The sequence below is a fragment of the Rhipicephalus sanguineus genome, chromosome 11, assembly GCF_013339695.2.
Source record: "Rhipicephalus sanguineus isolate Rsan-2018 chromosome 11, BIME_Rsan_1.4, whole genome shotgun sequence".
NCBI lineage: Eukaryota > Metazoa > Arthropoda > Arachnida > Ixodida > Ixodidae > Rhipicephalus > Rhipicephalus sanguineus.
Window position 1 is genome coordinate 35,077,910 of NC_051186.1, and position 144,179 is coordinate 35,222,088.

Sequence of the window (144,179 nt, forward strand, 5' to 3'; positions counted from 1 at the left end):
GCAGTTCGCATTGTGTGACGCCTGGTTACAGAATTCGCGTTGTGTGACGCTTGGTTGTTATTTTACTCTTCTACCACGCTATATTGCATATGTTAATGTGGTTCCTTCCCGACATCAAGCCTGTATAGGGTCTTTTTGCAAAGCAGTTTCAAGCACCGGCATGGCTCAGAGGTAGAATACTGGGCTCCCACGCAGAGGGCCCAAGGTCTAACCTCGTTCCATCCCGGAAGTTTTTTCTCATTTCATTCTTTTTTCTTATTTCGAGCGATAGTGGTTACGGACACTGGCGGCGGCGGCGGTCAACTACGGCGCCAAAAACGGCCCTTGTTGTGATCTCATAACAGCTTTCGCTGTAAAAGAACCGCGTTCCTCACAAACGCCAGCGAACGCTCCGTCTGCAAATGGGTTTTTGAACACCGAAGAAACGGCGAGGTGGCGTCCCTAAGGAGGTTCTTGTTTGGCGGCAGAGGACGCGAACGGAGAAAGGAACTCGGCGATTTTGACTTGAGCGTGCTGCGACAAGTAGTGCATGATCGCTTCAAGAGGAATGAAATCAGGGGCGTAGCCAAGGGGGGGTGTTGGGGGGGTTCAAACCCCCCGCGAAATTTTTCAGTTTTGCTTGCGTATATATACACGCACACATACAAACGCACGCACGAACATACATAATGTATGGTTGAACCCCCCCCCCCCCCGAAAAAAATTTCTGGCTACGCCCCTGAATGAAATCCCCACGGTGCAAAAGCTTCCCTCTCACTTCAACGAGGATGAAACTGCCTTCAGTTTCACCCGCAACAATGCATCGAATGCTGGGGAAGATAGGTTTTCGGTTTAGTAAACGGTCCCGCAACGCCCTCCTTATTGAGGCAACTCGCATAGTTCAGTGCCGACGCAAGTACTTAACGGCAAATAGCAGAATTGCGGCGGCAAGGATGGCCCATTCTGTACACCTATGAAACATGGGTTAACGTAGGGCACACGACAGATAAGGTGTGGGTCGAGAGTGCCAAAACTGCGGAACAAGCAAAAAAAAAAGGCCGGTCTTTCAGTTGGCCTGCAGAACCCGAGCGGCAAGGGAGCTCGATTGATCGTGACGCACTGCGGAAACGAGAATGGCTTTGTGCAAGGTGCCGGATAAATATTTCAAGCGAAAAAGGGCAGATGAGACTATCACGAAGAGATCGACGGTCCCCACTATGAAAAATGGTTCGAAAAATACTCTACTACCACGCCTTTCTCCGAACAGCGTGAGGCAAGGAAAGGTTCCCGCATGAGTAACCTCAAAAAGGAAATGCAGGCGTGGCTTTCCGAAAAGGGGATTCCGTGGAGTGACGATATGATCAAGGCAGAGCTGATGACGCTTGTTCAGACTGTGAAAGTAGATGGCAACTCATATCGCATTCACTGTATTGCTGCTGCGGCCGGACACCTCGTTTTAAGGCTACCGCCGGATCACTACCAGCTCAATCACATAGAGCTGGTGTGGAGCGACATGAAGCGTTTTGTGGCTTCGGCAAACCGGGCATTTAAAATGGAAGAGCTGACTAAAGTGCGTTGGCGGGCTATTTGGTTGTTCATGCTTAGTTTCTACAGCGCGACTGGACGCGGACGGAGAAGGAACTCCGTCCGCAGCGCTGTGTGTGTGTTTGCGTGTTCCTTCTCCGTCCGCGTCCAGTCGCGCTGTAGAAACTAAGAAGGAAGAGCTGAAGAAACATGTTGCAGAGGCCATAGCACAAGTTAATGTGCTACAAGAACAAGAACTATGTTAAACATGTGGTTGAGTAAGAAGAGAAGAGAAGCAAATGGACCACATCATTGAGGGTGTAGTAGACAACCAACAAGCAGTCGTAGTCAATTTACGGGTGGACACAACTTCTGAAGAGGAGGACAGTATGGACGATGAACACTTTGAATGGCAGTGACTTCTAAATGTTGAAAAAACTCTCCCATGCCACTGTCTTTACCAGTTACGCAATAAACATCGCAGCACGATTTTGCGTTGAAAAGCATGTTTTGTTTATTCACCTATTGCTCAACTGAGGGCACGCACAGTACGTTACACATTCAACTGAATATATAGCTGCCGGGTCGTCAGCATCAAGCTACGTTCGTCGACAGTACCATAACTGAGGCTTAGTGACCTTAGTTGGAAGATTTAATGATACACGCTTCGCGAATGCTGTAATACGTAATGTTAAAAATAGCCACACTACGTGTAGATGGGGCGGGGTGGAGGGAGTATTAGCCTTATTTATTTATTTACATTTTCAGGCGTGCAAACAACCTATGTCAACTGCGGAGAGCAAGTACCGAAAAAGCAGGCGAGCCGAAGCCAAAGAGACGCCCAGCAGACGACGAGCAGACGACGCGACGCGGATGAATACATCTTGACTGACTTTCGCGTTTCCCATTGGCTAAGAAGCCCTGCAGCTTCCACAGTGCTGCAAGGTACTTCTGAGATGTATTATAGCATACATAGCGAACGAAATACTCAAGGCGGCCCCTACAAGCGTACAACAAGTGTTACACAGAAAGAAGTATAAAATAACCGTTCGTTTGCTGAAGAACGTGCGCTCTGTGACTTTAATACCCTTTTAGGACACATAGTCAGAGAGCGCATGTTCTTCAGCAAACTAACGGTGATCTATTTATATGCATCACTTACCGCTGGCGGTACTCAGAAATCGGTGGCACTTCATCGTGTTCTCGTTATCACCAGAGAAATGGCACGAAGGGCGCGCTTTAATGGTCGTCGCCCCGCTCGTTTCTCTACTCGTTGCGATGCGCGCGCACCTCCTACCTGTATATATACACCAGTACATTGCTCTACAGGGCATGGTCGCCCGTGCGCGCGCGCTTATCTCGTGGTGGGGTGGTTTGTACGTCTTGTGCGTTCAGCGCAAAGGTTGCGTTCAAGTTGCAGAGTGCACGAAGGTCACTTCGCTCGCTGTAGAGGCCGCGTTTGCGAAAGGAACGCGCTGCTTAAACACAAAATTGTTAATACTGTGACAGTTGTTAGCTTGCGTTCGTCCCGAGTATACTTGTGCGTTCGTGCGCGCGTCCTTTGTGTTTGACGGTGCTATAGCTGCCAAACGCCAATAGCCATTGTACAAGCTCTCATATATCAATGTACAATAAACGCTCAACTACCTCAGTAAAGTTGAAAGTTCAGCGAGTTGGGGATAGTTCATGTTTAAGTAGATAGCAGGGCACTTAGACAAGGCATGACAAGGAAGCATTGATTGGAGTGTGGTTGCAAGCCGCTGTTCTCTGAAACTGAAATACTTTCCAATCACAAGGATCAGCTGACCAGGGAAGTGATCGAGGCCTTCCATATCACAAAAAGAAAAGTTGATTGCATCAGGCAAGCATCCGTAGTTCTCAGCGATAGCGAAGTGTGTTTTCTGGAAAATCATCGAAAACCGTTGTAACTTTATAGTCATGGTCACACGTGGTACACCTGCATATATGTATATTAACTATGTTTCCTTCGAAATAAACTAGTTGCGAGTGCAGCGGTCGTCCTGTCTTTCTTCGTTCCTTGTCGTGCCTTGTCTAAGTGCGCTGCATCCCACGTAAAGCTCAACTACCTCTGTGAAGACACGTTTCACTTTCGTGTTATACCATGTTTTAGCCATGTTTTTTTTTCGGGGTGTGTTCAACCAGCCTGTGTGCATGTTCGCGCGTCTGTTTGTTTGTGTGCGTGCCAACAAAAGTGGCTCGGCACATCGGTGTCAGCACAAACGGTACAAGAAGTACATCACAAGACGTCATCGATGACGTCATGAACGCCGTCATCAACGAAGTCATTTCATGGCGTCGTCACATAACATTGTCGCTAGGTGAAAGGTGGGCCGATCATGAAGATAGTCGCAGCCCCGCTGCACTAGAAAGTGGGGGGGGGGGGGGGGGGGGGGGGGGGGGGAGGGTGGAAGAACAACACAATCGACTGAAAACTTTGAAGTAATTTAATGAGTGTATTGCCAAAGCACAGACTTTTGTCTGCGCTCCCCTCAATTCGGAGTCACTTCTATTGTCACTTTTCCTAACTACAGCGAGAGAGCTTGCAGGGTGTTCACGAAGGGCCATGATTATAACAACGGCCATCTGACCCTTTGTACGAGGCTGTAAAAGAAAGAAAAAAGAACAATGAAGCCACTTCTCGATTACCTTTGTTAACAAAACATTTACGCAAAGGTTGCCGAGAAGATAGAAACGTTTTGCTTCATCTGACAATTTCATTCGATGATACCGATAGAACGTTATCACGTCATTTCTTTTCAGTTCTGATTAGTGAGATCACATCAGATATTCTAGCACTAATGTTCAAAGGTCATCTCCGGCGTACCAAGAAGTTCAACGGGCTACTTATTTTAAGCATGACGATACATAAGAACGTAGGAATAGAAACACAGAAACACATCAGCATTTAGAAGGTGGTAATGAATTCTACTTATCGGAAGACTACAAAAAAAAAAGAAAAAGAGAAGAAGGTTTCAAGAAAACTTGGAGGACGCTTGATCTTCGCCTTCAAGAGTAGAACGCTATGGCGTAATCGGGCCCCGTGCGCATCGCTTTCACCGTGCCTCAAGGAAAGGAACGGCTGTGCGCGTAACATTGGCCGTTTCAAACTATCCTGTTATGCCTGCTGCAAGTACAGTGACGAAGCGCCCTTTACGCCGTAAGTTTTTTTTTTTTTTGCAAATTGGCGAAGGACCCGCTACGCGGCCGTAAGGGGCCACGCCCACCTGCGCAGCTGCATACCTTGTAGCTTTAAACCACTCACTCGCGCAATTCACATGTTTTGAAGCCTGGTGCGATTCTACTAGTCTGCCACGCAACATTACGTGTGTTAAAGGGGCACTAAAGGGAAACAACGAATCGGCTTAGATCGATAAATTGTGCTCTGAGAACTCCAATGTTGTTAATTTCGCCATCATAGGTTCATTAATAGAGGAGAAAATAAAGTTCAAAGTTTCATTTTTAAATTTCGCGCCGAAATGTCACCGCGTGACGTCACGAATTTCGAAGTGTATTTATCGCATTTTGGCCCCACTGGCTCAATAAAATTACCCCAAACTTGGTATGTTAAGTCTATGGCCCCCTCAGAGGACAATGTACTTTATTTTTACCGCTTAGGAACTACGTAGTCCCTAGCAGGTGCCGTCAAAACACGTGACGTCACGGCGAATGGTGCGGAAACTTCTGGGTGGCGTCGCCACCCATATTTTGTTTTTGCGCGTGTTCTCGCTTACTAAGCGTCTTCTCGACGCAAGCGTGGTGGTTTTGGTATCGTGAAAGAGTACTTTACTAATGTGAGAAAAATCGTTTTGCTCTTTAGTGTCCCTCGTCCCACTACATGACGTTCTTATAGCGTTTCTTTGTGAAGCAATTTCAAGCACTGACGTGACTCCGTGGTAGAGCACCTGCTTGCCACGCAGAAGGCCTGGTTTCGATTCTCACTAAACGCGAAGTCTTTTTAGGATTATTTATTTATTTGCATCTATCTAGAGTTTTCGCTAAGGGACAACGACGCCGACACCGTAATTTCCGGAAAGGAGCTCTATAACGCTATCGCGTTAATAATGGTGAATGGCTCAGGCATTCGAGTCGCCCTTGCAGAGGACTTACTTGAACGGTGCGGCACGCTCAGGAGTCTTCTCCCTGCGGCTTATTACACACGTACGACATGCCCATACATGACTTTCAGAGGGCTATATGAGAGCAACGCGTCATAATCCAACTTAAGCTTTCTTAATTCACATTGAGATCACGTATTCAATCCACGTGGAGCATGCTGTACCGAATCATAAGGTCAATGTAATGCTGGAGTCGTGCTATTCGAGCCTACCCAAACCTATATACATTTTACGTTAGATTAAGAGCTGATAATTTGTCCATTGAAAAAAAAAAAAAACTTGGACGCTCAGGTGAAAAACGTTCACAGAGACTCTCGTTTTGGAAACCGCAAATGCAGATTACCCACCTTTGTGTACGTGGTAAGACTCACTACGGTTTCTCAGTTGAATCAGGAACTATTTCGATACTGATGGCGCTGTCACAGGAAAGGCAGGTACCGACGTAAAAGAACATAAGAAGAAGATAAAAACAAGTTATATGGCTGGAGCGGACACAAATGTTCGCTCGCGAAAATGTGCAAGTCATTCCTCTGCGGCACTTCTGTGCAAAATAGGAATATGGTGGTGCATTGCTTCCTGTAAATGATACTGTTTAAATGGACAGCGGCGTCTTGCCGGTCACGTACGCGGTATGCGGGATAATTTAGTTTTTTTTTTCTGTGGACAATCCCACATGCGCAGATAATGACCAAGCTCTAGAAATTAGATGTGGTGTAAATGATTGGGACTCATTGTGTTACACGATACGAGTAACCAGACGCAGCCGCCGCTGTGGTACAATGGTTACGGTATTTGCAGACCCGGAATACGCGGGATCGATCACGGTTGCATTTCGATGGAGGTGAAATGTAGATGCCCGTGTACCTAGATTCAGGTGCACGCTAAAGAAGCCCAGTTGGTCGCAATTATCAGAAGCCCTCTACTACGGCGTGCATCAAAATGATATCGTGGTTTGGTACTTAAAACTACAAAAATTATTATCATTATTGAAAAACAGGTCACAGTGCAGGGGAAGAAACACCAGGTGCGAAATTGTGTGCAAATGCCTAGAAATATGCATTAAAGGAAGAAATAGCTACACAGATAAATATGAATCCAGAGTTCGAAGAAAAACCATCTGGCGGGAAACGAGCATTGTGAAAAAAATTACAGCAGCTTCGCACTATTGGTGCCAAGCCTGAAGGAAGTGCGGAGCTGGTCAGCCTTCTTTGTTTCTCTTCGGTTTTCTCTTTCTTTCCTCCTGTCTTTCTTTCTTTTTCTTTTTTCCAGTTTTTTCTGTATTTTTTCTCTCTTTATCACTATTTATTTCTATTTTTCTTTCTATTTCTCCCTTTATTTCTCTCTCTGTTTCTCGCTTGCTTTCTCTTTTTTTCTATTTTTATACGTATTTTTGCCTGCGTTAAGCCAAGCGACGACAGCATACGACAGCCCGGGCCCCTAAAGTGCTCCGCACTTGATATCATCATCAAAGCGCTCGAAGAACAAGAGGAAGAAGACTTCTCCTTGGTGCGAGCGCGCGCTCAATGTGCTACAGATGGCTATGCTCTGCGTCAGCGGTTGGCAACCTTTTGAGGCAGAGGGCCGATTTTCATGAAGCGGACACGACAGGGGCCACACGAAAATAGCGGGTGTGGGGGGGGGAAAGGGGTTGGCTTTGCAGGCGAAGAGAAAGATTTCGGCGAATTGACAATATTGATGTAGAAAACTGCAATAGAAGTCATGTTTATTTTCAGCGCGGATTTCACAAGGTTGCAATTTCTAAAATAGCTTACAAGAAAAACAAAGCACACTTTCAATGCGACTTTTGGTGCTGAACATTCTTAGCCAACTCGCAAATATTTTCATCAAGGTTGCTCACCGACAGTAGCAGAAAGTCGCGGAAGTGTTCATCAGTTAGGGAAGGAGGGTTCCAACGTCGTGCCAGGGGCCACATTTACAGCCTCGCGGGCCGCAGGTTTGCCGACCCCTGCTCTACGTGGTTTTGCCAGCGTTACGCCAAGCTACATGAGACGACGGCAGCATACGAGAGCCCGGGCCCCTAAATTGCTCCGCACTTAAAATACGATGCAGCTCTACAAGGCATAGAGAAGAACAGATCTCGGTACGCAAATACGGTTAACTCCCTGAAATGCTGAGGGAGCACGAACGCCGTGCCTCAACGCCCAACCGCCAAGCGGCTACAAAAGAAAAAAAAAGAACAAAAAAGGCGCAGTTTGCAGTAGTGGTGCAAGGCTGGAACCAACAGCGATTCTAGTGTTCGGACTCTCGAAGAAGAAGCATGCCCTCCCACGCCCGTGTCCTTGCCCCGCTGAAACGACATGGGTTTTGCGGGATCATGTCACGTAACTATAATATTACATGATTTTTTGATGGGAACATGTCACATGAATTAGTGACACAGCTAATTGGCTTAATTGCTTGTCGGTTTCATTAGTTGAGGATAATACGGAAAAGGAGCCCTTCGGACAATCCCCCTTCTTTCCTACTTTCGTAGCAAGGGCTTAGTCCCGGCAGACTTGATGACTTAGGTAGCATGCGAGGGTTCATTGGTCAGCCGCTACCTTGTGCGAAGATCACGTGCCCCGTGACGCCCTCTGGCAAAAAAGAGTGTTCCACGTTGGCCGCCTGGGCTACGAGTGGTGCTGGCTAACACTCTCGTATATTATGCGCACATAAAATACCCTACAAAAAAGTCGACGAGGAAGCGCCCTCCATCGCAGATCAAATGGTAGAGCATCGGACGCAAATCAAAGGTTGTGGATTCGGATCCCGCCGACGGAAAGGGCGATCTTTCGTCCACTTTTATTCCTTTCAATTTAAGTGAGAATCCTTACACTACAGTTAATAAACCGCAAATAAAGTGCCCTATGGTTTCCTTGGCTTAATTGTTAGTCGGGTTCATTAGTTGTGTATAATAGAAAACGAGCCTCTCGGACGATTTCCCATCTTCCGTGACTACTGCTACGTTATCGGGTGTTATGTGAATTCGACGGGAACCTGTCACGTGATTAACCTTACGTGATTTTACGTCACGTTCCCCTCCTCTTCCATTTTCCTTCTTTCCCTCTCTCTATCTCTGGCTTCCTCTTTCTTTCAGTTTCTTTCTCTCCCTCTCTCTCTCTCTCTCTCTCAATTTACTTATTTGTTTCTCTCTCTTTCTCTCTTTCTTTTTCTGTCTTGATCTCTGTTTTTTTCTCTCTCTTTTTTCTGAGTGCGTGCCGGGCACACGTGTTCGGAAAGCGGAACAGGAAGAGAGCGCGCGCCGCCATGATGACGATAGCTTTTGCGAACGCAATACGGGGGTAAGCCGAGCCCATATACAGTTCCATATACTTCCATATACAGTTCCCCCGTTGAAAAATTCGGGAGCCCTTGGCCTATCGGGAAAAGGGGGCCAAGCGAAGCTTGGCGTTTGCGTGCCAGACGCACTACTCTTCTTTCTTTCTTTCTTTCTTCCTTTCTTTCTTTCTTTCTTTCTTTCTTTCTTTCTTTCTTTCTTTCTTTCTTTCTTTCTTTCTTTCTTTCTTTCTTTCTTTCTTTCTTTCTTTCATTTTCTTTCTCATAGCGCAATACTCCCTCCAAACTGTTTTCTTCCTGCGTGCCGAAAATTGAACCTCCATCTACGTTTTTGGCAGCGCGGCACTTCAGTTACCACAGGCAACAATGACGGCCATGCGTTCATATGCGGACAACAATGTAATGTGGCCACGTGAAGTGACAAGCGACCTCGATAAAACATCACAATTACGTATCACAAAACGGCTAATTGGCGACAAGCCCAGGATCGAGGGAGCATCAGTTATGGTAAAGCAGCGCATACAAATACGCGTGGTGACGGCGCACCTTCGGGGGCCTCATTTGCCTCCAGCCGCATTTCTATACGCACGCGGGCGCCGGGCTTCTTTGCGGTCACCCCTATACAACGCCAATTTGTAAGGCATCACAAGGCGCCTTCGGGCGTCGGCTCCCCTTCCCTTCTGACAACGGCAAGCTGAGCTCGAAAAGAAGTGACAGCGCGCAGCCATTCCGTATGCGCACGGCGTGAACGGGGCTTTGGCAATAGTGTCGAATGAGTAGGTAATTTGGGGTCAACGAACTCCTTCAAGCAAGTTACGTGGTCAACTTTTACTTTTGAACGTCCAGAAGAGGGTACGCTTCAGTTCTTAGACTTGCAATTGAAGTTCAACGAATATCATGTGTGCTGGGCGTATTCTCCGCGTGCACAAAAAGAGCTCCTTCCATACAAATCGGTTCACTCGGAGACAATAAAGAGAGGCATCACAACACTTTGTTTAGAATCTGCGCTTCGGAAGTCGTTCATTCACAATGTGCAGGATATCTTTGATCATAGGCGTGTGCACGGGGGAGGGGGGCGGCCAGGGGGCCGCAATGTGTGACCCATACTTTGACTTAATAGAGAGGGGGGGGGGGCGCTGCGATGAACCTTCGCCCCCCCCCCCCCCCTAAAGGGAAACCCCGCGCACGCATATGGTTTTGATCGACAATTGGGGAGGCTTTTTTTAACCGGCTTCCCTGGGTCGGTAATCGTGTCTGTTGCTGAAACGCTTCTTAAAAAGATGAAGCACGGTGGCTCCAAGGATGCTGCGAAGTCCCTGGTGTGCAGCCAGAGGACAGAAGTGGTCCCGTACATGCACAAGGTCACACTTAGCCTGAAAAAAGTGGCTAGTCGGTTCAACCTGCCGTTGATTTTCTCGGCCACGAATAAGCTCACTCAGCTGAGCCAGCGGACCGCCTGTGCGGAGCAAAAGGGAGGCCGTAAAAAGAACCGTGAAAAACGCTTTGTTCAGTGCGCCAACAGCATCGCGTACGAGATTCCCCTGTGCTGCGGCAAAGTATACATCGGCCAGCCAGTCGGGACGTTGCCTCAACTCAGGGAACACGAAAGAAGTCTAATAATAAGGAGAGAAGTCGTCTTGTTGAGCACTGCATGGCGTGCTCGAATTGTGAACCACGTTTCCGATGCTCAAAAATTATAAGCAGAAGTAGGCAAAAAACAGCTCGTGAAACGTTACAAACGTTTTTTATCAGAAAAGCAGGTGAGGAGTGTGTAAGCGACACTTCCATTACGCTGTACAATGCTGCAATTCAATTTCTTTCGCACCTTGTCTGATCTTTTTTTAGACCTATATTGGTCGTTGTGACGGTGCGCCTGCGCAGCTTGTTGATATATAAACATGTGGATCTGGCTTCAATAAAATCAGTTGTTAGTCTGCGCCTGTGCTCGTCTGTTCCTTTCTGTTCTTTTCTGTTGTCCTGTCTCGTTGCGCTAATCGCGATGGTTTCTATGCCTGAAGGATGATTCATGACCCCTTTAAAGGGCCCCTAAACACCCAGAGATCGAAATTTGGTTTTGGTGTTGCAGTTGTGCACGAGTCTACAACGAACACGTGCCGTGAGAATTTTTCGAAACGGTGCAGTAATAGCGGAGTTACACACGTTTGATTATAAGAAAGAGGCCCTCGCTCGTTTCTCTCTTTCATTCGCTAGGCTCCGTTCGTGGGCTCGTCTCTCCTCCTGGCCGAGTGCTCCTCCTCACCGTGCGAGGAGGAAGAGCATCAGGTGCGCTCTTCAACAAGCGGACAAACAGGTGTTGTAGAGGACAAGCAGGCGACATGTTGACGTCACTGTGAACGTTGAGGGGATGAGGAATGACGAAAGGCACGGAGAAGAGAAGCGATTGTTTCTTGGAATTTGTGGGGCGGCCGCGGCTCGTAGCGCTGCTGCGTTTGGCATTGTTAATAATGACGGCATTCTGATCTCGATACGCGCGTTTACTTGAAATGTAAAAAAAAATATCGGAGGTGCTATAGGGGCCCTTTAGGAGACCGTTAACTTACACGTGAACTTGGGCTATTCAACACATGATTGAAAGTGGTAGTTTTGCCCTGTTTTGTTGTTGCTTGTATATTTGACGTGTGGTCTGTGAGATAACTGGGATAAAAATAGTATATATTAGACAGTGTGCTTCTGAACAGCTACTTGTTCGAGCATCTGTTACATCTATTTTTTCTTTGTCTTCGTCATTTTTTGAGCGCTCTTTAACAATCACCACGCAACATTACCGATCCGCCCAACTTGCGCAATTATATAAAGAAGCGCGCAAAAGTGACTTGAGGCCAGCGATTGTGGCGATGTTACAAGCACGCGGATGAGACGAACTGAAAGAAAAAGTTTGTGTGCTGCATAGTACACAGGCTTACAAGCATGGAGCCAACTTGGGGTACTTGACTCTTCTAAGCGATCCACCGAGGAGCCTCACAATACCCCAGCAGTTAAACACGGGCTGCAAAATCAGACAAAAGCAGGTCAATTGAACACACACCGGACTCGACGGGACACGAATTCGCTACAGAAGCACACTTTACTCGCGAAATTCGAGGTAACTCTACTATCGCAAGGACGGCGCCACTTCCGCATGCTTTAACCATTCAGTATGACGCTTCACCATGTAGTGCTCGTGGATATGAAACAAAGTGAGAAAATTTGCAAGGCAAGTAATAATTGTTGAACTAAATAATACTGGTAAAAAAACTCGTAGGACGCTTGAGCTTCGTCTTCAAGAGTAGAACGCGATAGCGTAATCGGGCCTCGTGCGCATCGCCTTCTCAACTGCTGGCCTGGTTTCGGTTCTCGGTGCATGCCTCAACCGTGCCGCAAGGAAACAAACGTCTCTGCGCGCAACATTGGCCGTTTCAAACTATCCTAGAATGCCTACTGCAAGTACAGTTGCTCTCTGCCCACTTGGCCATAATTCTTCCTTTTGCGAATCAGCGAAGGGCCTACGCGTCCGTAAGGCAAGACGGGAACCTACGCAGCTGCTCACTTTGTTGATGCTTTTGATGACGGTTAAATATGTTTGAGCACTTTGCAGTGGGTGGGCCTCTAAAACACCCACTCGTTGCGCAATTCACATGTTTTGACGCCTGGCGCAACTCTGCACTTCTGCAACGCAATATTACATGCGTTAAGGAGACTCCTCTCACTATACAAGACATTCATATAGTGTTTTTTTTTTTCTAATCGAACCCACGCAGAAGGCCTGGGTTCGATTCTCAATCAAACCAAATATTTTTATTATTTATGTTATTTGCATCTTTCTCGATTGTTTAGTCGCGGACAACGCTGACTTTTCGCTCACAACCAACGGCGCTGACACCGACGCCGACACCGGAATTTCTGCGCAACGAGCTATTTAACGCTATCGCGGTAATAAAACTGAATGCTTCAGCTCGCCTGAGTGCGCGTGCTGTGGACTCGTATGCTGTCTTTCCTCCCATGCTTCCATTCCATTATTCCAGGGCGGCTTACGAAACCGAACTGCGCCCACTCAACATTCCTGCTATTTCCTTGCGTCATTTTAGATGAGACTCTGTTCTGGCTGTGTTTATTCTTAAAGGGGCGCCTCAACAATTTTCCAAATAATCACCATATGGCTTCATAAAGGAGTTTATGGCATCACGAGTCGACTGCCGCAAACATTTTTAGAGCCCGTCAATTACGAGTGGAGTTATGGAGATTTGTCGCACGCTTTAAGCGCCTTCTCTCTACTTTCGTACCTGCGAGGACGCTGAAAATTACGCAGCGGGGGAGGAGGGGGGGCTGAGAGGGGTGAGGGGGGACGTCAAGGGGCCAAGAAGCTACGTCCGTTCGTCATCATGAACTTGAGCACTGTTTTTTTTTTTTCGAACGCGCGGGTAGTACTTTCTGTGTGATCGTGAGTAAGCGTGCAGGCACGTGGCGGCATCCCACGGCTGCCGCGGTAACTATGCAGCTCAGGATGCTCAAATCAGTGAGTGGCCGTTGACTTTGGGTTTATGGCGCCGTCATTTGGGCATATGGCATCATTTGTAGAGAGGAAGGAGCAATTTCTAGCTGATTTGAGAACTAGGGTAAGGCGGGGCAAAACGCGACATTTTGACTTTGCCGCCCTCTAAAGCTAATACAAAAAGTACCTTTTCTTTGTTTCCCTATTTCAGCGATAGGTGCCGGTAGTTTTCGACATTTTATGTGTAATAGTTGATGATTGCTCACAGTGTTCGAGCGGGATAAATTGCGCGGCTGATGTCTGTGTGTTCGTGACCCGCCAAAAAGGGGCGAGATCCTTCTCGGCCAAATATTCGGATCCGTGCATGAAGGTACTCCGGCATAAGATGAGCAATGTAATGATTTATGTTGTTACTTTATCACACTAGCTACATGTCACCAAAAGTTTAGTTCATTTGGTGCCGTGGGCTAAAGGGGAAATTTTTTTTAATTCGGGCATTTGAGAGGGGCAAAATGCGACAAAAGGGCATTGAATTGCCTTAGAGAATGTTTCATTGAGTGAACCATTTATTTACACTCATTATATATAATATTTTTTTTTGTTAAGCATGGTGCGGACGTACAAGAGAATATCATCTGGGGATTCCTGGGAGGAAAACGACATGAAAAAAGCACTGAATGCTTTTCAGGTGTTTCGGAGCAGCACAGCGCCGGGTTCTGTGTTGATTCAATGCGTGGAGTACAAAGACTGGGCGCACGAAGACTGCGTGGCTGCCCACGGAGTGAATTTGAAGTGCATCTACTGCAAGCACTGAAAGGATAATATTTTTTCACGCTGTCTCGTTTTGCCTCACGCAGCCTCTCGTTTTGCCCCGCAGGTTGGGGCAAAATGAGACATGTGGTGCATTTTTTGTTTCTTTTTTAAATAATATTTTGAACCGTCGCAGCGTGGCCATATTTATGTAGCACATACTTTGTACCCAAAAGAAAGTTCCTGTGTTGACATTTTATGGTAACGACTGAAATAAAAAAAATATTCACTATTTTCACATTTTTGTCGCGTTTTGCCCCGCCTTACCCTAATTGTAAATTCCAAGCCTCGTACTACGTGATGATGTTTGGCTCACATGTTTTCAGGAGCCTCGACTACCGATCAGCAGCATTTTCTGACCAAGCTGCAAAAGCGTTGCTGGGTCTCTTTAATGAGCGGTTCAGCTCGTGCGCATACAATAGGACACAAACATCGTTATTGTGCACTGCTCATGAGAGTAGAGGAACTCCCAGAGTAGGGACATTGAGAATTAAACGCAGCTATTCCTGCAAACACATGGTACAACAATTTGTAACGAAATTTGAGCACCAGCGGACACAGCACCCACAAATCTACCCGTTCATTTTCACCTTAGATTTATTGGGTTTGTCCAAATATGGGCTTTCCGTAAGAGAGCCCTCAAATTCTTCAAAGACTAAGCTCATGACATTTCAATGAAATCCGACAGTTCTTCCATATCAAGCCACTATCAAACTAAACGATATGACGATTGCTCCTGTCAATGAGTGCATTATTCTTGACGTGAATATAGAATATTCTAACCACGTCACTCACATGCGAATAGAAATAGCGTGCGGAATTAGAATTTTAATTAGACCACGTCGCTTTTTTAACTCTCCGACCTTAATACCAAGCTTTTATTGGCAGTCACCCGTTCAGTATATTCAAAACAAAGCTATTAGAATAATAACTTTAACTTCATATCATCGTAGTGCTTCATTATTTTGTAACTTCGATATGCTCCCAAATACTCGATCAGTTAAATATCTTGTTGCCATTACGCTACTTAAGTTGGTCATCCATCTTACACCATTCAGTTTGTTTCGTCCTGGTGATCTTGCACAGCGCTCGGGTCGTCACCTCCTTTGAACTTCGCCCTCGCCTGTTTAGCACAGTAAGCTGTTCAAATATGAACTATCACCAACTAGCCCAGGTTTCCCTTGTTGTGATATTTCTAACACTAACCCGACTAGATCTGCGTCGTGCGGCAATTTTTTACTACCTGTTATACGAACTAATTATGGACGACGCACTGCTTATTTTTTTAGCCTTATCTATTCGGAACGCATCACCATTCCTTTTTAAACACTGTTCTTTAATGTGTTTATTTAATCCCGGCCGCGGCGGCTGCATTTTCGGTGGAGGTGAAAATGTTTGAGGCCCGTGCACATTAAAGAACCCCAGGTGGTCGAAATTTCCGGAGCCCTCCACTACGGTGTCTCTCATAATCATATCGTGGTCTTGGGACGTTAAACCCCAGATATTATTCAATTTGTGTATTTAAAACTTGGAGGACGCTTGAGCTTCGGCTTCAAGAGTAGAACGCGAGAGCGTAATCGGGCCCCGTGCGCATCGCCTTCAACCATGCTGCAAGCAAAAGAACGTTCGTGCGCGTAGCATTGATCGTTTAAAGCTATCGCAGAATGCCTACTGCAAGTAGGCATTCTGTGAGTTGCGAATTGCCCAGTACGCGATAATTCTTCATACATTACAAAGTTGCAAAGTGCCACTACGCGTCCGTAAGGTGCCACGCGCACTTGCGCAGCTGCGCACATTGTAATGAGTCGGCAGGCTTTACCACCCACTCGTCACGCAATTCGCATGTTGTGACGTCATGGTGCAATTCTACGGGGTGACGAACGCGGCTAAAGCCGAGATGAAACGAGCCAACCCATCTCCGTCGCACGGCAGGGCGCATGCGATAACATCACCCCGCGTGCGAAGCCTGCCGTTGATTGCTACTCAAAGAAAGAGAAAGAGCTTCACCCGTCTTGAAGGAGCATGATGGAACACGGGGGGGGGGGGGGGGGGGAGGGGGGAGGATGGAGGAGTCGCTCGAGCAGCAACTGTGAACTTTATCATAAGGGCGCGGTCGCGATCGCTGGCGCGCGCGCTATCTGAACGGCATCAGCAGACGGCTTGTATACTCTTCTACGTGCTGTGCTCTCAACGCGAAGAAACTGTACGAAAACCGCAGCTCTCCTGGAGCGGCCGTATTCTTTTACACCTGCGTTTTATAGTTACGCGAGATCGGATACAAAAGAGTTAGCAGGCCAGCCTTACTTCGTATAACGTTACAATTTGTTGCTATCGCATTCACTGCGTCGCCCTTGCGATTTTTTTGTTATTTATTCTGTGATTTTTTTATTATTTATTCATTTGCATCTACCTGGAATTTTCGCTCACGGACAACGCCTATTTTTTCGTTCACAACCAACGACGCCGCCGCCGACACCGGAATTTCTGCGAAACGAGCTCTTTAACGCTGTCGCGTCCAAAAACAGGTGCTTTTTTTACTTACTTTTACTTACTAGGTCTATATCGATTTTCGCGGGAATATCATCGCGATATATTATTCGTTCAGCTTGAATTAGATGTCTTTCTTCCATTACAATGCAAATATTGCTATAATATTGTTGTTCGTGCTAACTAACTTACTTTAATTAGTAATCTTGGACCTGAGGTCCCCCTGCAGCCTAGTGCTATTGGATTTCTGCATGCATATTTTATGCTGTTTTGATACTAATATCTCATAGAAAGGCCGAAGATAAATAAAAAAGGTGGTTTGAAGCACTTACACTCTTCTTTACCCGTGGACACTTCCGAGGTGGTGGGAAGCCCATTCTCGGGTGGCACTTTGTTTCCACTGCTTCATAAGAAATGGTGGCACGGTTGCCCTCTCTCTGAAAAGTGGGACATGCTTTAGAGGCAAGTGTTGAGAGCGTGACGTCAATGAGCTGGGGTGGATTAGAAGGAAATTAATTAACGACGGCCGATACTAGCAAGAATTTTCTTGGAAATCAATCGGAAATTAATAAAGTCGACGTCAGCGAATGTTCCAAGGACATCGTTTTTTAAACGGCGAAAAGCAAATATGAATATCAACGTTACTGCATGCTCTTTTTTGCTTTTGCTCCCTGTCCGTTTAAAATCACCGAGATTACGCTATCGAAGTAATAGACATACGGAAGCAAGCACATCTCATAAATCAATTGAAATTTGTGCGCAGGTGGCGTAGAAATGGACTTGTATGAGCCTGAAGGCACATCAGGAAAGTGAAAATACCGAGCTGACCAGTGCGCGTCACAGTCCGCCACGGTGGATCAGTGGTTACAGTGCTCGGCTGCTCACCCGAAGGCCGCGGGTTCGATCCCGGCCGAGGCGGTCGCATTTCGGTGGAGGCGAAATGGTAGAAGTCCGTGTACTGTGCGATGTCAGCGCACGTTAAAGAACACCAGTTGGTCGAAATTTCCGAAGCCCTCCACCACGGCGTCTCTCATAATCATATCGTGGTTATTACTGCGCGTCACCGCCAACGTTAATGAAGTTCACTACTGTTGCGGATCCGGCCTGTTGGTACGTTATGATGGGGACGATGAATGTCGACGGAATGTAAGAAGAACCAGAACAAAAAGGGTGTGACGTCATCATTCTTCACCCCTTTGACAGTGTTGGCGAAAGTCATGCCTGCCGTGATTTTCATTATGCAACCTCATTTTTTATACTATAGCTATTAAGGGGAAACAAATGGCCTAGGTTCTGAGGTTGCTTTGCTAATGCGCAAATGCACAATACCTGGTGTAAGCAAACGACCTGTAAAAGAAAGACGCAGGAAACGTATTGTGTTAGTGAAACTGCCAACAAGCTGCATGACGTTGGAGCCAGATTTGGGTCACTTTCTCGAAGCTGAGTGGGTATTTCTCGCTTACTAGATCTGTTGTGGATCGATCGATCACAAAGGTATCATTCGGGTCCCCAAAAATTGTGAACCCAATCCGACCTATTGTGATAACTAGAACTGGGCGTATAAAAATACAGAAATACCTTGCCGATATCCGAATTTTTATTTTTTGCTTGTTACGGAGATATAGCCTTCTCTTGTTGGCATGCTATTGACGAGGACATAGGTCAGCAAAATATGTTGAGCTCACTCAGAGACTCACTCATGAAATATATTTTGCCCACAGACTCGCAAAAATTTCCCTCAACCGGGCTCACTCGGACTCATACTCAGAGTCAGACTCACTGAAACTTTTCTCAACCGAACTCACTCGGACTCAAACGTGAGCCAACATAAGGCTAACAGTAATGCTGAAGTTGAGTAGATAGGGCCAAAGGTCGGCAAAAAATGTGGAGCACACTCAGACTCAGTCAAGACACATATTTTGCCCTTAGGGCTCACTTGCTTTGAGGCTCACCAACGTTTTGCTCAACCGGACTCACTCGGACTCAGACTCATTGAAATTTTTCTCAACCGAACTCATTAGGACTCAAGCTCATCAGAATACTGCTCAACCGGTCTCACGCAGACTCACACTCACGGCTCGGTCTCAGTCTGAGTGAGTCGATTCATGAGTGACTTTGCCGACCTATGGAAGAGGATAAATGAAACCCTGTCAGGGGTTGTCTTGCTGCCAATGGGCCAGGTTAACAACAGGAATCAGTGTGAAATCGTGCGCTTACCTTAACCTCAGTGATTTTTGTCACGCGCTTTGCGTACTCCCCAGAACTTATCAGGGCCAGCTTACGCGCGATATGCATGTAGCGACGAAACTCAGATTTTTTCACCAGCGTTTTCTTAGCGTCCGAAAAATCCGAGCACACAGTCACGACCAGAATCACGGCTACAAGAACAGCGAGGAGCCTCATATTTGGTGTTGAAGGAAGCCTGCCGCGAAGTGGAGGGTTCGACGATTCAAGCCGCAGCTATGGTCTTCTCTTCTGGAGGCATATAAATAAGGCTAGTGATGTCATTAGTTCGTGCCGTAATGTCGTTGCTTCGTATTTAACGACAAATATTTCATGTCGCCTGTGGTGTCGCAGAGGAGGTTGTGACAGCTCGCGAAGTTGCGTCATCGGATGAAACCACGCGACAAAGAGCTCAAGCACTAAGGAGGGCTGTTGCGCCGTTGATCCTTAGTGTATCGACCACCTTGAGTGCGGGAATGTAGCAGCGCTTAAAGAAAGTATAAATAAAAGGATAAAAGAACACGTGACACCGGGAACTATGTACGCCATCACACTTGAAAAGTGACTCTGACGACCATTGTGGATGTAAGAGCGTGCGAAACTTTCCACAAAGTTTACAGCTGTGGCATCGAAGATGGCCTGTAGCGTGTCTTTCAGCTCTTCGACGGTGAGTCAATCGTTTATATTCATCTTGTGTATGAGCGTAAGAGCCCTGCAAACAGAAAGAAAGAATGATCGCACTCTTGCTCGCAGAGCAAGTTTCGTGACTCGTTACTGTTATGTCGATGACACTTTAATATACTCATAACGGTCATTCTATCTTTGTTTAGTTGTTGTGAACAGGAGCGAAGACACTACATGCTACATGGCTGACTCACTTGGTCGGCGTTAGCGCTGTTGTCAGGCTTGATTTATCGATCTATAGGTACTGTTCTACTCTCAAGCAGCTTCGCTTCCTATTTCTGCCTCGCTTTCGAGATACCGCTGGTTATAGACCGTTTTCACGGAGAGGAGGAGCGTAGCCTCGAACCGGTGCATTTTCGCCACGCTCTCCATAACGATAACTGGGGTAGCGTTATGACAACCGCACCTTTTTTTTGTTTTTTTTTTTTTTCGCGCGGCAGCCTCGGTGTCGGGAATAATCTACCCACGTTCGTTAAAGCCAGGTCGTTACCTGAACAAGTGTGCTCGTCGTCATGCTTCTCAAGTACTCGCCAAAAAACAAGCTGACAATAATGTTAACAAAAAACGCCAGGCCTGCACAGTCACAGCGAAAGCTGGAAGAGCGGCATTTCTAGAGCCCGTTGTCAAATCTCTTGGGGCTACTAATACAAGTACACTAGCAAGGTACCCACTACGCCATAAATCACAATTTTTGTGAAGTTGGAAAGCACCTACTACGCCATTATTCGTCATTCTGCGGAGAAGCGAGGTACCAGCTACACATTTGTAAGCCATGATGTGCACTTTGTTAACGTGCCGACTGATGATGATGAGGAATTATGGCTGAGCCCTTTGTAATGGGTTGGAAGCTTTAAACGGCCCACCAGTTACGTAATTCGTATTGTGTGACGCCCGGTCGCTATTTCACTCTCCCACAATGCTATATAACATACGTTGACGAGAGAAAGAGAAAGAGAGGGGGGAAAAGAGCGTTATTGAGACCCTGAAGAAATAAATCGTGGGCTTATGGGCTTCCTTGGCAACCAATACAAGGGCACCTGCGAGGAACTCACTACAATATAAATCATAATTTTTGTGAAGTAGGGAAGCAGCCACTATGCATTTTTCGTCATTCTACGGAGAGCAGTGGTACCCGGTAAACACATGTAAGGCATTATGTGCACTTCGTTGATGCTGTGCCTGATGACGGTGAAGAATTATGGCAGAGCCCTTTGTAATGGGTTGGAGGCATTCAACAGTTCGCATTGTATGTTCGCATTGTGTGTTCGCATTGTGTGACGCCCGGTTACAGAATTCGCGTCATGTGACACCTGCTTGTTATTTTACTCTTCTACCACGCTATATTACATATAGTTATGTGGTTCCTTCCCGACATGGAGCCTGCATTGGGTCTTTTTGCAAAGCAGATTCAATCACCGGCATGGCTCTGAGGTAGAATACTGCATGCGCTCCCACGCTCAGGTTCGAACCCCGTTCCATCCTAGAAATTTTTCCTTATTTCGTTGTTTTTTTCTTATTTTGCGCCATAGTGGTTAGGGACACCGGCGGCGGCGGACAACTTCGCGCCAAAAACGGCCGTTGAAATGATCTCATAACAACTTTCGCTGTAAAACGGGCGTCCTTTCGGCGTATTGCTAGTGGCGGCTGCTCGCGCCGAGGCGAACTTACGCCATACCGTGCTTCCAGATGTGCAACAGGCTTATTTTCATTTTATCATCGTGTTGTTTTTTCGCCGAATTTTGAGCTCACCCGTTGTACATCTGTTTCTTATCCTGCGCAACGATCAGAGGCCACAAGCTTTTGACTGCGACCACGACACGAATCAACACAGGCATCGGTGTTTGTGCTCCCTTCGTTCTATGATCTTTGTGCTGCAACGTGCCAAGCGGAACCAAATGGTCTGTTAGGGATTAGAGTTACGCTGAACTTGAATAATCACGGCAAAGAAACCCGAGAGTCACCTTAAACACTAATGCGCGCACATACCCTGCAGCCGGTCAATGGCCTACGTGTTCGCTCGTCGCCATTTGCGTTTCATTGACTACTTCGAGAGTTGTCCTAAAAGTTAACGCTCTTTTATAGTGCATATTCCAAGAACCCCACAAGGCCAGCTATAACAAAACATACAAAGCAATTTACCAATTTACACGTGCTGCTTAAGAACTGCATTGACATTCTACTCATCGTCAGCGCTGCTCGGGGAACGTCTCGTAGGCCGCCGCTGCATGCTGTTTCAACCATTTTGAAGCTGACAGCTTAGCGATTACTTACTAGCGCCTTTACACTCGCGAAACGTTGCTGTGTTTTGCCCGTGTACCGCGAAGAAGTGTGAACTGAGCGTATACACTGCATACACTAGCATACACCGCCGCGGAACCCCGCACACCGGAAGGGTGGCGAAACATCACTGACGCTAGGCGGCGCTGCGGCGCTGAAGTGCTTTAAAAATGGCAGCCTCCTTGTGAAATTGGTGTATATAAAGCGACTTAAAGATGTGGCGGGCGCTATCGTTTGGGCTAGCTTCCTTCCTTGGTCAACAATTAATCCTCCACTTTTAAATGAGAATGCATTTCTTAGTCGGGCTATGTGAGGCATCCGGCGTTGTCCGCGCGCCTCTCCGCTCTCACTCCCTCTCCCATAGCAACAGCTGCGGGCGCGCGCGCTTATCTTCGCCCCTCCCAACCGGAGCAGGTCAGCAGGTGGTGCGGGCGGAGTAGCGGAGAGTGAGTGGAGAGGAGGAGCGCGCTCTGGCTTGTGAGGGCGCTCGCATCCGAGCTCCCGCGTGTGTGGAGAATGTGTAGGAGAGGGCAGGTGCAGTGCTTCGCCGCTGTTTCTCTCGCCGTTCGCTCTCTCTCCTCCCTGCGCCACCGCCTCAATGCAGTGCGTTTGAAACGCGTTTGTAGCGTTTGTGCTGCCTTGGCACAGCCTGAAAACAGCGCGTTCTAAACGCGTTTGTGCTGCATTGAAGGCGGTGGCAACATCCCTGAGGTGATTACGAACGCACGTAGGAAGCGTTCGTTGAAAGAGGCGCCCAAAAGGGAGACACCTGAGCGCGTCGATTTTTCTCTTCCCTACCTTTGTGCTGGTGGATATGCAACCTCTGGATACATGCTCGTCTTCAGTCAGATACAACTTTAGCAGCCTGCGGTGATTCACACATCAAAGATGGAAGAACAGGAGTCTGCACCAGTGGGCGTGCATTCTAGAATGCTTCCATATTACAAGCGAACACGCACAAGGACTACAGAGAAAAGCATAGGAGAACCGCTAGACTTTCACTGATTTTTATTCGACATGAAGGACGGAGTATATAGATTTTATTGCGCACACGCAGGAGCCATGTCACAGACAAAGTAAGTCAAAAGGAAATTTACCGCAGCCTATCTGTACCACCCGCTCACACGTGGTTTTTCTTGCACAAATAGTCAATTCCTTTTTTGACAGTGCAATGGACGGAGTGCTGACACATGCGCCACCCACCCTGTGAATTTCGAGAGCATCTACCATCTCCCTTTCTCTTCGTTGCCCTCCAACGTGCAAGCTATGGGCAGGGTTGCCAGGTTTGCCTACCTTGCTCAAGTATGGATACTGGATACTTTTTTAGGCCGGTGGCGACAGAAAAAAACGACTTGGCTATTTGGCTACTTTCTGGCTACTTTCTTGTTTTCTCGATTTGAACCAAATTATCAATATTTGCTGACTTCGCAGCTCCCGACGTACGACTATGCGGTTGAAAACATGGGGCAAAGACATGTTTACAGCTCCCAAAATTCAATTAGGCACTTGCTTTACAAAAAAGAAGAGACTGGGCCTCGGAGGGGATATTGTTGCACGGGGCCTCGCTTCGCAGGCCACCTATCGCGGAACGCGACTTTAAAATCGCAATTGGAAGCGAAGAGGACAATGGAAAGCGATCCGCATCCTGGGCGCTCGGCACTCCTCGACATTAGATATCGAATATCCGACTAACTATTTACGTCATTTCTTAGGATTGGGTACGAACTTCGACTCAGGAACATTAACTGATCCGACTTCGTTATCACGGGAGAAGTGGTTGTGAAGAGGATTACAGCAAATGCTTTAATATCGTTACCCCAGCAACTGTCATGCCGTACTCTTTTAGATGTGAAGCATCTTATAGCGGAGTTCAATCCGGTGGTGGTGGTGGTGGTGGTGTGGGGCGTGACCACCCTTACTGCGCATGCGCAAACCTTCTCCACTCCCTCTCTCCCCTTTCCCTCTCCACAGCATCACTCCCCTTCCCTTTCCCCCTCTCATTTCCCTTTCCCATACCCCTCTCCACTTCCCCTCTCCTCTCCTCATCTCCCCTCCCTTTCCCCCTCTCCCCTTTCCCCCTCACCACTCCACCTCTGAAACGCGGGCTCTACATGCCGAAACACTGCTTCGCATCGCCTCATGGTCCCCTTTAGCGGGAGATGGTGTGATTTTTTTTATTGTTGCCCAAGGCGGTTACTTCTAGTGCTCTTAAGAAAAGTCACGCAGGGCGTGTGAAGAAAGTGTCACCACATAGTTTTACAATAGTGCTCACACGGTTGCGTTGCTCCGGTGCGTACGCTACTTTAGAAAAATGACGTGCGTACCCAAGCGGTTAGCGTATGACGTATGCGCACTGGCACCAAAAGAGTTAACGCAAGGCTCTGCGTACCCTGTTCTAAAGCTGCCTATTTTTGCAACAGTGCTAGCAACTTCGTTATCCTGCACCAAATCATTGCTGAAGTCAGCAATTTATGCTTGAATCTCAGTCCGATTTTGAAGGATTCATGCATTACTTATTTAGTTTTTGGCGAAAAGGCTTTCAGTGATATAAATAAAACGTCGCTGTTGTTTTCACACACGCGTGGCTACTTTTGGCCACTTTACTGCCATTGCCTCAGATGGCTACTTTTTGGCTAGTTTTTCCAATTTTTGGCTATTTTTTTGTCCTTTCGACCTGGCAACCCTGGCTATAGGGTGCAATCCCGCAAGCTATGGGTTGCAAACGCAAGCTATGGGGGTTGCAATCCCGTACGTTGTTGCGACCGGCCTTTGCAGGCACCGGAGACTCGGGAGGAAGATGCAGAGGCAGCATGAAGAGACTGAAAGGAGCACTGACATCAAATTTACGCATGTCAAGATTTTTGCATCCACGAGTAGTTATCTACCCCTAGTAGCGATTCGTGACCGAAAATGCAACTGAGGGACGAATAACTATCTGTTTTATTGATTTATATCACCGGTATCTAGCGCGATTCAAAACGGCCTGCAAGCCCGCCATTTTTTAGCGCTGGCAGCGCTCCCTCGCGGTCAACTCCAGACCGCGCCCCAGTTTACCACTTGTCCACAGAAAGGAGTGACGTGAGGATCAGCTGCTCAGCTAACATTTCGTCTGCTGGCGCGCACGTTCAGTCATGCCTTGTCACCAGCGTCGCCGCCAAAGTATCGACTTGTGTTGAAGACGACATTCTGGAACTTAGAATCACCGCGATACGCGACGTCGCGAATCATTTTCGATTCGACCCTTTGTAAAACAGCGATTCAGAAATGGACGCCGTTCCAAGCAGCAACGAGGAGGTGCCCGGGGACGCACGCTTGGGCCATACTCGCTGGTGTGTCTCAGTTAGCTATATCAGAGAATTTTAGCGTGCACGGCATTCCGGTATACGCAAAGGGGTCTATGGAATATCGGCATAGCGAATGCACACCAGCGGAGAAATAGAATACGATAGGTTTCTACAATAACAATTCTGTGCTTGCCAGGCTCTTCTTTGCGCCGCCAGGTGGCCCCACCTATCCGGCCTTTCACGGTTACGGCTGCAGTAACCCGGTATTACGCTAGCGCAAGGCAACGCTACATGCGTGTTACTTGTTAGCGATGTTATTTATCTATAGGCTACTCCATTTTGATAGCTTGTGGTCGTGTTGGCGTGTACCGTACGTGTAATGAAACGCCACGCACTTTCCGCTTTTTCCGCGCCTCGACGAGCAGGTCGGCACTACGCAGCGGTTCCCCGACATGCTGGCACGTAGTCGCTCCGATTGATCGCACTCGCGCTGTGGAGCACACGACAAATTAGTCGATGCGACACGATGAATCGCAAGCACGGATCGGGACAGCAAGGAGAGCCACTGGCTGGGAGTGAGAGCGTCGCCTGCAGCGTCGGCGCCATAATAAATACACTCAGATCGGCGACGTCACTGTTACTAGCGTATCGTCACTCAGGATGGTATTTGCGGAATGTATCACACCTTACACGTAGCACTAGTGTCGATGTCGCAGCGTGATCAATCGTCCGTTGAGCTTTTGTACGCCGTTTGCCCTCGAAATAAGATTACTTCCACGCGACGGACGCCATTCAAATTTGGCCAAGAAGACCTATGCATACCGAGCAATCGAATGAATGGCACATCTCGACTTTAAAATTTGATGTCAGTGCTCCTCGAAGGGAAACTTAACGTGGTTTATTTACATGGCGAACATTTCCTTACATGACGCCCACTTCGTCTTACACGACGAACAACTTGTTACATGAAGATCTCGTTTCTACATGACGACGATTTTGTGCTACATGATGAAGGTTTCGTATCGAATGAGCCCACGGGGGTTCATTTTAGAGCGTCGCTTTTCCCCAGATCTCTAGATGGGGAATTGCTCCAAGTTGGAACGGTTCAATCACGTCACACACAGCACTAATGAGGGTGCCGCCCACACCAATCCAGGTCAACGTCCTCGACTGGGGCGTGGCCACAGCACTGCACCTGTGGCACCAAGACGTCCTTCCTTGCCATGTGAAGGCCGTATAGGGTAATGGGTAACAGGCTCGGACAACCGGGCGCATCAAACGCCGCTCAATTAGCGGGACGGGTTGTCATCCGCGCTGATGCCGCTGTCTCTTCAAGAAAGATGTCGCGACCGGAAACCATTATGGTCGCCAGGTATCTCCCTGCTGTGTCGGACTGCATGGCGCCTCATTTCCCGTCTCGGGAGGACAATTCAAGTGTCTGAACGGCAGTCAGCAGGCAAGCAGCCCTTCGGCGCCTTGTTCGAAGAACAGGAGGCACCGCTTCCCCTTCGGCGCAGCGGCCAACCGTAACAACGTTCACGGAGTTTCCCATCGGCTCAAGAAAGTGGCGCAAAAATGTGGTCTTGGCGTTCTGTTCACGGCTCCTAATAAACTGGTGCGGCTATGCTCTGCAGTGACGGACGGAAAGAGTGAGGGGCAACGAACTGTGCTTATGGATGTTCACCTTTGAAAAATTGTATAGCTAGCAAGTAATTGTGGTTATGACGAGGTCGTCGGCTACTAGGATGTCTGAGGTAGTTGAGCGCTGTGCCTTTAGTGTCACCGAATCGGACGTCAAGAAGTGCAAACCGTCTTACAATACGTCGAGCACCCAGCGTCTGTATCTTAATTGTTTGTACGTATATAATTAAAGGGGCACTGACACCAAAATTTTGCATCTTGTTTTTTCTGTTGCGATAAGTAGTTAACGACCCACTTATCACGGCTGGAAAGCTCGTTTGCTCGAGCGCGCAACCGTTAATTATTTGGAGACTGTTTTATAGCGCCCAGTCGCAGTTTCGGTTTCAGAGAGCGCCGAGGGAGGCAGGACCCAGAGTGGTGGATAGCTGGCTACGTGAGCACACAAAACCGCGTGCACATGAGCACCGCGTCGACAACTCTTTTCAACGAAGGCTTCCTGGTGCTGCTACAATGCCCTCTGAGACGTTGTAAATATGCGTGACCCCCCCAAGATGCGCCCGCAACAATCGTGGCAGCCAACACGAACTCGTGACGCAGGTGGCCGTTGGTTGTTTACTAGGACACCGAAGGCGCGTTTCGCGTGGAGTGGGGCGACGCGCACTTTAAACGTGATTTTAAATATGTTCTAGGCTATATTATCCGTTGATATTTCGTAGATGATGCTTGTGTGTCCACATAAATCCATCACACGGGTTATCTCGCCTTCGAAATTTTGTCAGTGCTCCTTTAAGCTTATTCATTTACCTTTTTTTTATTTGCTTAGTTATTTAGCAGTAGGGGTGGCATTGGGGGTTCGCTTACTGGAAGGGTGGGGGATGGGGGCGGGAGGGCTGACTAGCTGGAAAATAAACAGAGTGCGAAAGTCAGTTTAAATGACAAAAAAAAAATAACAATTTCAACTGAGGATTGCGGAGGACTACTGCGTGTAGCCAACTTTCCTTTTCTATCTCCTTGCCCGTTTCCTTTCAAAAGGAAAAATAAAATTTTTACCTACCCAGCTGCAAAGCACGCAGTATAGAATGTTTTGGTTGGTAAAAATTTTTATTGAGTGTCCTGCAGTTTGATATCCCGGGCTCAGGTCTCCCACGCCAGAACGTCCAGGCCTTGTCTAGCTCGCCGTTTCGCAGCCCGGCTGGACGGCCCAGGTTTAGTCAGTGAGCACTGAGCACCCCCTTTTTTATTGAAATAAAAAAACAAATGAAGTAGTTGTCGCGATTTCTTGGCTACGGTACTCTTTTCCACTTGGTTGTATAGGGTAAAAAAAAAGAAAAATGATACATAAACATATCTACAGTCCTACGTTTGGCAAGCTCAAAAGTTCTCGTTTGAACAGAGCACCCTTAAAAATTTCCCGCGTGCAAGCGAACGCTTTCAGACGAATTAGAGCGTTTTCGGCATTGCTAAATGTCTTCTTGAGGAATATGGCTTGTCCACAACAATGTGGTGAAACGCTTGGCGCCGCGTATCCTAGAGCTTTCAGTGGGGAGTAGTGGGATTTACCCAATTTCTGTGGCACGTACCCCTTTATGATGATGATAGTTTTTTTGGTTTGCCCGACAAGGAACGACAAGGAACGACAAGGTTCGCTGTTAAAGGGACATATCGAGCCAGACTACATACAAAATCGAGCCAGACTACTTCGTCTTAAGTTGCTTTTCCTTCTTCTCAATGGCAGCATAAAAATCAATGTGAGCAACTATTTACTTCCCTCAAATACAACCAGTTCCCGAACTAAACACACCAAGCACTTAGCTGAATACAGATTTCACAACGACATTTTCAGGTACTCTTTTTTTCCGCAAGCAATCCGAGATTGGAATAGTTTGCCTAACGATGCTGTCGAGTGCACAACACTCGAAGCTTTTATTGCTAAGATTTCAAATAATGCTTCTTAGTTGCTATCGGCATACAGGCTCGCTGCGTTGTGCAATGACAATCTGTTTCCCTTCACAGTATGTCTTTTTTTTTCTTGCCTTGATTTTATACTGTTCATGATTTCGTCAGCATTTGCCGAGCCTTGTCTCTAGTGCAATAAAATGTCTAATTTATCTATAGTTTCTTTTTAATGTTTTTTTTTTCGTGCGCTAAGCTTGTAACACGCTGTTCATCGCTGTTTTTCTCATTCTTGTAGCATTTGTAAATTAATGCAATGTATGTACCGACAGTTCAATTCGACTGATGTGCGCCCCTACTTTAATGGTGTTCTTTTGCATATGTGTATTACCTTGTAACATTCCGTTTATTATTGTTCTCATTTTGTAGCGTTGTGCAATTAAGGCGGAGAGCATATGTACTGTCCAGTTTAATTCAAAATATGTATGCGCCTACCCTAAATTGCTTCTTTTGATTATGTATTTTACCCCCTTTCCTGCAACAGCCTCAAATGTGAGGCTAGCAGTATGTTCAAATAAATAAATAAATAATAAATAAAGAGCAAAACGATTTTTCTCGTATTAAAGAACTACTCTTTAACGATACCAAAAGCACCACGCTTGCTGCGAGAAGACGCTTAGTAAGCGAGAAAACGCGCAAAACGAAAATGTGGGTGCCGACGCCACCTACAAGTTTCCGCACCATTCGCCGTGACGTCACATGTTTTGACGGCGCCTACTAGGGCCTACGTAGTTCAGAATCGGTAAAAATGAAGTACATTGTCCTCTGAGGCGGTCATAGACTTAACATACCAAGTTTGAGGAAATTCTGTTGTGCCAATGGCGTCGAAATACGATAAATACGCTTCGAAATCCGTGACGTCACGCACGGAGATTCCGGCGCGAAATTTAAAAATGAAACTTTGAACTTGATCAACACTTTTCGCGCAAAATTTTTCTCAGACAACGGACGAAACGAGACACGGACGGGCGCAAACTTCCAACTGATTTTATTATCAACAAGTGACATATAATATAATATATTATATATATATATATATATATATATATATATATATATTATATATATATATATATATATATATATATATATATATATATATACACACAAATATGACTACGTCAAAACAAAAACAACAATGGCACAGGTGTGCAGTGTGTCAGCGCGCATCAGCTACTCCCTCCCCCAATGTAGTGTTCCTTCCAAGAAGGCCATTTCCTTCTGTGTCAACGAAACTGACGTCATGCTCACGCAGTACATTTGGGGAGGGAGTAGCTGATGCGCGCTGACACACTGCACACCTGTGCCCTTGTTGTTTTTGTTTTGACGTAGTCATATTTGTGGTATATATATATATATATATATATATATATATATATATATATATATATATATATATATATATATGTCACTTGTTGATAATAAAATCAGTTGGAAGTTTGCGCCCGTCCGTGTCTCGTTTCGTCCGTTGTCTGAGGAAATTTTGCGCAAAAAGTGTTGATCATGGAGTACCAACTAGCTCGAACCCACACCTTGTTAAGTTATATTTGAACTTGAATTTCTCCTCTATGAATAAACCTATGAGTGTGAAACTAATGGCATTAGAGTTCTCAGAGTACAATTTATCGATCTAAACCTGTTCATTGTTTCTCTTTAGTGTTCCTTTAAAACGGCGGGCCTGCGCGGAACACGCAGCACAGTCACAGCGAAAGCTGGAGGAGCGGCTTTTCCATTGCCCGTTGTAAACTCTCTTGGGGCGACTACTAGAAGAAGAGTTGCAACGTACCGACTACGCCATAAATCATCATAATTTCGCGAAGTTGGGAAGTATTTACTATGCCATTATTCATCATTTTGGTACGCGCTACGCATCTGTAAGACATTGTGTGCACTTTGTTGATGCTGTCGCTGATGACGACGAAGAATTATGGCTGATCCCTTTGTAATGGGTGCGAAGCTTTAAGCCACCTGCATGATTGATGTAGCGTTAAAGACGGAGACGAAAGGAACGCAGAGTGCACAGGACGAGCGCTGTCTCGTAACTGAAATATTTATTTCGAAAAAACAAAACAAGAAAGAAATGGAGGGTAGTGATGAGAAAACTGACGGCTGTGAAGTTAAACATGTGTCCACATATGTATACCTTGTAAGCGCGGGCTGGTGTACCAAATCGTACGTGGGACAAAGCGGCAGGTGTACCAACGTTCGTTTAAAGGAACATAATCAGTCCTTGAAAAAGCCTAACACATCCCATCTAGCATCGCATTGTAATACTTGTGGCTGCTCTCCGGTCTTCGTAGATGCGGAAGTGCTTTCTAGGCACACTAGCAAAGTAACCCGTGAAGTTATCGAGGCCTTTCAAATCAAAAGAATCGGAGACGCGTGCGTGAGCCATCCGTAAATTTTCTTGACGGACAAGGAGTTTGCTTATCTGCTTGGCTCGTGCAATGTCAAGTAACATGTTTGATTTGGTTCTAAAGAATGTGCACGTATTTTTCAATAATTTGCTTCGCTGTCTTATGCGCTTGTCTGCTATGCCCTGCTTGGTTTTCTCGTTTTGTTTATTCGAAATAAATCTTTCAGTTGCGAGACAGCGCTCGTCCTGTGCACTCTGTGTTCCTTTCGTCTCCGTCTTTAGCGCTCCATCAATCATGCATGCATTCCAACTAGCCCAACTTTCCATTCTACTGCTTTAAACCACCCACTCGTTACGCAATTCGCATTGTGTGACGCCTGGTCATTATTATTTTACCCTTCTACCACGCTTTATTACATCCGTTAACGCGATTCCTTGCCCGACATGACGCCGGAGGCGTCGGCGGGAAACTACGCCAGCAAAATCGACTGTTGTTGTGACCTCGTAAGAGATTTCGCTGTGATATACATCACGTGACGTCATGAATGCCGTCATCTGATGACGTAAAATCACATGACATCTTCGTTTGGTCACACGTCGGCCGATCCCGCAGCTAGTTCGACGCCAGGTGTAGTACAGAGAGCGAGGAACGATGCAGTCGACTGAGAATGTCAAGGTAATTTAATGAGTATCTTGTGAAAGCATAGACTGTCGCCTGTTCTCTCCTCACTTTACTGTCACTTCTTCTGTGACTTTTTCTCACTACGGCGAGAAATCTTGCGCGGTGTTCACGATTGACCACGGCCGTAACAACGGCCATCTAACTCTTCTTATGAGGCTGTAAAAGAAAAACAAATTCAAGTCAATTGTTTCTCGCCACTGTTAACAAAGTTTTTCTTCGATCAGCGTTAAGGCTGCTGGGCACATACGATTGTTCTTACCATGAAGAATCACCAACTTGCCCAACAAGCTTCACTACTTCTTCACTCTGTTAACACTTCACTCTGTTAACATTTTTTTTATTATTAGCGTAAACAGTGCTGAGAAAATAGGAACTTTTTCTATGTTCTGACACTATTTTATTCGATGATGCCTGTTAAGACGTTGTCATGTCAATTGTAGTTAAGAGCAGTAACATCACATCAGATGTGTTTGCACTGATGTTGAAAGGTCATCCAAGGCGTACCAAGAAGTTCACCGGTCTACCCGTTTTACCTATGGTTATGCAACCAAGCCAATGCCACAACCCGTGCGGGCAACTCACAGATGTAGCTCTGCTTGCATCCGGTATCTGAACGTTCTAATTATTACCTGCAAGTACATGTCCGGGGAGCGAAGCGCAACCTGTTACGTCAGCGGGCTTCATAGTCTCCGTCACATCGTCATCACACCGCGGAGCCGAACCATGAGAAAGAAGTAACTAGGAGAATAAGGATGGGATGGAGCACATTCGGCAAGCTTTCACAAATCATTAATGGCAATAATAATAATAATAATAATAATAATAATAATAATAATAATAATAATAATAATAATAATAATAATAATAATAATAATAATAATAATAATAATAATAATATCTGGGGTTTAACGTCCCAAAACAACGATATGATTATGAGAGACGCCGTAGTGGAGGACTCCGGAAATTTCGACCACCTGGGGTTTTTTAACGTGCACCTAAATCTAAGTACACGGGCCTCAAACATTTTCGCCTCCATCGAAAACGCATGCAGCCACCGCAGCCGGGATTCGATCCCACGACCTTCGGGTCAGCAGTCGAGCGCCATAACCAACTAGAGCACCGTGGCGGGGCAAAAAAAAAAATCATTAATGGTAGTTCACCGCTATCACGAAAGAGGAGGACATATAACAGCTGCATCTTACCGGTACTCACCTACAGAGCAGAAACCTGGAGGCTTACAAAGAGGGTTCAACCTAAACTGAGGACTACGCAACGAGCAATAGAAAGGAAAAGATAGGTGTAAGGAATAAGAAGAGAACAGAGTTAGTCAGGAACAAACGGGCGAAAAGGACATCTTAGTCGAAACCAAGAAGAAGAAATAGACATGGGTAGGGTATGTAGCGCGTAGCCAAGATAATCGCTGGTAATTAAGAGTAACTGACTGGATTCCAAGAGAAGGCAAACGCGCGAGCGGGAGACGGAAAGTTAAGTGCACAGATGATATTACGAAGTTTGCGGGTATAACGTGGCAGCAGCAAACGCAGGACCTGTTTGATTGGCGGAACACGAGAAAGCCCTTTTCCCTGCAGTGGGCGTAGTCAGGCTGATGATGATGACGATGATGATGACGACATCGCCATCACCAGAAAATTGAGCACTGGACACGGACGCTTTACAACAATCACCGATTACTTTACTACTTGTGTTGCTGATAACAGCACTTGCTTTCCATGTGCTCTTCGTCAAAGTAGCCGTGAAAACGCGGCATATCACCTCTGCTGTTTCGCATCTACAAGATCAACGTGTCATTAGGTATGGTGCTATACGTATTGTACACTAGCCCGGTCCCTCAGCAGCGCCAAGCTAGAAGATACTTCAAGCTTGTTTACCGTGGCTGACATCGGCTCAATAACTGTCATTCGTCTGTGACCAATTGTGGTTTCTTATTACACGTCGCTCACACTACAGCTTACGCTTAGGAACCCGCACGTGATATTTAGAACGTATGTTTCCTCACAAGGGCGGTAATTCGGGCTAGTTGGTTGTTCATGATCGCAAGAAACATCGCAAAAACCAACGAACGAACACAAAAAGACAAACGAGCGCTTTTGTGTCTCGTTGACTATACTATAGTTGCGCGTCGCTTATCCAACGTTTGATGAAAACGCGGGCTGTATCGGCGCAGTAGACTTACAAGTATGACGAATATCCTTCCATAGATGAAAGAATTATAGAAACAGACTTAACAGGTGGTAATTAATTCTACTTATCGGCAAACTAGAAGAAAATATGAAGGATTTTGTTTTTATGATGAAAGGCTTGTTTCACGCTAAGTACATATGGATGACAAAGCGACACCATCCTATACACACACATAATACAGCACTGCAGACAATTCTGTAGAATGTTCCCGCACGGCCGCACCTCACGCAAAGCTAACCTATGCAGATGCTGCTGCTTGGCGCAAGCTCCAAACTAATGCGTTCCTTTAACTCCGCCGCACTTTTTACCCTACAAGTTATCCTGATCGATGTCCTTTTCTGTGAAGGACACCCCAGCTTGTACCATATCACGTGGGAATGCCTCACACCGCCGCCTACCTAAAATGCCCAATCCCTCTCCCTTCCAATGGGAAGCCACAGTTCCGGACCAGTGAAGACGGATTTACTGGGGCAGCCGAATCACAGGAAGCAAATGAGGCCCTGGACTGAGGGCGTCACCCTCTGAGACTTCGCAAGCAAAATGAACAAAAATAAGTTTTCTCCTACTACCACTACTACTTCGGCATGACTATGTAGTTCTGAGACCATGTGTTGTGTCGCTTCGTTTTTTCCGAACTAGGGTGAGAGACACGCTCAAACATTGCTTTCACAGGGCTAATAAGAAGACCCGTCGAAATCCAACTTCAGCTTTCTAATTCGCATTGGCAATTAGCATGCATAGATGCGCTGTGCCAACTCATACTATTCAAGTGTCGTTAAGGCGAGTAGTTCTCAAAAACACCAACAGCGCTTTTGTGTTGCGCATCGCACAAAAGCAGCTTTGCCACGGGCCGAGAAGGTGCAGAAGCTTCCAAGCTCAAGCCGCGTTGCAAATGAAGTGCACAATGACTTTTGTGTATATATCTGCGTTTGTTATGGGAAGCGTGCAGCACCTGCAGGTGGCGCAACAGTGCACAGTGCCAGCGCGCCGCCAGAGCTACGGTGGCCACTTCACTTTCCACCCGCGTGCTACGAATTGTCTTCCCCTCTACTACGCCCGCATTGTATGCAAGTGCGTGTTCGCGTAGGCGACAGGTGTTTTAAAAGGGGGAGGATTTCAGAAAGTTAACCGTGCAGGATTTTTTAGGGCCTCAAATGAGAGAAAGGACATAAATTATACCGAAGCAATCATGTTTTCGACGCGACAGGAGAAAGCACGGACGCTCGACAGAGACTAATGAAATGGCGATGTGTGCAGCAGGCCAGCTTAAACCTGGAAGCAAACACCATCGAGGCTTGTATGCATTATTTCTTATCAGTTTGCCTGCTTATTACTGAGTAACGATGACATTTGCGTCCGACAGGTGCCGTAGCTTGATCTTAAGTCTTAGACAACCTAGTGCAATTGGAGCAAGAAAATGACGTCATTGTGGTGTCATACAATGTGACGTCACATGATGACGCCATCACAAGACATGGTCGCTTTGCATTGCCTCTGTGATCGGCCAACCGATCACGGAGGCAATGCGAAACCAGGTTAGGTGCAGAAAGCTTGGAATGCCCGTTTCTCTCTTTCTTATTTCTCTCTTCTCTCTCTTCTCTCTGTCCTATTATCTCTTAGTTTCAACTCTTTCTTTCTCCCTCTCTCTCTTTCACGTGTGTCACGTGCTCCATTTCGCCGAGCAGAGTTGCTGTACTCGGTAGTGGGGCTTGCCCAATGCCTGTGGCGCATACCCACATGCGGTTTTCTGCGGACGCCAAAGTTTTTACGGCCGGATTAAACAGCTCCGCTTTTAAAACGCACGATGGCCGAACCATGTTGTAACTAGTGATGGCTGTACAGCAGTTGCGCGAAGCTTTCCTAGTCTCGTTCGTGGACGTTGCTCGAGCTGCATGAGTGATTGAATAATTCTGTTACGTGCCAGCTTTGCAGTGTTATGTCTTAGCTGTCAGCGTAGCTCTATGAATGGCGTGACGCAGCTTCGCTTGCAAGTGCTGTGCTGTTCGGGGGTCAAGGGCAGGACAGTTAGATTAAATGTTAAAATTCGCGGTTCCCGATCTGCCACGCATCCGGAGCTTGTCCCTGACTGTTCCCGTTTACGGACAGCGCAGTTCATTAAATGCGGTACGTCGTCGGAAAAACAGCTGGAGCGTACGAGGGACAAATTGGATCCGTCGATGGCTTTCCGAGAACGAAATGCACACTCAAGGTCACTTTGCTGGCTGCCACTCGGTTCCGTCAGCACTGTAGAAGTGTCAGCTAACTTGCATGGAGCGTAAATTCACAGCGAACTAGCGACAGCATGTACTTTGTAAACATGCGCAGGATCACTTGCTTCACACGTCGTACGCTGCGCATTCAACGTTCCCGCTGGCTCTTAAAGCATTGTAGCGCTGGAAAACTGAAAAAGTTCATTTCAGGTGGGGAGTTCTTAGAGCTATCAGCACAGTCTACGACGTAGTACTCCATAAGCGAAGTTGCAAAAGCTGCGCTAACAATCTGACACAGCTCCACTCATGCAGAATTCTGGTTTGAGCTAGTTGGTACCAGCACCGACAACACCGTCTCAATGTAAAAAAAATGGTTTTGGCAGCCTGATGGCAGCGCATTGCAAGGTGTGTGGATGCTACCCCAAGTTCACGGAAGCGAAGTTTATAGGCAGAGCAAGGGAAAAAACGGAGAGAAAAGTAATAGAGGCGAATTTCATAAGGCGAAGGGGCGACGCCTGCGTCAGCACGGCTTCGCTATCACTTCAAGATAAAGAGATTAGTTTTCTCAGCTGCACGTTGCGGTTCCTTGGTTGTTAAGAAAAATGTGACGCGCGCGCACTCATCATGTTGTTTGGCTTGTGTTATAAAATCATCTTTTCGCTGTGAATAAAATTACTTGGAAGTTCGGCGCCCGTCCTGTTCTTTTGTGGTATGTGTCCTCGTTCGATTTGCGCCAGAAGTATCCATCAGTCATGCTCCACCCATGGCCGGCTGCTGCACGGAGCACGCAAGATGCTTTCGCTCATTCCCGCACTGCGGCCTTACCTGGTCATTTCACGTTTCCTACACGTATTATTTGTGTGTATATGTGATCATTGTATATATCATAGTCATCACCCGACACCTGGAGTAGCAAGCCAGGAGATAAACCAGGCAAACATCTACGGAAATTTCATTAAAATTGCTATCTATCTGTCTCTCATGCTATCCAAGTAAAACTGGAGTCGAGCTGTGTGAGCCTACCCGAACCTGTATACAGTGTACACTAAATTGAGAGCTGAGAATTCGTTCATTGAGAAATTTGGACATCCAGGTAAGAGACGCTCACAAAGAGCACTAATTTTCGTTTCGTAGGATGCGAATACAAATTACCCACCTTTACGTACGTGGTGTCGGCATCTACGCGTCGGCATTTAAAGGAACCAGCACGGCGCCACTTTCGCAGGACAGGCAGGCAACGATGCGAGATAAAAAAAAAAAAAAAGAAAGGCAAGTTATAAGGTTGGAGCGGAAATGTATGTGCACTCGCGTACATGTGTAAAACGTAACTGAGCTTCTCCAGATACAGATCAGGGCTGCGATGCACATGAGAATATGTTCTGATTTGGAGTGATTTCAAGCTCTGCAATGAACATTCTTTATTTATATACTATGCTCTTTGTAGGTGTGTGATTCGGTGCAGCACTTTCAATGAGACCTCAGTAATGGCAAAGCGTGGTCCTTCATTCCTCTGACTCAAAGGGAGGTAACATTTTACCGCAACACTCTTTACAATCGCAGCGCTATGAACTCCTGTTAAGTGCATCGTTACACTTCCTTGGCCGAGCGGGCCACTTCGTCGCCACATCTCCCAGCTCCACGTTAGCACTACGACACGACAGGTATATTTCGACATAGAGACAGATTAACTACAGCCGGTTACAAATTAAGGATAAATATATGCCCCACCCAGAGATAGTTTGCATAGACAGCTTATGCAGTTGCTCATTACCATCACGTCAAACACCGTTGCTGTAGTTCAGGTAGGTGATTTTCCCAATCAGACACATGTACGTGTCGCTGATTTACGGTCAGAAGCTTGAACTTCTGACAAATTTCTAGAAAGATTCGGACATGAGTGCTCAGATAAAACGTAATATTTCAGGTGTGGACAACGAACTTTTAATTCTTGACATCCGTAGTACTTACACTAGCACGGGGAAAGTACCTGGCGCGACTCGCTCTGCGCATAATTCTGCGCAGCCTCCACCGCGTGACACGGCTGCCCGCTGCACTGCATTTCGATAAGCCACAGCGCCACCGCAGCGTCACCCGAGGCATACGTCACCGACGGTGGCTACGAAACCAGGCCGACCAGGCTGCCAAGCTCGGAAGATCATCAATGCTCTGTTACCCAGACGAGCGTAGTATCAGAATGCTTGCCCGATGCTGCCGCTAGTTGAATAAACAGTTGTTACATTTTTATGTTGAGATTCGTCCTTCCGTCGACACGATATCCCACATACTTTTAGGCAAAATGGAAACCACCTATAGCACGAATCTCTTGCAGAGTTGAATGACAGGCGCGCCACTGTTCAGGGGGAGGGGGGGGGGGCTTATAATAATTGTTATTTTGTAGCCGACTGCAGTGAAACTTCAATTGAACGAACTTGAAGGGACCTCAGGACAAAGTTTGGTAAAGTGAAAGTTCGCGGAACTGAAACAGCTAAGTTGTAGTTTATTATCACAAGCTGAAGGAAACATCAGCTTTTCAAACAGAATTTCAACCCACTTATTCGACATGCTGCTCATTTGTATGTGAATTTATGCTTATTGAGGATCCTGTGAAGAATGCAGTAATCGTTTGCTGCAGTTCGGCTCTTAAGACTGCACTGGTTACGAAGTCAATTGTCAAGAGACATGCGCTTCCGTTTGGCGCTCATGATAACCAGCACGTGGTTGTAAGGATAAGGCTACAGTGCCTAGAATATGCTGTACTAAGGCTGTCGCTGCGGCTATGACTCCGGCTGGATTCAAAAATATGTACGCAGCCAATCGAGCTCAAGGCCAATTGGAGCTCGCTTTTTGTGACGTGGTAATGAAGCGCCGTAGTCAGCATAAAATCAAGGCCTCCGCGATTAGCTCCGGTGGCGCGCCGTTGGCGGAGCTGATCGCGAAGGCCACGGTAAAACCATGCTACAAAATGTGCGCCTGTACTTGTTGAAGTGACCAACATGACTTGAAAGGCATTGGAAGGTGTTACTGAATGCATTCGTAGAACTTAAATGCGCTAAACTGAAGGTAGTTAGTGTCGGCCTCAATGGCGCTTCTGTGGGGGATCTTAAAAAAGTTCGTACAACTGAATAGTTCGTTTAATTGAAGCTCATAGCAGTGGTATTTTACTGTAAAGGGAATAACTGAAGCATTTTATGTCCTGAAGCGAAGTGCCACGTGCTTGAGCTAACCTTGGAAGATCTTTTCTGATAACGAAACGACTCGCATTAACGACAGATAGAAGTGTCTCGACCAGGGGCATAGCCAGAAATTTTTTTCGGGGGGGGGGGGGTTCAACCATACTTTATGTATGTTCGTGTGGGTGTTTGTATGTGTGCGTGTATATATACGCAAACAAAATTGAAAATTTGCGGGGGGGGGGGGTTGAACCCCCCTCCCCCACCCCCCCTTGGCTATGCCCCTGGTCTCGACAATGGCCTATACTTTTATGTCGCTGTAGCCATTCTTTTGAGTCATAGTTGCTTACGCGGGAACCTATGCCGTTTAATTTGCGATTTAGAGTGATCATTTCGAGCATTTGTTTGTTTTGGTCTGTTCGGTGGGTGATGTTTGAAATAACTAAGATAGGATACGCGCATGGTTCGGAATAAATGTTGGTTCCAGCGCGTGTTGCCTCTAACTCGCCGCACTTACGAATTTGCAAATGATAAACTTGAGGCCCCGACACTGGAGAAGTAGCACGCACGCAGTTGAGATGAAATCAAACGAACGGCTACGTGCGCCGCAGATTATATAGACTTACATGCACAGGGTCTCATTGAGGTACTTGGGTCTTCTAAAACCTCCGCCGAGAAACTTCACTTTACCGATACAGTCCATGAGGACCTGCACAATCAGATTGAAGTAGACCAGGTGAGCGCATGCACCGGCACAACGGGGCTCGAGTTGGCTATATGGAAACACATTTTGCTCGCCAATTTACAGATAATTTTTAATTGCGGAGCAGCTTAAGGGACCCTCTTGTCATGTCTCGCGTTGGTGTTACGTGTATTCCACGTTTAAAACACATAACCCGAGCTGGCTGCACGCTTGGAGTGCCAGCGCTCGCTCGCCCGTGAACGCCAGCGTGGCCGAAAAGGTAATTCTTCTGTCCCAGCCAGCGAAGCGACAGAGAAACGCCTGCGTCGAGAGTTAGACACGGAATAGGGTCATTCCACGCCAAACGTCCCAGCCATTTCGGTGACGATCTCAAATGTACTCGAATAAAAGTGTGCTAATTTAGTGCATTGGAAACAGTGAATTGCTAGAATATTTCGGAGGGAAAAATTTTTGGTCACGTGGGAGCATGAAAGGTTACAGCGCACATAGACGGGGACGAAGGAAGAACTCACAATACATAGCGCTGAACCTCCTGATATACACCTGTCTTTTTCGCACTCGTGAAAAGCGTCTACCGCCTTCCGCACGATAGCTAGAAGCTGCGGCGCTGTCGTCTTAGGCTTCACGGCGAACTTGGGTCCTTGATTGAGGACGTGTTCCACGTCACTTGAAGGTGCAGATCCCCAACGGTGTGTACCGGGTTGGACTCGGCAGGCATCCTTTTGCGAGCCATGGCCCGTAGACTGGGCAGTATATGTGCTGCCACCAGCACTCGGTTGTTGTGTCCAGGATGCGCAAACACTCCTTCCACTGTGTCAAGGCACGGGTGGCCCGAACACTTACGTGTACACGCTGAAACAGGCACTCCTTATAAGAGTGACATCGCTCTGGCCGTTTTCGTGTTGGAGGGAGGCTTCTAAACATGGTCAGGACAGCTGGTGAAAGAATGTTGTTACCTATGCAGAAACCCAGCTCCCGCGATCGGCATCTTGCGAAAGGCAGTTAGCGAGATGAGAGTGTCTGGATGCGTGGGACAATTGAAAGAGCCCAAAGATGTGGAAATGAAGTTCACGAGGATGGCTTAGAAGGTTCAGCGCTATGTCTTGTGTGTTCTTCCTCTGTCCCCGTCTATGTTCGCTGTTATCCAGTACCACCAAGCAATCCACGTGGGAGAGAGAGCGAGAGAGAGAGAGAGAGTACAACTTTATTAAGAGCCCAGTGCAGACGCTGAGGTTGCCCCGCGCCACCCGGCTACTCCCACGTGGGGACCGGCAGATCTGGGCTAACGGCCCTGTCGCGGGCGCACTGGACGGCCATGATTTGGTCCTGTAGGTTTGGGGAGCCTTCTGAATTTCGCAGAGTGTCGTCTGACGGCGGTTTGTCAGAAAAATTGTTCTGAGAGTATCATTTCTTATTTCAATACCAAATTTGGCTTATATATTAAGCAAAGACGCTTGTCTGAGGTGCTCGAAGCTCAAGAATATTACTGCAATTTTTAGACCATATACGCCTCCAGAATTTTCGTCATAATGTGCCATGTTTGCATTCTTTCCCTTATAACGTAGCGCTATGTATGAATATCTCAGTGAGGAATACTTACTCTACAGAAGGTATATTTTACTTTAAAAATATTTACAGACCACTGATGTTTCTATATTTTACGACAAAAAATCACAAATTTGACAACGTCATCATTTTGGTCGACATGCATTGAGACGCAATTTACACCACGTGGTGCTCCGATTAAAAATCAGCTTTATACCTTAATCGAAAGCAAATAAATAGTTCCTACATGGCAAGTTTTGTCTTTACAATTTTTGTTTCAAGGAAGAAAATAAATTTTGGAGTTCCCCATTGACGGCTATCTTCCCATTTGGTCATACGGCCGCTTCCTCGTTGAAGTTCCCTATTGCCGTAAATGGGGAAAATCAAAAACTATTTTCTTCCTTAGAATAAAAATTGCAATGATAAAACTTATCATATAAGAACAATTTATTTGCTTTCGATTGAGGTATAAAGTTGATTTTTAATTGGAGTACCACGTGGTGTAAATTGCTTCTCAATGTGGACCAGTATGACGGTTTTCTTAAATTTGTGACTTTTTTCTCGTAAAATTTAGAAACATCAGTGGTTTGAAAATATTTTTTACGTAAAATATACATTCTGTGGAGTAAGTAATCGTTACTCAGATATTCATAAATAGCGCAGCATCATAAGGAAAAAAATGTAAACATAGAACATTTTGACGAAATTTCCTGAGGCGTATATGGCATAAAAACTGGAGTAGTATTACTGAGCTTCGAACACCTTACAGAAACTCCTTTGATTAATATTTAAACCAAGTTTGGTATTTAAATAAGAAACGATACACTCAGAATAATTTTTCTGACAAACCACACGACATTCTGCGAAATTCGGAAGGCTCCCGCGTGACCAAATTTTATTTTCTCTGAAATATTCTAGCAATTAACTGCTTTCGATGCACCAAATGAGCACAATTTTTATATGCATTTGAGATGGTCGCCGAAACGGCTGGGACGTTTGGCGTGGAATGACCCTAGAGAGAAGCGGAAGCGAGACGTCAGAGCCGGGAGTTAGACGTACCGCGCTCTGCGAGCAGCAAAAAGTAGATAAAAACTTGGTTGATTCCTCCGCCAAAGGAATCGGTATAACACGAAAGTGAAACGTGTCCTCACTGAAGTAAGTGAATGTTTATTGTACTCTCGCTGCACCAATGCACGCACTTGCACCACATTCATCCGTCTACGTCGTTGCCTTTCAGCGGCGTTTATTGCAGCCGTTTTATTAGTCGGTGCCAGTGCACTCGAAGCAGTAGCAGGCGGAGAAACAGCGTTGATCCATTTAGAAGCGGCCCTACGTTAGCGAAGAGGCGTCACATGCTGACGCGAATGACGAATCACTTAACTGCTTCGTCACCGAAACGAATCAATGTGCATGCCGCCTTTCATCGACCATAGAGTTTCCTACAATATTGCGGCGAAAGCGTCCGCCGTGCTAAGACTACTGAAGCGCTCGTAGTCGGTCCTCTTTAGTGTCGTGATGCATTAATTATGGCCTCCGAGATTGGCTTCGGCAAAGTGCCGTTGCTGTGTTGCTCAGGCCGTTCAATTCGCACGGCGAGAGCGGTGTGACAGCCAGAAGAGCGTCGCTGACCGGACGCTGAGCTTTAAGGCACCTCGATGGCAGCCTTCCTTCGTTCCTTTGTACTGGGTGGTGACAGCTGGCATCGAAGCTTGGGCTAAGGTCGCCATCCCTCGGAATGTCAATGATTTAGGGGGCCCTGCAACACTTTTTGAGCAGGGTCAAAAAGCGCTGCCAATCGGTAGTCGAGGCTCCCGAGAACACGCGAGCCAAATATTATAGCGAAGCGAGCGGCCTGGAATTTACAATATATCCTCAAAGTCAGCTCAAAATCGCTCCCTCTTCTCTCGACAAATGATGTATTAGTCCACAATATATGACGCGATTGTCGGCAGTTCCACCATTGGCTGATGTTATAATCACGATAACACCCTCATTATTACCTTCGTTGTTAATTTTGAGCTCAATAAGTAGATAATATGTATGTTTACATTGTGTTATGCCGTTTAAACACCGAACAAACATTCATATTAGCACTTCCGGTCTCACCGACAGCTCTTCTGCTCGTAGTTGCGTGGTTGCGTTTTCTTCACCATGCGCAGTGCCGAAATCGTGAATATTTCTGTGCTTTTGACCATCGCCGGTTGCCCTTGAGAGTGGCAGCCGTTCGAGTGTTGCCTCGACAGCTGGAAACTGCATCGTCGGCACGTTCTCACGACCGACAGAGGCAGGGGTGCAGGATTTCTCCGATAACAATGCTGGCGCCGGCTAGCTTAGGATACCTGTGTTCGCTGTATGGCGAGAGTCCCGTTCGCTGTCTATTCAGTATGTCATCGAGCCATACCCCGGCGTATCCTCAACGTAGTCTCACGTTCCCGAGAAACCGCGACACAGCAACCAAGCAGACTCGCATTTTCACGGTAGCTGCAGACAGCCAGGGTATGGGTCCGCGCCGGACCGATACCCCACGATCCTTTCTTCTAGTCTTTAGTTCCTTGTTGTCGGCCCGCACTCGCTGTGCGCCCGCATTCGAAGAGCAAACAGCATCGAAGTGCCCACCCACCGGCTTAAATACTGTCAATCCAGTACCGCCACTGGGAGGAGGGTGCACGCAGCTTTGCCGTGTTGAATACGATTCAAGCGCGAGCAGTGCGACGAGGCGGTGTATCGGAGTGTGGGTCGAAACCCATCTCAGCTGTCATTCGTTCCAAACCCGCACGCTGGTTTGCGTCCATGGTTGGCAGAGCGATGAAAACACTACGGCAGTTCGAGGTGCACACTCAACATTACCAAACCGACTCGCAGTTTTCAAGCACGCGCGATACACGGTGCGATGGGCTCCGCTCGACGAGGACCACGCAAGCCGGCCGGAAGTGGCGCCACAGGCCACGTGGTTGCGCCCAGACGCCAGAGAGAAAAAAAATGAAGAAAAAAATTCCGCCGGCGCTGACGTAACTCTTGGGCACCTCCTCGCACCTCTGCTCTCCCTACCTCCACGCCCCGCGCAGCTTTCCGCGCGCTGGCGGCGTTGAGCAGAGGGAGAAATCTGCGGAACGTGATTTCTATCATTTGGTAACACCACTTAGACTTGACGGATTCGAAAAATTTTTGCGACATATGACTCGTGAAAAGTCATACGTCAATAATCAGACTATTCCAATATAACTCAGAAAGGTGTTGCAGGGCCCCTTTAACAGACAGATCACGCCACGGCTGGACGAGAAGCGCGACAGGAAACGAGACGCGCGTCGTGTCTCCCCTCTAGACTTTACTCTAGACTGGCCGTGATTTCTCACAGGGCGAGCGGGGAACGCGTTACGAGAACCAGGCGAGCGTCGGAAAGCTATATTTTTTTTATATTGATGGATGCTATGAACGAGGCTTGGGCTACAGCGGCCACCTCGCGGTGTTTTAACATAATTACACTTCCCTTTTGGAAACGCGCCGAATGGCACGGTTGTAGCATCGGCGCGTTGCCGAAGTTGATCGCGGAGGCCGCGCATTACTTCCCGCTACCGCTCCCAGATGGCGACACCACCCCTCAAACCAAGAACGCTGCAAAAGGAAAGCGTGAGAGATAAAAGGCGCATTCGTGAAGCCATTGCAAGTGTACGGTGGCGTAGTAGTAAAATGCCCGTCACCTGTTGTCGCGGACAGGGATGTCGCAGATTCGACACCTGTCAACAGACCTTTTTAAATGCGAAGCATTTCTTAGCGAACGTACAGGAAACAAGCATCGTACTAAATGTATACTGCTCATCTTGTCAAGGAAGAGCGCGGATGTAAAACAATGACAAAAGTTGGAGGAAACACCCAAGTAGAACGACGTAAAATAAGACATCACATTCATCTGCTTCATCTTGTCCCGCACACGTGTTCATGTATGCGCCTGAGTGGCCTTTGCTTATACGATGTTTGTTCAATTAAAATTTTTCATTTGACAGTCAGCGCTCGCCTAATTAAGGTGTACTTTTGCCTTCGTTTTACATCGCACTATTCCTCTGCAAGATGCACGATCACCAACTCTTCCAAATGTGCATCCGTATACTGCTCAGGCAACTATACACGAACTCTCCATGTGTAAGGACCAACAGTGGAAGAGCAGTTATTTCAACAATAAAGAGTATACCAAATTCACTGCATTTTCGAATGAACTCTGAGCGCCATCGGTCACAAAAGCCACGCCATACCTTTTGCTTTTTTTTGTAACGCGAAGGATTCAGTGTATTGGAATATGGGCTTTGCTTAAGACGGAAAAACGGAAAGTGGAAAGAAAGGGCGATCGCGAACGCTTACTGCTTCAGGTAATGGGGGACACCTCCGTCGTACTGGAGGGCGAGATCCTGGCTTGCACTTTGTCTCCAGGGCATTATAACGAATGGTGGCAAGGTTGCCGTCCCGCTGAAAAGTACGTACGACATGCTAAATAGAAAACACTTGAGAGTGTGACGTCACACAGATCTGGTGGCGCCGCTGTCACGTTTTGGGTGAGCAAAGAAAGGAAAATGATTAACGACTACTCATAGTAGCGCGAATTTTCCTGAGAAGCAAAAAAATTAGAAGTCGCTTCTGTTTGGAGCGGCTTGGATCGAGGTCTGCAGAATAGAGAGAATTAAACTTTATTTTACGATCAGGCACGCGTTCTGTTCGCCCACAGTTAAGTCTCTTGCTTATTCCAGGTGGCCATGGTTTGCAGCCGACGCCCAAGCCCTGTGCACCAGCCGGAGCTGGTCCTTGGGGTGTAGTGACGTCAGCAACGCCTCCCGCTGGTCTTCCGGATTTTGTTGTACGCTCTGTTCGTCTATGGGCGCGATACTTGGATTGTTTCGGTATCCCTATACCATGTGGTACAAGGCGTCAGCAGTGACAGGGCGCCATGTGCTGCTGCTATTGCCGAAATACATTGCGTGCACTTGTGTACCGTGCGGATAGGCGCCTGTTCTCCAAGTCATTGCTAAAGAGAGGAGCTGAAAACCTATTTTCGGCTAAAGTGCCAGCAACTTCGAGGACGTGGAAACATTTGTCTATTTTCTCAAGTTGACAAGTGAGATCTCGCGTACTACGTTTGCTGCGCATGCATTAGTTCCACGAAAGCGCCATGCGAGTCATTCGATGCTGCGAACTTTAGACACTATAGCGTGCCGGGATAATTAGGGCTGGGCGTAAAAATACACAAATACTTGCTTGACATTCGCACATTTGCGTCTTGGGTTAGAAGAGACATTACGGTGATTCGGAATTGTTTATCGGCATGCCATTTACGAGGGTAAACTGGAATCCCGCTAGCGATCGTCTTGCATCCGGCAGGAAGTGTCAGCAACAGCAGTCGCTGCAGTCCCTGGCACTTACCGTAACCCCGGTGATCTCGGTCACAATTTTTGCGTGCTCGCGGGAAGTTTTCAGGGCCAGCATACGCGCGAAGCGCATGTAGCGGCGATACTCGGATTTCTTCACCTCCCTTGCTTCCGAAAGATCCGAGCACACAGTCGCGGCCAGAGTCACCATGAAAAGTGCAGCGAGGAGCTTCATGTCTGGCGTTGAAAGAAGGCGGCCGCAAAGTGGGGGCTTCGATGGCGCAAAACCGCAGCTCTGGGTGTCCACACCAAGCACTTAAATACAATTAACGAAGTCATCAGTTCGTGCCGTAAGGTCGTTGGTTCTTGTTTAGCGATTAATATGTCACGTCGCCGAGAAGGCGAGGGCAGCTCTCAAAGTTGCATCATTTGACGGAACCGCGTGACGAAGACACGCGGCACAAGAGAGAACTGTTGGCTGGCTTTTTTTGTTAGTGTATCGACAACTGTTAGTGGGATATGACTCACAAGGCACGGCTAAAAGGAATAATAAAAAGAAAAACATGTCACGCTGAAAACTCTGCACGCTAGCCTACTTCGTAAAGTGACACTGGGCACCACTGTGTATGTAGAAGCTTGCGAAACTTCACAAGGTTTACAGCTGTAGTGCCTAAGATGGCCTGCAGCGTGTCTTTCAGCCCTTTGAGGAGGGTAAGACAATCGTTTATGTTCATCTTATGTATGAGCGTAAGATCTGAAAACAAAAAGAATCATCGCATTCTCGTTCACAGAGCAAGTTTCGCAACTCCTTAATATTATGTCGTTGACATCTTAATACACTCAAAACTGCGATTCTATATTTGTTCAGTTGTGAACAGGAGCGAGGACACTACATGATATACGGCGCAGTGTCTCGGCAGTTGTTTCTCTTGATTTATAGAGCTATCGGCATTGTTTTACCCGCAAGTAATTTCCTTTCAGACAGCGGTCGTTATTAATGACAGCCTGATAGTGTCGCGTACGCTATAAGGTCGGGCTGGATGTATTCCTTCACGAACAGTTCTCCCTTTTATGTCCGTCACATCTTGGTGCCGATGTCGTATGCTAAGAAATAAAACCTCTGGATACATTTGCTGTCGTGTGCGCTTCAATAGATATCTATGCGTTCATGAGTAAGGTTACGTGGAAAAGTTGCTCTGTCGCAGTTCAATGACGTGCTGTTTGTGGTACATGGCACTAATATAATATTTCTGTCGAAACTATGAACTTAGTTAACGGTTGGTTGTGTAGCAGCCAAAATTATCTTAAAAATTGAGCGGCATACCGCTAATATGGATATAAAGTGAGCGGTCGAAGAAATCGCCGAATGAAGGAAATCACGAAACAAATATTGAGATTGCAATTCGTTTGCGTGACTTCAATGCGATATCGCTCGCACAGTTTATAATGTACAATAAGATGACAAAAACTGTTCTGAATATTTTCCGAGAATATTGCGCGATTGAAGAACGCCGCAAGTCCAAATAACGTCGCCAAGTGCGGAACAATGCAATTAAATCCATAATTTCACACTGTGATACTGGCTTAAGGTATTGGGAAGAAATAGCAACAGAATAATTGTTTGGATTTCACGTTCCAAAACCACGATATGGTCATGAAAGAAGCCGTAGTGGAGGGCTCCGGTAATTTCGACCACCTGAGGTTCTTTGACGTGCACCTAAACCTAAGCACGCGGGCCTCTTGCACTTCTCCTCCACCGAAATGCGACCGCCGCGGCCGGGATTCGATCCCGCGACTATACCGCGACCTTCGGCTCAGCCGCTAGACCACCACTAGACCACCGTCAGAAGTAAAACAACAGCACCAAGGTTATTTTATGCTATCTTTTTACTTCGTTATCATTGCAATAGAACATGATGATACGTATTGAAGAATGCGCCTTTCTATATTGTTTCTTTGCAGGTGCGTCGCCTCTCAGCGCTAATGTACTGCTTTCTTGCTGGTCTATGGAGATCAGTTCTGATTGGCAACGACTGGATTCTTCCATGAAGAGCCAATCCTCAGAAGAAGCCCATTTACGATGGCTTGACGCTACACCTATAAATGAGTAAGACGAAATATTTATTTCGGGTGCGTCATAGGAGGGTGCAAATTTTGGTATTATTGGAGTGAATGGTATTCTTGTTCATTGAAAAATCGCATTATCTGATAGAGCAAGAATGATGTGAAGATTTTTTATCAGGCCTAAAATGACACAAACCCGAGCTAATTTTGTCAAACCGAAGCGTATTCGGCACCAGCTGCCTTGGAACATGGCGCTTGCAAGTGCAGCCAAATGCTTCTGCCTTTGGAGGTTTAAATAACACCGATGCTACTTCCCGGCCTCAAGAAAAATGGCTATAATACCCGTACCAACTCACGCCATATTGTCAATTGTTTATAGAATAGAGTGTGTATTACTTTCAAGACACGAGAAAGTGGAGAGAGAGACGAAACTTGTTGTCCTTGCTTGGGTCAAGGTAGGCGGAGTCCGGGAAATTAGCCCTACCGGAGCCCCCCTTCCTCAGGCGGCTGCCAGACCCTGAGTCTTAGCGGCGTCTTCGGCCAGCCGGACTGCCCAGAGTTGGTCATTCGGGCACGCGCTGGGCAGCATAGCCTCCCACTGCTCGGGCGTGGTTATCCTAAATGTAGGGTTGGTGCTGTGTTTTATGGTGCGTGTCGCTGCGGGACATGTCCAGATAATGTAATCGAGGTTGGCGCGAGCCGCCCTGCAATCTGCATTGTGGTGTATACTCCTGGGTATAGATGCAACTACAGCGTGAGTGTGAGGAATGTGCGTTTCTGTAATAATCGCCATGTTATGAACTGGTGCTAATTTAGCGACTTGTCAGAGGGTGGGTACTTCAGTCTTGCCCTGCGGGCCGTTTCAACACTGCTGATGCTTAAAGTAAACTCGACCCCCCCCCCCCCAAAAAAAAAATATGGTTTGTGAGCTTGGGACTCAAAAATGGGAGCAGATTGTTCTGGGTTGCTACGACGGTTTACCTGGTAATACCACTCTCTTTGTTTTTGAACAAAGCGAAATTAGCGCTAATGAAGGACACAAAGGCGTGACAAAGACGGGCGCTTGCTCGAAGCGGCCGTCCTTGTCACGCCTTTGTTTTCTTCATTTGCGCTAATTTCACTTTGTTCAAATGCAGGACCAGCTAGCCCAACAGTCTGTCCTACTGCAGCTCTCTTCGGCACCAATGCCTCTTATGCATAGAAAAATAACGAACGTCATATCGGTTTCAGCGAACATCTACAAGACTCCAATATAGGAATTTCATAAGAATATTTTATTGCGATAGCAATTACATGGACAGTCTCGACGGGTTTTTGCCGTCGCCATTGGCGTCGCCGTCGCCGTCGTGTCCTTGTGGTATGAAGTTCACATTCATAAGATCCCCCCGCGCATTGTATGTTCTACCACGGCTGTTTCGGCAGCCTCGCGATGCGATGTATGGTTCCTTGCCATTTGTTTCAACACAGCAATTTCTCTTTTCATTTTTGGGCACTGTTTTGAGGAAGCTTCGTGAGGTCCATTACAATTGGAACACTTGAGAACATTGACTATACAAGTGTCCGCAGAATGGGTTTCAGCGCAAAGCGCTCACAAAGCGGCGAAATCGGCGCCGACGTACATCCAAGAAAACCAATGCTTGTGCATCTGCAGCGCCCCTTGAACGCCCTGCTTCACCAACTCCCTTGTCACCCAGACCCTTCGCGGCCGGCACGAAACAAACTGCAGTAAAACGCACAGTTTCTGGAGATTCCACTTGGCCTCCATTGCCGAAGCCACAGTCACAGAGATCATCGACGGCCGGTGCAAACCAGCACGACAATGAAGGCATGGACACTACTGACGCAGCTTGGCCTGCGTCGCCGAAGTCGCAGCGACATGCAGATTCACACTGCACATCGGCAACAGTGCGCACTGAATCTCCGACTGACCAGTTGCCTGAAGAAGACAAACCAACCATCATAGTGCTTCAGTCACTGTTGGACACACTCCGCGTGTTCGTCGGCAAGCTGAAACCGCCCTACGCTCAGTCCGTGCAACAAGTACTGGATGTTCTATGTCCAGTACTTGCAAGCCTTCAGTAGGCACCATGACACGACTCTCTACAGCGGAACGTCTGAGATCCTGAGTCCAGTACTATGGAACGCAGCTGTGTTCTTTAGGCTCGCGTGTATTGTTACTTTTTTGTATGCTCCCTTCTTTCTATCTCCCTTCTTTCTCTCCCTTAATCCCCTTCCCCCAGCGTAGGATAGCAAACCGGACGCGCGTCTGGTTAATCTTCCTGCCTTTCCTTCCTCTTTCTCCTCCTCCTCCTCTACCACGGCTAAAAGCGCGCGAGCGGGGGTGACGAACGCGGTCGAAGCAGAGATCAAACGAGCCGGCCCATTTCCGTCGCTCGGAGGGTGCATGCGATAACATCACCCCGCTCGGGAGGCCTGGCGTCGAAGCAGACAGGAAACGCCACACCCTTCTTTATCGAGCATGAAAAGACGCGAGGTGGGGGTGGGGTTGTCGCGCGAGCAGCCACTTTGAACTCTGAATCTAAGGGCGCGGTCGCGATCGCTGGCCCGCACGCTATCTCGACAGCCATCACAGCAGACGGCTCGTATACCCTTCTACGTGCTGCGCTCTCAACGCGAAGTGACTGTGCGGAGAGCATCTGTCCCTGGAGCGGCCGTATTCTCTTACACCAGCGTTTTGTAGTTACGTGAGATCGGATACAAAACAGTTAGCTGCCAGCCTCACTTAGTGTAGCACTACAATTTGTTGCTATGGCATTCATTGCTTCGCCCTTGCGGTGAAACTGTGACTTTTTTTTACCAAAGCCGAGGCCTCGAACATCGAAAAGAAATGCCTATCAAGAAAAAGACCGCCTCTGGAATGCGACGCTTCACCAAGATAACTTTCTGCATTGTATTGACCCAGAAGTGAGAGCGAAAATTTCCCGAACACTTCCTCCGCACCTAGAGACGCTGTACCATCGTCTTCGACTGAACGTGGCATACACGAACAGTTATTTGTACCGCATAGGGCGCACCACTAGTCCCTGCTGTGATAACTGTGGCAGCATAGAGACAGTGGAGCACATATTACTGGAATGTCCCGCATACCGCGACGAGAGAGAATTGTTTGAGCGACAAATGTACATGATTTGCCACAATCAGTTAATGTTGCACAAAATATTAGGCCCGGTGCCCGGCCTTTCAAAACAGCGATGGTTTTTACAGTCACTATTCAATTACCTGTCAGAAATTGGCCTAGTCGGAAAGCTTTAATGATTGACTATTTCACATAGAAAAGCCTTAATTACCTGGTACCCTAGTTGTAAATATTTCTGCCAGGTTCACTTGCGCATTTCATATCTGTTTATATTCTTTCCTTCTATTATTATTCTCTTCCCTCTCTTCTGGAATATCTTAATCCCATGTATTACCCGTCCCTATACAGAGTAGCATGACATGGGGTATACAGACGCCGGCAAAAATCTCTGTTTTTCTAATAAAGAATCTCTCTCTCACTCTCTCTACGAGACTATGAATTAATTATATTTCGCAGCCGAGGATAAACTATCAGCTGTTGCGCGTCCTCAGCTTGTTCCGTCGCAGGCTCCGACTGACACCGAGACCTTTGTGTTGCCAGTTTAGCCGACGAGAACTGGCGCACGTTCGACACATGGTCACTCAACCACTCACCTTTCCCTTTACATCGTCAGCTGCAAGATGAACCTTGTGGATGGCCCGTAAACGAACTCAGTGATCCCGCGCGCCAGGCCTGTGTATCCGGAGAGTCAGGACTTTTGCCACGTTGCTGGATTCCGACTTGACCATAGAACGTCTGCGGGACCAAGAGCAGCAGGCAATGGTTGCAAACGGCTTGCGAGCTCCATACTTCTGGATGCCCCTCGACAAATGGACACAGGTATGCGCGGGACCACGAACTTCATCCCGAAACTGTTCGTTCGTACGAAGCATGCGTGCCATGCCTGCTGAAGCGTTCCATATATGTCATTCCAATAGTTTCGTGTGGTTCCGTAATATTCTTGCCAAAATATATGGCAAATATATGGAAAATATATGCAAAACGTGTGGATTCCGTAAGGAAACATACGGTCTTACTGGAATGGCAAACGTAACGTTTCAGTGTGATGGGCTTTCGTGCTTATGTAGGGCGAGGAAGAGGGTTGTGGGAAGGACATACAAGCCGGCCAGAATCAGAGAGTGCTCTTATATAGCTGTTTTCCTCACAGCAAGCGTGATATACAGAGCAACCTGACTCGTGACGTTCAAGGCAGAATGGTTAGGCATACGCATACGTGATATCACGGAGACAAACGAACCTATCCACAATGTCAGATGCATCATGCGTTAAGCAAGGCCCTAGGAACTCGCAAACGCTTGTAGAGCTTGCGGTGACGCTTGATGTGTGTAAAAAGAAGGCTACGTGTCACTGGTGTGATTCGCATTCCTCAAGGCCGAGCGCACGATGCCGTCGTAAATAATATGCGCCTGCTACGCTGCAAGGCCGTTTTGCCATCGTACGCTATACAGGTGAAAAGCTGGGCTGATGTATCCGGGGTCCTTGTCGAATAAATTCAGGCAACGGCTGTTGTCTGTTGTTTCTTGTTACGTCCTCTGGCATTGGAAGCAACTATGTGTAACGATGCACTTCGCTGCTGTGTGAGCTGTCGTGATTGCTATAGAACCGAAATGACTGAAAAGTCAGAGGAATCTTGCTTTTACCCGTGGGGCACGTTACGTTCGGTTATGGAGCAGGTGTCGAACGTGTGGTTACGGTTTTTCATTTTAACTCTGGATTGTCACGACTCTGTTTGTGTAGCCTCTGTATTTTCAATGAAAGTTTGTTTCCGGTGATGGTGCTCAATTTAAGGCTGCAACCGAACGCCGACTCGGTTTACTCTTCATTATCACCTATCGTTGTCGGTGTCTGTGATTCCAATTAATATAGTATTTAAATATAGCAACCCAGTAATTTTAACCTATGGAAGCGAACGGAATAATCCGCCCACTTCTTGGCATATTCCCTGTATTGGGTATGAGCCCCGTTACCGAGGGGAATAAGAAGAATAAGAAGAAAAGGTCGGGTTACACTTTAGTACCAATGTTCTAATTTCTATTCAGGATAATCATTTAGGTATCTGGTCTGAGTGTACAGTCGCGCTCAATATGACTTGCAACGCGGGAGCGCGTGGCCTCAGTACTTCAAAGACTTCGCATATCTTCCACTAGCCCTCTTTTCTATAAGTAAACGCCGTTCTCTCACTTGTTGATGATCCCAAATAAGAAAGTAACATTTAGTTGTGGAAATTAGAACAAGTTGAAGGAATGCGCAATCTTTGAACTCACCAGGTCACGCGCATGCCATATTGAGCGTGACTGTATAAGTAATAATTATTGCACTCTTTCCTTCATGTGTTTGCTTTTCTTTTCTGTTTAATCATTAGTTGATATTACAAATATTCTTTGACATTTCATATGAACAATTCTTAATATAAAAGCTGCACCCCGAAGTTCGGGGTACAGCTCAACTGCAAATTGCGCGGACCCCTTAGGGTCATAGGCGTCCCCGAGTTGTTCACGACGCGGGCCAACCTGTCCGGAATCTTCGAGACGAGGATTCCCGCCCTGGCGGACGCCTTCCACGGAGCCTTCTTGGAAATGAACGAGGAAGGCGCCGAGTCCTCGGAGGCCTGCGAGGAAGTCGTGGTCGGTGGAGGTCCGGGTTTGGGCGAAATAACGCGCTTCATCGTGAACCGGCCTTTCATTTTTCTCATCAAGCCCCGACACGGCACCGTTGGACCCTGTGCCAACGCCTTGAATAACACACTGCGTTCAATAGGCGCCGCCCGCGGCGCCAACTCCTTTGTAATGACGGACAGACCGAGTTATCGACATCCAATAAAGGTAATAAACTGTATTGTCAGTGATGCCGCTTGAATTCAAATTCAAGTGTCTACGCAAACGTAAGTTGCGGCCTAGAATGAAATTATGTGTCGCTTATCCTGAGAGCGAACATTTTAGCGAACAGTTATGTTGCAATAAACAATGGTATAAACGATGAACGTGTGAAAACGTGTGGATTCGTGCATCAATTTATTGTGCTGGCAGAAGTAACTTTGGGCGGCTCGTATAGTAATGGCTGTTCGGCGACATCGGAACACATCGTACAGCCCCTAAGCTTCGGGAAGGCAACTGCGAGTACGACTCGATGGTGGCTGTAAGTCTGATGCGTTTCGTTAGTCCTTACTAAAAGGCGAACATTTAGCAACATCTACCGGTTCATTTGGCTATGGCAAGTGGTAAGTGTTCGTTTAACGACGCACGGTATGTTAAGATTCTTTATTGTCTGTTAGTTCTCATTAATATTGTGTATAACAAAGAAAAATCGAGCCCTTAAAAGTAATCTTCTTCCCAAGATTCTTGGGAAGTCATCATATGCGGTCGGTGCAGCATTTGCCAAATGGAAACCTTCAGTAGTCTCAAAACGACGGCAGCGTTTGCATGCAGATGTCCGTAGAGTAAAGCAGTGCATGGTCATCGTAATTAAATTACCCCACCCATTACAATGTTCGGTGCGGGTCAGTGTAAGCCGCATGACGTAGACGGTAGTAGCCGTGGGGTCGCGAAATTCGCGCGGATGTGCACACAATTCCAAGTGAGCACAAGACTGATGTCGTAGCAAAAGTAAACGTCGTGTAACCAGCGGTGTGTCAGTGCTGTTTCGTTATCGACGTTGCACACCCGGCTCGCTAGCAGAGTGCTCTTGACTGCATGGAAATTTCGCATTAATAGCAAAGCGTGCATATTGAAGCAAGCGTTCGTAATCTCTCTAGTAAAAAAATTTGCGCAGTGGCCTGATAGACAATTAAGCCTTCCTAAGTGTTTCAGGCAGTGAAAGGCGAACAAGCTTCGCTGCCGCCGATGTATGTAATCTCGGATCATAATAATATGGGGGGTTTTACGTCCAGAAATCACGATATGATTGTGAGGCACGCCGTACTGGAGGGCTTCGGAAATTTTGACCATCCGGGGTTCTTTCACGTGCACTGACATCGCACTGTACGCGGGCCTCTAGCATATCGCCTCCATCGAAATGCGATCGCCGCGGCCGGGATCGAACTCGCGACCTTCGGGTCAGAAGCCGAGCACCGTAACCACTGTTCAACCGAGGCGGACATGTATCTCGGAATAGCTAATAATCACTATATAACTTAGTAGGTTCTTTTTTTTTTCGTTCCTCCGATAAGCCTTTTCTTGAACGTAGCAGCAATCGAGGAGCAGCAACATCGTGTTCCAGGATTCTTTTTTCTTATTTTTTTCATGCTGGGTATGTGCCATTTCACGATAGAAATCATCATCGGCAGCAACACGGTCCACTCGTGGCCGCGCGCTGCACGAGACGAAAAAGGGACCGGCCGCCATTCCAGAACGCTGACGAGGATGCATCATATCCAGACAAGAGTGCATAATTTCCAGACAAGGGTGCATCATTTCCTGCAGCGACTTCTGCACGGCTCGCACGCGGCTGAAAACCCAGCGGCTCAAGACGGAGGCCGCAGACCTGACCAGTTTCCATCGACCGACCGTAACTTCCCGACGACCAATGGTCATGACAAAGCCGCACAACCGGCGCACCTCCAGACATTGGAGCCTGTGATCGTGGGCCTCGCCGTCGACCTGTACCGGCAACTGGTGCATCACGTTGAGGGCGACCGCGTCCACGAAGACGTGGCTCGCATGGCTCAAAATTCCTGCGCCCGGGAGAACGTGATCTTCTCGCCGGTGACCGTGGCCGCCGCGCTGTCCATGACGTTGGCCGGAGCCCGCTGCGAAACAGCCGAGGTACGTTTCGCGCCAAAGGAGGGCTGGAGCGAGTGCAGTCTTCTTGCTAGCTTAGTGAGGCTGCCTTACTATTGCGATAGCAAATATATGGACACTCTCCGCTGGTTTTTGCCAGCGGAGAGTGTCCATATATATATATATATATATATATATATATATATATATATATATATATATATCACAAAAATTTCTTCCGAAGCGCGGAATCGAACAGGTGACCTCTCGCTCCGCAGCACGCGGCGTTAAACGGATAGGCCATGAGGCGTAAGCACAGAACACTATACAACCATTCTTTCAGCATGCTAACGGCGAGCTATTTATATAAACTATTTACTTCAGCTTGCTTTCCTGGTCACAAGCGAGATGGTGCGAGGGGCGCACTTTAAAGGTCGTCGCCCCGCTCGTTGCGATGCGCTCGCGCCTCCTGCGTCGCCAGGCGCACTTTGCCCTACAGGGCGTGGTCGCCTGCGCGCGCGCTTATCTCGTGAGGGGGGTGGTTGTGTGCCTTGAGCCTTCACCACGATGTCGGCGCTGAAGTTGCAGAGCGTACGAAGGTCACTTCGCTCACTGCAGCGGCCGCGTTTGCGAAAGGAGCGCGCTGTTCAAACAGAAAGTAACAACTGTGACAGTTGTTAGATTGCGCTCGTCTTGTGCATAGCTGTGCGTTCGTTTCGTGCGTCCTTCTTATACAGCTGTACCTTGCGTCCTGTTGCGGCGAACTCCACGCTCATAAAAACACACACATTACCACACTGGTCGTGGGAGGCGCGACTCTCGGATCAGGCCTTGGGAAGCCAACTGGCAACCCTGGACCAGGCCCGGCGAGCTGCAATAGCCAGTGGAGCACTGGACGAAGGGCCCCACCCACTTTAGGTGCTAATAGGAATAGTTAATAAACGTTTATTCTCTCTCTCTTCTTTGTTTGAGCAGCGCGCATTAAGTGTCGAGCTGTGACACTTGATAGTTTGCGCTCGTCCTGTGTGTGTTCTTTTCGTGCGTCCTTTGCGCTTGAGCGACGTGCTGGAAATTTCGAGCTGCTTTCCGTTCTTCGCGTTACATTCCAATTTGTTGCTATCGCATTCATTGCTTCGCCGATGCGGCAAAACTGTGACTTGTTTTTACCCGTTACTGCAAGGCTTACCGCTTTACATTCATAGAAAACGACAAACGGACTATGCCCTGCCGTCTCTGTGTCCTTTTGTCCTGTGGTTCGTGCGGTTTCTAGTTTTCTATGGACAGTACCAACCGACCCAAATAAGCACTCCAGCGCTTTACATTATAGGTAGACGTTTCCGTTCGATATTTCCACGCGGGGACGTGTAGAGCAGATGTCTCAATATCCCGCCGCCGTTCTGATTTTGTCTTCTCCTTTGAAGTCGCCGTATCTGTGCCCTTTAGCACAACGTCATGAAATTATCTTAACTATGTACTCTCTTTTTTAAAAGGAAGAAGAAACCAGAAAAGGCGGTAGCACTTTCTACCTGTGCGATAGTAACTGCTTGTCATGTATTGTTACCCTCTTCGTATACTGCAGGTGGTAACTGCAAGCATAGGCATCGGCGGTGGGTTGCAAAGGGCGATCAGCCGTTTCTGATATCGCAATCTGATCTTTTATGGAGGTGACTGATCATTTCATTGTTGCATGGATATGAGCGCATGACCGTCGTTGCCTGTATATAGCTAGTGAAATGTTGCGCTGCTAAGCACATGGATGAAGGTACAATTTCCGACATGGAGGAAGGAAACAGCTGAGAGGGAGCATTGCGCAACGCGACAGAAAAAAATAAAAAGGAAGAAGTACGTCATGCACAAGCCAAGCTTCGCTTGCCCCCCTTTTCCCGATAGGGCCTTACATCACAAACTTCTTATTACGGTAATAATCCCAAAGGTATCAAAAGAACGGGAAGTATGTACCTATACCCTGTACTCCCGTTCTTCCTCCGCCCTGTGTGCCGTATGCAGGAGATCGCTTACGCCCTGCACACCCCGAACGATGGCCAGATTCACCGCCTGTTCGCCGCTGAGCTGGCGCGCATCACGATCCCGACGGCGGGGATCACCTTCAAGACGACCAGCCGCCTGTACAGAGACCGGAACTGCCCGGTCCTCAAGTCGTACGAGACCTTCCTGCACGACACGTACGGCAATGACATCGTGCACTCCGTGGACTTTGCCGAAGGTTTTCTCGAGGTGCGCGACGAGGTCAACGAGCGGATGGCCATAGGGACGGCGGGCAAGATACGCGAACTACTCACGCCGGACTGCATCGGCCCTAGGACGCAGCTGATGATCATCACAGGTGCCTACTTCGACGGTGCCTGGGAGGCGCCCTTTCAGGTATACCTCCGAAGGCAGGTTACAGGTTGCTCAGCCAGCAAGTGTTCACAGGGTTCTCCATTTGGGGTGGGGGCAAAGTTCAATTCCCAGGATTTGGGGACATCTCTACATAGCGCCATCTCTCGGTGGCAGCAACGGCATCCTGCCCTAACTGAATGGGAAATAAGCGACAAAAAATCATATCTATTGAAAAAAGCTAGTTATCAAAAACGACTCTGCGTTCTATACAGCAGAGACCTACTGGAACATTCTGGCAAAATTGCAGTATCGCACTACAAAGCGTGTGGCTTCCCAGGACAATTCAAGACCGCCCGTTAGAAACACATGGGGCCCCATTGTTAAACACTCTGGCAAGTCACGTGGTTTGTAGTGCGATACTGTAATTTTACCAGAATATTCAAATAAGTCTCTAATGTATAGAACCGAGAGTCGTTTTTGATAACTAGCTTCTTTCGTAAGATATTTTTTTCGCCTATTGCCCATTCAGTTACGGCAGGCCACCGCTGTAATCGACCAGAGATGGCGCTACGTGCACATATCCCCAAATCCTAGTCATGATCGCAGTGCCCCCCACCCCGTTGATCGAGTCCAAAAAACATGCTTCATCATGGATGAAAAAAAAAAAGAAAAGCGACGACGGGCTTCTCACAATAGCCTGCCTTTGGTTTAAAGATGGGAGGTAAACAGTTCTTGGAATGCATCATCAGGGAGGGGGAGGGGGGTGCAGTACCCTGCTCTTTAATTAATGACGGGACAGCCCGACTGAATGGTGCCCCTCAGGTAATTAGAGGGTGAGGGCCGCCGCCCTCCTCCCCCTGCCCAGCCCCGTGCTTACGCCAATGGCTAAGCTTACTGGGTATTCAAAGCATCTATTGAATTATCTCGGTTATATCCGCGGCATCCAAAGGGATCCCCGCCGACCTGCCCTAAGCAGCGCAACCAACTTCTGGACCCCTTCCCCTCTTCTGGACGCTATAAAGTGTCAATCAATCAATCAATCAATCAATCAATCAATCAATCAATCAATCAATCAATCAATCAATCAATCAATCAATCAATCAATCAATCAATCAATCAATCAAACAAACAAACACTCCGGGAGTGGTACTCTGAGCGCTGTCTGAAATTTCGCCATATTGCGAAGTTGTCCAACGGAGGCAGTATGAGCCGATCGGAGAGGATGTACAGCACCGTAGGCAAATCGCCTGGACAAAAGCGCGAACTCGAGATTATAGCGTCCCTAAAGTCTCGTTGTAGGTATATCGAGCGGTAAGATGCGTCTTGACCATATTTGTCTGATCATGCAGAAGCTACTGTGGTAAATGTTATTTGCATAATGTGAGAAACAGATTTTCCGCAATGGATTCCAGTTTTTTACAATTTACGCGTATAATTACAATTTATCCCCCATATATAACTCCAGGAATGCAGATCTTTTAGCTTTATGGCCAGAGAGACAACTATGAAGACACCTGTCCCGTTAGATTGGTAGAACACTAGTCATTGCGGCGACTACAATTCCTTCGGCGAGCAGCGGACGAGCTTGTGGCTCCTGTTGGCGACTTTATGTATGGCCGGGAACCTAAGCCATAAATATAGGCATAACGTCTACGGGTGACTAGGGCACTTCGACACAACCATAAAAAAACTGTATTCAATGCAGCCAACATTTACGGGACCCGACGACTTCCACGTGGACGGTCACACGGTCGTTCGCGTGGACATGATGAACCAGATGCACTCGTTCGGCATAGCCCACTGCGACCAGCTGCAAGCCACGGCGCTCGAGATGCCCCACCTGGGCGGAAAGACGAGCATGGTCCTCATCCTGCCAGACCAGATGGACGGCCTGTCGCGCCTTGAGGAGAACCTGACCGCGCAGCGACTGTCGGACCTCTTGCACGGCCTGCGCGAGCGGCCCAATGTGATGGTCAAGATGCCCAAGTTCGCGGTCGTGCTCAGTCGCGGACTGCGACGCGCCCTCACGGACCTGGGAGTGCGCGAGCTGTTCACGCCGAAGGCCAACCTATCCGGCATATTCAAGGCCGGAAGCACAGCCTTGGACGACATCTTCCACGGGGCCTTCTTGGAGGTGAACGAGGAAGGCGCCGAGATGCCCCCGCCTTCCTCGGACGAGGCCGTGCTCGGAGGCGGCCCTGGAGTCGGGGACATCACACACTTTGTCGTGAACCACCCGTTCATGTTCATCGTCGGTCTCCGACGGGAGAAAGTTTTCTATCTGATGGGATCCGTGAGAAGACCATGATTAATCTCACTGGTCCTCGTGCATCCCGAGCACGGACTGGGGACAGTATTCCCTAGTACAGCATTCTGCGAGGCGTCGAGGAAGAAGGCAGGCCGTCGGCAGTGGTCCTTCCGCGTGGCTCGGCATTTCTGCCAACGAAGACATCAAATCCTTCGGGAATTCGCTTACGCGGCGTAATAAATCGAACATATGTGCCCTTAATTAAGGAAGGCAAAGCTCAGGCGTCCTCAGTTTTGGTCAGAGTGCAGAGATTGGGCATTCCGTCTTTCTGACGCCCTGTCGTTCTGCCTCTCTTGAGTAGTTGTGCGTCCTGCTTACTCCGAGTTAAAATGCGCCAACGAGCCCAGCAACAAGTTGCATAACATTTTCTCGGTCAGCTTCGAGAGCCTTCGATCCTCCACCAATATCTTGAATACTTACACATGCGTGTGTCACGCCTTATCAATTTCGGAATGGCTGCGCGTGCTTTAAAGCTCGCCAACCTCTATACGAAGAACTGTGCCGCATTTCACCATCAGCGCCCAGCCATAGCGCGTTACCCTGGCCCAGGTAACGCGGACGCTTTAAACCTATCAGTAATTATAGATTGTCATAATGCATCAGCAGCAGCTCTGCCATAGCTTTCCTAATGGTCTGGCTTGCGCGAGGGTTTTCGTATACCTTCAATATAGCAGTGAACAGAACGTCATGGCCCTTGGTTTGCCAGATGTTGCCCATATTCTGATCACAATCTCCAGAGAAGTTCGTGCTGATGTAGACTGGTGTTTAATAAATCACACCATCTCCCGCTAAAGGGGACCATGAGGCGATGCGAAGCAGTGTTTCGGCATCTAGAGCCCGCGTTTCAGAGGTAGAGTGGAGAGGGGGAAAGGGTAGAGGGGGAAAAGGGGAGGGGAGAGGAGGAGTGGAGATGGGAATGGGAAAGGGAAACGAGACGGGGAAGGGGAGAGGTGATGTGGAGAGGGAAAGGGGTGAGAGGGAAGGAGAGGAGAAGTGGAGAGGGTTTGCGCATGCGCAGTAAGGGTGGTCACGCTGCACACCACCACCACCACCACCGGATTGAACTCCGCTATAAGATGCTTCACATCTAAAAGCAACAAACTGTCCGTGTTGTCAAAAGGAGTATCCCTCTCGAGGTATTTGTAGCGCCACGCCAGTGGCGGCCAGCAGGCAGGAGTAGAAAACGACGAGCGCCAGTGGCTCGTCCCGCGAGGCGATTAGAACGTTCTTTGAATTAAATACTTATGAAGCTAGAGACAAACGCTGTAACTTTAGACTAAAACAGAAAAAAAAAACATAGCTAATACTTGAAAATTCCATAGAGATCCTGCTGCCCGGTTCTTGGCCCATCCCCCTTTGCGGGTGAGCGCCATCAGCAAGAGATCATCATCATCATCATCACCATCATCATCATCATCAACAACAACATCATCACAGCACTCTCCTCTCTTTTTTTTCACCAATTCTACTGCCGCACGTTTTGTGGGCGAACCCCCGTGGTGGTTTGAGCCATTCTTCGAGGAACCAACCAATCAACCAATTTGGGATGATGATTATCAAAGCTTTATTTCTCCCGAAAGAGGGGACCGACCAATCTGGGAGTTCGGCTGGCTGGACGCCACGGCCAACGCTCCTCTTCGGCCTCTCGCCTCCTTCCTCCGCCGTCCACCTTGGTCTCCTCAATGAAGTAGCGACGACGGCACGTCCGCGTCGGCCGCCGTTGTGTCGCAACATACTTTTCGGATGACGCAACACACCTGAGAAGTATTTCGATAAATGCGTGCCCATTAGCCTTTATGAGAACTAACAGACAATAACGCCAAGGAAAGTACAGGGGGTGTTATCTGTAGTATTTAGAATATAAATGTGAAGAAAGTAAAGTGGACGAAAAGATGACTTGCCGCCGGCAGGGACCGAACCTGCGACCTTCGAATAACGCGTCCGATGCTCTACCACTGAGCTACGGCGGCGGTCATCCTCCCGTCCACTTTCTGGGGTATATATGTTGATATAAACCTAGGAGTGTTAGTCAGCGCCAATCGCAGCCATGGCGGCGAGTGTGGAACACTCTTTTTTTGCCTGTTGGCGTCACGTAGCACGTGATCTCTTTACGAGCTGGCAGCTGACCAATAATCCCTCGCATACTACCTGAAGGCATTAAGTCTGCCAGGACGAGACCCTCGCTATGAATGAAGGAAAGCAGATGATTTTTCAAGGGCTCGTTTATCTTTGTTAGACACAATATTAATGAGAACTAACAGACAATAACGCCAAGGAAAGTACAGGGGGTGTTATCTGTAGTATTTAGAATATAAATGTGAAGAAAGTAAAGTGGACGAAAAGATGACTTGCCGCCGGCAGGGACCGAACCTGCGACCTTCGAATAACGCGTCCGATGCTCTACCACTGAGCTACGGCGGCGGTCATCCTCCCGTCCACTTTCTGGGGTATATATGTTGATATAAACCTAGGAGTGTTAGTCAGCGCCAATCGCAGCCATGGCGGCGAGTGTGGAACACTCTTTTTTTGCCTGTTGGCGTCACGTAGCACGTGATCTCTTTACGAGCTGGCAGCTGACCAATAATCCCTCGCATACTACCTGAAGGCATTAAGTCTGCCAGGACGAGACCCTCGCTATGAATGAAGGAAAGCAGATGATTTTTCAAGGGCTCGTTTATCTTTGTTAGACACAATATTAATGAGAACTAACAGACAATAACGCCAAGGAAAGTACAGGGGGTGTTATCTGTAGTATTTAGAATATAAATGTGAAGAAAGTAAAGTGGACGAAAAGATGACTTGCCGCCGGCAGGGACCGAACCTGCGACCTTCGAATAACGCGTCCGATGCTCTACCACTGAGCTACGGCGGCGGTCATCCTCCCGTCCACTTTCTGGGGTATATATGTTGATATAAACCTAGGAGTGTTAGTCAGCGCCAATCGCAGCCATGGCGGCGAGTGTGGAACACTCTTTTTTTGCCTGTTGGCGTCACGTAGCACGTGATCTCTTTACGAGCTGGCAGCTGACCAATAATCCCTCGCATACTACCTGAAGGCATTAAGTCTGCCAGGACGAGACCCTCGCTATGAATGAAGGAAAGCAGATGATTTTTCAAGGGCTCGTTTATCTTTGTTAGACACAATATTAATGAGAACTAACAGACAATAACGCCAAGGAAAGTACAGGGGGTGTTATCTGTAGTATTTAGAATATAAATGTGAAGAAAGTAAAGTGGACGAAAAGATGACTTGCCGCCGGCAGGGACCGAACCTGCGACCTTCGAATAACGCGTCCGATGCTCTACCACTGAGCTACGGCGGCGGTCATCCTCCCGTCCACTTTCTGGGGTATATATGTTGATATAAACCTAGGAGTGTTAGTCAGCGCCAATCGCAGCCATGGCGGCGAGTGTGGAACACTCTTTTTTTGCCTGTTGGCGTCACGTAGCACGTGATCTCTTTACGAGCTGGCAGCTGACCAATAATCCCTCGCATACTACCTGAAGGCATTAAGTCTGCCAGGACGAGACCCTCGCTATGAATGAAGGAAAGCAGATGATTTTTCAAGGGCTCGTTTATCTTTGTTAGACACAATATTAATGAGAACTAACAGACAATAACGCCAAGGAAAGTACAGGGGGTGTTATCTGTAGTATTTAGAATATAAATGTGAAGAAAGTAAAGTGGACGAAAAGATGACTTGCCGCCGGTCATCTTTTCGTCATCTTTTCGTCCACTTTACTTTCTTCACATTTATATTCTAAATACTACAGATAACACCCCCTGTACTTTCCTTGGCGTTATTGTCTGTTAGTTCTCATTAATATTGTGTCTAACAAAGATAAACGAGCCCTTGAAAAATCATCTGCTTTCCTTCATTCATAGCGAGGGTCTCGTCCTGGCAGACTTAATGCCTTCAGGTAGTATGCGAGGGATTATTGGTCAGCTGCCAGCTCGTAAAGAGATCACGTGCTACGTGACGCCAACAGGCAAAAAAAGAGTGTTCCACACTCGCCGCCATGGCTGCGATTGGCGCTGACTAACACTCCTAGGTTTATATCAACATATATACCCCAGAAAGTGGACGGGAGGATGACCGCCGCCGTAGCTCAGTGGTAGAGCATCGGACGCGTTATTCGAAGGTCGCAGGTTCGGTCCCTGCCGGCGGCAAGTCATCTTTTCGTCCACTTTACTTTCTTCACATTTATATTCTAAATACTACAGATAACACCCCCTGTACTTTCCTTGGCGTTATTGTCTGTTAGTTCTCATTAATATTGTGTCTAACAAAGATAAACGAGCCCTTGAAAAATCATCTGCTTTCCTTCATTCATAGCGAGGGTCTCGTCCTGGCAGACTTAATGCCTTCAGGTAGTATGCGAGGGATTATTGGTCAGCTGCCAGCTCGTAAAGAGATCACGTGCTACGTGACGCCAACAGGCAAAAAAAGAGTGTTCCACACTCGCCGCCATGGCTGCGATTGGCGCTGACTAACACTCCTAGGTTTATATCAACATATATACCCCAGAAAGTGGACGGGAGGATGACCGCCGCCGTAGCTCAGTGGTAGAGCATCGGACGCGTTATTCGAAGGTCGCAGGTTCGGTCCCTGCCGGCGGCAAGTCATCTTTTCGTCCACTTTACTTTCTTCACATTTATATTCTAAATACTACAGATAACACCCCCTGTACTTTCCTTGGCGTTATTGTCTGTTAGTTCTCATTAATATTGTGTCTAACAAAGATAAACGAGCCCTTGAAAAATCATCTGCTTTCCTTCATTCATAGCGAGGGTCTCGTCCTGGCAGACTTAATGCCTTCAGGTAGTATGCGAGGGATTATTGGTCAGCTGCCAGCTCGTAAAGAGATCACGTGCTACGTGACGCCAACAGGCAAAAAAAGAGTGTTCCACACTCGCCGCCATGGCTGCGATTGGCGCTGACTAACACTCCTAGGTTTATATCAACATATATACCCCAGAAAGTGGACGGGAGGATGACCGCCGCCGTAGCTCAGTGGTAGAGCATCGGACGCGTTATTCGAAGGTCGCAGGTTCGGTCCCTGCCGGCGGCAAGTCATCTTTTCGTCCACTTTACTTTCTTCACATTTATATTCTAAATACTACAGATAACACCCCCTGTACTTTCCTTGGCGTTATTGTCTGTTAGTTCTCATTAATATTGTGTCTAACAAAGATAAACGAGCCCTTGAAAAATCATCTGCTTTCCTTCATTCATAGCGAGGGTCTCGTCCTGGCAGACTTAATGCCTTCAGGTAGTATGCGAGGGATTATTGGTCAGCTGCCAGCTCGTAAAGAGATCACGTGCTACGTGACGCCAACAGGCAAAAAAAGAGTGTTCCACACTCGCCGCCATGGCTGCGATTGGCGCTGACTAACACTCCTAGGTTTATATCAACATATATACCCCAGAAAGTGGACGGGAGGATGACCGCCGCCGTAGCTCAGTGGTAGAGCATCGGACGCGTTATTCGAAGGTCGCAGGTTCGGTCCCTGCCGGCGGCAAGTCATCTTTTCGTCCACTTTACTTTCTTCACATTTATATTCTAAATACTACAGATAACACCCCCTGTACTTTCCTTGGCGTTATTGTCTGTTAGTTCTCATTAATATTGTGTCTAACAAAGATAAACGAGCCCTTGAAAAATCATCTGCTTTCCTTCATTCATAGCGAGGGTCTCGTCCTGGCAGACTTAATGCCTTCAGGTAGTATGCGAGGGATTATTGGTCAGCTGCCAGCTCGTAAAGAGATCACGTGCTACGTGACGCCAACAGGCAAAAAAAGAGTGTTCCACACTCGCCGCCATGGCTGCGATTGGCGCTGACTAACACTCCTAGGTTTATATCAACATATATACCCCAGAAAGTGGACGGGAGGATGACCGCCGCCGTAGCTCAGTGGTAGAGCATCGGACGCGTTATTCGAAGGTCGCAGGTTCGGTCCCTGCCGGCGGCAAGTCATCTTTTCGTCCACTTTACTTTCTTCACATTTATATTCTAAATACTACAGATAACACCCCCTGTACTTTCCTTGGCGTTATTGTCTGTTAGTTCTCATTAATATTGTGTCTAACAAAGATAAACGAGCCCTTGAAAAATCATCTGCTTTCCTTCATTCATAGCGAGGGTCTCGTCCTGGCAGACTTAATGCCTTCAGGTAGTATGCGAGGGATTATTGGTCAGCTGCCAGCTCGTAAAGAGATCACGTGCTACGTGACGCCAACAGGCAAAAAAAGAGTGTTCCACACTCGCCGCCATGGCTGCGATTGGCGCTGACTAACACTCCTAGGTTTATATCAACATATATACCCCAGAAAGTGGACGGGAGGATGACCGCCGCCGTAGCTCAGTGGTAGAGCATCGGACGCGTTATTCGAAGGTCGCAGGTTCGGTCCCTGCCGGCGGCAAGTCATCTTTTCGTCCACTTTACTTTCTTCACATTTATATTCTAAATACTACAGATAACACCCCCTGTACTTTCCTTGGCGTTATTGTCTGTTAGTTCTCATTAATATTGTGTCTAACAAAGATAAACGAGCCCTTGAAAAATCATCTGCTTTCCTTCATTCATAGCGAGGGTCTCGTCCTGGCAGACTTAATGCCTTCAGGTAGTATGCGAGGGATTATTGGTCAGCTGCCAGCTCGTAAAGAGATCACGTGCTACGTGACGCCAACAGGCAAAAAAAGAGTGTTCCACACTCGCCGCCATGGCTGCGATTGGCGCTGACTAACACTCCTAGGTTTATATCAACATATATACCCCAGAAAGTGGACGGGAGGATGACCGCCGCCGTAGCTCAGTGGTAGAGCATCGGACGCGTTATTCGAAGGTCGCAGGTTCGGTCCCTGCCGGCGGCAAGTCATCTTTTCGTCCACTTTACTTTCTTCACATTTATATTCTAAATACTACAGATAACACCCCCTGTACTTTCCTTGGCGTTATTGTCTGTTAGTTCTCATTAATATTGTGTCTAACAAAGATAAACGAGCCCTTGAAAAATCATCTGCTTTCCTTCATTCATAGCGAGGGTCTCGTCCTGGCAGACTTAATGCCTTCAGGTAGTATGCGAGGGATTATTGGTCAGCTGCCAGCTCGTAAAGAGATCACGTGCTACGTGACGCCAACAGGCAAAAAAAGAGTGTTCCACACTCGCCGCCATGGCTGCGATTGGCGCTGACTAACACTCCTAGGTTTATATCAACATATATACCCCAGAAAGTGGACGGGAGGATGACCGCCGCCGTAGCTCAGTGGTAGAGCATCGGACGCGTTATTCGAAGGTCGCAGGTTCGGTCCCTGCCGGCGGCAAGTCATCTTTTCGTCCACTTTACTTTCTTCACATTTATATTCTAAATACTACAGATAACACCCCCTGTACTTTCCTTGGCGTTATTGTCTGTTAGTTCTCATTAATATTGTGTCTAACAAAGATAAACGAGCCCTTGAAAAATCATCTGCTTTCCTTCATTAGCCTTTATGTGATCTGTACTCTCAGTAGGCACCATTGGCCGCTTCTACAGCTCACGCTGTCGCTGTGTTGCGCGCAGTACGGGGATCTTTTCCTTCAATGCATGAGTGGTTGATATAGATGAAGAATGTGAAAAGAAGGGACATGTTGTGCGACAGCGCACATGACCATCTAGCACCGCATCCTTAAAGGGACACTACAGTGAAACAATGAATGTGATTGATTAAACTGTACTCTGACAACTATGCCGTTAATTTCACCATTATGTGTCTATTAGAGAAGAAAATCAAGGTCAAATGTTTCATTTTTAAATTTCGTGCCGATATCTCCGCACCTGACGTCACGGATTTCGAAGTGCATTTTTCGTATTTTGGAGACATTTGCTCGACTAAACTTCCTTAAACTTGGTATGTTAAATGTCTGTGGCCCCCTCAGAGGACAATGTATGTCACTTTTTCCCCGATTAGGACTACGTATGTGCCGTCGAAATATGTGACGTCATAGCGTTGGGTACGGGAATTTCGAGGTGACGCCGCCACCCCATTTCCTTTTTGCGCTTTTTCTCGCTTACCAATCGTCTCCTCGCGGTAAGAGCGGTGTTTTCGGTATTGTGAAATTTTCATTTACTAACACGCAAGAAATTGTCTTTCTCTTTAGTGTCCTTTTAAAATCCAGCACGGAGGCTTGAAAGGAACCCACAAGTTGTGCGATTTTCTACGTTTTGCACTCTACAAATAAACTGGCTGCCATGGCTGAATTGCACGGCCTCTGGCCTGTCCTTCTTGCAAACTGGAAACGTTGTGACAAGACCGGCTGAATTCAGCATATATGCTCCTCAAACATACTTGAAGACATCGCCAGCCAGCTGTCAAAAATAATCTTGTAGCGTTACGGTGGCGCCCGAAGTCGCCATGATACTCAAGAACATAACATACGAGTACATACAGTAAATGCGTAGTTTGTATATATTTTTGCAATATTTGCAATACGCACGCAAGCTTAGGCGCACACACACAAATAGCTAATCACGGATGACGCACCGAACTCATAAAAATGATCACATCCGACTTGCTCTTCAACACGAGCAGCATGAACGGATGGTCTACAACGAAGTCAGTCTTTTCCATCGTTGTCGGAGACGAAACCGAAGATTCCATCGCCATCGCGGGCGTGGCTACCGCGGGCTCCGTGCCGTCTTCGTCAACCCTCAAGTACACCTTGTGGACCATATCGGACACGACGGGACTGCCCGATCTGAACATGCCCGAGAGGTCACACTTGGCCGAAAACAGATCGTTCGCGCCCATGGCCGTCAGGGTGTCCTTGAGACGCAGGCACTGCTGAAGCAAGAGCTTCGGCATGGTCACTTCGACGTTGGGCGACTCCTTGAGGCCTGCCAAGATGTTGGACAGCTTGCAGTGAGACAAGTGATGCTCCAGGTGGGACAGGCCGTCGATTTCGTTGGGCAACAGAACGACCATGGAGCTCCGGCCACCCCTGTAGGGCATCTCGATGGCCCTGACCCTGAGCTCGTCGTTCTGTGAGATGGCGAACGCCTGCTTCTGACACATCATGTCCACCTGGATAATAATATAATAATGATTGCTGGGGTTTTACGTCCCAAAATCATGATATGGTTATGAGAGACTCCGTCGTGGAGGGCTTCGGAAATTTCAACCACCTGAGGTTCTTTAGAGGGACACTAAAGAGAAAAACGATGTTTCTCATATTAGTAAATTACTCTTTTTCAATTCATAAATCACCACGCTTGCCGCGAGAAGACGCTTGGTAAATGAGAAGATGCACAAAAAGAAGATGTGGGTGGCAACGCCACCTTGAAATTGCCGCACCAAACTTCGTGACGTCATAGATATTGACGGCATCTACTAGGTCTCACATAGTTGCTAATTAGTAAAAATGAAGTGCATTGTTCTCTGTGAGGGCCATAGACGTTACATACCACGTTTCAGAAAATTTCCTTGAGCGAATATTGCCGAAATATGAAAAATACGCTTCGAAATCCGAGAAGCCACGTGCGGTAATTCGGCGTGAAATTTAAAAATCATACTTCGAGGTTGATTTTCAAAGTTATGGCGAAATTAACGATACTTGAGTTTTCAGAGTACAATTTATCAGTCTAAACTACTTTATTGTTTCACTTTAGTGCCATTGTTTGCTTTAGTGTCCCTTTAACGTACACCTAAATCTAAGCACACGGACCTCTACCATTTTGCGTCCATCGAAACGCGGCCACCACGGCCAGGACTCGAACCCGCGACCTTCTTGTCATACCTGGATCTTGGTCCTGGAGTTGACGTTGAAATCGCGACGTGACGTCGAGCAGGCCGGAAAGGGCGACTCCCAGAGTCCCCTGAAGTAGACGGCGTTGACCAGGAGCACTTCCGTAGAATGGCCGACGCTACCGGGAGCCAAGAGATCCACTATCTTGGTCTCGGTGACGGTCTTCACCCAGTCGTTGATCTCGCCGCGAACGGTTTCGCTGTGCTTCTCGAAGTCGACCGAGACGATGGTCGACACGTACGTCGAGTTCAGGAAGGTCTTGTACTCCTCCGCGACCGGAAACTTGAGGTCGCAGTAGATGCGATTGGCGAAGTGGAACTGCAGCTTGTGCGAGTGGCTGGACAGCTTCGGCAGGAACGACGCGAAGTGCTCGTGCAGCTTGCCGTCTTTGCTGCGCAGCGCTGCCAACAGCTCGTCCCCCGTGTTTCCACGCGTTCCGGCGAGCGTCATGGACAGGGCGGCCGCGATACTGAATGGCGAAGAGGTGACGTTCTGTTTTTTGTCTCTTCTGGAGCGCAGCAATTCCCTATGCAGGTCCACGGAAAAGTGCACTATCATGCGGCTCAGGGACTTGGGCATGACTGCAGACGTCGGGACCTGCGGAGGAGAATCGAAGTGCACTAAGACCACATAGTCGACATGTGCGAATCCGAGTGGTTTATTCTATTCATCATTTTTTTTCCCCAGATAATCATCGTTCCTTTGGAACACTAGAGGCAGAAGACGTAGCGTCACTGGTGTGCTCTCAATTACCAAACAAACCGTACCGTCAAAGCAGTATTAGGATTCTTTAAATACGTACCTACTTGAGAAGGCAAAAGCTAGTAGCCGGGAATGCTTCGTGAAAATTCCTTCTTCTGCTGGAACGATTGTGTGCACGCGCACCCGTTAGCTGCCATGCACGAGCGTTCGGAATTCGCGCCTTTAATGATGATGATGACCATTTCTGGTGGCGCTCGCGTCTTTCGCTTTTGTTCTTTTTTTGTGTGTAAATGACAAATTCACGAAAATATTTATACGAAACTTCTTTGATATTTGTTGACTATTCTAATTACGATGAACTTCATTGGCTAAAGATAACGGACGTTCATCAGCACTACACGCAGATTTTACCGTCATTTCGATTGCTTGGCTGAACTTGGCTAAACGTAGCGCAATGTTGGGTAGAGTGTCTGGCCACAAAGATCGCGGTTGTTTAAAAATGGACGCTCGCACTGGATCCTCAAACGTAAGTAGCCGTAGCGGAAATTTTCTTTTTTTTCTGCCTATTTGAAGGGCTAAAAGGTGGCCGAGACCTTTTAGCAGTTTTGTCTCATTTTTCCTCGTCTCCACCACCAACGCTGACAGGTTGTGTCGTTCGAGGACAGCGTTTACTTGTCGGACGACGAAGTCAGGAGCGAACTGCGGAAACACGGTTACGGCGAGGTCCCCTACTCAGTTCTCCAGCAGTTCAAGCGCGGTAAGTATTGTCATGGACATTTTAGACTTATGCAGTCTTGTGTTTGGCTGAATGACTTAGGTTGTATGTGTTCATTTTCCTAGACTTCCAAAGGCGTATTCGTGAGGAAATCCGCAAGCAAGTCAACACGTCAACGCCTCTTTTAAACGGTGCACAGCATGCCAGCGTAAGTACCGGCGTCACGCCGATCGCTATCGAGTACGTCCGGCATTCCTCAACCGTGATTGGCTCCCTTCTGCAGTTTGCGCTAAGAAACCAACCGCGATCGAAAAATTTGCCCGGGTCGGGCCCAGTCGTGGTCAAAAATTATCGTGTGACAACGGCCTCCTTAATGTTAAGTTAGTTTATATAATTAATGAAGTTTGAAGTTTATTGTAACGTCATGAGAATACAAGTGACATGGTACATAAGTAAAAATCCGTAAACAGGGGGTGGGTGCTCAAAGCTCGAGCGCACCCACCTCCTGTTTACGGATTTTTTCATCGCAAGCTTCCATCTTACACTTCCTGCCGTTATTATGGTACATAAGTGTTACAGAAGGAGGTCCAGAAGTAAACACTGTCAGGGGGACCACCTAGCGATATTGTATTGATTGAATACAGGGCAGGAAAGCGGCGAGCAAAATAAAAGCATATTACAAACTGGAAATAAAAAAAAAACGCATATTTTAAAAGCGTGGATTGCAACAATAGTACAGAAAGTCAAACTATAATACACGTTAAACAAATGGACGTGAATTCGAAGTTTACAAGGCATAAAGCAATCCACACAACACAAAAAGCCAGTAAGTAATGCAGTTACTATAGAAAATGACAATGAGAAAGGAGAATGAAAAAAAGGAAACCACGAATGGAATAAGAAAAACGAGAAAGGTGATACCATGAAATGTTAGCATAAAAGTTGAAATAAATGTTTCTTTAATTGTACTTTAAACGTTGTTATATTGTCGCAACTTTTAATGAACATAGGTATTGAATTCCAAAGGTAGATACCACAAAACAGCGCTGTCTGTTTACCATAGGGCGAACGACTGGCCAGAGTAAGCTGTGTTGTAAGGAAAATGTAGTCAAATTAGCATTTATTAGATAACGGGATGAGATACTTTTCAATGCGACGTCATCTGACGCACGCCATATATGAGCATACCTAGTTTCAGTGATATGGAATGATGGATGGGGAGAATGCCGAGATTACTGTAGATGGGCGTAGCAGAGTCTCTCCAGTGACTGAAGGTGATAATCCTTATTGCTTTATTCTGCAAATGAGCAACCTTGGACAGATGAATCCTATAAGTGTTTCCCCAGGAACAGTGCTGGGCAGTATCGAAGATACATGTATCTTAGATACTATGTTAGATACTTGTAGGGTATCTTGTATCTGTATCGCGATACGTCCCACAAAACGAGTATCTGTATCTGTATTTCCGATACATTCAATAATGTATCGAGTATCTTAAGCTACAAGATACTTCTATAGAAATACCACCGAGCGAAATAATAAACGTCGGCTGAACTCCGCTTCACAAGCTGATACTGCTACCACTAAGCCACCAGAATAAAATTAGGCGACAGTGACATTCTTTTATTTTTCTGCCAGAGTGCTTCAGCGAGCACACGCTATTAGGTCTACGCGTCCCCATTGATGGAGCAGTCACGTGATGGCACTCGGGCCATCTCGACAAAAACTAGCGCGCGAAAGTGTACGCGCATCCTGCCTTTTGTTCTCTCGATGTTTACTTTCTTTTTAGTTGTGTCAGTGTTATGTCATTTGTTCGTAGCCACGGTGCTGTGTTGCGTACTCCAATGCGTGCGGCGTCTTCCGCTCAAATTTTGATGACGCTATAGTGTCGTTATCGAAGTTTTTCTCGCGTTGTGCTTCGCTTGCAGTCTCAAGAATGCAAGAATGGAGTTGCTTCGCGTCTCGCTGTTTTCACACATCAGCGGTTAGTGATATCTCATGGATGTAAGCTTCACTTACATACGACGACATTCACTTATATGCAAATGAGATAACAACCGTCGCACCCCCGTTGCCGATGCTAGATGCAGTAGAACAAGCATTTACGTAACCGAACATATTTTGGCGTACTGTAGCTTTCTTCTTCCTGCTGAATTATTCAAGAAGTTCCTTTAAAGGGATACTAAAGAGCAAAACGATTTTTCTCATATTAGTAAAGTACTCTTTCACGATACCAAAAACACCACGCTTGCTGTGAGAAGACGCTTAGTAAGCAAGAAAACACGCAAAAACAAAATGTGGGTGGCGACGCCACCTTGAAGTTTCCACACCATTCGCCGTGATGTCACATATTTTGACGGCGCCTACTAGGGACTACGTAGTTCCTAATCGGTTAAAATGAACTACATTGTCTTCTGAAAGGGCCATAGACTTAACATACTAAGTTTGGGGTAATTTTGTTGAGCCAATGGTGCCAAAATACGACAAGTACACTTTGAAATTCGTGACGTCATCCGGGGTGTTTTCGGCGCGAAATTTAAAAATGAGACTGAACTTCATTTTCTCCTCTATTATTAAACCTATGATGACGAAATTAACGACATTAGAGTTCTCAGAGCACAATTTATCGATCTAAACCGATTCATTGTTTCTCTTTAGTGTCCCTTTAATGATAATTTGACCGTTAGCACAGTGCTCCCTTTGCTGTCCTCCGTTTGCATCCACCCATTTCCTGGGCTTCTGTATAATTTTTGCCCGCCTGTTTACTGTAATATGTCTTTTGTAACCTGTTACTAAATTCCTTCTCTGCTTTATTTTTAATTCTTAACTACCCGCGTCATTGCTACTATTCACATATATAAATTCCACATGAGTTTACTGTTATGTAAAGCCAATGATGAGGACAAAGGTAGAACAATCTGAGCGTGCCCAGAGTATACCGTAACAAAAATTCTGCTTACAATTTAGTAAAATAGCGAAATTGAGTTTGCATCATAATAAATGAATTTATAAAAAAATAAAAAAATGTTAGGAAGGGTATTTAAGAAACATAATACCAAGTACTCTGTTTTTCTCATGCGCGTCCCCACGAGCCGTTTCATGCTATTTTCCATAGGCACTGAGTTTTCTCTTGTCTCACCTTAAGATCTAAGTAGACGATACATCATGCTCTATTGTCATATTTCTTAGGGGTGCCGCCTGTATCGTGTTTATACAGGGTTCTTTACGTAACTGGAACCAAATATTTACAAAGAAGTGGTTAACCTCAACTGAATAAAACGAACGACATGGTTTATCGTCATGTGGTAAACCATGTCGTATTTTTATATAACGCTTAATTTGTTAATTCACTAAGATGAATTATGCAACATGTATAATATTCACTTTAGGGTCAAGTGCGTTTCGTTACTTTGTAGAGGGCATCCGAAAACGACCGATTCAACTTTTTGTGGAAACGTACAGGGAGGATGGAAAGAAACGCGAACAGTACGGCATTTACATTCTGCACTGTTTCGCATTTTTTTTCAAGTGATTTTAGCCTGGATGGTAATAACAGCCAATAGAGTCTTCTATTTTACAATCTAGAACCGTTCTAGCATCTTTTTATTGTCACCAAGGTCGCAGTGTGAGGAAAACAGCGCGCAGCGCTCATCAAATTTCTTTCCGTTCCCACTGTATATGCTACGTAGTGACTTTTGCCGGCGTTTAAAGAAAGCTGGAGAAATATTACCACGTTACTGCCTTCGTGTGCTACCGTACTGCAACGCTCTCAAACGTGCATCGAGCGCAACGACCGGCGAGTTGACCGCGGTAAAGTGAGCGGCCGCTGCTCTAAGCATGGGTTCCACACTGCGTCCACATTTCTGACCGCCGCACACGGCAAGTAAACGCTATCGTCCCTGAGAAGCGATAGGCTCAAGGTTCGCTCGCCGGTTGTTTCGGTGGAAGCACGTTTGAGAGCGCTTCCGTACGGTAGCGCATGAGCGCAGTCACGTGGTTTGATTTCATTCACCACGCTGCATGTATGTCGCCAGAAACGTTTTGTCGGTCGTTTTTAAATGCGCTCTATTACGTGACGAAGCATACTTGGCCCTAAAGGGAATATTGAAAATGTTAAATAATTGCCTTTAGTTAACAAATGCAGCGCAATATAAAAATACTACAGCGAATGCCACATGGCGGTAGACCATATGCCGTCGGTTTCATTCAGTCGCGGTTAACCACTTCTTTTTTAAATATTTGGTTCTGTTTACGTGAAGCTTGTGTACTTATTCACTTTGATGGTTTAATACGGAACCGCCCTGCTATTTTGCTTATATTCGTTTTCATTGTTTAGGTCGCCGTAATTTGTTTTTTACTTTTAGAAATCACCAGGTAGCAGAGCTAGAATTGGGCGTAGTGTGAATAGCAGTGATATCCTGCGACGCTTTGTGCCGCTATACTATACGTCTGAGACGTTTCTGGGTGGCACAGCTCCTCTGGGAGAAGAAATGGTACAAGATGCACGTCAGTGAATATGTTGCTAATGAACGCTTTACGCCAGCTTTGATAAGTAGAATATGAAAACCCATTGCAGTTTTATGTCCTCAATGAATTTTGAGCGCTGACTCTGTAGTTATTGTCTTCACACGATGCATCACAAGAAATATCGCTACCAGCGCTGCTGCTCTACAACTGTCGGGTGACGCGGTAATGTGAAAACGGTAATACGCTTACCGACAAGGTAAGACTGCACAGCGGCAATCACGACATCGTGCTGAGGCTTCGTAATGACGTTCTTGCAAATAGATGGCAACCCGCTAGCTGATCGCCAAGTAGAGCAGCGACACCCATCAATTACAAAAGTGTCAATCAAAAACCACTGACAGCACAGAGTATAAAGAGCTGTCATGTTAAAGAGCCAAACAAATCTGAATAAGTTGTTTCGGAATGAAAGTAGTATACTTTCAGCAAGAAGGATAGAACTTTCAACATACAAACAGGCATTTCAATAAAATTATACATATTTAGTCGCATTAAGAAATTTTCCAGTAAACACTTTTTTTAAATAGGTCTTGCTGCTTCATTATATCGATCTATAATAGGAAATTTGCAGATGTATCGAAGTATCTTAAGATACAATTGGGAAGTATCGTATCAGATACAATTATTGCGCTAGTATCTTGTATGTGTATCCCAAATACTTCTTGCCCGAGTATCTTGTATCGTATCGCGATACAATTTCAAAGTATCTTTGCCCAGCCCTGCCCAGGAAGAAGAACAGTATGTTAAGTGACTATGAATGAAGGCAAAGTATAATGAACGAAGATTGTGCAGTGGAAAGTATGTGCGGGTTTTAATCAGAACACAAATACCAAAGGAAATTTTGGATGAGATGGCGGCAATGTGCTTATCAAGCTTTAGGTGAGAATCAGTGGTAACACCAAGAAACGTGGTTGCGTCGGAGGGATGAATGACATGCGTGTCAATTGATAGGTGTGGCATGAATGGTATAGTTTTATGTGGGGAGTGAAATAGCGTGAATGTAGTTCTAAGTGGGTTAATTATGAGCTGATTATTACAACACATAGAAAATACAAGCTGATTATATGCACATAAAAAAGGAGGGCATTGATGCTTGCGCGATTTTTTTTAATTATACGTCTTTTGTTAGCATCGCACATAGCATACATTTATAGCTCTCCAGCGGACTGATATTAGCGGGTTGATGCTAATTCAACCATAAAATGAAACTAGTTGAATTACAATTGCTGTGCTGATGGTAGGATTGATTCAAAAACTTCATGCTTTCGTTGTGAGAAGTTACTGGCTGGAAATCCTGATTTACAACACATCTGTTGCGAAGTGACCTAGAGACCTAAACCGAGGAAGTACAAGAACGCTGAATATGAATATGCGAAAGACAAAGGTAATGATTAATAGCCTAGCAAAAGATAAAAACTTCATGAGTGGCTATCAAACTGGAGTCTGTACAAGAGTATCTGTACCGTGGGCAATTGTTGTCAGGGGTGCCTACTCACGAAAGGAAAATCTACCGAAGAATAAGGATGGGCTGGAGTGCTTACGGCAGGCATTCCCAAATACTGACAGGCAATTTACCACCCTGTACATGAAGGGGAAAGTGTACAAACATTGTATGCTGCCAGTACTGAGATGTGGGGTGAGAACTTGGAGGATAACAATCAAACTTGAGAAGTTGAGAACCACACAATGTGCCATGGAATGAAAAACGATACGCATGATATCAAGAGACAGGAAGAGAGCAGGCCCTGCCGTGGTGGTCTAGTGGTTATGGTACTCAACTGCTGACCCGCAGGTTGCGAGATCGAATCCCGGTCGCAGTGGCTGCATTTTCGATGGAGGTGAAAATGCTTGAGGCCCATGTGCTTAGATTTAGGTGCACGTTAAAGAACACCAGATGGTTGAAATTTCCTGAGCCCTCCACTACAGCGTCTCTCATAATCAAATCGTGGTTTTGGGACGTTAAACCACAACAATAAATAAAAAGGAAGAGAGCAGAGTGGATTAGAGGACAAACAGACGTAGCTGACATTCCAGCTAACATTGAGAAGAGGTGGACCTGTGCAGGTCACATAATGCAAAGGACAGATAAATTATAATTATTTGACCTTTGCATTACGAGGAAAGGAACGGATACCTAGAGATAGGAGATGTAACCGACGATCACGAAGAGTTAGATGTAGTGACGAAATGGAGAAGTTCACAGGCGTAAAACAGAACCAGCTCGCACAGGACAAGGTAAATTGGAGGTCATTGGGAGAGGCCTTCATCCTCCTGTGGACAGAAAAATAGGCTGAAAATTATGGCGATAATGATTTTGCGAAATTTACGGCCAAGAGGTGTACTCACACGCCTCTCTTTCATAGGAACAATCGAGAGGCTCGGCTTCCAGCACCAAGCAAGCTCGTTTCGAGTCGTCCTCCCTCTTCGAGAACGTCTCGTATTCGTCCTGCTACTCGTCTCCATACTACGAAAGCCACCGCAGTGATAGCTGTGGTAGGTCGGAGAAAGATGTCGCTGCAGCCAAACTACCACCACAACCACCTAGAAAAGTTGTCTCCGCTCTGCGGAATAACGTGAAGCACGAAGCGAGTTCATCCTGCTATTCGACACCTGCCGCTTCACCCTCTGAACAAACGACAGACTCGAGCAAGGGTAGCGATCGCTCCGGCGAGGAACCTGCCCCACGTGTGCTGCATCGAAAAGTATTGAGGTGGGTATGTGACGATTAGTTTCAGGCAGTAATTGGTTTCTAATAACCAATTACTGGTAACAAGTTACGTTTTCAGGTGACTTCTAACTGTAACTTTGTACCTTTTTTTTTCACTTGAGCTACTAAAACAGTTACATTTTATGCATTAAAAGCAACATTATTCCATTTTCATCAAAGGTAACATTATTTCCTTTGCATTAAGGGCAACATTATTCCATTTGCAGTTACTAAAACGCATATAGCTGTGTCTACTAAAGAGTAGTTTTAAGATTGAGTACTGCATCCTTGGATTTGTTAGGTTTCCCTGCATTTGTGCACCTTAGATGTTTGCTGGGAACATGCCCATGTTTGCTAAGGAAAGCACAATCCTTAGGAAGATGTTTGCCTAGGAAAGTTTCTGTTAACGCCCATGATCCCTGTCAAAGAGCTCAGGATGTTGTGATGCTAATTGGGAAATCATTGATTTAGTTTGTTTTTTTACCATAATCTTCGTTAGTGCTTTAAGAGACTTTTAATTACTTAAAAAACGGTATGCATATTAATTATGCCTCCCCCCACATATTCTGTATAACTGCCTCCCTCTTTCACCTGCAGATGCTGTAATGGCCATGCCTACATCTCGGAGCGGTCAACCTTGAGCACGGACTCCCGAGGTAAGTGGTGCATGTGATATTTGCTTCCTATTGGGTGCTATGAATTTAAAAGTCATTACCGAATGTTACGCATTACCAGATCATGCATCATTATTCTTTATCCCATTAACGCTCCTTCACGCCTGCGACTAGCGCTGGTCGCTCAACCATTTGCAAGTAGCGACCAAAAAGCATCTCAAGGTGACTGATGTTCACACCTGCGTGCTACCTATACCCGTCACCACACGGAATTCACGTCTGTTTGCTTTGCCATTGCCTCGTAAAATAGGCTGACGTCCTATTCCTGCGCATCTGATTGGTTCAGAGGTTTATGACTGCAGTCGCGCGACTGAAAAAAATCGAGCAGCAAGCGGCAGAGCCAAAGCAGTCACATCGCGACCAAAGTGGCCATTTGTGACCATTTGCGACCAGTCACTTTGTGACTAACGTGGCCGCACGACCAGTGCTAGTTGCAGGTGTGAACAAGCTTTCATGATGTGTATTAGCTAAATAGGTTATACATTAGTATGCATGTGCGACAGTTTAGTACACATTTTAATTGTAATATGCACATCTTTTCTTGGCTCTGTGAAGACCTTGCAGGCAGTGTTCTGGAGAGCTTTAAGGAAAACTATTCACATTTGGATGGTACTCTGCCAAAGAAGCCAACCACGCTACCCCCCTTGAAGGTTTGTGTCCGTGGTGCATTTTTGTGTTTGATCATGCGACCCCACTCTACTTGTCGCAATAGTACAACACGTGTTATCAAATTGCCCGCAACTTGGCTTTATGTTTGCAGGGGGAACCGATTCAGAAAGATCACATCAAGCCGCCAAAGGCAACCATGCTTTCATGTGAGTTTTAGTAGTACTTGCATTTTTGGTATTCGGGTGCTGTGCCTGGAACATGTACAGGAATTACATTCAGACCGATATTTGTGCATTAGTAACATTTCTTGAACCTGAAATGAAGTTGGTCTCTGGTTACATCTTTTTTTCATGCAACAGGCTATTGCTGCTCGTAAAGACATTAACTGTCAGATTTGTTGCAGGGCCAAAAATGGGTGTAGATAAATTCAAAGCTTTATTTTTATTATCCACTCGGGATTTTTTGAAAAGGCTTTCTCATGGCAAAAATTTTATTTTTGACGTGTTTTTCTGAATAAGTCATTGCGGAAAGACTGTGAACTGTCAATGGAAATTAACGTCCACCTTCACTGAACCACATCCTCAAATGCTCATGATGAAAATAGCAATTGGCTTTAGAGACATCAGTGCAAAGTAAGTGTGTTTTGCAGTTGAAGAATCAATCAACAGCTTGGTGCACAAGGTTCTTAGAACATACAGCTGAGCCTTTGGTTGCAGTGCTCAAGGTTTCGGGCACAAAGGTCACGTGGAACAGAGGACCGCACAAGTGTGACCCCGTGACCCGCTACCACGAGTACAAGGCCTTCTGGGAGCGTCACAAAGCACCGGGCGAAAAGGCCCACAAGCAGCTGAGGTGGAACGTGCGGGCGCAGATGCTACGACGAGACGACGTTGTTGCGGTCAGTATTCGATTGCGCTACAAAATCTGTCTTGCTCCGTGCCTCGACATAATTTTCAAATGTCGGACTTATTCAACATTGGGCCATGACACTCAATTTTTTACCATAATCTGTGTTGTGTTTAATCTTTGTGCATTCACAAACAAAACAAGTGCCGAAATTTTAGCCGATTTGGTGGTGCGTTTAACATATAATTGAATATTTTCATAACACGCGAGCAGCCTGGGAGTCGGGCAGCCCTGGCACACTCACAAGCTGTGACGTAACAAGCTGCTTGCCCTGCAAGCGTCTGCATTTCGGTGAATGATATTGTTTCATAGTCAATTGCGAGTGCAGTCGAGCTATTTCAGCTTTGTTCTTGCCATTGGAATTAAACTATTTGTAGTGGCTGAAATGACGCCACTGCAGCACAGTAGCAACAGACTTACCGCATGTGGTAAGGTGGCTGATTTGGTAAAAGACGACGGTTCCGCTCCAAGCAGCACGTGACGTCACTCACGCCATGGCAAAATGGCAGTTGCCGGCGGTGGGCAGTGCTTATAGCCAGCAACTTCTAGGGCTTGAGAGAACGTACTGTCCCTTCGGTGCGCTATAGGTGTTAAGATTCTAGGGCTTGTTTTGGACTGAAATATTCTTTTGGGACCTATTTTTCATATACGTATAGACATAATGGACCCTCTACTTCTATTCTTTGCTGAAAATTGCAAATTGTTGGTCGACCGTGCCATGGCTCCTTTTGGTAATATATATAACTGAAATTTTCTTTGGGGCCTGGCAGTGAGGGCCCTGGAATCTCTGTCACTGACCTTTTGTAAATGTTATTGCTGCTGCCAGAGCTATGTGTAAAGGACAGATGAACTGGTTTCATCTTACATCCACAATGCGATGCAATTGAAAGCATACTTCACTTCCTTTATGACATTAAAGGGACAGTAAAGAGAAAAGCAATTTTTCTCTTATTACTAAATCACTCTTTGCAATACCAAAATCACCACGCTTGCCGTGAGGAAACGCTTGGTAAGCAAGAAAACACTCAAAACGAAAATGTGGGTGGCGACACCACCTTGAAATTCCTGCATCAGTCACCATGACGTCAGATTTTGACGGCAACTGCTGGGGCTTACGTTGTTCCCAATTGGTAAAAATGGAGTACATTGTCCACTGAGGGCACCACATTAAGATACGAAGTTTCAGGAAGTTTCGTTGAGCCAACGCCGCCAAAATACAAAAAATTCACTTTCAGATCCGTGACGTCACACGCGGAGATTTCGGAGTGAAATTTAAAAGTGAAACTCTGACCTTAATTTTATCCCCTATTAATAAACATATGGTGAAATTGACATCATTAGAGTTTTAGTACAATTTGTGAATCTTCACCAATTCATTGTTTCACTTAAGTGTCTCTTTAACAACGATACTATACACGTAATGAAATCTATCTTTGCCGCAGTTTTCGTCTCGCTGTGGATTTCCATGGAAGCAAAACACTAGAGGCCCATGTACTGTGCAATGTGAGTGCGCATTAAAGAATCCCAGGTGGTCTAAGCTACTCGGAGCACTCTACTATGGCGTCTCTCGTAGCCTGAGTGGCTTTGAGATGTTAAAACTCCATAAATGAACAAACAGCACTCATCTACTGTGAAAGATTTCAGCTGCCTTTTAAAGGTTGTGGCATTGGCAATGTGTCAGAGACATGCTAAATTCTATCTACAATACCGCACTGTTCTTTCATTTGTATTATACTCTCAAACCTCGATATAGCGAACCCGGATATAACGAATTATTGGTTATAACGAAGTAAGTGAGGAATAGTCTTGTCATAGATCTAGTGTTACAAATATATGTTTGTAACGAATTTCTGGATATGCCGAACTTATTTTCGTGTCATGCGACTTTGTTATAATGAGCTTTGAGTGTAATCACACTCCTTTTGTGTAACTACATAATACACATATGAGCATTATTGCTGATTTCACCACAGTGATGCATCATGGCCGCTTTATATTTACAGTGTTCCTGGAGGCCAGCTATAACGAAAGAACCACCTGCCGCATGGCCGAAATGAAGCACATCCTTCATAGCTTTCTTTTTTAGGGCACATAAGATGTATATCATTTTCTTCATCACTTTCGTGGCACATAGTGTACATATATCGCATTTCCAGTGTGATTGTTGGAATGTATGTGCTGCCAGAATCTTAACATTTTGCCACGAATGCTGTAACACAGGGTGCAGTAGGTATTCAAGGACAAGAAAATTAAAAATTCCCATGCCTTCTCTCAAAACTGATCGACTTGCACAATGTTTCATGCAGTATTAAATGAAACTACTATCTTCAAGCTCGTGTCGACAGGCGCAAGCTCCCTTGTGCCTGTCGTGTGTATGTCTCTTCTGTTGTCCGTGTTTTTAGTGCAGCCATGAAACAAGTGTCAAGCTCCTGTTTATTAAAGCTATCACTGGCAGTGATCAGATTTTTTGTATCATTGATGGAGATTTTGTGATGTCATTCACAAAATTTTGTGATGTCATATGAAATTTGATGCTATGAACAGGATACAGATGAGTACTAGTTATGTATATAGCTTTTAATGCATTCTTGAGACAGTATTTCTGGAACTGAACAGGTTTGTAACACTAGTGTCAGATTAACAATACACATGAACACACACAAAGCCAAGAAAAAAAACAGTGTTAATTCCATTTGACAAAGAAAGTCATTGCTTTACTTTTTGAAACTATACTAGAGTTTCTCACAAGCAAAATGTTGACAACTTTGCGATGTTTCTTGGTAACAAAAATTTTGATAGATCGATGGTGTTTAAAGTTCAAGACTATTCAAAGAGCAATGAGATATGTTGCACAGAATAACTTTGTATGTGTTTTGAACACTTCTTCAAAATCCTGAGATCAGACTGACTGCTAAGCTTACTCGCCTCCCGTCTTCTCTCCTAATTGTTTACCCGCTGCTGAGGCCTAGTGGTTATGGTGCTTGAATCTTGACCAGAAGGTCACGGGTTGAATCCTGGTCGAGGCAGCCACATTTCGACGGAGTTGAAATGCTGGAGGCCCATGTGCTTATATTTAGGTGCACGTTAAAGAACCGAGGGTGGTTGAAAGTTCCGGAGCCCTCCACTACGGTGCCTCTCATAATCATATCGTGGTTGTGGGACATAAAACCCCAACAATTATTATTATCTCTCGTAATTGTTAGTGGAAAGGGCCGTATTCCTTTTCCGATTTGCTGGCCTTTTTAACAGCGGAGTTGTTTAAGCTTGCCTTAATTTGCCTGTCGGAAACAAAATCTATCATCATCATGAACCGGCACATGCTCTCTTTGTCCTCTTCTTTCTCTTTGTCGTCATCTTCATGTTCTGCTTCGCTCCCAGAACACATGCGGCGATTTTTTCAGCGCGGGATATTAATAACCGGATGGGCGAGAGAACGAGTTTATAAAGAGAGAAAGAAAGAAAAGCTCTTGGCAAAAGCAATAAATAGAAATAAAGAGCAAAAAAAAAGACAAAAGAAACTGAAACAGAGAAAAAGAAAGAGAAGAAAAAGGGAAGAGAAAAATTAAAGGGAAACAAAGAAGGCCACCCAGCTCTGCCCTTCCTTCAGGCTTGGCATTACCAGTGCAATGCTGCCTTATTTTTTTTTATTGCAAGGCAAAAATGATGTTACATTAGCCTTACCTTCCTGCCTTTTCTTGGATATTTCTTCTGTTCCATTCTCTGATTTGTAAAAAACAACCATTCATAAGAAAATTGCCAGTCGTACGCGTTCCTGTGTTTGAGCTTTAAATTGCATTGTCACTCAGTCCTTAAATTTACACTGCAGAATGCACAGGTTGCCACATAACTTGTAATCAAACTGGTGAACAGTGTCAAAACATGCCCTTGTTTTTCCTCTGAATTTGCGAAGCCTTTGCTTTCATACAAAAGATGTACATTACAGTGAGTTACAACCTAAGAAAAAGAAAAAAAATGGCAGCTCCGCCCACAGAACCGTGGTGCGCGTGCCCTTCACCTGTGAAAGACAGTTGTGCTAGCTGGTTTCTGCTCAAACTGTTAGTACATTTTCTTGGATAATGTATATACTGCGCATATTAAGAGTTAATGGTTCGTCGTTACTACCTAAAACATTATGTTTGGCTAAACAGCAATCTGAGGATTCCTGATAAAATTTACCAGGACGTTCGAGTTCCTGACACAAAACCAGCGACACAAATTTGTGCCTGCATGGCACAGTCAACTATCTGAAATGCTCAAGGCGTGCTTGATGTCATAAAAATGGGTAGACACTATTGGATGGAGCATATATGCAAATTCTATGTGGGAGGTAGAGCGATGGCTGTTGGCGGAGCTGACATTTTTCTCTTAGGTTGTAACCGAGTATAGTATTCCTGAATAAACAAATCCTGAATGGGGCTTGCTTTACAGCGCATTGAGTTATGAGTAATGATGTGGGTGGCTTTGGAAGAACTTTTCCAACTAGGGTCCTTAGAACGAAGCTGAAATAACATTTGTTTAAAGAGCCAGTAAACAGGCCCAGACAGCGATGGCAAAAATTTGCCTCAAGTGCGCCTTAAAATTGCTATTGCAAAAAAAAAAAAAAGAAAAAAAAAGAGAAAACGCCATATTTCTGTGAAGCCGCCTTCCTTGCATTATTGTTAACCAGAGCCTTGAAGCCAACTTGCACACTGAAATTCGCAGCAAAATTATGTTAAATGATTTAAAAGTGTTACGTAGAATTATGTGATATATCGAACTAATCACTGTTGCGAGTTCGAATAAGCAGGTTTGACTGTATTGAATCTGGTTGCATGAAGATGAAACTGTGAGAGTGACGTAGCATACTGTTCACTGTTAATGTGGATGGGACTAAACATATCACATTTTTGCTTCAGTTCAGTTTTCGGTCAGGTGCTGTTGATGATACTAAGTATGATAAAATTATACGAAAAATATTTGAATTTATTACAGTGACTACTCTAATTTGTTATTCAAGACTTTTAAGTATTAACACAGCCCTGTTAATTTTTCTTGGTAAAGATGAATCATGTTGTAATCTAAGAGAGCCTAATACTGAGACTAGTGAGATTCGCGATGTTCTGCTGCACCACACTGGTGTAAATGTGCAAAAAAAGAAAAAATAGTTCAATCTCAATGTTACACTCGCATGAAACAGTGGTGGTGTTCTGGTGCAAAACACAAATAATAGAAATTAAGACAATGTTAAGCTTGTTGGCAGGGGGTCACACCAGAAAAATGTTGGGCTTGCACACACATCCTTTTCCGCTTGACCACCTTTTTTTTCAAATAACGGTTCTTTGAACTTCACTATTTTTTATAAATCAGTCTTTTACAATGAACCTTATGCACATACTGTCTGAATGCGTTGTGTGATCAGTCTAAGCTAATTTAGTGTACCTTTGGGCTGGCCTAAGTTCTATGTGGACATTTTGACATTCGGAGGCCACTATGGCTTGAGGTCTATCTTGCAGCTTCTTGCCGAGCAATTGCTTTGAAAGCGACTAAAGTCGGCCCTCAAAACATGGAGTGCCTACAAATTTTCAGCAGTCCTTCCTTCAGAAGGTCGCATGCAAGCCTTAGCTAAATCAAACACCAAACAAGACAGCACACAGCAAAAATTTGAAACCTGTGCGTTTATTTATATGGATGTCTAGGTTTATCGGGGGGTAGTGGCTACAATGACAACTGTATGGGAACAATTTACAAGTAGGGCCTTCTGTGGTCTCGTTGCGCCACCTCTTTGCCATCAATTCTGTGCAGCTGGTAGAGAAGCTTGTTCTCGATTTCTTCGACAGCAGAGAGCGTCAGAACGAGCGTGTCGTGCTTCAACATGCTGTGTACGTTGAGTCCTGCAAGAGCAATAGCAATTACACTTAGTAGTATGCCAGAAGCACACTCAGTACCAGAAAATAACTGCAACATATATAGTAGTTGACTGTACTACTTGATCAAAATGTCATTCCCCCTGCTGAGTTTGACACTATGTACAGAGTCCACTTAGTAAAAATCAACATTAGTGAAACACTGCAGCCGAACTGCTTCATTTAAACACTTGATTCATGTCAAATGAAGTGGAATTTTTCTTGATAGTAGTGTATTAAAGGGACACTAAAGGCAAATATTAAGTCGACGTTGATTGTTGAAATAGCGGTCCAGAAACCTTGTAGTGCTACTTTCGTCCCAAGGAAGTGCTTATTTTGAAATAAAATCACGTTTTAGTGGTTCGCATCGCGTTAGTGCACTTCAAATCACCTGCCTGAAAGTGGTCTTTCTCACGTCACTGTTGCTGTGCCCAACATTGCCCGCCTGTACTGCGCGGCGCCGTGCACTGGTGATGTGCACCATTCAGGCATCTGGCATTTTGTCGAACTTTCTGTCAGAGCAACTTTCACGAGCGCGCGAAGCACACGCGGCAGTAAATGATACCGAAACTACCACTGAGACGCGACCGCGTGAGCGAAGCAGGGCGCCGGGCGAAGCGCAGTTCGGCGAAAACGGAACCTTCGAACCACACGCGCCGTTCCCCATGGCAACGCCAAAGAGGTTCTTTTTTCCATGAATAGAACAGAAATGAACAAGCAGCTTTTTATTACGTCTCTTGATGCACGGAAGGTTCTTTTTTTATTGCAGCTAGTTTGATTAAGAGTGATTAATTGTAGTCGGACTCTCTCACGTCATCGGGATCATTCACAAAATGTCCCGCTCGTGGCGCACGTCGTGTGATACATTTAGCTTAATTTCTCGGTAAGTAGGGCACTGCTGTTGATAATATTGCCATTTTAGACGTCATACATTGAGCTTTCACTCTGACATAAATTGTTATTTGCCTTTAGTGTCCCTTTAAGATATTGTGTCAAGATTTTCACTAAGCTGTGAGCTATAGCTGCACTTAACAAAATCGTTTCTTCCAAGTGCAGTCAGACTTGTATGGAAGTGGCAGCGGAAAGAGACAAGGACGAAGAAACACGGTGGACGCCATGGGCGCTTATGGCGTCTACTACGTTTCTTTGTCCTTGTCTGTTGGCGCTGCCACTTCCCAACAAGTCCGACAATGAACCAACTAGTGCAAACCAAAGTACAGTTCCAAGTGCAAGCCATTACTTGCTTGCACCGACTCGCGAAGCACGAGTTTCTTGGTGGACATCTTATGCCATGCAAATACGGAATAAAAAGATGGGTGCTCACCATAAACGGGCATTATGTTGAAGTGCTTTACTTCATCACAGATCAGGGCTATGTTTTCAGAAACATAATCCGTGCTGGAAAAAAAAGACTGTTATAGTATATACAGATAACATAGCAACAAAGCTCAAAGCTTCTGGATAACACTGTGTGTTTATAAATACTGTATAGTGCAGATTTAATGCAGAATAACACTGACACAGAGGACAAGCGTGTCACCTTCCTGTGTCCTCCGTTAAACCTGTGCTATCCAGTATTTATAAGTATGATGCACCAACTAGCCTAGCAACAAATTTTGTTATGTTACATTGTATGTTTTTATGAGTTAAGTTGCTAACTGAAGTCTTACGAAGATCTGGAGTTTTTAGTTATGTAAGGGGAAGTAAGCAATGTTGCAAGTAAAACCATGTCAGTAGCAATAAAATAAACAATAAACATTATGCCACAAGATGGGATATATGTTGAAACTTTAAAAGTGGGCGAACTTGAGGTTTTCGGTACATGTTCATAGCAGAAAACAGCGTGATACAACGAAAACAAGAAAGACCAAACGGGACTAGCACTGCCGGTTCTTTCTTGTCTTTGTTGTATTGCGCTGTTCTCTACTATGTTGAGACTTTTCTGGGCACTTTTGCTTATGTATTGCTACAGTGATCTCAGGTGAACACCTGCTGGAAACACCGACTGGCCACCAAAGCTTGCTTCTAACAGGCAAAAATTACACAAAAAGTGATTATTCTAACTGCAGACATGAGATGACATCTTTTGTACCATAACTTAAGTAGCACTATGCGTAATAAGGGCCACAAATCACTAGGATGCAAGATGCTTCGAGGCTTTTAACACAACAGCATACAGATGCTTACAGAAACTCTGAAAATCAAGTTTTCCTTGACATTCTAAAAAGTTCTGGACATATAAAACTGATACATAAATGGCAGCTTCCGCCTTTGATAATGTGTCAGGTTACATTGGTAGACAATTTTCTTCCTTTGAGATCTGGTCAATTTGCAAAAATTAATATTAATGTAGAAAGAGTTAGAATAGGAGGACACAAGCCTCTGCAAACATTAATGAATGCATCCGGAAAAGCTGAAGCCTCAAAGCTGAAGTCTCTGCACCATAGCAACTTACTTGTCCACAAACAGCACCGAAGGCCCCCAGAACCTTTCATCCACAAGCTTCAGCAGGTACTGTAACAGAGGAAAACGTAGTGCATGGGGCTTCTGCTGTTAATATGCATTGGAAGAAAAAAAAATGCCTTTTTTGCTTTTTTGTATAACGTAACACTAAATTGAAAAAAAAAAAAAAATTGTTCTCTTAGGTATTAGTATATTACTCTTTCACGATACCAAAATCACCACTCTTGCCACGAGAAAATGTTTGGTAAGCGAGAAAACGCACAAAAAAAAAAAAACGCGGATGGCGATGCCACCTTGAATTTCCCATACCAGTCGCTGTGACGTCACAGACCCTGATGGCGTCTACTAGGGCCTATGCAGTTTTTAACAGGTGAAAGCGAAGGAAATTGTCTTCTGAGGGAACCAGAGACTTAACATACCAAGTTTCAGAAAATTTCGTTAAGCGAATGTGGCGAAAATACGAAAAAACACTTTGAAAATCACACATCACCATCGGAGGTTTCAGCAGGAAATATAAAAGCAAAACTTTTGACATTCATTTTCTCATCTATTAATAAACCTGAGATGGTGAAATTCATGACAACAAAGTTTTCAGAGTATAATTTATCTGTGTAAATTAATTCATTGCTTCAATTTAGTGTTCCTTTAAAGTATGCTGGTTAGAAACAAAGATAATTATGAAATATTCCTGGTCCAGTTGTCAAGTAAGAGCTACCTAGTATACCATTCATTTTAGTCATCAATCTGCCTCTTTTGTTTTACTTTGCACAGCTGTTACCAAGCTTTGTAGCATGTTTTCCAGTTTGCTCGGGTAGGTTTTGATGCTAGAAACACAGTGTAATGATTAATGTGAACATGCTCACGATGGTAGTGGGTTCTGGAGAGATTCTACAATCGGTGCCTTTCCCTTCAACATCAAGACGTGAGATTGGCTAGCGTACGAAACATGAGTTGTCTATTGGGGCAATTTCAACACGACATTAGACGAACATCCCAAATGAAACATCATAGAAGTTCACTTTGGTGTAGGATTATTTGAAGATGCTATTCACAGATCGTAAACAAAAAATCCGGCACACTTTCGGTTGTCCCTTCACTTTTGTAAACCCACTGCACCAGCACATGAGAAAGAAACATGCAATTTCCTTGCCAATGCCGCCATGCTCGCAACAGTCTGTTTTTCCAATATACATGAAATTAGGCTATTGAGATTGCTAGGCAAACCTATAAATGTATCAGGGCTTACCTTGGAGTCATTAGTAGGGAGGTCCAGGCTGTCGACTATCTTCAGGTCATCCTGAACAGAAAGAAACAGAACTGGATGTCAGGGACCCATCGCTCACGACACTAAATAACGAGGGCTAGGAATAGAAGTGCCAAACAACAAGTTAGTCAATAGGTTGACTCTGTCACTTTGGCAAGAGCTGCGTACTTTGACCAGCCGGGACAGGGATCAGCAGACTGCTCATACCTTTGCGTGTGCTCTGTTCTCACTGCTGTTGATGCAGCGATAGACAAGAGTAAGGTCACTTTATTCACAGCACTGGCCACATTTCCTTATGCCAGCATTTTGTCGACTTATGCCAAGGTGGATGCTAAATGAGGCAGCTGCTAGCCTTACTTCTTATAACACTCGAATTAGCTGCGAACGCATTCACTGCTTCGCCCTTGGAGTGAAACTGACTTCTTCAGCGAAGCTTTGATAACTCACAGATTTTGGCGGCGGCGTAGAAAAAAACCCGGCACCACCAAGCGTAAAGAAATGCAGCCCTCGAATGTGCGTCAGTCACATGTGTATTTGTATGCCCCATTTTCAAATAATTGATGCTCTCTAAATCGTGGGCTTGTTGGCGGTCAGCTGTTTCTGATATGGCAATCTGATCTTTTATTAAGGCGACATGTCATGTCATGTTATCACATTTCATTTTTGCGTGGATATGAATGCATGAATGTTGTTGCATGTAGCAAATGAAGTGTTGTGCTGCTAAGCACATGGATGAAGGTCCAATTCTCAGCACGAAGGAATGAAATATATAGAAAGAAAGAAAGAAAGAAAGAAAGAAAGAAAGAAAGAAAGAAAGAAAGAAAGAAAGAAAAGCGGTAGGTCAGGCTCGCACACATCAAGCTTCGCTGGCCCCCATTTTTCCAATAGGTTAAGGGCTCCTGAATTTTTAAAAATTTTTTTATGAGGACAGAATTAATCAATGTCAGAAGGGTTTAAATAGCATCCTGAAAGGCATGCTTGCATTATTTTCTGCGCAAATAAATTCACTCACTGCTGTTAGGTTCTTGATGTGGTCTAGCACTATTGCTGCCACAAAACGTGAGGGGGCGGATGCATTAGATGGGCCAATCTTAGCCAACCTACCTGTGCAAGCTTGACAGACAGTGCAGTTGTGAGACCTTGAACACGCCGGAAGAAGGGCAGCATGTAGTAGTATGTCCTCGGTCCACGGGGCCCATGAGCTATGCCACCTGCGAGCCAGAAACCAAGCTTCACAGCAGGCTGTGCACACCATGAACTGAAGTGGGAAGTGAATGTGAACACCATCAGCATATCCTGTTTAGCGGCGGCATGTACAATTTTACACATCAACTATACAGGCATGCACCACGTGTCACTTTAACTTGCTTGAAACGCAGTGTTCACGTTTGTACACGCTTCCCAAGTGAACAACTAGTTAGCACGCCATTCTGTGTACGCGGTAAAGAAAAAGCTACATTTTGTTGACAGAAAATGATTTGGAGTAAGTGTGGACACTTTGCGGTGATGTGCAGTTTTGCTGCACACGCTCCGGTTTGTGGTCTTTGGGGGACGTCGTTTTCAAAAACAAAGACAGTGCAGTGCACACTGTCATCTTGTCTTTTTCCTGCCTCTAGCTTTTCTTCTTTCCCTACCATTTGTTGACTTTTAAGGGCTCGTTTGTCTTTGTTAGACACAATATTACGGAGAACTAACAGACAATAATGCCAAGGAAAGTATAGGGGGTGTTATCTGTAGTGATTGGAATATAAATGTGAAGAAAGTAAAGTGGACGAAAAGATAACTTGCCACCGGCAACCATTTATTGTCATTCAACAACCCCATAATGAACTAAGTTGCACAACCAGCCATTCTTACGAATCAATGGGACGTTAGACTGGCCTCTGAAAGAACTGCTACTGTGGGAAAATCTACTATCTTGCAAAAAAAACCACCCTTTCACATCCGCTAACAACTAGCACTCAGACTGCATAACTAGCAGTAGACTTTTATGGTTCTCGAAAAAAAAAGGACTATGTGGTCAGCACTTGCCTCCTTTCCAGATGGGTGACCGGATACTGCCATGACGTGCTCGGCCTGTGCCCTTTTGTGGCCACGGCTTACGGCCTCCACCTCTGCGCTCGGCACGTGACTCTGTTGTTGTCCAGTCCTGCAACGCAGGGGCGCAAACAATGACACTGAACAAGCACAGCTTAAGAGTAAAATTGCAAGCACTTAAAGGGCCAGAAAACGGGCTCTGATATTTCTTTTGTACACCTCCTGAACAAGCTCACTAATTTGTGCAGAAGACCACGGCGATCACGTTTATTGAACACAGAGCTGTGCTCCATTTCGAAAAACAATTCCTACGCCCCTCTCTTGCGCCTGACCAGCCCTTTTCGCCAACACAGTGATGTAATCTTGCCCATGGGCAACATCACATAGCACTAACTTTGTCAATTGGTCATTTGCTCTACGAAATGGCGCCTTCGTCCTGCGTGATGCAATTTTAGCCACGCAGTCCACATTTTTATTTTCCTGTGCTGGCCTCTGCCGTTTTGGTAGACTCAAACTACCGGAACAAGCGGTATCCCCAGAACGAAAACATCCGAGATCAAGAGGTATCTTGCGACTTTACCGCTAGGGGAAGGGCGCATGCGCCGTGGCATATTTATTTACCTCGCCAGTGTTCAAACACTGCACACCATGCTTCCTCAATGTGCTGCTCTGACACGAGTGACACATAGAGGAAGCCTTGCTCGGTCGTTGGCTGTGTGCCGATGATGCAATCGCCGATTTCGTATCGCATTTTCGGGTAAACGTGCAGCGCGGCACAGACAAAGGACGAGAAACGGACGACTCATGCCATACGTACCAACTCACCCAGATCGCCGTATTATTTTGTATTGCGTAGCCGAAGGGGGCGTGGTCACGACAAAGGGCTACGCTTAGCCCTCTTAGCTGCCGAGAAGGTTGGGAAGGCTGAGCGAGAAATCAAAACCAGCCAAGGCGGATTGTTCTACACCCTGTAACTTCCCGATTACAGCACGTATTCGCGAAATTCTTGCGGCAGCATGTTCGCATTGTACATGTGCACAGTTATCTCTCCATCACAAATTTTGTACTGCGAGGTTGTTTACTGGCCCTTCAACGTGTTCACAGCGTTGTTGATAACCGGCGAGTCATGATGCATATATTGGCTGTGCTGTCTGAAATGTGCACATTAGCAACGTTTATTTGAAAAACAGAAATGAATTGCTGTCGCCATGAGGTTTCATACATAAAGTCCAAAACGATAAAATCGCCCAAGCATCGTATATTCTATGTCCAAATGAAAGTGTATAAGGACTGCCTACGACCACGGATCAAGCAGAGAGAAAATCCGTCATGCGAAACCTGTCGTGCGAAAGGAGCATGAGGGTGGCGCCAGAAGGGGGTTCGTGTGGCTTTGATCTGGCGGGTGTGGTTGCATGCATTTTACTTGGTAGAGATCAGCAGGCGGCTCATACCTTCGCAAGCACTGTGTTCTCATTGCAAAGTTTGCATTGAAGCCATAGAGAACACAAAGGTCACTTCACTCACTGCGGTGGCCACATTCCCTTACACCAGCGTTTTGCTGAGTTACGCCAGGTAGGATACTAAAGGGGTGAGCCGCTAGCCTGACTTCGTAGAACATTCCAATTTGTTGCTATCGCATTCACTGCTTCCCCCTTGTGGTGAAATTGTGATTTTTTTTTTCCACTTCAGAATGTCTCAATAAGCAAGAACATTGAGTGTTTAGCCAAACAGCTGAAAAGGCACGTACCACTTTCTGGTAGTTGTTCTGCCAGTTTATGTTCCAGTGCAGCGTGTCAATCCTGCATGCAAACACAAATGTTTTCAAACTAACAAGCAGATGTGAGCATCACTGGCTCTCCGTGAACTTAGAATGATGGCAAAAATGCATGGACACTGAAATAGGTCACGACGTTTATGCGCACACATAAAGAACCGAAGGTGGGCTTTGCACCAACACAAATAAGTTTAATTCCTTGTATCTGATAATTCACTGTGGACACAGCGCTTGCAAGCAATGTAAAGACTAAAGACGTGGGCCGTCTTGTCTTCCACTGCAGGAACTGTGGGCGTGAGCGCCGGTATGTGCAATGCAAAGTGACAGGAAAGTGTCTGATGCAAACAAGTCATTAAATCACTGAAGCGGTGAATATTACTAGGTTGGGAGACGTGTGCTACTACACTATCGATCAAACTTTAAAAAAGAAACCTGACATTTTACATAAAACACACAGTGACTTCATGATGATGGCAAAAGAAATAGATCTCATAATCTTGCAGCCAGCATTTCACTGCCTCCATTTTGTCATTTCCATCTTAACTTTCAGACCACACATACATTATTGGTGTTTCAAATTATTAAGGCAAATGCCTCAGATGCCTCATCAAATGCAAAAATTGACCGTGACCGGCATCCTGCGTCGGTGTCACAAGTGGTGTAAAAAATTATCACGTGATGACATCACCATATGGCGTCACAGATCACCAAAATTTGTGACGTCATTATGATGTCATTGTGATGTCACAGTGACATAATGTCACATCACATGGTGACGTCATTACATGACATTGTAGCTTGGTCAAAGGTGAGGCAATCACGGAGGCAGTGCAAAACCGGATGAGGTGCCTCCGATCCTGGAGGCAGTGGAAAACCAAGTTAGGTGCAGAAAGCTTTCAGAGGGTGGTGGGGCAGGATCACTACATCGACTGAAAAGAAAAAGATGGCTTTTGCCTTCCAGTTGTCTCAGGTGAGTGCATAAGTGACCCTGTGAGTTTTTTTAACTTAAGAAGCGGAATGTAAGGGCTTATTTTTCTTTGTTAGAAACGACGTCAATGAGAACTAACGGGCAATCAAGCCAAAGAAAGTACAGGGGATGTTATTTGTAGTAATTATGATATAAATGTGAAGACGTTAATGTGGACAAAAAGACAACTTGCCATCAGCAACGACCGAACCTGCCACCTTTGATTACAACACTCCCCAGTTTAAATGCACAGATATACCCAATAAAGTGGACAAGAGGACGACCTCCGCTGTATCTCAGTTGGTAGAGCATCAGACGGATTATTCGAAGGTAGCAGGTTCGGTTCCTGCTGGCAGCAAGTTGTCTTTTTTAAAAAAAAAAGGCCACCTTAGTTCCTTCGCATTTGTATCATAATTACTCAAATAACATCCCCTGTACTTTCCCTGGCTTGATTGCCTGTTAGTTCTCATTAAGATTATTAACTTGAAAGGAAAAAAAACAAAGAAAATCCTTCCCACAGCTTGTGAGATAGATACCACAGAGAGCTGATTCGCCAAAACATTAATTTGTACAAATGCACCTGCACAAGCTGTTACTCTCTTCTATTTATAGTTGCGCCGCTTTGAACACACCAAATGAGTGTTGGAAGTTAGTGCTTTTGTCATGTAGGTAGTTCCTTTCTGCCCCGTGTACTTTTGTGTGCTAGAATTATTGCTATGGAATACCACGTTGCCCAAGAATATGCTCTTTTTAAGTACGTGCGCACGTTTCACTTTCGTTCAGACATAGTCGAAGCAGTCAAACTAAAGCACAACAATGCTTGCATTGGCATAATGCCTCGGCAAGTGGGCCACAAAGATGGGCAACAATACAAGTACCCACCTGGGAAACACCCCAAAGATTTTTGGGTGTAGTGGAATCAGGCCCAGCTTCTCTGATTCGACGGTGTCCAAGTTTTCAACCCATGCTTCCCTGTTTGGTGTGAACTTGGAAGGGTAGGCCAGCTCTCGCTTTATCACAAGCGGCAGCGGTGGCCTCGGTGGGACGGCAGACACTGGCAACACAGACAAACAGACAGAACATCATTTGAAAGCCACTGAGTGGCACTGATGACCCTGTGCAGATATTCTACACAAATTGCTTACTCACGTGCCTGCACTAATAACATTAGTCAAACCTCGTGTTTCTGCCAACGACAGTTGCAATAACATGCTACCGTCTAAGCCTCAGTGCTCGGTTTCTAAGCCTACGTCTTTTAGGAAGCATGCTATGCAAAAATGAAAATCCAGTTATTCGATCACATTTTTTTTAACAACGTGCCATTTCGTGCCAACGTGCCAAAATAAAATGAGTCGGTAAGCATATCTTCTATATATATTCTACCTGCATTATTGCCGAATAATTCTGCATTACAAATGTGCATTTGCCCTTATTTTCTATGAAGTACACACACCTGCTTGGGCCTGAATGGGGCCTCCAGTATTTTTACATAAATAAATAAATAAATAAATAAATAAATAAATAAATAAATAAATAAATAAATAAAAATAGTGAACGCAGGAGATACGATCACGATCTAGTTATTCCTGCTAATGAAAAGTTCTCATCAGTGCGCTGAGTCGGTAATGCATCAGTAATGATCATCGGTAAATGTGCATAGGTAATGATCTCTAAGTTATTGCCATGTTCACAAGAACGTTCACACTTAAGCGAAACCGGTGACTTAATGTTCGTGTCACGCGGCGCGCTTTCGATCGCGATCTAGACCGATCTGGACCGAATTTCTCAGTCAAGATTGGCTCATTTGCAGCAAACTGCGGAAATAAGTCAATCGAAGTTGAAAGCGAGCCGTGTGAGCGATCAAGGTCAACAGCGGGTTTAATGCAACGAATAAGAAAGCATCAGCATTCGTGTCACATCTGATGCGTGGCTACGTAAAGCTCTCTCGATGCGAGTTTCAAAGCTTAGCAAAGAGTGGCTTAAGTATTTACGAAAGACGGGATGAACTGCGCGATTTGCAAACGAATATCTGCGAGTTGCGCGCATCTTCACTCATCTGAGCTAAAAGCCTCTGCGGTAACTTACCTGTGCCATCAGCTGCTGGAAGCGGCACTTCGCCGGCCACGGAGGCTGGAGTATGGCTGCATAACCTCTGGCACAAGACACTTGGAGTGCCCGAATTCTGAAATTCAACGTAAAAATTACCTTCCTGCAAAATACGAATAGCCTATTCGTGCTTAGGTAGGGTTTGTGTGAACCCAACTCTTCGCTCATTTAGCAGTTCCTAGACGATCTTAACGCTAAGAGACAGAAAAGAATAACTGGACACAAGGACATGCATCCTAAAAGATCAGACATGCTACCAAGTGAGAGTATAAAGCAAGTGAGACGAAAGTAACTTACTTTAACCAGCCGAAAACTCACGAGGACGCATCGCATGGCGGCGGCCATCTTGCGTCGGCTGACTACGGATTGGTTCGTCTTGGATTACGGAGCTTCTACGTCACGGTATATTTTTGTTTCGGTTTTAGAGGAGGCGTTGGTTTTACACATGGTCTTGCATTACAGGCAGTTTTAGAATGTGTAGAACCACTATGGCTAAAATAAAGGTAGTCAGGGTAACCACTATCAGCCAGGAGACCGCCCGAAAGTCCAAGGTACTGTTTTCATACCATACACTTACTGCAAGAGACGTGCAAACAGTTCCGATAAGGTTTCGTTGTCGTTTCGATGCGGAGCAGCAGCCTTGGGCATGTCACTAACTTTTTCGTTATCTTATTCTCTTGAAAAGTATATCTGTAGTTTTCTTATGTATGAATTTATAAGCACACTCGGAAATTTCGCTACAAGGGCTTTCTTTTTCTTTGCCTTTATTTTCTTTTTCTTCTTTCTTTCTTTCTTCTTCTTTTTTTGTGTAGTTCACGTAGCGCACTTTTACATAACACATGTGAATCCCGTACCTGCGTGTGCATCGTGATATACCCTGAACTTTAAGTACCGCAAACACTGTGCTATTTCCGCTATTTCCCAAATTGTATGGTGTATTACAGCACCATATTTTCGCGTAAACCTTATTAGCAGTGGCATAGACTAAATCACCTGACACTCGAGTCCATCGACGCACGTACCCTCCACTTCCTATGACTGCAAATCTACCATTCACGTGTTTGTATGAAGTAACACGAAGTACCAAAATAATGAATACAGTTCACGACGCGTGTACATAACCTCGGCATTTAATTCACGTTGGAAATTCAGGAATGGGAGCTTGTTTTTTGGAAGTTCTCTGAGTGAACCACTCACTGACGTAGGTGGTAGGGGGATCCCACCCCCTAAATTTTCCAATTTTGCATGTGTATATGTGTGCACGCAAGCATACAAATACACGCACGAAGATACATAAAGAGTGGTTACCCCCCCCCCCCCCTCGGAAAAAACTGGCTACGTCCCTGGGAACAGTCCGTAGGCGCACTAGGTTTGTCAAATATTGTGTGGATCCGTAATAATTCTGACCGTCCTGGACGTCCTATGGGCTTGTCAGAAGAACATAGCAGTGTTTTTTCTCAGGAAGGATACGTAAGCGCGTGCACTTCGGGCACTCAAAAAAAGTCATGTCTTGAAATCGTTGACATTTTCAAATGAAAGTTTTCAGCTGCTCCACACTCCAAAATCTGTGTGATATTTCCAAGGAACTTTCAGGAGCCTTCACAGTCGGAATTAATATCTTCATAACAATTAATTTCGTTGGTAAAGAAGTCGGCGTTCCCAACTGCGGAACTATTTGCGGCCTGGCGTCAACGTCCATACGCAAAAAACCGACCTCACTTTTTCCAAGTTTCAACAGCTGTGAAGGTCATAAAAACAGTCGTTTTATTCAGACAGTGCCATTTTTTTGCTAATTTGAGACCAACGTCCGCTGCTCTTTGTACGATGAAATTTGCCTGCTTCTTCCTGCTATTTCTATACATTGCACAAGCACTAGTGGCCTCGGTTTAATTCCTTCTATGTAGCTTTTCAGAAAGCCTTTCCAGTGACGCTGGCGCCTGTGGCTGATCTTCCTGCACGTGAATGGCAGTAGACGCTCCTCGATTGGCAAAGTGTCAGCTGATGGACTTATGCACAACTAACGGGTGATGCATTGTGGAAAATTTGCACAAACCACACGAGGACACAACGAAAAAAGTTCACAAGGACCAGCACAGACTAACAACTGACCTTTATTCCATAAGAAAGCACATATATACATTCCCGATGAGCTCCTCATAATCTCTGCGCATGAGCAACACGGCACCGTATTTTCCTTCACATAAAAACGATAAAACCATTAACAGAGCCGATACACTATCACATCTTGTTTAGCAAGTTAATTTCTTCTTCATTCAATGCGATGGACGGATGACTAGCACATGCGCCTTGAAGTCTGGAGATATGCCAAGCTTCTACAATCTCTCTTGTTGTCTGATTAGGGTGAACAAACACAACAGCAGTTTGATTACACAACTGACTACACGACTTCAATGAACAACGCGCACAATGTAATGCTAAATGCGTGTCAGGTCTTCCCTTCAGGTTGGCCAAATGTTCTTTTAATCGTACATTTAAACATCGACCGGTCTGACCTACGTAGCACTGGCCACATTTGAACGGCATCTGGTAAACTACGTTTCTTTAGCAATCCACAAACTGATGATCAGGACGCTTCAAGCACTTCTTAGTGACACTATTAGGCTTGTCTCCGAACAGATTATTTACAGCAGGGCGAATACCCCCTACTTTGTTTCTTGCCGAGGACCTCACACCATACTTAGCGGCCACCTTAAGTTTATGTGAAAATCCATTCATGTAGGGGATTACCGAGATTTTTTTTAGCGTCTCGGCTTCTTTGCACCCCTTTGTCCTCAAAGTTTATTTTCTTCAATAGCCTTTCGCTTGCAGAAAATGGTGGTCGCGGAACCAATCGCGGTCTACCACAGCGACCATAAAGCGATTATCACTACCATTACTCTAATATAACAATAAAACAATACCCCCCTCCCCCTCATCGCATTCCAACCACCTCCACAACGTGGATTGGAGCCATATTTTTTTTCCGAGACAGTGAAAGCAGCTGCACGTGTCACCATTGGAGCCGTCTTAAAAACGACATGCCAACATACGCAAACTTAACTGATCTTATCTGGATACCTGATCGGCAGTATGGGCACCCTCAAAGTAAGATTTGTAGTTTGATATTCTTTCTTTTAATCATGCAGCTGTTGGGCACCACACACTTCACCGAATGAAGCGAGACCAATACCTACGAAAGCTACAAGTGCTGTGTGACGCTGAACTTTAGGGAGAGATTGCCTGAGTTCTGCAATTAGCAGCTTTTACATCATATTATTAAAATACATATATTAATGTGGAGGAGATTTTAAGACGTATACCGGGACGTCTTTGGAACGCTTTTCGGTCGGCATACAAAACATTAGGATCCCTAATATTTGTCATGTCATACCAACACGCCCAAACAGCCACAACCATGTGCTTAAATTTAGGTGCACGTGAACCGGGCACCTAAATTTAGGTGAAATTTGGGTGAACACCAGATGGTCAAATTTGCCGGAGGCCTCCTCTACGGCGTCTCTCATAATCATATCGCAGTTTTGGGACGTAAAACCCATAATGTCACATAATGGGTCACCAACTTGCCCAAAGATTTGCTCTCTTAAGTAAAACCCCTGTAATTATTATTATTAACTCATGTACACTTTATTTACACCGTGGATTTTCGAGAACCGTGACCTTCCTGCAACGTTATTTAAGGCTTCGAGTTCGGATGCCACGCGGCTTTTCTATGGGGCTGCCTCGATCCCGCGCTTGGCATTTGATATCTCAGATTAACCAATTGTTTTTGTTATTTTTTTGCTGTCTTGGTCATTTTATTATGTCATAAGGTAAACGGATATGCTACATTTTTGTCAAAAGTTACTGGGAAAGTGTTGAGTAATTTTCTTGAAATTACTTGCTTGAAGTAATTGATAACATTGCTAAATTACCAGCCCACATATGTAGTTCATTACGTAACACGTTTTAAGATCTCAGTCAGATCACGTGATAAGCTCGTAAAAAGATCACGCACTACGTGACGCCAGCTGGCAACGAGAGAAGTGTTCCACGTCATGGCTGCGAGCGGCACTGGCTAACACTCCCAGGAATTCAGAAACATTAAAATACCCAATAATGTGGATGGGAAAGCGACCGCCGCTGTACCTCAATCGGTAGAGCATCGGACGCGTTATCCGAAGGTAGTGGGTTCGCTCCCTACCTGCGGCAAGTTGATTTTTTATCCGCAATAATTCCTTTCCATTTATGTCATAATTACTATGCATACAGTTAAAACATGCAAATAATGTCCCCTACACGTTCCTTGCTTCATTGTCGAGCGAGCCCTCGATCAATCCACCCACTTTCGTTACAGCAAAATGTAATTTAATTGCTGCAACCTCATTGCTTTAAGTTTCTAGCTGCCAAGTCTGCTAATCAGAGACGTGCGGCTTGCTGAAAGTTTTCGCGCATATGGGGGGGGGGGGGGGGGGTGTTTCTCAGCGCATAGAATACAATCCTGAACAATCGCACACAGACAGGGCACGCTTTTTGTATGGCAAGTTAATTGCTAAAAATACTTATTCTCGTACACTTGCGCGCCTGCGGAGCCGAGTTTTCGTGTTTTAGAAGCTGCGAGCTCGTCATGGAGGCCACGGAGTGCACAGAGTGTTTCAACTAACTTGAGCCAAGTATTGCAAAAACAAACACGTGCGCAACGCGTGTCGAATTGGCCCAGTATTCTTCTGAGCCGTATGCAGCACGTCAGAAAATTTTCGCTAATCCGCTGAGCTGGGCAATTAACAACGATTGCTTAATTAACTTTGTAATTAGTAACTCTAGCGAAAAATCTTCTATGCAAAAGTTGTAGCACTTATTCTGAAACGTTGGAATATCTCATTCGTGCTGGGATAACTGCCAATCGCCAAGCTGGGTAATTAACAAAGATTGCTTAATTAACCTTTAAAATAGTAACTCTTGCGAAAGATCTCCAGTAGAAAGGTTGTAACGCTTGTTTAGCAGCGTTGGAATATTTAGTATACGCTGAAATAACTGCACCGTTCATTCTTTTGTTCACCTTTTCTTTAGAGTGCCCCAAATTAATAAAATATACTTGACTCAAGTTAGCTGAAACATCCTGTATATAGTACTGTAATGGGCGTCGTGCGAAGTGCCTTCAGCGTCTTACTGACCTTAGCGACTTGCCTGTGGTGGCAGCACTGCGGAAGGGTCGACGCATCGCGGACCCTGACTGTCGTGATGGGCAAGGCGTTGCAAAAGTACGCGGATTTGGTGAACCTCGGTATTGTCCGTGGCTCTTCTCAGGGCGACTTCTTCTACATACTCCAAGCGATATGGACACTCAAGATTTACGTACGTACAATTTATCATACTACTACTACTACTACTACTACTACTACTACTACTACTACTACTACTACTACTACTACTACTACTACTACTACTACTACTACTAATAATAATAATAATAATAATAAAGAAGTCGCAGGGTTCATTATGCATTCGCCTAAGATGACTCGAAAGCGAAATCCATCTTTTTCTTCTCAGACAATGTGTTGATCCACCCCCCCCCCCTCCCATTCCAAAGCTTTCTGCACCTAACGTGGTTTTGCACTGCCTCTGTGATCGGCCCACCTTTGATCAAGTGACGATGGCAGTTGATGATGACGTCATCATGTGACGTCATGATGACGCCATGATGTCAAATTTTGGTGACCTGTGACGCCGCAATGACGTCACATGGCGACGTCACACGTGATGTTTTTTTGCATCGCTCATGCTGACGCCGACACCGCGGGACGCCGACGCCACCGACGGTTAATTTTCGCGTTTGATGGGGCATATAAGGCTTTTGTCTTAATAGGGAATTTTAGAATACGCCTAAATTTAAATGTAAATGTTTAGCGTTTAATTATAAAAAACAGGAATCTAACCACCGGCACTAAACGGCGGCTCGATGATACCATGGCTATATATATTAGGTGGTCGGTGCGTGGTTGTGAAGAGCAATCGCTCTGTCCACCTGGTGTTTTGCTATGCTATCTTTGCGTGCACGGTTGGGCGCGCATGTGCGCCTTCTACGCTGTCGCAAGTAGATGTTCCTTGACTGGAAGCCTTTATTAGATGCGAAGCAGCTTTTGCTCGGAGCTGTGTCCGTAGTTCCATTGGCGACCGTCCGCTTTCTACCACCTAGCATAGCCATCTGTGCGCGCGCTCGCACCAAGGAGGTCTTCTTCCTCTGTTCTTCGACCGCCTTGATGATGATGCGCGCAGAGCACTTTAGGGGCCCGGGCTGCCGTATGCTGTCCTAGCTTGGCGTAACGCAGAGAAAACCATGTGTGCTGGCACGCGCTAGCGCGTTCGGGCCTGTGTAAGGGGCTGGGTAAGACGCTGTGCCCTCTCCCCCTTAAACTCTCTCAGCAATCATGTGATGGCGTCGGGGAACGAGATTCTGCAGACGCGCGATGAACTAACGCGTTACATCACAGTCAGAACGTGCTTGCACGCGCTAGCGCGTTCGGGCCTGTGTAAAGGGCTAGGTAAGAGTGGCCTCTCCCCCTTACACTCTCTCCGCAATCACGTGATGGCGTCGGGGAACGAGATTCTGCAGACGCGCAATGAACCCGCGTGGCGTGCTCCAACAAGAGTTCGGGACGAGTAACAGCAACAACAACTACAGTGAATTCATGGTGTGCTCCACTTGCAAGGACGCGTTAACATCGGGCAAGGTGCCCGTGATGAACGGAACTTTAAGTCGAGCCATGCGCTGCTTCGCATCCCCACATGGTTCCCTTTAGTGGCAGATGGTGTAACTTTTCTCCCACTATTTTTCAGTGATAAGTATAGTTATAAGATTGATGATCCCCCATGATATAGATGTCTTGAATCGTGTGCACTATACTAAAAAAAAATGCCCCCACCTCCCCGAAGGGAATCGTGAGGAAATGCGAATGCATTTCTTGCGCCGAGAGTACACGGCGTAGTAATTTTAATGGCGTAAATTAATGACGAGACGAGGATTTGTACCGTAACCATTTAGTTACACATTCATCAGCACCTGTTTGTGTTGTCATTGTACCTGACGGCCATAATCTCAGCCTTGTGGTCGCTAAAGCGTACAGTCAAAGGGTCTTTGAGAAGCATGCGCACGTCACAGTTTCGGGTAAAGGCGACATCAATGCAACTTCCGTGAATGGTAGTCGGACACTTCTCGGACTTGGCGGAGGCACACTGCATAGAGTACTTTGTCCGCATGTACTCCGCCAACCACTCGCCGCTTTTCTTTCTCACGTCCACGTTAAAGTCACCAACCAAGACTACGGGGTCAGATACTTTGGAGCGCACACCCACACTTTCCATAGCCGCGTCCAGTTGCGCGGCAACGGCGTCACGAGCGAGGTTGGGCGCGAGGTACACGGTCACCACAAAGACTCCCTCTCCGGTGTAGGCAAGGGTGTACAAGTGTTTGCGAGCGAGCGGACGGGAGAGTGGGGTGCAGGGAGGAGAGAGAGCGAACGGCGAGAGAAGGAGCGGCGAAGCACTGCACCTACCCTATCCTACACTCTCTCCACACACGCAGGAGCTCCGCCGAGTTCCCGCGATGCGAGCGCCCTCACACGCCAGAGCGCGCTTCTCCTCTCCACTCACTCTCCGCTACTCCGCCCGCACCACCTGCTCCGGTTGCTATGGGCGAAGATAAGCGCGCGCGCCCGCAGCTGTTGCTATGAGAGAGGGAGTGAGAGCGGAGAAATAACACCTGCCGGCGCGCGGCCACCGACAGACGCCTGACATGCCCCGACTAAGAAATGCATTCGCATTTAAAAAAAGTCTTTTGACTCCTTTCGGGGAGTCTTGCCACGTGTATGACTCTCTTTAAAGAGGCACGTCAACTCTCTTTGGGAGTCATTATACTCTCTTCAGAGAGTTGTGTGACCCACAAGTGAGTTAACGTGCCTCTTTAAAGAGAGTCATGTACGTGACAAATCAAGACTCCCCGAAAGGAGCATTTTCCTGTGTGTAGGGGTGCTAGTTTACTGCTTTACTGTGCTTAAAAGGGACCCTAAAGAAAAGCAATGAATCTATTTAAGTTGATCAGTCATTGTTTAATACCTCTATTATCGTTAATTCCGCCACCGTAGCTATGTTAATAGGAGCTAAAATGAAGGTCAACGTTCCACCTTGAAATTTCTCGCCTAAATTTCTGCACATGAATGTCGGCGTGGCGTCACGGAATTCAAAGTAATCTTTCGTATTTTGGCAGCATTGCCTTTACAAAAGTAGCTGAAACTTGGTACGTTAAATCCCTGGTCCCATCAGAGGACAACGTATACACCATTTTCACCGATTAAAAGCTATATGTAGGCACTACTAGACGCCGTAAAAATCTATGACGCCACAGTGAGTTGGTGCTGGAATTTCAGGGTGGTGTCGCCACCAGCATCTTCTTTTTTTATTTTTTTGTGCCTTTTCTCGCTTGCCAAGTGCCTTCTCGCGCTAAATTGATGCTTAAGGTATTGTGAAGGGACAACTTACTAGCACGAGTAAAATTCTTTTTCTCCCTTACTTGTCCGCGGGGAACTCATGCATAGTGCTTTTTTAAAGCCCCGAGATACAGAAATATGCTATGCACTATTCGTAATGCATCGAAATACGATTTGTACAGCGATATGATTACGTGCATTTTGTTATACTTCCGCGTTAAAGGCGTTTTTTTTTCTCTTTCCGTTCCTTCTCCAGGAGGGCAACGATACCGTATTGTGGGCGGCGGTCTCCGCTTCGAAGTCCGTCTGCCCCACGTTCACAACATTTGAACAGGAGAGATGTCATACGGACGGGAGTGAGGTGAGCCAAGAATTAAGTTGACGAGCAACGAATGAAATCAGTTGGTTGGAAGGGAGGCTCGTTGTTAGCGCACGCAGAATACGAGGGCCTATTTTGTACGCGTTCTGTGACAGGACGTACAAAGAAACGTCACGAGAGTATACGAGAGTGAACAAACAGCCAATAGGTGAGCTGAGGGAAATCAGAAATGTTTTCAAGGCATGAAGATATACACAGTTATTATAGCGGAACATCAATATTGGCAGTCATTGCTTTTCAAAGCTTGAAATTGATGCGCGCGATGACTCTAACAATTTATTTGCGTTAACGTCTTGAGTGGACGGTCGGTGGTGTCGCAGTTTGACGAGTCGTTCGGTTGTGCGGGGCTGCTTGCGGTTTTCGCAAACTATCGGCGCGGGATTGGAGTAAGCCAGATACAAAGCAGGCTAATTCGATTCTCCGGCCCCAGCGCTTACGTTTCGATCCAATCCAAGTCGTCATGGAGACCGATGGGTATCCGTTCTATCGGGCGAAACGGTACCACCGACCATTCTGTGCCCGTTCTTTGCCAAGACAATTGACAGCACTGCCGTTTCCGGTTGCTCTTCCCCTGTCTGACCGTCAGACGAGCCTCGACCAATCCCTCGCCGCTTCCTTTCGTCCTCTCGTGACGTTTCGTTCCGTTCTATTACAGAACGCGTACAAAATAGATCCCATGGTCAAATCTTTAAAGGGACACTAAAGAGAAACAATGAGTTGGTTTAGATAGATAAAGTGTGCTCGGAGAACTCTTGTGTAGTTTATTTCACCACCATAGGTTTGTTATTAGAGGAGAAAACCAAGTTCAAAGTTTCACTTTTAAATTTCGTGCCGAACTTTATAATTCGTGACGTAAAAGGTTTCAAAGAGCATTTAACGTATTTTGGCGCCACTGGCTCGACGAAATTTCCACAAACTCGTTATGTCAAGTCTCTGGCCCCCTCAGAGGACAATGTACTTCGATTTAACCGATTAGGAACTACGTAGGCCCAAGCAGGCGCCGTCAAAAATATGTGACGTCACGGCAAATGGTGCGGGAATTCCAAGGTGGCGTCACCACCGGTATTTTCTTTTTGCGCGTTTTCTCGCTTATTAAGCGTCTCCTCTCAGCAAGCGCGGTGTTTTTGGTATCCTGGAAGACTACTTTACTAATGCGAGAAAAATCGTTTTGCTCTTTAGTGTCCCTTTAACCGCGGAGCCGTTTAAGCTGGGCGTTCTGCCGTTTCGCGTTAACGAAAACTATCATCATCCTGAACGGCCTCTAGCTTTCTAGCGCGTGCAACGCAATAACTCGGCCGGCGCGCGCTCTCTTCGTTCTCTTCATCACCTTCTCCTCCGCTCCCCGAACACGCGCTCTCCCGCTGCACCGATTTCTCCGGCGTGGGATGTGATAACTCGGATGGGCGAGAAAACGAGTACAGAGAGAGAAAAAGAAAGATATAGAGAAAAAGAGAAAGCGAGAAAGATAGAGAAATAAAGGGAAGAAACAGGAAAAAGAAAGGAAGACATAGACAGTGAGATAAAGAGATAGAAAGAAACAGACATTAAAAAGACATAGAAAAACAGAGACCAAGACAGAAGGAGAAAGAAATACAGAGAAAAAAAATAGAAAGAAAGAGATAGGAAGAAAGAGGAAGTGAGAAATAGAGAGAGAGAGGGAGAGAGAGAAAGTTAAAGAAAGAAGAAACAACGAGAAAGAAAGAATAGAAGAAACAGAGACAAGAAAGAGATACGAAAAGCAGAGAGAAAGAGAAAAAAGAAAGAGAGGAAGAAACAAAGACAAAAATAAATAGCAACAAGGAAGGCCGCCAAACTCCGTTGTTCCTTCAGGCAAAAAATAACTCTTAACAACAGTGACGTAGTCCCAATGTGTTCTTGAGGTGGGGGTGGGGAGGGAGGTAGGGTTCAACCATTCTTTATGTAAGTATGTTCGTGTATGGTTGTACGTGTGCGTGTACAGGGTGTTTTTTTAGACAATACAGATTTTTTATCAAAATCCTGTTAATGTAAGGCTCTTGTCGATTTCGCACACCCACTCCATGACGAGGCGGAAAAACTTTGCCGCAGTTACAATGACACTGTTACCACTAATTAACAAAAACTCGTTAATAAACCTTTTAATTATTGACTTGAGGGCCGGTGTTTATAGTACAACGTTGCAGTGCGTACCAATTTATGGCATACCTATTCTTTACAAATCACAAAAGTTGCACGTAGTTCGAGATATTCTTCATCGAATGTCAAGGGTGAAATCGAAACTGATCGCGCAAAGCGCGCACGAAGCGCGACCTTTCTGCTACGTCAGACCGGAACTACTCTTCACAAGGGAGCGACGAAATTAGAATGAAGGTGCGCCGCGGCCGTATGTCTTCGTGAAAAGCTGCAAAGTCATGTCACTTATGCCTGCGCATCACCTTATTTTCGCGCGCAGTGCTTGGTGCTTATCCGTTTCCAGGGGCGTAGCCAGGGGGGGTTCAACCCCCCCCCCCCCGAAAATTTTCAATTTTGCTAGCGTATACATATACACGCACACTTACAAACGCACGCGCGAACATACATAAAGTATGGTTGACCCCCCCCCCTTCCGAAAAAAATTTCTGGCTACGCCCCTCTCCGTGTCTTTCGAACTGTGCACAGGAAAACCGCGGTTTCAACCTTTTCTTTGTCTGGGAAGCATAAAACTCAGGGGCTGCCACTTCAGCGCTTCATCTTGCAGTCACGCGAAACAGTTATTCGCGCCTCTCTGTAGTTTGAGAAAGAAACACATAAGCAGCACTCATCGCACACAAACGTTAAGCTGTCTACCAGTGTATTTCAGAATGCTTGCCGATTTTTCTGGCCATATTCTGCTTCTGCGCGCCTTCAATCGAATTTCGTCACTTCCCTGTCACGCGTCGTCCCGGTGTTCCGCCGCACTTTGCGCGCGTCGGGCGCCACCAGTTTCGATTTCGCCCTTGAAATTCGATCACGGATATCTCGAACTACGTGCAACTTTTGTGATTTCTAAAAAAATAGGTATGCCATAAACTGGCACGCACTACAACTTTCTAATATAAACACCTGCCTTCAAGTCAATAATGAAGAAGTTAATTAAGGAGTTTCTGTTAATTAGTGGCAACATCGTCATTTTAACTGCGGCAATATTTTTCCGCCTCGACATAGAGTTCATGTGCGAAAATGGCAAGAGCTTTACTGTCATAGGATTTTTGTAAAAAATCTGTATTGTCTAAAAAAAAAAGAAAAATACCCGGCATATATAAGCTGAAGATAATAAACCTCATGATGCTTGCGATTCCACGTCTCATTTCTCAAGCCTGCTTGTCGCTGATGGTGTATGTCGCCTCGAAAAGACAGCGCGACATTTGCGACGAAGCTCTAGATATGCGAAGGTCTAATCAATTTTTGCATTCTTGGAAATATCTTTTAATTTTAATGAAAAGGTAACTCAAGTACGAATGGAAGGGTAAGAAACACCTTAATTTTTTGTAGTTAAAATACATGAGAAAATATGGGGAACTCTGTTAAGTGCACGTTTAGCAATGCGTGAATAACGTTACTTGCTGAATCCCCCAACGTTTGTTTGATTTCAACGCTCAAGTACACAAAGATATCGACAACCGCGCTATCAGTGAATGTGACGAGCATTAAAACAGCTATATTTGCAGGAAAAACATGTATAAGCTTCAGAAACGCGGCATGCGACTGGAAAATTCTATAAGCAACTCAGTGAGAAAAGAAGCCCAAATCCGATTATAAGTGGAGCTGGCAACCATGATGCACGTATGCATGTCTTCTATCTTCGGGCGCATACACATCCATCCATCCATGCATGCACGCATGTACGCACGCACGCACGCACGCACGCACGCACGCACGCACGCACGCACGCACACACACACACACGCACGCACGCACGCACGCACGCACACACACACATACATACATACATACATACACACACATACATACATACATACATACATACATACATACATACATACATACATACATACATACATACATACATACATACATACATACATACGCGGCAAATGTACTGCCTTCATTCAACGGCATCCCAATCGCTGTTGAACCCTTCTTTTTTCTTACTTTCAGAATGTGACATGCACTGTGGCGATGTACATCGGACCTTACGGGATTCACCTGTCTACCCAGTATTATCAGTGCACCTCGGGGAGCTCGATGAGCTCGATGAGCTCTGTGATTCCGTTGGAACATTAAAACTTATCTGTAAAAACGAGCAGTTAGGGGAGTCTCTTCATTCGCGTCGTAATCGTCGAGCTGACCTGGTCCCTCTGCGGTGACGTCTCCCTTCACTCGACGCGCTTCAGAAGAGAGAGGGCGGCCCGTTCGCCACGCTGTTTTCAGAACACTAGCTTTCGGAGCCCATTATGGGAAGTTGGGAACAACACAGGGGCGGCGTCAGCGGGGGGCACAAAAGTACGGGGGGGGGGGGTGCAGGCGCTACCCAACCCCGAAGGGACTCGCTTGTCGTGGGTGCTACCCCCAACTCCATGTGCAAAAATCCTGGCGCCGCCTTTGGAACTAGAAGGCGTCATGCGAATGTATGCGTGCCACTGTTAGCGCTTGCATAAACGTGCGCCGGGGAGTGCCAAAAATGAAACTATCCGGGCACTCCATCATGCGTCATCCTGTGAATCATCGCCCGCCATGCAGAGCCTGACCATGTGCACAGCGTCGAAGACATTTATCACTGATGCTTGTTACAGCTGCGCGGGAGTTAGAACGCTTGGCTACGGATCGGTAGCAGTGGTTGTGAGGCAGAGGTTCGAATCCTTACCGTGGCCATGATAGGCATGCGCGGGGTTCTCCAGTAGGGGGCGAAGGGCAAGCTTTACCTCAGCCTTTCTCATCACTTGGCCTCAGCTTTTCTCATCACTGTATCTATACAGTGATGTTTATTGGGCACTGGTAACGACGACTCAGGACACGTCAAATGAAGCGGTCAAAAATAGAAAAATACCCATCGGGCAATCTACAAGTAGAGAGAGATAGACGCAGTTGTCTGTTCTCCCGCATTCAATGAGCGTCGCATGTTGCGGATCACTCATAGAAAAACATACACGCATATGTGTTTACGCAAAAACGTGTCGTGGGGCCGCGACATTCATATGAGGACGGATTATACCAGCGATGCGCGTTTCTGCTGTAGACGCCTGTCCGCTCGTTTCTCCGGCGTGAGCGACTGCCGACGGTGACGTTCTTCATCGGACTTCTGGTATTTCGACTCACTCTTCAATTTTTACACGGTCCCGCCTTCGCTGTCTGTATTCGCGTACTACAGTCGACGCCTCTCCGCTTTGTTAGAATTTTGCTCCGTTGTGGACGCGCCGTCAGGCAAGCGGCGCCGCGTAAGCGCGTTACGCCAGCTGCGTCGTCCAAATTTTTTGTCTACAGATGGTGCCTATAGATACGGACGCAAGCCGCTCAGAACACGCCCTCCTTCGCCCTGAGAACGCATGGGCTAAAGGTAAACATCTTCGCTGCAAAAAAAAAAAAAAAGAAAGGTTTCCTCGCAAGGGCGAAGCAATGACTGCCTAGCAACAAATTGGAATGTTGTACGAAGTCAGGCTAGCAGCTAAATATATTGGATCCGATCTGGTCTAACTGAACAAAATACGGCCGCTTCAGGGTCCGAAGCGGTTTTCGTGCTGTCAGCCCTCTAAACGCGAAGTAAGCATTGATAGTACAGCGAAATTGACGGGCCGTCTCCTGATGTCTGTCGAGATAGCGTGCGCTCCGGCGCTCGCGACCGCGATCTTATGAGTAAAGTTCGCTGTTGCTGCTCGAGCGACGCAGCCCCCCCCCCCTCCCCTGGGGGCCCTTCACGCTCCTTTGCCATACTAAAGACAGGCGAGGCGTTTCCTATCGGCTTTGGGAGCTATTGACTGCGGGCCTTGCACGTGGGCCGATGTTATCGCGTTTCATCTCTATACTTCAACCACGTTCTTCCTAAGAGCGCGCTTACCCACGCGTGGAACATACGATGCACGGGGCGATGTTATAGATTTGTACTTGAAACAGAAAATGGCGGAGACAGCAAAAACCCGCCGCGAGCGTCGATATAATTGTTATCGCAATAAAAAAAATCCGGCAGATCACATGCACTATGGGACATCCAGAGCCGTATGTTCCTTTGAAGGAATATACGGCTCTGGGGACTTCATGCTATGCGAGGCGGTCAGCAAGGAGGTGGCTATGGCAATTTGGAGTCAAGTTTTAAGAGGCGAACGCATGCTTTCATATCTCGGGAAATGGTTTTTTGGATCTCGACCGAAAGGTGTTCCACAGATAACCCTTATACTTCCTACAATCTTCTGTACACTAATATATGTATGTAAACGCCGCTAATCGCAGAACTGTGGCATTCTCCCTCCAAACTTCTTCGTCGTGCAATGGTTTTAGGTTTCATATATACTGTGTTTCATGCGTCGGGTGCGACGCTGTGGAAGTTATGCAATAATTTCGGTCAACAAAATGCGTAAGTCCGCGTGCCTCGCGCTTGTATTTCATCGTCGTAAACGTGGCCTCTGCGTTTGGCTCCGGCTGCGCGTTGCCGAAACTAATCGTGGAGGCCACGATACGAAATCTAAGAAACGCTAAGCGATCGAGGACAACCTATTGACAACCGTATAAATAACCTGGTTTGTTTCTTTCTTAGGCACAAATCATCTTCATTTATTACACAGTCTAAAAATTACAAAAAAAGTCACACTACGGACGTTAAAATTATCCAACTATCTCTATGGTGCCAACGCATCTACTGCAAGAAGTCTCGCTAGCTTCCACAGCGTTGCACCTCATGTATGAAACGGAGTATAGGTATTGAACTTTTTTCAGTAAAGCGTGTGGGGCCCAACAGATGGTTACATAAAAGATAGAAACGAATGCTAGAGAATATTGTTCTTCAAACTTTAACTTGAGGTTGGCTGCAATTGCGATCAGGTATGCAAATAGCGTATTTATTCGACTAGCGCGACCACGATTGTAACGCGAGGGGTGACTTTGCACTGCATCCAGGAAGAATAAATAGAATTTTGGTATTCGACTGTAACGCGAGGGTCGACTTTAGATAACAAAAATAAATTAAAAAAGACTCGCGTTACATTCGCGTAAATACGATAAGATCAGCAAGCAGAGTCTGAGCAATCATGGAGGTTTTTTAGGTGCGAAAGCACCTTATGCTCGGGGCAGTGTCCATTCTGCGGCGTTCGCGCCCATACTGCGCATGCGCCAACTCCCACCCCTCTCCTCGCGTGAGCGCTGCCTCCGCTTTGCTTCTCCTCTCCGTTTCTCTCTCTCCGCCACAGCTGTGCGCTCGTATATAATGCGGCGCGCGTCTCGCTCCCGTTGCACTCTCCTTCGCAACGGCGCTATGGACGCTCGTGAAGCTGAACGTGAACGGCAACGCCAGCAAGCATTGCACTCTCCTTCGCAACGAAGCTATGGACGCTCACGAAGCTGAACGTAAACGGCAACGCCGGAAAGCGAATCTCGAAGCTGCGAAAACGCGCGTTCGCTGTGCTTCCGTCATTGTCTTTCTGTGCAACGGTGTGCGAAAAGCCATGAACAACGTCAACGTCGGTGCTAGTTGCAACGGCAGCGCCACCGCCGCGGAGCAGAGGAAGGCTCGGGAAGCCGAACGTAAACGACAGCGTCGGCAAGCGGTAATTCAAACGCCTCGACAACCCCCGTCTCATAAGTCACATAAGAGAAACGGAAACTCGATGCGCACCCCCCGCGATGCTTTCGCATCCCACCATGGCTGCCCGTAGGGGCAGATGACGTGTAATTTTTATGGTAACCGATGTTGGTATGTCGTTTCAGAGGTGGCTGCAATAGCGATAGACAGCGCCCAAGCTTGTCTATTCGGATCGCTTATTTGTGAATACCCACATCGTTATTTTCGGGACGGCTCACTGCTCTCCCATGGTAGAGTACATGTAGTGTACCCTAACTAGTCAACCTTTTTACAGCGAAGCTGTATACCACTACCCCGGAACGGTTTCGTCTCACTGGATTACAAATTGAAGGACACTTTGTAAATTCCAAAGTGTGTTCGGCGATAGCCTGTACCCATTCGACCTGACTATATCATGGAGCTTAAAATGCACGTGGGCGTACCTTAACATTACACAATAAATTGAAATGCTGCCAGGAAATACCTGATCAGTCACAACCTGATCAGTCTGCCTGTTCACTGTCAGCCTGTTACAGCGAAACCAACATCAGCACTGTCTGCCTGGGGGACCGGAGCTTTGTCAAGCCGAATAACTTTCGGCTTTTTCTCCAGTTCTCCCTTTTTCACCTTATGTATGAAATGGTGAAAATAAAAGATTTTGATTGATTGATTGAACTCTTGCAAATGCATGCAAACACATGAAACGACGAAGTTTAATCGCTTTGTAGTCAACCTCAAAGCATGGTGTATAGTGCAATGTGTACGTTTTGGTGTGTGAATGAATAGGCTATTTTAAGGGAGCTTTGAAATGAAACAATGCGTTGGAGTAGTAAAATATGTGTCGTTCGGAGATTTGCTTACAGTGAACACTTTTCTGCAGAAGTGTTCTCCATAGCAACTATGGACACATCGAACGCGCCGGAGGCAGCGAAACAGGCCGATACACAAGCCAACCACATGTGCTAATCCGTGGCTAGCTTTAGCAGGCTCTGCCTCTTTTCTCTGTCCTTTCTTCACGTTTCAAGCATTGTGCTAGAAATTAAATTTTTAACAAGCTTTAGCTGGTGCAGGGGGTCAGAAACAAATCCGGTTCCGCTGCACGTCGATTTGTTCGGGGGTCAATCACTCACGAATGAGTGCTTGAATAGCAGAAAGTAGGCTTCGCCAAGTATGTTCGTTGGATTTATTGCAACACTCAAAACACACTGGTTCACTTGTGAAACTTGATCTAGTTTTTCAACTTCGATCACTAGACACGTCATATATAGGGCAGCTGTATCTCTCTCACGGAGCCCATGAGTAAGATGACGTCCGGATTCCTGCCGACCACACAGAACATGAAAGGGCGGTCTACGGCAAACTGGGTCAGCTCTTCGCTTCCCCCTTCTGGCTTCATCAGCTTCTGCCCCTTCTCCTTGACGCATACCACGGCGCATTGCATCGCCTGCAAAAGTAAGCATTTAGAACGTTTTATACTTGGTCCGGTTGGGGCAACGTAGTTCATAGTTCAAATACTGGAAATTCCATCGCCCAGATAATAGAGAAAGAGAGACGATCGAAACTTTATTGTAAGTTCTCGCTGGGGTTATCGGAGGCGGGGGGCTGCGAAACCAGCCCCACTTGAGCCCCCTTTCCTAAGGCGTCGGCCAGACCTTCAGTCTTGGCGGTTCGGCCTGCCGGACGGCCCAGAGTTAATGCTCCGGGTACGCGCAGAGAGCGACAGTTGGAAAGAAGCGAGACACAAGTGTCTGTGCCCTCTATAGTACTTGCGTCCTCAAAGTGATAAATTTCAGTAGGTGGTAGAAAGGGTTATGGGCATATGCCGCGGCGCCTGCCTCTCATTGCGTGATGTTCTAATGAGGGTGCAGCGGAACTGCACACGCTTTTGTTGGTTCCGCCTTCTATTCGCGCGCAGATATACCTTGCGCCGACAGCGATCCGTATTATAGCATCATGTACGTATCAATATGCGGTTATAGCGATTTGGTGCATGACCGAGAAAGCTAGGAATGACGAATACATGACGTTACGAATGCAGTTTATCACTGTGCTGCTTCTCCAATATGGCGACTAGGAGACATTGTAGATTTGCCGTGGTAATCTGTTAATACCCTATACAAGTTTTCAGGATGCCCGTTGCGAGTGTCGTATATATTTTATAGACACAACCAGCGTATTTGTTCTCAGTACTATATTTGTTACCATTCCGTATCCGCAACATGTGCACCGTCACCTTATTGTCATTGTCATCCTGCTGTCGTCGCCATTGGTCCGACCTAGGTGTTATACCCCTCGTGTTGTCGTCATTGAGGCAGTGACACAGCCGTCCTGCCTTCATCATAGTCGTCGTCGTCGTCACGGTGTCGTCGGCGACATTGTCGCTTTCATGGCGCCTCCATCATGCCGGCATCATCGTCGCCAGAATTTCACCACTGTCGCGCCCACGGCTTCGTCGTTATGCCTTTTGGTCATTACTGTAAGGTGTGCTCAGGTGCTTATAAAGTGTATACGCTGATGGTCATCTAAGCCGTCATAGGCTCAGCCAGCATAGTGAAAAGCCGCGCGTTACCTCAGTCTGCTTTATCCAGTAGCAGGGCGGAAGCTGTAAATGCCTATAAGACTGCGTTACGGCGTACTACAAAACGTCTGATACATATTTTGAGCGAACTTGTGAGTTCTTTCTTACGCTTCCGTACCTGCGAGATGTGGTATCCATTGGTGCCCACGATTCTCGAAAGGTCCGCGAAGCCCGTGAAGACGTCTTTGATGCCCATGGAGGAGAGGGTCTCCTTCATATTGACGACCTGCAACATGGTGGCCGACCTACTTTCAGTTTTGCCAAAACTTCAAGCTAATATAATTTGTTGTAGCCAGACTGGATGCTTACAGGCTACGCGCATGAAGACCCCCATATACTTTTGATGTCAATACTTCGTTTGTCGGGTGAAAGTTGTGATGACTTTAGATATAAGATTATAGCATCGAACTGACGGTGGTTTCTTCAGTACTTGTTCTCCAGCATGTGCGCTTTGTGAAGAGGCGTCTGAATATTTAGCACTGCGATGATGCAAGCGCCAATGGGCGAACTAAAGGTGCGTCCTTTAATTTGCCGGCAGTTATATACTAAAGTATACAGAGCGGTTATATACGAAAGAACAGAAAGCAGCGACCTGCATGTACTGTATACCTGTTTAGCACAGAAGCGTGGCAAGCTGATGGCCACTTCGCGCTCTTCCTTCAGTTCGTCCACGTAGCGCAGTAACAGGTCTCCGGTCAGCTTCTCCTCCAGCAGCGCAAGCCCGTCCAGTTGGCGAGGCAGGAAGATGATCATCGACTTGTCTCGGCGCCGGTATCTACAGTCGGCACAAGACAAAGTCGAGTTTAGGCTCACTCTCAGTCCGCGGCGATGTCGTTTGGATGCTCAACACAAGGTAGCGGACATGATGACCGGCCACGTGGACCGCATTTCGGCGGAGTTGATGGCTAAAATGCCTGTGTAACGGCGTTTAGATAACCCTGAGACGGTGTGGTCCAAATTACCCAGAGCTCTCCAGCTCTGCGTGTTTTCGGAGGCTGCCCCACACTATTTCGTGAAGAAGACGAATAGGAGGGACTAAATGGTGGAAACTAATGCACGTTAACTTCGAATTAAACGTTATTTCCGCCACCACATTAATTATGGACTCGGAAGCGATGGTTTCTGTTGGAGAAGGTGACGGACTCCTTGTCGATGCACCGATATCGCACACTCTGCACTTTTGTTGCTGCAACTGTCTCCCTCGTTCTCTGGTTTGCGCAAACTGTGAATTTAGACTTGTGTATGACCTATTGGCGCTTGCACCCGCATGTGGGACGCGAAAGAGCGCTTACCATGCCAGGTGAGAGAGAGATAGAAGTAGAGGTTGTACATAGAAGGAAAGGTGATCTGTAGTATGCTTCCTTGCTGAAGGGCTCAGTACCTTCAAGGTAGAAGAGTAGGGGAAAGAAAGTGTAGAGAGTGCTGCAGTGGGCATGTAGAATTATGCTAACCCTACTCCTTCTTAGAATATTTCCTTCATGATGTGTACACTATAGTGCCGTTGTGAAATAAAGTTTATTTCGGAGATTCCGCTGGTCTGAGTCCGTCTATTTGTTCATGATACTGATGTTGTTTGCTCCTAACTGCTTAGAAGGAGGCTGCGATTGCAGTTTTTCTTCTTCAAAACTGAAATTTCACAATGACTACGCTAACCAACGCAGGAAACCGTCGTGAACTCCCCTTAGCAGCTTTGCTGTAAAACTAGTTTGTCACTGAATATCATATCCTTAATAAAATCGCAGGTACACGGTAGTCAGAAGCATAGAGTTTCATAATCAACATTAGAGGGAAATCTTGGCGGTAGTGCCTATCGCAGCTGCAACACATGGCGCTTCAGCCAACATGGAAATGATGGGTAGTTCATGGATTTTCCTAAGCTTCGTTCTTTCGGTTCCCCGTGGCTCCGTGTGACCTGAAGCTGCTTTGTTGCAAGACGAAGTTCACGAAATTCTGCAAAAGTTCAGCTCTCCTACCTCGCCACCTTGACCCTTTTCAAGGGACACTAAATTTAAGAAAAACAATGAATTGGTTTAGATCGATAAATTGTGCTCTGAGAACTCTAATGTCGTTAATTTCGCCATCATAGCTTTATTAATAGAGGAGAAAATCGTTCAAAGTTTCATTTTTAAATTTCGCGCCGAAATTTCCCTGCGTGACGTCACAGATTTCAAAGTGTATTGATCGTATTTTGGCGCCATTGGCTCAACACAATTACCCCAAACTTGGTATGTTAAGTCTATGGCCACCTCAGACTTCATATTTACCGATTGGGAACTACGTAGTCCCTAGTAGGCGCCGTGAAAACATGTGACGTCATGACGAATGGTGCGGAAACTTCCATGTGGCGTCGCCACCCACATTTTGTTTTTGCGTGTTTTCTCGCTTACTAAGTGTCTTCTCGCAGCAAGCGTGGTGTTTTTGGCATCTTGAAAGAGTACTTTACTAATATGAGAAAAATCGTTGTGCTCTTTAGTGTCCCTTTAGGCTCACTAATTCAAATCAGCTCACAGGGTTCACAACGAACCATTCGTTGATCAGAAACAGAAGCCAAAACACAACAATAAACAAAGTCACAAGTGCATTCGAAGACGCAAGCATGAAGACTAGGCAACTCCATGTGCTACCCATCATTCCCATGGTGGCCGAACGACCGCAGCGCCACAATTACCTATAGTAAATTATTGTAGGAAACGGTATACAGTAGCCAATCGAACAGCTGGTAATCGTCAAGAGAATCTTATCGAGACGATGGAAGCGCGTCGTGTCTTTCGTACTTGAGCTCTAGCGCCGTGGCGTCAATCTCGTCGAGCTCAGCCATGGGAAACTGGCCCGTCTGATGCATCATCGCGACCGTGCGAGGAATGTGGGGCGAGGTACGGAAGGTTCCAGGAGTGGTGTCCTGCAGGCGGAACTGCCACTTCCAGTCGCCGCGCAGGTACGTCAGGCTGGCCAGCACCATGGACGAGGTGTCGGTCACGGAGCGCTCGGGGAACACGTCTACGCACTCGAACGCCGACAGGTAGTGCAGCCACTCGTTGGTGCGGTCGCGAACGCCTGCCGCGTCCTCCACGAAGCTCACGTACCTGACGCAGCACGAACTTCCTTTTAGACGCCGCAATATTGCGCTTTCGCGTACAAATAAATGGCCGTTGTCACCGTAGCAATGCAGTGAATGCGATAGCAACAAATTGGAGTGTTACACGAAGTAAGGATAACAGCTAAGGATGCGATCTCGCGTAACTCTACAAAACGCTGGCGTAAGGGAATACGGCTACTCCATCGAGCGAAATGGTTTTCGTGCTGTCTGGCTTTTCAATGCGAAGTAAGCGGTGACAGCACAGCACGTACAAGGGTAGGAGGCGTCTATTGATGTCTATCGAGACAGGACGCATAACCAAGAACCTTTGATCGAAGTTGGCAGTTACTGCCCGAGCGAAGTAGCCTCCCCCTCCTCCCTCCTATATATCCACCCTCAGGGCATTGTTTTCAATACAGGTATTGTTTTCTTTATTGATGCTCCTACTAAATAGGCGGCCAATTTCGGTTTAAGGTACCTCCGCTTAATGTAACTGCACTGAAGATAAACGTGAATACTCGTTTTGCAAGCATTAGTGACTGAAAGCCACAAATCTTAAAGCATGCGCGTGCGATCTTGGTTCCACTGCGTCATAGGGCATACTAGAGTTACTGTATATGCCACCTTTAGCATATACAGTAACTCTAGCGCATACACCATACGTATCCCAATGAAGATGCAGAAGCATGCATATGTACTCGCGTCATGTGAATGGGTTAGTGAATTGAAATAAGGTGGTGTACTGGGCGAGCTGGTATAGTTTCATAGTGAGACGTAGCGCAAAGAAAACTGGACACAGGACAAGACACAAGAAGACACAGGACGGGCGCTGTCCTGTGTGGAAGAAGACACAGGCAACGCCCGTCCTGTGTCTAGTTTTGTTCGCGCTACGTCTCACTAAGAGTGGGTTACTTGTAGCAACAACTTGGTTAATCATGCTTGTTCTTTGGTCAGGGCGTACTTTAGGTCCACATCGAAGGCCCTGGCGAGAGTTGGCAGATCGTTGACAGCTGTGTCCTCTGGTGGCCTGGCACGCAGCTGTATGCGGTTGTTGAGCGTGAAGTACGGCCGGAACACCGTGGGCCGGGAGTAGGCGTGGCGTAACACGTACTTCTGCAAAAAGTGCACGCAAAGGAGGGTGTCACATGTTTACGCTTGTTCTGACTAAGGGCACGAACACAGAAGACACCTATAGTAGACCTACAGCGTCCAATGAATCAACAGGTCATCAAATACTACAGGAGCGGGCGTGTTTCAGCTGGCGACCCATGTTCCCAATGAAAGCAGACGACAGACTGAAACGACGAAGCCTGCACTAATGTCGTTTCTTGTTGACTGACGCAGATTCATACTATTCAGGTATGCCGCCTACGATTAGGTGGAACCTTCGCGAATTCGTACTTCTCCATATGAGCTGCCGCGCCGCCGCCGCCGCCGCCGCAGCAGCAGCAGCAGCAGCAGCAGCAGCAGCAGCAGCTGCTGCTGCTGCTGCTGCTGCTGCTGCTGCGCGGCGGCGGCGGCGGCCGGCGAGCAGCAACGGAGGGCAATCTCGTGCGCACTGAATAAATGCGCCCGTCGCGCTGCTAGGCCTCTCCCCCATGTTCGCTCCAATTAACCCTCTCCTGTGCTTGCTTTTTCTGCCGCATGACACGGCGACGGCAAAATTATCTCCTCAAACGTCTTAATATCATTTGCCCACCTAACTTTCTGCCTCCCCCTCGCGCGCTTTCCTTCTCTTTTCTCTTAGAATCCATTATGTTACTCTTACTGAGCAGTAGTTACGAGGGGCGTTCAATAAAGATTTCCCCTGACTAACTTCCATTTATTGCAGGATGCTGAAACTGCGCATGTGTAATGACATACGTCACTGTAGGTCACGTGCAAATTTGCAACTCTAAACTAATAACGGTCTTTCTTTTAGAGGTGCTGAAGTGGTGTGAGGTGTGATAATGGATGCAGTGGAATACAGAGCAGCAGTCAAGTTCCCGTACTTGAAAGGCCGCACTCCAAGGGAGACGTTCGATGAGATAAAAGAGGTTTATGGGGAGGATTCCCCATCATATGATGTAGTGAATAACTGGCATCGCCAATTCAAATATGGTCTGATTTTCGTGGAAGCGGCTCCGATTGCAGGGCGACCGCACTACGCCGTCAATGAACACACCATCCAGCAAGTGAAGGCCGCCATTTTGGAAAATCGCCGCATTAGCGTTCGAGACCTAGCCCAACATGTCAAGATTAGTGTGGGGTCCATGGAAAAAAATATTCAGGACCATCTTCATATGTGTAAGGTATTCGATCGCTGGGTTCGCCGGCTGCTCACACCTTTCCAAAAGCAGGTACGAGTCGAATGCTCCCACGCTCTTTTGACCATGTGCCATGGAAACCAGCAGGACTTTTTCAACAGACTGATTACGCAGAATGAATGCTGGGTCCATCACTATGATCCGGGGGAAATCTTTATTGAACGCCCCTCGTATCTCGCCTTCGCGCTACATGACCTGCCCATGGGTGAACACGGCACAGCGTGGCCGCGCTCCGCGCAGCGCAGACGCATCCGGCGCGGCTGCGCATCGTACGAAGTGGCGCAGGCGCACAGGGTGATTCGGCGCTGGAGCGCGCCGCTCTTGCCTCGCTGTGATAGAGTGTGCTAGAGCAGGCGAGTGCTCGGAACGGCCGCAGCACCAGTGTACAGAAAGTGAAGCGCAAACAGGGTCAATCCGCTTGTGGCGCCGCGATCGGTAGTCTGCGATGTGTCGTCATTTATGAGTTGCGCGCGGCTCAGCCAAAGTGGTGCAGGAGTAGGATGCCCTTTTCCCACTCAAAAGGACCGGGTTCTAGTCGTAGCTGTAGATGGTGGGTTTTTATTCTAGCTGTGAAATACAGCAAGAAGGGCTCGTCCTTGTGCGCGTGCGCCGCCGCGCCGGACGCACTGGAGCTCCGCGGAGCGCAGCCACGCTGTGCCGTGTTCACCCTAAGAGTGGACGAGCCTGTACATAAACACCCGCCTTATAAACATTCTCTTAGCTTAGTAACCACAATTCTTAGTGTAACGACAACGGGAAATGTTACCTGCAAGTCTATTGGTGCGCATTCTATGTGCATCGCGTTGGCGATCTGCTCGGCCGTCGGCCCGGTTGCCATGGAGTAGAGAAGCGTCAGCGTGGTCTCTACGGCGAGTGGTGAGAAGACCACGTTGCTCGACGGCTCGCTCCTTGACTCGACCAGGTTCTGCAGCAGTTCGACCGTGAACTGCGCGATGCCTTGTCGCATCACCTCTGGATCGGGCTCCGATCTGTTGAGCCAAAGAATCCATTGTTACTTTAGGCTAAGATAATTATAAACATGGCAACACAATGCAACTCTCACATCCCCACGTAGTCGGTGGGCCCTTCCACGCCGATGAGCGCGAAGCGATAGCTGCCCGAGATCGAGGACGAGCTGTCGTCGTCGTCGTGCGGCTCAGACAGGCGCCTGGCCGGAGAGGCCGACGCGTCGTCCTCTTCGTCGCCTACGCCGCTACAGTCGTCGTCACTGAGTCGCCACCGGCCCAGCTTGCGCAGGTGTCGATACATATTTTCTCGGTGGTCCTGTTGCGTAAAATGCGCTCTGTTAAAGAAGTCTGGAATCCTTGCTCAATGGGAAAAATGGGGGCAAGGAAAGCTTGGCGTGCGCGTGCCTGATGTACTACCTTTCTTTCTTTCTTTCTTTCTTTCTTTCTTTCTTTCTTTCTTTCTTTCTTTCTTTCTTTCTTTCTTTCTTTCTTTCTTTCTTTCTTTCTTTCTTTCTTTCTTTCTTTCTTTCTTTCTTTCTTTCTTTCTTTCTTTCTTTCTTCTTCTTTCTTTCTTCTTTCTTTCTTTCTTTCTTTCTTTCTTTCTTTCTTTCTTTCTTTCTTTCTTTCTTTCTTTCTTTCTTTCTTGCAATGCACAATGCTCCCTCCTAACTGTTTCCTTCCTCCATGCCGGGAATCGGACTTTCACCTACGTGCTTAGCAGCGCAACACCTATGTTGCTACAGGCAACAGCGACGATCATGCGTGAAACAATGAAAGACAACAGGGAAACGTGGCAACGTGAAAGGACAAGTGACCTCGATAAAAGATCAGACTGACATATCAGAAAACCGCTGATCGCCGAGAAGCCCACGATCGAGAGAGCATCAGTTATTGGAAAACGGCGCATACAAATGCGCATGTGACCGGCGCAGCATCGAGGGCCGCATTTCTGTGCACTCGCCTAAGCCCGGTTTCTCGCGTACGACGCCTTCAGCTATATCTGTGAGTTATGAAAGCTTTGCTTAAAAGTTTGCTACGCTGCAGTACTGAAGAAGGTGCCCACAAACATCAGCAGCAAGTAACAATGAGAAAAAGCTTGCTTAGAAGAGATTCTGCCAACTTTATCCCCATCGAAATACATAGACAATGGTATCGCAAGAATAATGAGGCCGTTAGAAGACGCCTTGATCAGCGAGTCCACTGTTTCAGTAAGAAACAGACCGCTGTGATCAGGCGCCCATACTGAAAACGTTGCAAATAAGCTGGGAATAGTCGTTATAGAAGGGTGTTAATGAACATGGAAAGAGATGAATGGAATAGAAAACGGCAGTTAGTCACAGAGACACACACCTGGTAGGCCTTCTTCTTCTTGATCTTCCGAGGGTACCACACGTTGTTGTTGTTGATGATGATGATTATGATGTAGATACTAAAATTGTTGGCTCACATCCACCCTCAGGGACTGGCCAAGAATCGAGTAATACAAATAAAATATTTAAGATTTAGAAAAGAAAATATATTTTTATTGAGTGAAAATGTTTTTGATGAGAATTAAGATTTGGTTACAAAAAGTATGGAGCCGAATTGGTTGAGTACAATATGTAAACAAAGCATAGAAGGCAGGCAGGTAATAAGCCTTATTATGGGTCCAGCGAGAAATTACTGGCCCGGGCTAGGCCACCAGGGGCCGTCGTCCGGGGAACGTCGTGTGAGGTCCGTGGGGGGAGTAGAAAAAGAATATTGTGGAGGCTGCTTTAGAAATGATTGTTGGGGTTTAACTTCCCAAAACCACGATATGATTATGAGGGACGCCGTAGTGGAGGGCTCCGGAAATTTCGACCAGCTGGGCTTCTTTAATGTGCACCTTGATCTAAGTACACGGGTCTCAAGTATTTTCGCATCGATCGAAAATTCGGCCGCCGTGGAGGCTACTTTAGTTGAAGATGAAGTTTTGATTTCTTGATTATGGTGTAAATCTCATTAGCTGTGCTATAAATTTTGAGGATGCTCCTTGCCGAATCCATAGGCAAATAAGCGCTTGTATCTTATATTCCTTATTTATTGTACACAGTTTTCGAGAAATCTCAAATGTAACCTTTCATAAAAGCCAATGTTAACTTAATAAAGGAATGATGACATGATAAAGTTCTATGCCAGAAATCGTGCATTGACGGAGAAGTTAATTGTTCTGTGACAGTGAAACCTGTTGGTGAAATCAACTGCTACAAAGAACGGGTTAACGAATTTTAAAGGCGATTTAATTTCAGACGACAAAATTTTATTTGTTCTGCAAGACGGTTCACGCGCGGTTGCTTGCGAGTGGAGAGCGCCTTGTTTTACGTCTGCACAGATGGTCAACTTCTGGGTAAGCATAACTGAAAGAAAAAGAGCAAAGAAAAAAAAAAGTTGAATTGACTGAATATATATAAATGCAGAAAACAAGATATGAGATTTAGTTTCACCGGTGCGATAGGAGTGAGCAAAATGCCGTACGATGCAGTGCTAGCAAAGGTAGATTAAATGAGCGTGTTTTCATCTTCAGCACCTTAAGTTGAAGAAAAGTTAAGTGGAAGAAAAGAACCATGCCTGGGTTCACAGGTCATGGGCGACTCTTCAATGAAAAAAATGTGCTCCGCTGCAGTTACGAATCGAATCGATGTTGTTATACATTCAGACAAACCTATCTATCTATCTATCTATCTATCTATCTATCTATCTATCTATCTATCTATCTATCTATCTATCTATCTATCTATCTATCTATCTATCTATCTATCTATCTATCTATCTATCTATCTATCTATCTATCTATCTATCTATCTATCTATCTATCTATCTATCTATCTATCTATCTATCTATCTATCTATCTATCTATCTATCTATCTATCTATCTATCTATCTATGTATGTATGTATGTATGTATGTATGTATGTATGTATGTATGTATGTATGTATGTATGTATGTATGTATGTATGTATGTAGTATGTATGTATGTATGTATGTATGTATGTATGTATGTATGTATGTATGTATGTATGTATGTATGTATGTATGTATGTATGTATGTATGTATGTATGTATGTATCAATCAGACATGCGTCATGCGGAGACCAGACTTCACAGCGGCATTGCTAGATGGCGAGCTTGCCCCGAGAGAAGCGTTTGGCTGTGGAAATGCTGTGCGTCGTTATGCTGCTTCACTGCTAACTGCATTAAGGTGGAAGCTCATCATCACGTAGCTGCTGCCGCCATTCTTAGCACTGAAAAAGAAAACGTAATCGCCAGCTTATGTAATCTGATTTCCCAATAACATAACAGTGTCTCGTTCGGTTTCACCTTTCGCCCTTCATTATTGCTTCATGCAATCATAAGTGCTTTAGAAAATCCAGGTTCATAGCCTATTTCCTACTCTCGGTATGCGCGCACTACTTTTGGTATTTTCTTCCCCTCCGCATCATTGTCACAATACCACCATCAAACGGTATCGAACGCAAGCTCACCCAAGACGGCAGGACACTGTCCTGAGTCCAAGGTACCTGGTCCAAGGTTTCTTGAGTCCTAGTGGTGCCTGTGAAAGGTTAAAAAGTTGGTGGCAAGTAATTATTGTTTGGAAAAAAGAAAAAAAAGAAGGTAAATATCTCCAAATATCCTCTAAATCGAAACACCAGGCGCACTCGTCTATTCAGGCAAAGCAGATGGCTCGTTAAAGTTCCGCACGAGCGGTTAGCACTTAACAGCGTGCGCAGTATAGTTTATATTGCCACGCGTGCCTCATTTCCCATTTTTTCATGTGACCGGACCCGTTTCACGTGTAACCACGGTCTCGCACGCACCGCGCCAGAGTATCGAACATTCCCGATTGTATTGGATTGTTCTTATAAGCTTGAGCGCGCCAACGCGAACAGTAGAGTTTATTTTGGAACTAATGCGGCCGCCAACGATAAGCCTGGATTCTTCATTGCCACATGTATGTACAAATGCCGACGCGCCTTAGCGCGATAAGATTATTCGACGACCGACGACTCTATGCGCGGATATTGTTGCACTTTGAGTGTCGTTCTTCTTCCGGACACAAGTTCGGCCAAAGAAAGAGTTTCATCTTTACCAGCTGCGATTGCTTTGTTCACAGTCACAACTGCGTGGCAATATTCATACGCATTAAGGGTTTCTTTATGCCGTAAGTTATAATTATGCTCCGATGATTACAAGTAAAATAACGAGGAAAAGAGGAGAAAAAGAAACGCAGTTCCGTTGCGTCATGTCTCACGTAAGGGCGAAACAATGACAAAGGTTGCCACGTACCGTACGCCCTGCGGATTTTAAGGCGTGAGAACAATCATTGTGTACTAAAAGGAACAGTGCGCAGACGTTTCACAAATGAAAAAAAAAAAAAACACGTGTTCAGTTCACTAGTATTATTCTATAGGTCACATTAAACGAGTCCTCACAACTACGAAAATCACTTGAATTGTGGGGCTTTGTGGACACACATACAAAACTGTTCTTATAGCTCGTATGTCGTTTTGTTGAACAAAATTGAAAAACGAAATACTCACGGTCTCTCGCAATCCATGAAAACATGCACAAACCTCCGCCGAAATCCTTCAATGATATCAAGTTCACAACGCCGGACAGGCTTTGAATGAAAGAAAGCATAAATGGGAAACTGTTGTAGCCATTCGCAATTCGTCGAGCAAAGCCGTGTTGCGAACGGCTTTTGTAGGACTACTAATTGCTTATAATTGTGATACCAACTGTCGCATTAGGATTACTATATTTGGAGTTTCATCACCACCGTTTGCAGCCTATTTAGGTCCACTGCAGGAGGAATGCCTCCCCCACTGGTCTCCAGTTTGCCCTATCCTGTGCGAGCTGATTGCATTTTATCCCTGTGAACTTCTTAATTTAGTCACTCCACCTGACACCCTGCCTTCCTCGACTGCGTTTCCCAACCCTCGGTGGCCATTCTTTTGCTCTAACTGTCCACCGGCTGTTTGTCCTATGCATTACGTGGCCAGCCCAGTTCCATTTCTTTCTCTTGATGCCAACTAGAATATCCACTACACCTGCCTCCTCCCTGGCCCATTCTGCCATCCTATGATCTCTCGGTATCACGCCTATGCTGCACTGCACGCCGCGGGGTCGTTAACTTGCATGAAGGTACTTAGAAGCGCAAAACACACAAAATATACAAGAACTAGACAAGACTTGACTTAAAGAAACATTATGAATGACTCTGCGTATATATGTGTGTTTGAGAGTGGACGTTTTACTTGTGTGCTTATGTGATCATTGTATATATCATAGTCGTCACCCTACACATGGAGTAGTAAGCCAGGCGATAAAGCAGGCTAACATCTCTGGGAATTTCATTAAAGACTCTCTCTCCTCCGTCCTCCTTGTTTATGCTTCTCCATGCTCTGCTGAAAGGGAGTTAATTTGCAAACACGCAGCGCCGGTTGAAACTGGAAGAATAAAGCTAGGCCAAATCTTCTTCTAGAACAAGTTCAAGGATCTACTCTACTCTACTCTATCGTTGTCACATTGTCACGATGGTGTAGCCAGCACGACATACCATCGTTGTGCAGCGGCTTACTTGCGGCTTCGGTATAGGCATTACCGTAAATGTTCCTTCTATGAATTTTTCTGAGAGGAAAAAAAAAGCACAAAACGGTTTCAATGACGCTCAATATTAATCTTGTGGTGGCTGAGCGGCATGAGGAGCAGCTATTGTGCTAGTGCTGTGGAATCAAATGAACTTAGACTTACCGCACGGTGCCTTTGCGGGCAGGGCTTTTTGGGGCGTAATCCTTCCTTTGTGAAGCACACGGACTCGGCAACCATTATCGTCATCTGGATATGCTTTCTCCTGCCTTCCGGCTGCGGTGACGTACAGACACTCAAAGTCAGACAACGCATACACCAGTAGCAGAGAACAGCAGACACATTCAGTTAACTTTCATTACACGGCTCTGATTGGTTGCGGGCGTGGCGTGAGGGCGAGCCTACGCAGTTGACATCGTGCCTAGTGACTCATTGAGGTCATGCGTTCATGTCAGGCAACAATGAAATGTAGCGACATGAAATGGCGAGTGACCTTGATAAAACATCAGATTGCCATATCAGAAACGGCCGATCGTCGACAAGCCCGCTATCGCGAGTGCATCAATTATAAAAAAGAAAAACGGCGCATACAAATATGCATGAATGCAAATATGCATTCTGCGCCGGGTTTTACGCGTATGACAACACAGCCACTGAAATCTTTAAGGCATAACAAGCCTCGCTTGAAAAAATACAGCTGCGCATGCGGGCGCATTCAGACATTGTGGAGTTGCGCAGCCAGAGATTTCGATTTTGATTTCTTCCAGATTAATCTGTTACCAGCTCGGTGCTGTTGCAGAGGAATTGCCAATACATTCCAGTCATCATAAAACTGGTGTTTTTAGAATGGCTGTCAGTTGGGCTTGTGTCCATAGCGTGTAAACGCTATGGACACTTGAATAAATCGGTAAAAAAGAAGCTTCCTCCGGTCTCTTGAGGCTATAGTTGGATAATAGAAATGCTACCCAATATTCCCAGCTGGTGTGGTAACTCTCCTGAAATTACGTGTTCCAGGGCGACTGATTGCACTGTCCCTGCTGTTGATTGCACTTTGAAGAGTTACGTTTCAGTTGGACCAACTACACATTCCATTTTTTTTTGATGGTGTACAGTTAGTTCGCGTACTAAAGAAGCACAAGGTGAATAATCGGTGATTGTCTTCTAATGTTACGAACGTACGGCTACAGTTTCATTGTACAATGTCATCGTTGTCTGACGTCAGTTCCGTATAGTGCTGAAAGAAAGGTGTGATGACCATATAACCATAATAACACACTCGAATACACTATCTTATTGAGTGCCAAATTTACATTTTGCGGCGACGACCAAGGAGACGGCAAATCCTTTAACAGGGGTTTGTCGCTGGAGCCAACATTTCGTCAGGCGGCCTTGTCGTCTTCAAGGCTGCAACTGTTGCTGCCTTGAAGAAGACGAACGTTTACTCCAGCGACACCCCCTGCTGAAACACTTTTTCATCTCTTCAAACCTTCATCGTCTCCTGAACTTCTGCTTCACTTGAACGATGAAAGTGTTTGCCAAATATAGCCTTACAAACGCAACAGTCTGGGCTTCTTCGTGAAGCATGACACGGAGTAAATGCGCAGAAGATGAGGGCAGAGGAGAGGCTTGAGGCAACTTAAATTCCAAATTTGCCTTTAAAAACTAACCGGTTCTTGGCCAATCCCCCAGTGTGGGTATGAGCCACAGCTTCTAGGGTCTACTCTACTCTACAAGAGCGCTCTTGTGTGTCAAGCCTCTTCTCTGTCGTCGTCTTCTGCGCATTGACCCTGTTAAAGCCTTACAAAGTATTTGCACGTGACATTATTATTACACCTGGGTTTTTACGTGCTAGAACCACGATAGGAGGAGGAGGAGGAGGAGGAGGAAGAGAAGAAAAACAGAAATACAGGGAGGTTCCACGATAGGATTATGAGTTACGCCTTAGTGGAGGACTGCGAAATTTTCGACCACCTGGAGTTCTGCAACGTGCACCTAATGTAAGCTCACGGGTCTCTAGCATTTACGCCTAGAGCTAAAATGTGACTGCCGTGGCCGGGGTCGAACCCACGTCCTTCGAGTCAGCGGGCGAGCACCGCAACCACCATGCCAACGCGGCGTCTATTGCACATGACAAGTCGCGCTTTTGAACGAATACGTTAAGCACAGCCTCAAGAAAAAAAGTTAGCACAATTAGGTGATCCACTTAAGCTTGTTACTGCGCAGTAAAGAATAAGAAAAAATGGCCACCAAAAACTCCCCCCCCCCCCCCCCTAAAAAAAGGACGCTTCTTTTCTTCCAGCTAATTTCACCGTTATTTTTCTGTTACTTTCTACGTTGTCACAAGTCTGGATGCACAATACGAATCCATCTGGTTCGAAACACAAACTCAGCAGAATGCAAGACACTCGCACTGAGCACTGGACTGACAATATACCGATGAGATCGAAGCATATTTATGCAAAGAACAACGCAAGAATCAGTATTTAATTCATCATATGGTGTCGCTAGAATGCCGTCTCAAATCTTAACAAATGGACAAATTATATGCAGAAAATAAACCCGCACGTCCATTCCAAGCGTACGACAGAAGGAGCACCAAAAAAGCTAATGATGGTGATGCTTCTGAGATGATTGGCACGTACCACAACACTGTGGCACCTAGCCACTCAGGGGGATGAGCAAAAAATTCTTGAAGTAACAAAAATTTTTTATCTCCTAAGATTTTGTGCATCGTGCCGCGTGGCTGCTTTCTCAACTATGTTAGCACTCAGTCGCAATTTGAGAGCTGGGGAGATCCGCTCTACAATCTATTGTGATATCAACTATATGGACACTCTCGACGGATTTTTGGCGTTGGCGTCGCCGTCGCCGTCGTTTTCTATCTAAAGTCCAAATTGATAACATTACCCCGCGCATTGTATGTTCTACTTGCGAGTAAAAAGCTCGCGAGCGCTGGCGACGAACGCGGTTGAAGCAGAGAAGAAACCAGCGGGCCATCTCCGTCCTACTAAATGCAAGGAGGAAGGGCCCCGCCCGTCTTTCGTAAGGAGCATCAAGGGACGCCAGGGGAGTGGGAGGGGGGGGGGAGGTTGCGTCGCTTGACGGGCGCTGTTGCGCGCGCTATCTCTTCAGACGTCAGGAGACGGCTCGTAAACTTGCTGTGTTCTCAATGCGTAATTACATCGCGTTTAGAGAACTGACAGCACGAAAACCGCTTCGGTCCCTGGAACGGGCGTATTTCCTTAAAACAGCGTTTCGTTCACCTACGCGAGATCGGATCCAAAAGAATTAGGTGCTAGGCTTACTTCGTATAACATTACAATTTGTTGCTTTCACATTCATTGCTTCGCCCTTGCGGTGACACTGTGATTTTTTTATGGCGTCCACCATTGCCTGACGCGAAATGCTGCTTAATATTTTCGTGTGAACTTACGAAGTTACTTAAAGATGCTGGAGACCCACCCTTGAGCGTATTTCCTTGATGGCGACGAGGTGGTAGAGGTACCTGTTTTCCCACGATGCGGTGTACGCAGCACGCTGGGCGAGCTTCGTGTATTTGTTAAAGTCAGTCGCGGCTACTCTAACCCAACTCGGACCCCTCTGTCTACCGTGCATTCGCGGCTTGACGAATGGCAAGGTCGCCATTGCCGCGGAAAACAAGAACAACCAGACACGTTGATTAGCCATCGCTATACGTGGGTGCGAAGAACCAGCGTCGAACGCAAGCTGCTTGGGCGTCGCTTACTTAGCGATGTCGAAATCACCTGTCACCGTTCGCAGGTGCCAGGAAAGGTACGCCACAAAATGCGCGCCCGTCTTTTGCGAAGTCTACATTGAGGGCGAGCATTTGTGTTCCTCCTTTCACGGGTGTATTAGGAGCCAGGTGTGTACGCCACTTCGTGCGGTAGCTGCCTACGAACAGGTGGGGCAACACTATGTAAGTTGCTACATAATTGACAACGGTTTGATTTACGCACGAAGGTGTAATTCAAACCACGGTTCTTGGTATATCCATGTAGTTTCCATCTTTTGGAACTATCAAACCGATGATAAAGTGCACAAAATTCTATAGAAAGCCACAAAGTTGAGGCAGATAGAGAGCCAAACTTTGTTTTCCTAGATCAGGTTGTTTACGCCCGAAGGTGGGCGACCACCTCAATCCAAGTTAGCCGTGAGCTTGAGCTGATAACCTAGCCCTGCTCACCAGCTGTCGCAGGTCCACGAGATTTGGGCTGGTCAGCTGTGTCTCCCACAGAACACAGAAATAAATTTTATTTGCGTTCATATGCAAAATAAGAATTCGCGTTTTCTTTTGTTCCTGGAATCAAGGTTCACAGTGCCATATATCAGCCTTTGATCGTCTTGGAACTTGTGTCAAGGAAGTAGACTAAAGTTTCTTAAAGGGACCGACAACCAATTTTTATGGCATCTAGTTAGTGCAACGGACAGCTTACCGCTCACAGCGTCTAATCACGCAATGGTAACTTGGAAAACGACGTGAAACATTTGTAATCAGAATTTCTCTGTCTGCGGCGAATATGAAGTCGTATACAGACGTGACAACACATGCTGCAAAAAGTGAGCGCGAGAATGGTTTGTGTGCGAGAGCGGCGGTTTACTGCGCATCTCCGCGCGCATGCACCGCGGCTCTACATGTTCCATTGGCTGCTGCGAAGGCAGCGCCGCTTCTCACCGTGCAAGTTCCTTGACCTCGCAAGCTGCGCGGAATAGAGCGGGGACAGATAATGATATGTAATTTTAAGGGCTAATTATGGCGCGCATGACAGCATCAGACCGCGTGACTATGTATAGAAATATGGTCGATTCCATAATCCAACATCAGCGCCCTTCCGCTAGGCTGCGCGACATATCGGTTTTCTGTTACTTTTAAACACAATTTAAAAATATAAATCCTACTCACAACGCGAAAAGGATGCTGGAATATGTGACTATATTTCACATTCTTCCATTTCTACCAGGATCTAATCAGACGTCCTGGCCAGTTGTAGGTCTCTTTAAACCCGTCAAATTGATTCGTTGCTCATCATGCTTGTCAATGTAATTACTCATGTATGAGCAATGCGTTGACAATGGCCTCTGGCGAGTACAATAATGACTGTGTTACGGCATTACCCCACTCACACCCCATTGAAGCGGCTGCTTTCGACCTTTTCTTGGCACGTGCATTGTCTTTATAAAAGTCCTCGTGCACACATCTATGAGGCGCGTGGTAAACAACCCCAGGTGGTCGAAGTTTGCGGAGCCCTCCACTACGGTGTCCCTCATAACCATATCGTGGTTTGGGACGTAAGACACCAACAATTATTATTGTAGCGATATCTGTCACTAGTAAGAAGGTATCATCGGCGGCGTCATTATTTTCTCGAAGCCACGAGGACAAAGGAATGCGCCCACATTTGCCGCTTGAGTACAGCGGCACGAAAATGCTTGGGTGGTAGGGCCATTCTCAGGAAGTTAATCTGCCTTTAGCCGTACCATCCCTCGACATGTAACATGTTGAAAATAAACAATAAACTAAACTAAAAACTACACTAAAAATCAGATTCGTGTTATAAGCTTTCCGAATTTCGTACGGCGGGACATGCGAAACCTATTCATTTACTTGAACATGCCGCTAGCATCACATTTGAGGCTGTTGCAGGAAGGAGAGTAGGCTACGTATTCAAAAGAACACAGTTCGAGTAGGCGCTCACATAAGTAGAAGGAGGCAGTACATACGCACTCTACATTCATTACACAAACGCTAAACAGATATGAAAAACAGTGGTAAACGGCCTGGTAGAAGGCTTAGTGCTCGAAAGAACAAAAAAAAAAAAAAAAAAAAACCTCACAGGGCTTCTTAGCATTCACCTAAATACGACTCGAAGGCGAAAGCCAGCTTCTTTTTCTGCTCAGCGGATGTACTGATGCTGCCCCGCCACTCTTCGAAAGCTTTCGGCACCTAACGTGGTTTTGCAATGTCTGCGTGATCGGAGGCGCCTCACCTGGTTTTGCATTGCTTCCGCGATCGGACCACCTTTGAGCAAGCTACGATGTCAAGACCGCACCATGTGACGTTGCGTCACGTGATGTCACTGTGACGTCAGAATGATGTCACAAGTTTTGGCGATCTGTGACGCCATCGTGACGTCATATGGTGACGCCATCTCGTGATGATGATTTTTCGCACCACTCGTCCCCGATGCCACGGAACGCGAGACGCCGCCGACGCGGGCATGTCCAGCAATCTGGGACATAGAGTGCTGCGGCAAAGTCGACCCTAAGGGGAAGCGCTCGGCGTAACGCTATGGAGAGCGTTCTTTAAAAATTGATTACTGAAGAATGCCTTAATTTTCGCAAATTGCACTTAAGGGACTTAACGCTGACAACGTTCTTATGCTGTACATCGCGATTAGTTTGAATTCGCCGGCTGGATGTTTTTCCCGAGACACTTTCGTGGATCCGCTGAAAATGCATGGGGTGATTTTTCAAAAGTTAATTGTAGCGCAACGATCATCTATTCGCTAATTGCACTCTAGTGGCATTGCGCTGGCTGGATTTTTTTCCTGAAGAGTTTTTCTAAATTCTACTGCGGGAAAGCAGCCCTACAGGGGTAAAAAAATGCCTGTCGCTAAATTGATGAGAAAGTGCATGTTGATCACGTTAAAACTCAGAAAAATCTGCAGATGCGATGCACATTATCACGCTGACGTATAGGAAATTGGTAATAGTAATAAATAATATTAAAGAATCTAACAATTTATTTGAAATTTATGGGCGCAAGCTCATAGTGTAGAAGCACATGTATTGTATAGATGGTATTTCAAGGTATATAGTTAAGATCAGATGATAGATCATAATTTCATATAATGGATTTCTACTGCTCATTTTTATCCTTGATTAGTAATCAAGATTAATTACTATCTATTAATTATATGCAACCTAGTGTTCAGTGCTGTCAAACGAAAAGTATCCGAAATGGCGTTGTAGCGTTTTAGTAATAGCACTGACATCTATATTTATTTAGTAATCATGGTCATTCTCATAATGGTATCTATCTATCTATCTATCTATCTATCTATCTATCTATCTATCTATCTATCTATCTATCTATCTATCTATCTATCTATCTATCTATCTATCTATCTATCTATCTATCTATCTATCTATCTATCTATCTATCTATCTATCTATCTATCTATCTATCTATCTATCTATCTATCTATCTATCTATCTGTCTGTCTGTCTGTCTGTCTGTCTGTCTGTCTGTCTGTCTGTCTGTCTGTCTGTCTGTCTATCTATCTATCTATCTATCTATCTATCTATCTATCTATCTATCTATCTATCTATCTATCTATCTATCTATCTATCTATCTATCTATCTATCTATCTATCTATCTATCTATCTATCTATCTATCTATCTATCTATCTATCTATCTATCTATCAAGCCGCCTACGACTTTGTGCTCTCTTGACCGTTTCGTTAACGGGATGTGCACCAAAATTGGTGTGGCATCACATGACTGCATGACGAACATCAATGACAGGTCATAAGGTCAAAATCTTGACATGCATATCATGAACGGTATCATTTACATGCCACGGTCTTGTCCTCTTCCTGCCGTTTCGTTAATTAAATGTAAAGCAAGATTGGTAAGGCGTGACAAGAGTGTATGACGAACATAATTGACTGGTCGTAACGCGCAAGTCATGATATCCATGTCATGTACATCATGATTTACAAGACACGGCGTTGGGGCGCTCGCGGCCGTGTCATTAAATGAATATGTGCCAAAATTCGTATGGCGCGACATTTCTGCATGATGAACATAAATGACAGGTGGTAATATCAAAATCATAAAATGCATGTCATGTACGGCATGACTAACATTCCACGCTCAGGGTGCGCTCGCAGCCGTTTCGCTAGTTTGATAGATACCAAACTTGTATGGTGCGACGTGACTATATGCCGAACATAAATTAGAAGTAATAACATTAAAATCATGACATGTATACCATGTACGGCATGATTTACATGCCACGCTCATGGTGCGTTCGCGGCCGTTTCATTCATTGGATATATAGCAATATTGATATGGCATGACATGATTGTATAAAGAACATAAACGACAGGTCCTAACATGAAAATTGGGACATGCATATCATGTACGACATGACTTTCATGCCGCGCTTATGATGCACCTGACGAATACACCGCCCATAGAAACATCAGCCAACTGGTATGAGGCCCTTTCTAAGGCGAAAGCCTTAGGTGTCTCATCAAACGCGAAAATTGACTGCCGGCGTCTTCGAGATTTGGCGACATGTGACGATACTTCGCGAGACCGGCGGCGGCGTCGAAGGATGCAAAAAAAGTAATTGAGGGTCTAGAGTCACGTGATGCTCACGTGAATATGCGCGTGCCTGTGTACGCGCGTGTACGTGCAGTCAGCGTACCAAAAGTCACATTACCTCAGTGTAACATGACATCATTAATGACGTCATTCTGTGACGTCATGAAGACGTCACAGATCGCCAGATTTTGAGACATCGTAGTGGCGACCAAGGTCAATCTAAATAGGTCGCGAAAGTCGGAACGAAAAGTGGTCGGAAACCTATTGCGACAAACATCAACACCCGCGTGACGACTATAGCGCTACTAGGTGAGGGGGGGGGGGACAAATAATGAAAACAAACAAGTAATTAAGCGTTTATTTTCATTACTTTTAATTTTATTTGTCACGAATTAAATTAGCAGATTATTTTAATCAAAGTTTAGTCTTGGGTATGTGGTTGAGTGGCCAATTTGTTTCGTTTATTTTCAGAAACAGCGGGCACATGCAGGCAGTCTGGTTACATGGGCCAACGGTTTTGCGCATTTTCAGATGCAAATGGCGTCGCTCGTTTTTGCGCAGTAGGTTTGTGCCTGTCGTCCGTAGGTGATTTCCTCGCATAAGCGTTGTTTTCTAGTCGTGGTACTTGGCAGAAGGTAATAAAGCACATCGCAGCCATCGGGAACCGTTTCAGTGACTGTGTTTTGCCAGCGCACGGCCGGCGTGCTGTCGCCCTTCGGGACGATGAGTCCGCCACGCTACGCGAAGAAACGCTGCGCTGTCTACGGATGCAAGAGCAACACGTGTGCAAGGTTTGTGTGCACGTTGAATTGTTATGCTACTTCTGATTTCTGTGTTATATATTTTGGGGTAATATCCTGTTCAACTGCAATATTTCGCCAATAAAATACACCTTATTTATCAAATCTGTCTTTTTCGTCTTCCCGTTATCTTGCAGGCTTCCATTATGGAGCCGTCATAGTGATAAGAAAAATAACGTGCAGCTATAAAAAAAAAGTAAGAAGCGGCGCCCTGTCAAAAAAATCCATAAATTCGCGCCCATCGCGTTAAAACGTGACGTCATTTCCGCTTCCGGTTGTGACGTCATCTTTTTCTTTTTTTTTTAATTCTGTTTGTCCCCTCCTCACATAGATGGCGACTGTTGCAACAACTAGCCACCGGCTTGACACGTGGGCTTCTACGGAAGTTACGCTACCAGTTTACATATACCTTGGTGGCGACATCGAAGGACATCGTTGCTTGGTCAAGGCGGGCCAATCACGGAGGCTCTGCAAAACCTTGTGAGGAGCAGAAAGCTTGCAATGCCTCCGATCCTGGAGGCATGTTCAAAACCACCTTTAAGGGAAGCTGTAGAGCTTTTAGAATTCGGTAAAACTATTGTTGTTAAGAAGGACCAACATTATTGTCGACGATGGCGTAATTTTTTCCGCTGTTTTGGCAGCAGGAGCTTTAAAATACGCAAAAGAAAACTTCGTCTTGCTCCGCCCACGCGAACGCGCCGAAACTAACCGAACTACGTCATCGTCGGTAGCTTTGGCGGAGCCGCGCAGCACAGTCGTATCTTCAACCGTGGCCTCCGTGACTAGTTCCGGCTGGGCGCGTTTGTGGAACTGATCGCAAGGCCATGCTTTCTTTAACTGTGCTGATGTTTCCAATGACACGGCACGCCGAAGATGACGTCACCGCGTTCACTCAGCATCTCAAGAAGCCCTGCGGCTGCAGCCGCGGTTTTTGCCAAGAAATGCTATTTGCGTTCATCTGTGAATTATTACATTGAGTTTTCGAATGCAGCAGGATCAAACTATGATTACACACTCCAAAGACATTTTTTTAAGTGCTTCAGCCTCCCTTTAAGTTCGGAAAGCTTTTGAATATGGCGGGGGAGGGGAGGATCAGCACGTCGACCGAGAATAAAAAGAACAGGAAAATGGATTCGCCTTCGAGTCGTCTTAGGCGATTGCATAAGGAACCCTTGAGTTTTTCCTGTTCAGACAACCTCTATAGCGCACCTATTCGGTGCCTTTGACAACGCTGTCCCTCATCTTCACAAATTCAGTCATGCGATACTACCAATAAGCACTTCACAAAATTCAGAGGGCAGTACTAACATTTATTAGTCCAAAGTCGCCGACATGGGTCACTGGGGGGCAAAAAGATACGCCCCGTTGAACACAACCACACATTTATGCTTCGTCGTTAACGCGGGAGTGTCACACACTAAGCTTCGCCGAAATTAAGCTTGGGAATGTTCTATTGCAAGCATAAGTGCAAGCATGTGAACTTTTTCAGATTACGGACGCTCTTGCTTCGCGATGAGGTATTCCAGTTACCACGGCGGATGTTTATTCCGCCCCTCCGATCTTGCTTCTGCTCCCTAGGCTGTCTTCTGGCGCTGCTGTTGCACGTGAAATGTTTCAATGGAGTGCATTTTACTTCGTGGGATACGAGTCAAGCAATTTATTCTCATGGTATCAGGAATTTAACGCAACAGCGTTAAAGAGTTCGTTTCGCAGAAATTCCGGTGTCGGCGTCGGTGACGGCGTCGCTGGTTGTGAGCGAAAAATGATGCATCTTGTCCGTGACCGAAAAATCGAGAAAGACCCAAATAAAATAAATAATAAAAATCTTCGGTTTCGAGTGAGAATCGAACCGAGGCCGTCTGATACAAACAGGTAATCTACCGCAGAGCCACGCTATTTCTTGAAACGTCTTTGACAAAAAAAGAACACTACATAATATATCGAGAAGATGCAAATAAATAAATAATTAAAATCTTCGGGTTCAAGTGAGAACCGAACCCAAGCCGTCAGCGTGGGAAGCACGTGTTCTACCACGTGTTCTACTGCTTCGAAAAAAAAAAAGAACACTATATGAATGTCATGTAGTGGAGGGAGTCTCCTTAACGCATGCAATATTGCGTGGCAGACACGTAGAATCGCACCAGGCGTCAAAACATGTGAATTACACGATGAGTGCGTGTTTTAAAGGCCCACTTGTTACAAAGCGCTGAGACATATTTAAGCATCATCATCAGCAAAAGCATCAACACACTGAACAGCTGCGTAAGTTCGCGTGTTCCCGGTACGGTAGGAAGAACTTTATTTAAAGATCCGGAGAAGTGCCACCCCTTAGGTGTTCCCGGTAAAGCTAAAGAAACAATCCCGGTAAAGCTAAAGAGAAAAGATGGCTGATCCCTCTGTCATAGGAATCGGTATAACACGAAAGTGAAACGTGTCGTCCCAGTAGCAGTTGATTGTTTATAGTGCATTGGTATGTCAGAGCTTGTTTGGGAGACATAGCACCGCTTGATGTGGACGCACTCACGTTGACACCTAGTGGCACATCACCGTACCTACGACTAACGCCCATGATCATGATTTAACCCTTGCTGCAGCTGAAGTTCTTAACATATATGTGGACACCGCATATGGTGAAACCGTGCATATATGGCATCAACGGGCACTAATAAACACTGAAACTTGATATGCACTCCTTCAAAACGTCGTTAAACGAGAAGAGAAACGCTACGCGCATCGTGTCTTCTAGCGTGGCCGTTAATTCGCACAGGGCGAGCAGGGAAAGCGTTTGCGACAGCCAGGCGAGCGTCGGAGAGCTGTTTGTCGATATGGATGGATGCTATGAGCGAGGCACGGGCTAAAGCCACCCCGCGGTGTTTAAAACGTTGAAGACATTACATTTCCACTGTAAACGCACCATTCCAGTTTACATTGGAAAAAACGGCGCGTTTTTTTTTTTAACCTGGTGGCACACATCTCACCGACCCGTTATATAGAGGACGCCCATAGCATCCATCCAAGAGCACTGAGAGAGGAAAGTGTGAAAGTTAAAGGCGCGTTCATGTAGCCTCCGTTATTTTTTTGGCGGTAGCTCAGCGGGCTAAACTCCTGCCAGCCATCGTCGCGGACCGAGAGGTCATGGGTTCGACTCCTGCCATCAAAACTTCTTGACAGTTTTTTTTTTTTGCCATTTCATGGCCTTCATTTGCCGACGTATTTCAGTGACGGAAATACGTCATGAAAGTCTCAGTGGACCCCGGCATAAAGCACTTTCGTGTTAGAAAATAACAGGAATCCGGTGGTTGTGTTGCTGTTCTTGCACACAATAACGCACAGATTAAAAATAATGGCTTCCCGGTGCGATGCGCCAATGATATTCTCGGCACCCAAAAAATCGATAGGTTTGTGTCTAAAATTAACATGTAGAGCACTAGGTGAAGACGCCCGAGAAGCAACATGTAACGTCAAACGTGTCAAGTGATTTGTTGAGTGCAAGGAAAAAGTATACAGTTTATAGGATTCCTCTGTCCAGCGGCTCATTATACATTAGACAGACGGGGCAGGTGCCTCAACGAAAGGCTACAGGAACAAAAGAATATGTGTAATAGAGTTGCAATCGAGGGGAATCACGCTCAGCACTGATCTGCCTGTAAGCGTAACCCGAATTTCAGTGCCAAAACTATGTTGACACAGCAGGAACCGAATTAAAAAAAAGGACAATTGTAGAAGCGTACGCTATGCCGTCGGGGCAGTGTGGCGCATGCGTGAGCTCTCCGTCCGTTGGACTTAAAGACAAGCAAGTTGCATTTCTAGTGAAACAGATTTTGGTCGCCGTACATCTTTCATCTTGGATTCTGACTTGGCATTTTGGTAACGTAAATTTCCAAGAAAAATACAAGGGTTTCTTACAATTGTTAGCAATCACGTTTGCCCATGCGCGGTTTGCCAACAGTGCCCTATCCTTTTATGTTTTTACCCACCCCTTCTTGTCTACTTTTAAATCAGTTGCTGGATGCGCTTCGTCTCATCGTTCGTGTCTGCCTTCTTTGTGAACTTTGAATCGCTGACTTTTTTCATCCATATGTTCTAACTAATCCCTACAGAAGATCTTCTGAGAGGGTAAGGCATTGCGTAGCCATCTATAGTATGATATAGCAAGTGGGCCGGAAAGGGATGTGATTGTGAGGAGGAGTGATATGTGGGGGTGAGGAGGGGAGGAAAGGATGAGGGGAGAGGGTAATCATAGCATAGCAATGTATGGAAAAGTATAGCAAGGGGTGAGAAAGAAAAGTGAGGATGAGGAGGAGTGATTTGAGGGTAAGGAGGATGGCAGAGTGTAAAGCATAGAATATACTTGTATATTATAGTAAATCAAGGAGGCGGGAAAGGAAGGAGAAGGTGAAGAGGAGGGAAAGGAGGAGGGTAATGCAACCAGCGCCGCTGTTTCCTCAGTCCTTCGCACCATAGTACGGAGCTGCCCCAATGTTAACGCGACAGCGTTAAAGAGCTCGTTTCACAGAAATTCGGTGTCGGTGTCGGCTTTGGCGGCGGCGTCGTTGTCCGTGAGCTAAAATTCGAGACAGATTGCAAATAAGTAAATAATAAAAAATCTTCGGCCCGTCTGAGCATCGAACCCAGGCCTTGTGCATGACAAGCTGCTGTTCAACCACGAAGCCACACCAGTGCTTGAAACTGCTTCGTAAATAACGCTATAAGAATGTCATGTATTGGGAGGGGTCGCCTTAAAAACATGTAGGGTAAGGCGGTGCAAAATGCGACAAAAATGTGAAATAGTGAATATTATTTTTTATTTCACTTGTTACGCACCATAAACATCAACGCCCGAACTTTCTTTTGGGTACGAGGTATGTGCTACATAAATATGGCGATGTTGGGACTGTTGAAGTTTGAAGTTTATTCTAACATCACGAAAATACACGTGACATGGTTCATAAGTATTGCAGAAGGAGGTCCCGAAGTAAGGACACTGTCAGGAGGACCTCCTAGCGATATTGTATTGATAGCATAATGAAAGCATGTTAGAAACACGAAAAAAAAAATCAAGAACACAAAAAAAGAAAACAAAAGGTTATTTAAAAAGAAAAAAGTTTATTTTAAAATGAAACAAAGATGCACCAGATGTCTTACTTTACCCCAATCTTCGGAGCAAAGCGAGACGCTGCGTGGGGCGAAACGAGACGGTGTGAAAAAATTTCATCCCTTCAGTTCTTACACTACAGCACATGAAATTCACTCCGTGGGCCC

At 46.1% G+C, this 144,179-nt stretch overlaps 5 protein-coding genes across 6 annotated transcripts; 1 reads left to right on the top strand and 4 right to left on the bottom strand.

Moving 5' to 3' along the window:
* Positions 1–31,820: 31,820 nt before the first annotated feature.
* On the bottom strand, positions 31,821–47,442 carry LOC119373690 (uncharacterized). The gene is made up of 5 exons (XM_037643755.2): positions 47,059–47,442; positions 46,006–46,110; positions 40,031–40,113; positions 37,391–37,450; positions 31,821–31,978 (listed from the first exon to the last, which is right to left on the bottom strand). The coding sequence occupies exons 1-4, from the start codon at positions 47,236–47,238 to the stop codon at positions 37,414–37,416; spliced, it is 405 nt and encodes a 134-aa protein (XP_037499683.1). The 5' UTR covers positions 47,239–47,442; the 3' UTR covers positions 31,821–31,978; positions 37,391–37,413.
* Positions 47,443–58,994: 11,552 nt separating this feature from the next.
* Positions 58,995–84,613, top strand: LOC119375527 (hydrolethalus syndrome protein 1 homolog). 2 transcript variants are annotated; one of them, XM_037645722.2, is made up of 9 exons: positions 58,995–59,261; positions 72,664–72,775; positions 72,859–72,941; positions 79,621–79,967; positions 80,562–80,620; positions 81,194–81,288; positions 81,399–81,453; positions 81,964–82,145; positions 84,157–84,613. In XM_037645722.2, exons 1-9 carry the CDS (start codon positions 59,139–59,141, stop codon positions 84,208–84,210), a joined length of 1,110 nt encoding a protein of 369 aa, XP_037501650.1. In that variant the 5' UTR covers positions 58,995–59,138; the 3' UTR covers positions 84,211–84,613. The 2 variants fall into 2 exon arrangements, with proteins under 2 accessions (XP_037501650.1, XP_037501651.1); XM_037645723.2 differs by lacking the exon at positions 58,995–59,261 and adding an exon at positions 72,440–72,544 and having other exon boundaries at positions 84,157–84,607.
* Positions 70,041–71,903, bottom strand: LOC119375526 (leukocyte elastase inhibitor). Its single transcript, XM_037645721.2, has 2 exons — positions 71,308–71,903; positions 70,041–70,595 (listed from the first exon to the last, which is right to left on the bottom strand). Exons 1-2 carry the CDS (start codon positions 71,893–71,895, stop codon positions 70,041–70,043), a joined length of 1,143 nt encoding a protein of 380 aa, XP_037501649.1. The 5' UTR covers positions 71,896–71,903.
* Positions 84,614–87,785: 3,172 nt separating the features above from the next.
* LOC119375478 (39S ribosomal protein L4, mitochondrial) lies at positions 87,786–99,062 on the bottom strand. Its single transcript, XM_037645656.2, has 10 exons — positions 98,944–99,062; positions 98,626–98,722; positions 97,423–97,594; positions 95,547–95,598; positions 93,794–93,911; positions 92,867–92,973; positions 91,745–91,795; positions 90,491–90,549; positions 89,360–89,433; positions 87,786–88,023 (listed from the first exon to the last, which is right to left on the bottom strand). Exons 1-10 carry the CDS (start codon positions 98,989–98,991, stop codon positions 87,875–87,877), a joined length of 927 nt encoding a protein of 308 aa, XP_037501584.1. The 5' UTR covers positions 98,992–99,062; the 3' UTR covers positions 87,786–87,874.
* A 17,422-nt stretch (positions 99,063–116,484) lies between these two features.
* Positions 116,485–118,574, bottom strand: LOC119374932 (serpin B3-like). The gene is made up of 3 exons (XM_037645131.2): positions 118,416–118,574; positions 117,925–118,032; positions 116,485–116,672 (listed from the first exon to the last, which is right to left on the bottom strand). Exons 1-3 carry the CDS (start codon positions 118,557–118,559, stop codon positions 116,487–116,489), a joined length of 438 nt encoding a protein of 145 aa, XP_037501059.2. The 5' UTR covers positions 118,560–118,574; the 3' UTR covers positions 116,485–116,486.
* Between the last annotated feature and the right edge of the window lie 25,605 nt (positions 118,575–144,179).

What these genes read in the sequence shown, in the direction of transcription:
- LOC119374932 (XM_037645131.2), bottom strand. Translation starts at nt 118,559, where the DNA reads ATGATCATCTTCCTGCCTCGCCAACTGGACGGGCTTGCGCTGCTGGAG. An exon ending in CACGCTTCTGTGCTAAACAG is followed by an intron (nt 118,033 to 118,415) that starts GTATACAGTACA and finishes ACCATGTTGCAG; the next exon opens with GTCGTCAATATGAAGGAGAC. An exon ending in ATGGATACCACATCTCGCAG is followed by an intron (nt 116,673 to 117,924) that starts GTACGGAAGCGT and finishes TTACTTTTGCAG; the next exon opens with GCGATGCAATGCGCCGTGGT.
- LOC119375527 (XM_037645722.2), top strand. Translation starts at nt 59,139, where the DNA reads ATGGCCATAGGGACGGCGGGCAAGATACGCGAACTACTCACGCCGGAC. An exon ending in ACGGTGCACAGCATGCCAGC is followed by an intron (nt 72,942 to 79,620) that starts GTAAGTACCGGC and finishes TCTCTTTCATAG; the next exon opens with GAACAATCGAGAGGCTCGGC. An exon ending in CTTGAGCACGGACTCCCGAG is followed by an intron (nt 80,621 to 81,193) that starts GTAAGTGGTGCA and finishes GGCTCTGTGAAG; the next exon opens with ACCTTGCAGGCAGTGTTCTG.
- LOC119373690 (XM_037643755.2), bottom strand. Translation starts at nt 47,238, where the DNA reads ATGAAGCTCCTCGCTGCACTTTTCATGGTGACTCTGGCCGCGACTGTG. An exon ending in GTCCCCCATTACCTGAAGCA is followed by an intron (nt 40,114 to 46,005) that starts GTAAGCGTTCGC and finishes CTGATTGTGCAG; the next exon opens with GTCCTCATGGACTGTATCGG. An exon ending in CTCAATGAGACCCTGTGCAT is followed by an intron (nt 37,451 to 40,030) that starts GTAAGTCTATAT and finishes GTCCTGCGAAAG; the next exon opens with TGGCGCCGTGCTGGTTCCTT.
- LOC119375478 (XM_037645656.2), bottom strand. Translation starts at nt 98,991, where the DNA reads ATGGCCGCCGCCATGCGATGCGTCCTCGTGAGTTTTCGGCTGGTTAAA. An exon ending in TGTCTGTCAAGCTTGCACAG is followed by an intron (nt 91,796 to 92,866) that starts GTAGGTTGGCTA and finishes CTTTCTGTTCAG; the next exon opens with GATGACCTGAAGATAGTCGA. An exon ending in TCGGTGCTGTTTGTGGACAA is followed by an intron (nt 89,434 to 90,490) that starts GTAAGTTGCTAT and finishes TTTTTTTTCCAG; the next exon opens with CACGGATTATGTTTCTGAAA.
- LOC119375526 (XM_037645721.2), bottom strand. Translation starts at nt 71,895, where the DNA reads ATGCCCAAGTCCCTGAGCCGCATGATAGTGCACTTTTCCGTGGACCTG. An exon ending in ACTCCAGGACCAAGATCCAG is followed by an intron (nt 70,596 to 71,307) that starts GTATGACAAGAA and finishes ATTATTATCCAG; the next exon opens with GTGGACATGATGTGTCAGAA.